Source organism: Gossypium hirsutum, chromosome D10 (genome assembly GCF_007990345.1).
Source record: "Gossypium hirsutum isolate 1008001.06 chromosome D10, Gossypium_hirsutum_v2.1, whole genome shotgun sequence".
NCBI classification, from domain to species: domain Eukaryota; kingdom Viridiplantae; phylum Streptophyta; class Magnoliopsida; order Malvales; family Malvaceae; genus Gossypium; species Gossypium hirsutum.
The window spans coordinates 31,560,991-31,692,355 of NC_053446.1; the positions used below are offsets into that span (position 1 = coordinate 31,560,991).

General features: G+C 33.5%; 1 protein-coding gene, 1 long non-coding RNA gene and 3 other non-coding genes across 5 annotated transcripts; 4 read left to right on the forward strand and 1 right to left on the reverse strand.

Moving 5' to 3' along the window:
* Window positions 1-22,180: 22,180 nt before the first annotated feature.
* Window positions 22,181-23,103, forward strand: LOC107916040 (S-protein homolog 6). Its single transcript, XM_016845211.2, has one exon. The coding sequence runs from the start codon at window positions 22,239-22,241 to the stop codon at window positions 22,764-22,766; it is 528 nt and encodes a 175-aa protein (XP_016700700.1). The 5' UTR covers window positions 22,181-22,238; the 3' UTR covers window positions 22,767-23,103.
* A 45,669-nt stretch (window positions 23,104-68,772) lies between these two features.
* Window positions 68,773-68,879, reverse strand: LOC121222774 (small nucleolar RNA R71). Its single transcript, XR_005920145.1, has one exon. It is a non-coding gene; the product is annotated as a small nucleolar RNA R71 (small nucleolar RNA).
* A 14,498-nt stretch (window positions 68,880-83,377) lies between these two features.
* LOC121222224 (uncharacterized) lies at window positions 83,378-84,090 on the forward strand. The gene is made up of 2 exons (XR_005919363.1): window positions 83,378-83,534; window positions 83,833-84,090. It is a non-coding gene; the product is annotated as an uncharacterized lncRNA (long non-coding RNA).
* Window positions 84,091-95,934: 11,844 nt separating this feature from the next.
* Window positions 95,935-96,038, forward strand: LOC121222896 (small nucleolar RNA R71). The gene has a single exon (XR_005920265.1). It is a non-coding gene; the product is annotated as a small nucleolar RNA R71 (small nucleolar RNA).
* Window positions 96,039-106,349: 10,311 nt separating this feature from the next.
* Window positions 106,350-106,456, forward strand: LOC121222802 (small nucleolar RNA R71). The gene has a single exon (XR_005920173.1). It is a non-coding gene; the product is annotated as a small nucleolar RNA R71 (small nucleolar RNA).
* Window positions 106,457-131,365: the final 24,909 nt, after the last annotated feature.

Here is a 131,365-nt window from a genome sequence, read left to right on the forward strand (position 1 = left end):
AAAATTACCTCTTGCAACCATAACGCACACTTGCTCAACTTAGCGTAAAGTTATTTCTCTCGAAGTATTTGAAGTACTACTCTAAGATGCTTATCATGCTTGTCCTCAATCTTAGAGTAAACCAGAATATCATCGATGAAGACCACGACAAATCGATTCAGATACAGCTGAAAAAATCGGTTCATCAAATCCATGAATGTAGTCGGAGTATTTGTCAAACCAAAGGGCATAACTAGAAACTCGTAGTGCCCATAATGAGTCCTAAATGTAGTCTTATGAACATCCACTTCCTTAACTCTAAGTTGATGATACCTAGATTGGAGATATATTTTCGAGAACACTGAAGCCCCTTGGAATTGATCAAACAAATCACTGATCCTCAGAAGTGGATACTTATTCTTCACAGTCAATTTATTCAACTGTTGGTAGTCGATGTACATCCTCATGGTACAATCATTTTTCTTTACAAACAGAACTGGTGCCCCCCACGGAGACATACTAGGGCGAGTGAAACCACGATTCAGAAGCTCTTGAAGTTGAGCCTTAAGCTCTGTAAGCTCCTTCAATGCAATACGGTATGGAGCGATGAAAATCGGAGCTGTACCTGGTAAAAGTTTAATGCTGAACTTAACTTCTTGATTCGGTGCTAAACTCGGTAACTTCTCAGGAAAGACATCTGAAAACTCTCTCATTGTTCTAACATCCTACACAGAAGAGTCTCCAAAAACTGAAACACTAACAAAAACCATATACGCCTCACACCCTTTTCGAACTAATTTCTTAGCCACAAGAGCGGAGATCACATTGGGCAGATAATCTCGATGCTCTCCGGTCACAACTATTTCCTTATCATCTACGGTCCTCAAAACAACCTTCTTAGTCACACAATCCAAGCTAACTCGGTGCTCAACTAACCAGACTATACCATTATTAAATCAAACTCCCTAAACAGTAGCTCCATCAAATTTGCCAGAAACACAACCCATTACACTTCTAATGGAACATTCTTATAAAGTCTATTAACCCGAACAGATTGTCCCAACAGACTTAGTACAGTAATCTCACAAGAAGTACACTCAACAGAAATCCCCAAGTTTTCAGAAACAATATTAGCTATATAGGAATGTGCAGAACCTATGTCTATCAGAGCGGTATAAGGGACATCAAAAATAAAAAACGTACCCGCGATAACATCAGGGCCATCTCTGTCCTCTCGGTGTCGAGCAACATAAACCAGTGCAGGCTATCTCGCCTCAGTCTGACTAGTGTCTCTGCCCGTTGCTCTTTGTCCTCGGCCCATACCATTACCATCCTTAACTGGTCCACAACCCTTAGGTGGCTACTGAACTGCCCTCTGAGGCTGTACAGGACTCGGTCTCGAAGCTTGCATCTGATCAACACGCTGTGAATACTCTTGAATCCGATTCTTCAAAGATCCACACCTCAGACAAGCCCCTAACCTACTCCAACACTCATCCAGATGGCGCCTACCACAATCACCATATGGTTAAATCCCCGTAGGAGTAACGGTAACCCCTACTCTCACCGGCCCATCAGGTCTGGCCCATTTTTTAGGCCTTTGGACAAAATTAGAGGGCTCCAAATCCCATTTATGCTTACCTCTCTCTCGATCCCTATTCTGGCGCTCTACGCGTTTAACCTCTTCGGTAATCTTCACCTGATCTACCAGAACTACGAAACTCTCGCTCCCTCTATGGAGCAATCAATACCTTCAGATTATCCCTCAAGCCATCCTCAAAATGGACACATTTCTCATACTCAGATGCCACCATGCCTCGAGCGTAGCGGCTCAACCTCAGAAATTTAGCCTCATATTCGGCCACAGATTTATCACCTTGCGGGAGATTCATGAACTCTCACACCTACGAGTATCAACATAGCTCGCGCCCACATACTTCCCATAAAAAGCAGTCTTAAAATAATCCCAGCTCAGACGATCCGATTGAGTAGCCTCCTCAACCGACAACCACCATTGATACGCCTCGTTGCGAAGCAAAGAGACTGCACAATTTAGTTTCTGTTCAGGAGTCTATATCGTTCATAATCCTCTCGGTGGCCTCTAATTAATACTCAGCCACAGTAGGGGTGACTCCAGTGACACCCCTAAACAGCTCAGCTCCATTGGACCGGAGTCATTTAGTTACTGGCCCACGACTCCTAGATCCAAAATGGTGTCTAGTGAGCCTACCCAACACCCTCAACATAGATTGAGACAGTGCGTCGTCCCCAATCGAGCTGTTTTGAGACCTAATCTCAGTAGCAGGCGAAACTGGTGTCTCATTCGTGTTTAAATTTGGTATATTACCTACAGAGAAAGACTCAGCTCGAGCCCTCCTTTGGCTTCTACCGCGCCCACGAATACCATAACCACGAGTTCCATGAGCGCTCAACGTATATTTCAAATTAACTTACATTATAATTTTTTTTGTATTAGTTCCAGTATTTATTAGCAGATATTTTATGCGTAAATTATCAGGAGTTTAGAAGTGTTTTAGAGATTTGAGTCTCAACTAGCTCAGTATAGTTTTCAAAAAGTGCTACCTACGACGTCTTTATAAATTTCTATCTAAGTTTAGAAATACGTATAGGATCGGCACCGGAGACTCGGTGTACCACATACTTACTTAGAGTGATCATTTGGAAACTAGTTCTTTTTGAAACACAATTTTAGAACCCAAAATTTATAGCCCGAGTTTTACAATCTGACTCTGATACCACTAAATGTAACACCCCAAGCCTGGCCTAAACGTTATGGCCGAATCCAAGAGTATTACATGAAAAGGTTTTGAAAATAGTGTTATTCTGATAAAGCTTTGTTTAGTCTTTGATAAATCATCCAAGTTTAATATCTGTTATTGAAAGCGTTATTTAATTAATTCATTTTCCAAAACATAATCTACAACGAAAGTTTTTAGAAATTGTTGAATCTTGGAAATCTATTTCGTGTATTTGGAAAATCGTTTATTTTTGTAAAACCATGATTTTGGTCAAACGTTGTCAGAAAAGTTAAAACGCCTCCAAAACTAAACTAAAGTCAAATAGTCTAGAGAGTCCAATCATTACACACTTCCAGAAATAATCTTTAATTTAACATAAAAACCATAATCTTAAACAGTTTACGAACTCGTAGTCACCATGAGGCTCAGTCACATCGATTCGCCTAAGTCTGTGGATTACCTGAATAGAACAGACAAACAGATGTGAGTTTTCGTAAACTCAGTGTGTAACCCAACAGAAATAGACATGCAATACAAACAGAAACCTCATATACAGTCAGATACAGGTTCGAACTTATGTCCATATCAGATACAAATAATAGAATCAGATAAGCAGTTTAGACATGCAGAACCCAACCCCTATCTTCTACACACCATCTCCGATCATCCATCACACCATGTGGGGTTAAAAAACACCCACCCATCCCTACACACCATATAGTGTCGATGCGACACATTACAGATAATATGCAGTCAAGCTACCAGAATATAGGCTAAGTGTCGCTGTACAAATCACTTCCTCCACATATACAAAACCCACACCAATCACAGATACAAAATACAGATACAGAAATAACAGATACAATAATATCATGCATAACATGCTCATATACAGATAGCATATATATACTTAAACAGAATAGATATACATATCGGTATCACATAATTTAGGGTTTGGATAGCCCTTACTGACTTTACGGTAGGTCCACAATCGATCGAAACAAACTGTGCGACCCTAGGAAAAATTTTAGAATTATGGGCCCACAAATATGTGGGCCCACACGCCTGTTTGGCCCCTATGCCCAGATTGTCCTTGGTCGTGTGGCCCACACAGCCTGGCCCAAAACCCATATGCCCATGTGGAATGCCCGTATGGCCCACACGCCCTACTTGGCCTAGCCCGTGTGGCCCATACGGCCACACCCACACCACCACATGGCCGTGTCTTGCGCACGGCCATACCTTCATCAAACACATTGTCAAGTCTCACACACGACCAACCACACGGCCAGGTACATACCGTGTAGCATCGATAGAATACTTTTTTGACTTTCACCAAAGCTCGATTATTTACTTTTTAGAAACACACTTGGTTCAATTTTGATACAAAAAACTCCCGAGACCACTAGAACCTAAAATCGAGATAACCATTCCAAAAATCAATATTAATACTCAATCAAACCGACACAACGAAAAATGATCACAAAAAATTTTAAGTGTTTGATACTTACCCAACTTCTCGAACTAAGTCGACTACGATTCTGCAAGAGAAGAAATTTGTTCTCCACGATTTGCTGCCAACAGCCCAAAACCACATTATCGAAATGAAGAGGGTTGAAACGATTTAGAACAGTTAAAAAGAGAAAAATAATACCCTAACCCACACGAAAAAATCCACTCATTACACTTACCAAGTCGCACCACAACATTGAAAAACCGATACACCAAGACTGAGTGACAAAAACGCGACAGAATTCAAAAGGCAAGGGAAAATAGACTTTTCCAATTGACAGGAAAAAAATGTCAAATTTTTAGGGATTTTTGGAGGTGAGAGAAAAGATAACAAAACAAAAACAAAAACAAAACAAAATAAAGAATATGCCATAATATCCCTAAATTTCCTTTCCTCACTAACCCACTAAGCACTCAGAATTTTTGCTCAACAGAAACTCTAACAGATACGCCAGACAAAAATGAACACCTACACTCACGCAGGGACTTGAACACAAGACCTCTAACACACTAACTCCTTACCACTCAAAGCAACAAGCTCATTCTGATATGGACCAACAAACAATTTTATATAAGCCCACTCAACAATGGTAAGGCTTGGATCTAAAATAACAAAATTTTGGCAAAAGGGAGACTTAAACCCAAGACTTCTCACACACACTCAGAATACTTAGCCACTAAAATAGATACACATTTATGTTAGATTCCACAAAAACATGCTTAAATTAATAAGGGTGTTACACATGTACATAAGGGTTTAATTTAGATTTGAATTTTATAAAATTTGATTTGTATTTCAAGCTATTTATATGATTTTAATCAAGCTCTAATTCATGGGCTACTTTGAACGTGTTTATGGCTTGTATTACATGTTTAAATGAGGTTTTGAAATTGATTTGTAAAGCTTTGGGACATATAGAAATGATACGAACATGTTTAGACATGATTTTGAAGTGTTTTTGGGACGTCCATTGGTGACGTCGTGACCTCGACTTCCAATGTTACGACCTCGCATTTCTCACATTGTGACTTCGTGCCTTGTTTTATCCCCTATAGATTGTCTTGTCCCATTGCACTGTTTTCACCCATTTTTACTCTCGAGGGCTCATTTTTTACCTTTGACACTTCTAATCACCTATAAAATGATTCTATATGATTTTAAATTGTTTTAATTAAATTTTTATGATTTTACCAACATATTTAAAGCTTGAAATTTTAAATAACTTTGATATTTTTGTTCCGTCTAGAGTACTCTGATAGCACCTTTCATTTGTACTGTACATCGGGATGGGTGAGGGAGGGGTGTTACAATTATTACCTCCATCAATTGTATATATGAATAATGTTATTGATTGAGTTTGTGTCACGGATCAACTCGACTCTAACTCAAGATTGATGGCAACACCATGAGAAACAATTGTAGTGCATTTAGTATTTAGTATTCGTAATGTGATGTATTTACGTGTTTAAATTTTATTTCACCCACAATTTAATTTAATTATATACATATTTCATTTTTTATTTTAATTAGTTCCAAACCATATATTTCAGTATTTATTTTATGTTATTTTTAACTAATATATGTGTTCTAAGTACGCAATTTCTATAGGCATATGCATGTGATTGAATTTCTAATAAATTTTTAAGTGGATTATATTTTTAAAAATTAGAAAAAACTTGTAAAATAATAAAATTAAAATTAAAAAATTTTAAATATATTAATATAGAAACAATTTTTAGTAAATTGTTTTTTTCATAATATGTTATTATTATGTATGATTTATATAATAAAACATAGTCATATATAATTATGTTTTAAAAAAATACTAATATGTTTGATATTTCACATTCTAAGTATATTTTTACATTTAGTTCAATAATATAATATAATAATTTAATTTTTCAGATTGTTAATAAAATTTACAATATAATTTAATATATTTTAATTAATACACCAAATTAATCCATGAATAAGAAATAAATTTTAACAAAATACTTTCAACAGTGTTATAGTTTTGAAATGTGAGAAATAGAGAAGCTAGACTCCTAAAAGTAAAAATATATGGACTAAATTGTCAAATGAGAAATTATTTTGTGGCGTTGGCAATATTTCTAATGATGATAACTTAAAGTTGTGTAGAAGAAAGAAAATGAGAAGATCAAGCAGAAGATATGGGGATTATTTCTCAATGTTGTTTGTCTTCAAAATCCAAGTTGGGTTGCCCCACAACAAATACAATTATCAGTTTTAAGAATTGCAAATTGCAAGGAGTGGTTCTTTTAGATATATATAAATTTATGCTTCATTTGGTATGTCCATTATGGTAACCACTTGACTTTAATTTATTTTTATTGTCATCCGACCAATTTGCTTAATTAGCATAAAATACTTCTATAAATGGCTTACAATAAAGATTACGTCAACGGATAAAAAAAGGTGAACATAAAATTTTCATTTTTTTTTCATAATTTTAAGAAAACAAAAGTATACAAATATCTACGAGGTTTGATAGAAACTATACTTACCCCTGATGTTTGAAAATTACCTCTTACTCCCGTGAGGTTTCATGAAAAAAATTATTTAACAGGAAAAATAAATTACCTTTTATTAATTAAATTATTTATTTGTTATTTTTATTATTTTAAGGGAAAAGTATCAAACCCTAAATAAAATAATATATGTAAATAATAAAAATCTAACTAATTTTGAAATTGTTTTAATAATTATTAAATTTTAATTATAATTACATTATACATTCATGTTAAATATAATGAATTTTTTGAAGTTAATATTTGCAAATTTTTTAAATAGACTTTTATTATAGGTTCTGATCATGTATGCTCTTTTTAATATAATGTCTAGAACTAGACATAACTCCTCCCCAACCAATAAATAGGAAGATAATGCGCTTCAACGTACTCGAATCCACATTCTCTTGAATTGATAACAATGTTCATGCCAATCAAGCTAAGGCTCAATCGACAACTCATTCAAATTCTTTAATTTTGAATAAATGTTATTTTGATAATTGAAGGTATGTTTATTTTCTATAAAATCTTATTTGTTATAATTATATTTTCATTTTCATTTTTTCTTTATTTCTCTATTGTTATTTTAATTAATTTTTACCATTAAAACATGTTAAATATTGATAATTATTTTAAATAAAAATCGTTTAAAGAATTCACCAAAAAATTAATATATAATGAAAGAAAATAAGTTTAGAATTTTTTAAATTTTACTTGAAGGAAAATATAATTTAAATAGAATATTTTTATAGTAAATAAGATTATGTTTTAGTTAAAGTAAAATTTAAGAATTTCACGCTTTTTAATTTTAAGTAAAAATATAAAAAATACATATAAAATACAATGTTAATAAAAATAAAGGTATAATTGTTAGTTTTTAAATTTACTTAGTAAATAAATGATTTTCATCAAAGAGGTCAATGGGCTTTTTTTAAAGCTATAGCATAGTAGGTGTATTTTTTAGTGAATTCTTAGAAGATTTGTAGACTTTACTCTTTGAAAAGTGAATTAGCTGCCATAGGCTAGATTTCTTTACAATGAAAAGAGAGAAGTTTGTTTGAAATTATCATTATTAATATATACTTCTAAAAGATAAGTAATTTTATTGACTAAATTAATGTCCAGTCAATATGTAACATTAATTTATTCTACTTTTTCAATATAATATATATGCATTTACGATGCATTTCTTAAATAATAAAAAAATTATTTATAAAATCATCAAAAATATTATTTATAAATAAATAAAACAAATGGATAAGTACGATCTAATCAATTTGAACATTACAAAATTTAGATTAACTTCAACTTTAAATCATTGTTGGTTCAAGGCACTTCCTACTTGGGTTATATCAGGCTAGGTTATTTTAAGTTTTGAAAGTATTGAGTTTCTAGATAAGATGTTATGTGAGTTGCAATTACTATAAACAACTTAAAATTAGAAAAGTAAAGAACTAACTATAATTTCTTCAATAGAGAAAAGATTATTTAAGCTCAATCTCACTTTGAGCAAACTACTAATCAAAACATCATTTAGGAAGGCCTTATCCAACATTCATCATAGGAAAACTTAATACATTATTCAAGTGTTATTACCATGTCTCAAACATCAATACATGGTTTATAATCTATCATTTTAGACATATACTAAGTTCACTAAGTACATATATATTCTATGTACATGTCACACTAACATCCATAACTTATATATTAATAAAATGGCTCGAACACATATGTACTTCTAAGTGATATGACTAAGACTTGATGTAGAACTTGGCTATGATCTTCTCATATCTGATCCCTGATTTACGTGTGGAAAAAACAATCTAATGCGTTAAACATACCTTTATGCTTAGTGGTGCTCAATTTGAATTCCAAATAACTTTACCTTTTGATAAAATTTTAGGGAAACTTGAACATAATATAGGCAACTGAACATTTTATATAACATGTGATAAAAACATTGTTCATTGTTACCAAATTGTATCATAATTGGCTCACTTATATAATATGTATAAACCTCATCATGCAATCACTCACAGATTTAGCATCTTACACAATCAATACCATTTCATACATAACCCATATCTCAAACCCATATTTGGTGCACCTATTTCTTCTTTGTAGTTTTTCTGATGCAATTTGGACTAAATTTTTTTAACGGTAGGGATTGTTTTGATCAAAGTCTCATGTCATTGTTTCTCTTTTTGATGGTTATTTTGCATCACCATTCTTTGGCATGTCTCAGAGTGTTCGTTGATTTCATGTGTTGTTGTCATTTGGTCCTTATGATTGACATAGAATGAACTAGTTATTTTATAATAAGATTGTTTCTATTGATGAATTATTATTTCTGGTCAAGCTTTGGCCTTTTATTAGGTTAGAGTCTCATGGGAGGATGTTCATGGTCTTAAGGCATCTTTGTGGGTCAATCTTGTTGACTATTTGTGGATAAGTTGATGAGGGAGAGAAGAAGATTGACTCAATGGTAGCCTTCAGAGTCAAGCTTAGTAAAATATAATTTTGATGCTTTAGGCGTGCATAAACTAATAGGTTGTGGAGGGATACTTAATAATGAAGAAGGTATTTTATAGGAACTTTTATTGGGTCCTCTTCTCAAATAGAATATTGCAACACTAAAGATATTCTTTTTTATGTTTCCTTGGAATTTCTTCTTGGAGTGTGGCATTATTGGATGTGCTAAGCTCCTTTTGGAGTTAGATTCTACAATGATGATTTCTTGGATATGGGAGAAATTAATCAACCATGGGATTTGTGTGAAGCTTTTAATCATATTGATTGTTGTATTTCTGCCAATAAGGAGGTTTTTTTATGGGTGTAGGGAAACACTGGTATGGCTAATGTAGTCACAAAAAATGATATATATCAACCTTCTATGTTCAAAGTGTGGTGGTAAGTTGTTTTTGTTCTTACTATGAAGAATTTTCTACTATGTTGGTTTTTTGGTTATGTTAATTGTCTAGTGTTTTAGTCAAGCCTGTGCTTGGTGTCTTATTAATGGGTGTTCTCATTGATTTAAAGCGATTGTTTTTATAGGTTTATGCTTGTTCTTCATGTTTCTTGCCCTATGTTGGTTGTTTTAGGTTGGTTTCTTATCTTTTTAATAATAAATTTTAAATTGTTGAGTAAATATATATAATCATATACTTTCACACATTTCCTATTCTCACACCAATTACACATTTATCAATCGTTCATTCAATTTTGTTGTACTTTGCTTACTATGACATTTCAACATTTCATTCATTTACAAACTCAATTACAAGGTTCCCTACTTTGACTCAAACTCATTATATCAAACACAATATTAGTTCAAAACATCATGGTTCAAACATACCAATGTATAGTTTATCTATTAATCTTTTAAGAAATCACTTAATCATTATACTATTATCTCAAAATTCTTTTCTTTGTGCATTTGATCAATCATTACCTACCAGAATATGGCTCATGTTTTAAGTTCAATGAAATGATCTATCATTTAAATATATTCTTAGATTAATCGACTTCAATTTCATCACATTCTGGAATATGGTTCAAACTTAGGGTGAGGTATTGGTACCTAGGGTATGATACCAATATAATATGTTTCTAGATTTTCAATTCGGATACTAACCTTAGGGGTATTACCCCTAAGCTAGGTATAGTTACCTAGATGTAGGTTAGTTTAAAAATCATCCCAAAATATTGTAAACCTGCATCCTTTCACACTTTAAACATTCGCGACCAATATCAAGCCAATTTCATACTTAAAATACCATTAATAAGAACCACATCTGTGTTATTCTATTATCCAGACACTTATACATTTAAACCATACTCCAATATACCATACCAATCACTTTAACTTACCAAATCAAGATTATACAATACTTTAGCATACCTTTTCAAATTATTCTTTCTCTCTTACCATTTCTAATTCAATTCATGCAAAGTGTTGTTATATATTTACGAAGAAGTCACAATACAAGTAATTAAACATTAGGCTATACTTGTATACATGTTCGGTACATTATCAATTATTACCCTTATAGAACATAGAGATAATTAAACATATTCATTTTACAAATATTAACATAATCCTTATTTTGTAACCTTTCTATCTTACCATTTTCATTACGATTATGATAATGAGTTAAGCCTTATAACAAAATCTTAGTCAATATCATATCCACCATTTCCTAGCTCAAGTTACAATTCATTTTGCATACATGACTTATAGTACATTTGTGTAATTTACAAATTCAATTATGGATTTCAACTGTCACACCCCAAATTTGGCGGATCCGAGTAAAAGGTGAATAGATGTGGAGGTTACCTATTTGGCGTGCTATTGTAGTATAGTCTACCACTTTTCAGAATTTTGGCAAGTTAAATCCTAGCGCATAATGTATTCGCCCCGCGTAAAATCTAAGGTTTTCATCTCGTGATGTTTCTTAGAAAAGAAAGAGTGCGCCTATGAGAGTGTGCGCCTATGACGAGATACACCCAAGAGTTCTGTATATTGAGAACCTATCAAGTGTATGAGGAAACTGTAGAAGACTTAATTATATTTATAAGCACGCCTTATGAGAGTTGCCGCCAAAGGTATGGTACACCGATTTTCTCGAACGATATGCAAAGTGGGTTTTGTAACGTGATTGGTTGAAAGTAAACTGAATGGATTGCCTGGTCAAATAATATTCGCATCAGATTCTCTTTTATATTTTTCTTGGTTCTTGTAGGGCATGAAAATGACAATTTTTGTATACATTCAACACTTGTCAAGATCCACTAAAAGGAATTGAGTATATATATATGGTAAGAAGAGAACATTCAGATGGTTTTTCTTTCTTCTGTTCCACACTCCGGTTCTTCTTTTTAAACCTAAATATTCTTTTCTTCTTTGTTAAACTGGAAGCTAAGGTTTTTGGGGTAATTGGTGGATGTTTCAACCTCCTGTTAAGTCTGGTAACTCTACATGTTATGATTTCGAAATAGTAAGGATGTTAAAAGACATAAATATAGTAGGGAGTGAATAGGAGGCCCTGCATAGGGGTTGTATGTAATTGGTATATTGGTAAATTGTCTGTAAACAAAATTTTAATGGTAATCCCATGTTCTTTTAAGTAGTTGTTGCTGCTAGTTCGGGAAGGATGATCGGATTTAGAACTCTGAGCTATAGTAAATGTGAGTTTAACGTAAACCTTTAACCTAACTCATAGATGTTAAAATTACAATGGTAATTCGTATGCTGGTATCTTCTCAAAAATTAATGAATGCATGTGCATGTGAAGCATTGTAAGGGTTCTGCATGTTTACAAATGAGACATATGAGTTGCTGTGTTAATAAGATAATGTGTGGTATGTACGCAAGTTAAATCAAGTATGGAAGAATATGAACTTTTTAGGAGTGTGTAATGATTCTAGGTAAGTGTGTCCTATGTTAAATGAGTAAACCAACCATTTGTGATGCCTTCAGTAGGGAAGGTACATTACTAACTGGACTGACAGGTCACGACATGTAGATATGTGTATGACCATGTGGTAGAGACTCATGACATCATATGATAATGAAAATACTCATGGTTTTGACTCTGGTAAGATGTAAATTGGACTGGCAAATCACGACATGAAAATATGTACATGACTATGTGGGAGAAACCTATGGCACCATCTAAGATAATTCGTAGGGACATAAACACGTAATGTTCTGTAAAGCATTTGTGGCGTATTATGTGATGCCTATGTGGCGTATTCTGTAATGCCCTTGTGGTGAAATTTGGTCAACCGCCTATGTGGCGTGATTTGGGTAAGCTTTGAGACTCATTGCTAGCTAATGCTATGGTAAGATTTGATAATTTTTAAGATATATATGTTTGGATAGTCTTGTGGCATAACTTAGTATGCATTGAGGTCATTTTCTAAAAATATTTTCCATAAGTGTTTCTAAAGAGAGAATCTGCCAGAGTAACTCACCAGTACAGAGAACTTGGTGTAATGGTAGATATGGGTGGTCTAAGTGTTCGTCAGATTAGAGTTTGTTTACGCTATGTAAGGAAGTTATCTAAATCCTATGATATTCATCAAATCTGAGTGTTTCACGCTATATATAGAAAAGGGTAATCTAAAGTATAAGTTGTTTGTCAAATTAGAGCATTCTCATGATATGAAATAAGGTTGTCCGGGATGACTTAGAATATATCATCCATTAGAATAAGTTGTGGCCTGGGTTGAATTAAGATCTGATTGGTATCTTGATAACTACCAAGTTCAGCATGATAGTTCGCCAAAAGTAAGATTCGTATAAAGTTCATATTAAAAGATCAACTATTATAAGAATCCGCTAAAAGTAACATCTGTGCGTATCGTCTGAGAGAAGTATTCAACATCTGTCTGTGTGAGAATCCATTGCAAGTAGATTTTGTATAAATATCTTTCTAAGGATTGAAACTGTTTTCCAAGAAGAATATGATATCCGCATTGAGTGGTGAAATCTAAATTATACCTAATGTGTGATCTGTGTGTAGGATGGTCAAGTGTGAAGATTGGCGTATATGTATGTGCCCGACATTAGAAAAAGTATCTGTCAAAAGATGAGAAAGAAATCTAGAATCTTCAAGTTGAGGAATCCAACCATAAATACACCAAGGTAATCTAGGTTAAAATTCGCTAAGTTCGTTTGAACTTACAAACGCCTGTTTTAATGCAGGTTTTGATTAAAGTGTTGGTACGTTGGGAGGGATCAAGCTAGGAATGCTCCAAAGTTGCAGTTCGAGTTGCGATATTATGCATAAAAAGGGCACCTTAGGAATATGGCGCTTAGTACATTATGCCATGAGAAGACCATCTTTAAAAAAGTTTTAAATTGTAACATCATGTACTGATTTTGAAAATCTAATGTATTATTAAACATCCTATTTTATTTTTAAGAACAATACAAAATGAAATAAGAAGTAAGATTTAAAATACTTTTACACCAGTTGTAAAATTTTTGCTAAGTGTTTATGTGTGGTAACATCCGATATTTGGATCCAGTGATTCGAGTCGAGTAGATGTGTTACATTAATAACACTTACATTATAATCACATTCACAATCCCTAGTAAACATAAGCATAATGAGGAACTGGATACATAGAATTATGTAACCATTACACAATTAGCTCATAAATGGTCCATCCATTACATCGATAGTATATAATGAATCAAATAAATCCCCCTATTACACCAATAGTAAATATAGTGCAAAAATTGATCCCATACCAATTTATATCTCATACTAACTCATATCACATACATAATTATATGCAATACTACAATTGATTCCTATTGGCATGCTAACTATATCTTTCTAAATTCTCACGAAGTTTACTAAGGCATTAATAATATTTCTCATTTCATTTCACATTATAAGCATATGTCCACTTTCTCATTTCGTTCAATGCATATACTCTCCCATTCATCCCATACATATATCATTTCTTTAGCCATTTAATCAAGCAATCTTTCATTGAATCCCTAGTTTATACTTCATAATATGCATAAGATCATATCGATTCATTTAACACATACTATTTCATTTCCCAACCCAGAACATAACATGTCAATAAGCATAATTCAAACAATTCATTAGTTCATCCTTATACTCATTCTTAAGTCATATATATTTTTCCTCATGTACATGCCAATTCATTTGACATTATAGTATAAGATAGTTGCTAATGATACAAACTTACATTGGACTTACCTCTTAAACACAAAATATTTAACACATTATTAAACCATAACAATTAACATATAAAAAAATATAAATCACACTTTTTCACATAATATGCTAGATTCATTACGTTAATTATTTTCTTATTCTATTAGTTACTCCACACCTTACTTGTCACTCCATTAATCTTGCATATTCAATTTATTAGCCATTGTTTAAGTATTTTACCATCTTACAGTTACTTGACAACTTATTTTAACCATTTGAAACTTTCACAAAAATAAAGTACAACAACCATATGATAAGTTGGAATATGAGAGAACTTACAATACTCCAAGTTATCAAAAGAAGACCAAGTCCTCTCTTTTTCTCAATCAAGGGCTTTCTATACACCCTTGCTTCCACCACCTTTCTCAATCCTTTTCTATTCACAAAACACATATAATAACACAATCAACCATAATTTCAAAGTAGATAGCATACAATACAACTCTAAGTACACAACTTTAAATATGAACTAAAACTTAAAAACTATTCTCTCACCTATTCCACTTAACACTTCAACGTTCAACAACCTAGCTTCTCATTCACCCTTTTTTTTTCAATTTAACAGTTCTTCTAATGGATAATTATCACTTAGTAAGCTATATGGTGAAATTTTACTAAGTTTTTTTTTGTGAAATCTTAAAGAATTGGTTTATGGATGAAAGAGTTTGACAAGTTTCCTTCTACTAAGGGTTTGGAAAGCTTCTTTCTACTTTCTTTTCTTAGTCAAATGTAAGAGGTGGAAGGACATAAAAGAATGGTATTCACTCTTCCTCATTTCTATCCATGAATTTCCATTCACTTAATCCAAGGGCCATAATTTGTTCTCACTTACTTAGTGATGATCCGATTAACCTATCTATTTATATATTTTCCCATATTTTATATTATTAATATATTAACTTGTGAAATGTTTACTAAACCATCCTTCAATCATTCTTACCAATTAAGATAAGGGAAATGTCAGTCTTTTCCCTTAACTGATGGTTTAATTCTCTTTTAGGCCCTCAATCATTCTATTATAGCAAAGGTATAATTTTACATTTAACCCTTCATACTTTAATCCTTATAATCTAATGATCTTTCTCAAGTTCAATTTAACCCCTTTAATGAAATATAAGTTACACTTGAGATAAAAAATATAATCGATATCCCTAGAGATTTACCGTTTAAACTTCATAATAGTACTATTACCAACATCAAAATTTGAGGACGTTACAAAAACCAAATATCTAAGAAGCCAATCGAAATAACAAAGTCTTTAAAAGGAAAAAAAAATAGAGCTAGCTTCTTACAAAAGCTTCCCCTGACTTATTCTGTAGCTTCCTCTCTTGATTTATTCTTCTTTTTTTTGACAAAATTTAAAAAGATTTAGGCTGAATAACTTTAATACTAGCATGATATCAAAACACTTTAGTTGTGTTCTTAAAAAATGCTTAAAAAGAATATTTTGTTGTGCACGTGTCACATATGCGATTACAATTGAATGAATATCTTCATAATTCGAATTTTTAATAATAATAATAAGCATTAGCAAGCATCATCAATAAAACTAAAAGTAGCAAGCTTGTAAAAGAAAAACTCCCCCTCAGTAGCTAACTCGCCCATATACACTTACTCACAAAACACAAATATATTCAACGCTTTAACCATGAAAAATTGAAAGTAAGACGGTGTCAAATTTTAATATAGTAATTTACAATGAAACACTAAAGTATTCCAAAGATCATTCTTCCGTAGGGATTTGATAAGAGATACCTATTGTATTGTTTACACCAATTGTCTCTCCTATCTAGAAATTTTGTCTCAACCTCATCCTAACTTAATAACTACCACTATGATCTCCTTTCGATCTTACCTAGTTCATAGCTTATTTCTCAATCTTTCTATTTGGCATAATTTTGTCAAAATATACGTGATAGAATCTCCTCTTGGTTTCACTTATCTAAATCTTCAACTAGAGTTGTCAATTTTAGTTTACAAAGCAATTAGTACAATAAAAATAAATTAACCAGGAACATACATATTAATCTCAAGCAAAAACTAGCATCACAATCAACCATCAAAAGAATTTAGAACAACATGATCAATTCAATACAAACAACTATTTTAAATAGTTGATCAATATAAACTAATAAAGAACAAGGTTAGAAATGCTCAGCCACGGAGGAAGTTCCACATTTGGAGTTAGAGTTTGCATTGACATCCATAGTGCATTTCCATAAAAAAGAAAGAGAATAACAAACTATCAAAGAGATCAAATTTTCTAGCAAGTAATCTTAAAAACACTTTACAATTTCTCTTAAATCCTTTTTCTAATTTCTATCCCTCTTTACATATTTTTTAGTTCTGATACAATAGGCCTTTATATATGATTGATTTAAAAAACCTCTTTGCCCTATCTTAAAATGTAGCTTTTTAAAAGCTAAGAGGTCCAGTTCTCTTAACATGCCTTTAAGTTACCATCAAAGTCAACAAATTTGGAACGTGAAATCATGACCTCTATTTTCGCAGTGTTAGGACTTGATGAAAGGTGTTCTCCCAAGTAGGGTGTAGGGTGTTGACGTTGCAACTTTAGGTTTTCCATGTTGTGACTTAAGGAAGAGACAACATGAGTTTCATCAGTTTTATGTTGCGATGCCACTCTCTGAAATGCCTCCAAGTCTTGATTATTCAATGTCACACCTTTATCTTGGCAATGTCCCAAAGTTGTGTTGAGCTCTTAATTCCTTCAGACTCAAACAATGAGTAAGGTAATGATCTCTGGGCTTCCAACATCGCGACCTACATTTTAGTCTCCACATGTAATTTTCAAACAACCTCTTACATTATGGCATGACTCTCTATTTTTTCATTACCTCTAAACCTTATGCAAGATGGCCTTTAACTCACCTATACATTCAAACTCACTCCTGTAAGTACCATTTATCAATGGAGCACTAAGTTAACATCAAAATTACTAAAAATAAACACAAAATGCAACCATACCTACAAACAACATAGAAGACAATTTATCACTAAAATGACTCGATTTTTCTTGAAAATAAGCTACAACATACATGGGAAGACTGTAATTACCTATATCAATTTACCCCTATCAGTATCAACATCAATACAATCCTCCTCAATAAGATATTCCAACGATAGGTGCAATGAAATTCTAACTTTACAATAATTATATAAATAAAAGTTGTAATTCACAAAACAAAAATGATATTTTCCATGAAATCTTGATCGAGTAATTATGGTTATCAACATATCTTCAATATGATCTACATTTAGCATAACCTCATGTTTCACTCTAGCATTAATTTTTCATTAATCTTCATGCTTGAAATGTGATTGATCTTTTTCTCACCATTATCTATTTATGGTTGTATCTCTTAGTTATTCTTGGTTGAGTAGCAATCTTGTTGTGATAGTTCCCTATCTCAAATCATCTAACATATTGTAATAATGTGGTTTGATGTGATCAACAATACTAAAGCAATGGAAGAAAGCCTTTGTCTCTTTCTTCTCCTTCATTCAATGGGATGAATATTCATTTTTCTTCCATTCTTGCTTTTGCCTACATCTTTTGGAAGTTGTAGTCTGAAAAATAGAGATAAAACTAGATGTCTTCTCTGAAAATCTTTTAAGACATTATAGCATCTAGGACTAACATGACATACAATTCCACAATAGTGAAAAATTAGTCTAGCTTTGTGCCTCTAAATCTTCTTTCCACAATGGACTAGAGCTCCTTTCATGGAAATTTTTGACTTCTTTAAGCATTCTTTTACTTTAACATATTAAGTTTTCTTCTCACTGTTAACATATCCAGCCCCTTTATTTCTTGGTTCCTAACTATCATTAGCAAGAATCTCATCCAACTTATTGCTTGTAGATCTTATATTTCTCATAATAGATTGAGCTACAACTAACTCATTATATCACCACTAAGTTTGGTTTATTTTTCAATCATTAGAGGGTCCTTCTCTTAAAAATTCTTAAACATCGTATAATTTTCCTATTTAAGCATGAAATTCTCATTAGTTACCTTTACATTAATCTTACAAACTTGACCCCACTTGTCAAGCATGATTTTATATGCCTCTATAAAGTCTTCTACTAATTTTACATCATTTTAACTACAGTTGTTTGAATTAGTTGCCACTTCTGTCAATAATTGAGAAGTAAAAGTAACATGGTTGTTGATATTATCTTCTTCATCAGTATCTCTACTTTTAGAATCACTTGACGTAACACTAGAATACTTCAAACTTATAATAGTATTAGGGCATTCAACCTATTATACCCATAGCATCTCTGTTTGTGACATTAAACTTTTTTCTTCTCATTTTTATGTTTTTTCATAACATCGTTACTTCCACTCGCCTTTGTAGATTGACCAACATCATTGCACTTATGGATGACTTTGATGAAGTTTTTTTTAGGAGCCAACTGTTCTTATAAATCTTCAATATAAGTTCTAACATTAGTTACAACTAAAGAAGCAACTTGTAGAGCAATGTTTTTCTCTAATTTCACCATGTTCCTTTTGGATTCTTCCAAGATCATTTCAAATGTTTGAAGATACTAATAGGCTCATTTGTCCTCAAAATGTTGATGTCCTCAGCTTCTTCAATGGTTGACACTTTGATGGAGAATCTTTTTAAGACCAATCTTGAGACTTTGCGAACCAAATTTGCATTAAAATACTTCACTCCAAGGAAAAATTTGGTTAGAAATGTCAAACAACTTAGCATAAAAATATAAAACTGTTTCTTCTTCTAACATTATTAAATTTTCAAAAATGGTTATTAACATCTAAATTTTAGACTACTTCACAAAAGTGGTGCGCCTTCATGTGCTATTTCAAGTGTGGTCTAAGCTTTATGAGTAGAAACACACTTGGAGGTGCCCTTGGATTCCTAAAGATTTACATCATTAAAGATATCATTCAAGGCCTTTGAGTTGAAATTAGTTGTTTTGTCTTCATTTGCTAGCCAGTTGGTTTCAAGTTTAATGTTTCAAACTCCATTAGTTTCTTTAGTATGTGGTTCCCAACATGATAAAACACTTTCTCATCAATCAACTTCATAAACACTCTAATGTGTGCCTTTTAGTAGGCATGGTTTGAACAATAAATAATAGGTGACCGGGAGATTGAGCTTCCTTCCATGACACATCAATTCAACAATAGGATTTTCACCAAATGTATTGGATGTTTAGCATTAATACCAATTGAAAGCGTTGAGTTCCTTCTTAAGTTGTTACATGAGTTGCAACTACTAGTGTCATGGGCCGTAGTTCAAAGCCCGTGACCATCGCACCAAATGCATCCAATGGATGTCTATTATTCAGATGGGGATCATTTATCCCACGAGAATTGGCCCGGTTCAAAGAACTGTTAGAAAAGCCTGTCAGATTGAAGCCTGGTTGGCCCAATAATGAAGATATGACAACTTAGGCTAATTTGGTAACTAATATTAGAAGATTGAGGGAATTATATCATGTAAAGATTAGATTAGATTTGATATGGCATATCTTGTAAATCCCTAAAATAAAGGGATACGGTTAATCTCGTCCGTCGATGTAAATGTATCTTGACCGTCGGTTTTGGGGGAGCTCAACTATAAATAGAGAGCCTCCCCCTCATTTGTACTCACTCTATTCATTATTTCATTACTCTTTGTGAATAAGAGAATTGAGAGCATTTACTCAAACACTTTGTGTGCGCTCTTTCTGTTGTTCTTTGTAGCTTCTTTTGGTATAAATCGCTTCCGCTCTTCAACTTGGTGCCTTGGAGGAGTTCTTAAGGAATCCTCACTTGAGTAAAGGCTGACTTAGGCGAGTTTGGAAGAACGGATTGCTTAAGGCCGCACGGATCGCGAGACGAAAGGTCGAGACCCGTGACACTAGAAACAACTTAAAACTAGAAAAGTAAGCAACTAACACAATTGATTGGTTACACAATTCAGTTCCAATCCTACATATGCAAAGCCTTGCTAGAGAGTAATCCATTATAATTTATTTAGTAGAAAAGATCATTTAAGCTCAACCTCACTTGCGATCATTGCAATCTCACTCCCATAAAACTATAATGGAAGAACTTTCCCACTAAGACTTCCCTCTATGAAAGCTTAGTCTAAAATGATACAATAGATTGATTACAACAAAAATTCGTTGACAAATATTTGTCTTATGAACAAATTGAGCCATCTTAATTGCATTCTGAAAGCCGCAAGTTTAGTCTTCAATATGTAGACATTTGTAAACCAAATTAGTTTGATCATAATAAATATCTATAATTTTGGCCCAATTAGACCTCATATTATGGAATGAGATAAAATAGATATATTTCTCAATTAAACCATAGTACTCTTCTCAAGTTTTCATGCTTAACAAAAATTCTTCATGAAGTAGAGCACGAAATTTGTTGCACAAGATTCCTTAAATAGTTGGACAAAAATAATCAAAAGATGCAAACAAAATAGTATAACAAGTCTCAACAATCCACCCCAATTGCAACTAACTATTAAGACTTGTACAAACAAGTTTAACATTCATGATAAGTGAACTCAAATTATCTTTGATTAAATTTATTAAAAGTTAAAACTAAATCAAGTTAAATTGAAATGAATTATTTAATCTAGTTTTTTTTTCTAGAATTTTATAAAATTTTATAACTTCAAATAGATTGTAATAATTTTCATTTTGGAATTAAAATTTAAAATCAGTTCAAAATAGTCGTGTTGTAACCCCCTTCATCTCTATAATTGCTTTTGTAATTTTCATTATATTATTTTTATCATTACAATATTGAGCGCAATGAAAAAAATACAGAAATAGAATTTATGTCATTTAGGTGGGAAACAAAAGTTTTAACCATTACTCAAAAATTTAACTATTTCATCTGTAGAGACAACCCAGTTGTAAACAAGGTGTGTAATGGAAAAAATAAGGACAACACATAAAAAGGTGAAGAATATATTTTTTGCAAAGTTTTCGGAGACAGTACTGTAAGAGAAAATCTAGAAAACTAATCATATTGGAATGTGGTGTGGTCCTCTTGGAGTGTTGGTGATGTGCTGATGCGACAACTCGCACCTGGCTTTCTGTCTTCACACATTTTTTTTTAATTTACCCATATGGCAAGAAGGGTTGTGAAAAAAAAACTGGAAAATCGATTTAATGCTTTCATTCGATTTTGGCTTTAATAATAATTAAGTATATTGATTTTGATTTTATTTTACTACCAAAGTAAGAGTTTTGTAAGTCACTTTTCAGTTTTATTTAATAAATAGTTTATTTTTATTTAATTTTTAATACTAAGAAAAAATATTTTGTTTTAAAATTGGTGAAAACCTACATAAAATAAAATATAAAATTATTTTAATTTAATAAATAATAACGTAATCCTTCAATTTTTTTTCTATAAAAATTCATGTTCTAATTGGTTTAGTTAAATATAATATTTAGTTCGATTCTGATTAAAATTTAAAAAAAAATCAAAATAAGGCACATTAATTAATTTTTTTTTCGAAAGTGTTGAGTAGAATGGAAAGGTTATCCACCAAGGTCATAGAAGGCTATAAATCCAAGGTTACCTGATTATGTGCGGGGAAATATTATATATAGTTGTAGGACTTACCATAGAAAGGCATCTTAAGTTGGTAACTTGGTAAGGGAATAAAAGTTTGCCTAAATAGGCATGCTAGTATTAATGGGGATTCCAGTGAAAGCTCTTATTGCCTTGGAATTGAGGTGGCTGTCGTTGAAGAAGAGGGTTCAGCATCATTATTTGGCAAACATGAAGATTTCAACACGCTTTCTGCTAATGTTTTTTGTTGCTTTGGGTATCATCTTCATGTGTGTGTATCAACCAGCACACTTGTTCGGGATGGAGTTTGAAGTTCGTGTTATCAATGGCTTCTCCAACAACTCATCGCTGCCTTTAGTGATCTGGTGCATATCACAGCAGGATGGAGATATGGGGGGCCGTGCCCTGCAGGAAGGTGACGATTTTGGATGGAGGCTCAAGACCAATATCTGGGGTAATTCTCATTACTTGTGTACAATGAAATGGGATGCCAAGAGGAGGAGTTTTGATGCCTTTAAGGTTCCTAGAGATAGTCAACGGTGTGCTCCTCTTAACAAATGTTCTTGGCTGGTTAAAGAGGATGGGTTCTACTTTAGCAGTGATGAAGTCAATTGGAAGAAAGACTTCTCCTGGTCTTGATTTTGCATGCCAACCCATGCTTTTGCGTGCAGATAAAAACCTTATCTTGTCTGTCAATGTAAACAGAACTTTGGTTGTCTTTCCCCCCCCCCCCCCGCTATTGCTATATGAGCAGAACAGTTTTGTCCATTGAGATCTTAATGGTGGGCTTGGCATTGACGGAAAAAGAATGAAATTTGATTATATTCTGAGGCACGCATATGCCTTATGGAAGCTGAAAACAAATATGATTTTCTTTTAAAAAGTTGAAATTTCAGCACATATGTTCCAAAGCTAGCTCTTTTGTTAAAAGGAATTGCTCAAATTCTGTAGTACCTTGGTTGTACTATCTTTATTAATGGCTTTCTTTGGGGCATCAAGCTTCACAACACATTAAAATATAAGAATAGAATAAAAGGTTAAGGGCGAATATAATCTTGGTCCGTCCATGGTGATTAACAAGTAGGTTGCTAGCCTTAGCAGCAATCAAGTGGAAAGAAAGTAATATTGTAAGAAAAAATCATGGCTAAAAGAATAATAATGAACCTTATCTTTGAATTTGTTTCAGTGCCAGTGTATCAATCATAAGTTGATGGGAATAAAATAAGACAAAAAGATAATCAAGTGATTAAGGAAAACAACCGAGGGTCAATTAAACTGCCCAGATGACCAATAATATCTTCGGCGAAGCAGATTTGGAGTTTGACAGAGCACCTTGTTTAACTAAGGAGGAAAAAAAAATTAAAAGAGAAATCGTGGAAGTGCCCAAAGATTTGTAGGGAGGGGATTGAATATTAAATTGCAGAACAACTTTTGTTTGGTAGTAAAACTTTTTATCTCCAACTTTTGGTTTTGGTTTAAACATACTTTTTTTTATCGCTGCACTGTCTCGCGAGTTCTCGTGGGTCTACTAATGATTTTTGGATCCACTCATTTAAAATATAAAAATGAAAATGTATCTTTCCACCAACAGTTACCAGCAACATTTGTTTCTACACAGTTTAAAATGCATAATCTAGTAAGTTATGGTAATAAATTACTCTAATTTTGGGGGCATTATGATAATCATTTGTGTCAAATATCCCTTCGTATTTGAGGTCCACTTTGATGTTATTAAGCTCTCCACCTGATAATATAAATCAATTTTAGTTTTCTTTTTAAAAAAAAAAATTGATAGCATGCAAGTTTGAATTGAAGAAACATGTTGCTAAATTAAGTTGCTTGGTTGCTTAACATTCATTCCTTTGATTTCTTTCATCATCGTAACATTAAACCTCTTTAGAAATCCATAAAAACCATCAAAAGCACCATAGATTTCTCCATTGCTTAACTTTTAGGTTTTTTAGACTTTCGATCAAACGCTCAGTTCTTTGTCAATTAAAGTAACGATTTATTTTTCTATTAGTTTTAGATATTATCTGGTCTTTTAAACTGAGTTTTTACCCATTAAATCGCATATTTTGAATAAAAGCCGAAAATTGAGTCATTAATGGTGGATTTCGAAATTTTGAATAAAAATGTAGTTTCAAAGTATTTTTCAATTATTTTTTATGTGAATTGAAGGTTTCTAAATTGAGTTTAAAGTTTTGTTAAAGATTTCTTTAGTTTAATGGATTTTCATGAAAATTGCCATGATATGTCAAAAAATTTTGATACCATAAATTGAGTAGTTTGATGTAATTTAGAGGTTGAGACTTAGTCGTAGGGGAATAATTAGATTAATGGAATCAGTTTTAGGTAAAAAGATTAAGTATAGACCAAGATAATTGAGTTTCAAGTTTGCTAGTCGAAATATCTTAGGCTTGTGTTTTTGGTTAGTTTAGGTAAGTCTTTGGCTACTAACGATATGTTTGGTTCGCCTGAATAGTTAAACCATTCCAAGCATATTCAATTTTCAACAATATTTCAAACGTTTGGTTGATTGAATGTGATTCCGTAGAATTACCTAACACGGGACTAAACAACAAAGTCCTATAATAGCTATTCAGTACACTCATGTCTGAATGGCTATTCTGCAAATGCTCCAAATGAGGGAATTTTTTTCCATATTACCCATGAAAAAATAAATCATCTAAAACCCACAATTTAAATAAAAAAAACTCAATCAAAACTCCCTAACAGATGAGTTAACTTAAAAACACATAAAAATAGAGGAAAATGAAGGATTCTTTATCTCCTTAGGTCTGAGGTGAGATTTCATATTCCAAACGAAGAGAAGAGGGAGACTGGGAGAGGATGAATGTTGGTGTTCTGTATTCATGGCCAGCAATGGATAATGATGACGGCAACAGATGAAGCGTGGCTTTGGATTTTTTATTTTTTGGGCTTTTGCACATACTTGAGATAGAAAGAGGAGTGAATGGGTGAGAATAAGCCTGAGAAAAGAATAATCATTATCAATTCATGACTAGCAAGAGACAAAGATGAAGGCAACTCAACGGATGAAGGCTAATTTTGGGTTTTTTATTTTCTAGGTTTTTGTACATTGTTAAGATTGAAGAAGAATGAATGGAGTAAGAGAAGAGAAATTATTATGAATCTGAGAATGAAAAGAAATGTTTTAGTACCCCAAAAGTAAATTAGTATAGATAATATTTTTATAAAATTAAAAATATAATTATATTAAAAATGTTATTAAATTATATATTATTCTTATTTTTATTAAATCATATTCAATAATAATTCTATTAAAATTTAATAACAATAACAATAATCATCTACTTAACAAAATTTTGTTAAGGGTGTTCTGGTCATTTTAGCTTTTTTGGTATGTTATTACAACCTTTATTCCATTCAGCCAAACAGAAGAATGCTATTACAGTTCTATTCCAGACCACCCAACCAAACTATTGAATTACTGATTACAACGTTATTCCATTACAGCTATATTACATTACAACTCTATTCCATTACAATCCTATTCTATTCCATTGAACCAAACGTGGTGTAAATGATTGTGTATATTTTGTGGTTATTATGTGTGAAGCATCAGAACCGTTGGAGCCTTCTACGAGTAAGGTGAAAGGTAAGGAAAAGCTAGTTTAAGCTTTCGGCAATTAGGCAAAAGTGTAATCGGTGAGTGTTTGGAATCACTGTTAGTAGACACAATTCATAATGTTAATTAGGAGCTTAGGAATAATCTAGACCCCGATACTAAGTTCTGAGTGTAAGCTTTCTATTCCCCATGATTTATTTTGGCAAAATGTATAATTATGTGAATAATTGTGGATTGAGTATTATGATGCGATATTGTGACATGAGATGCATGTGATGGTTATTGTGAATTGCGTTGCATTGTGGGCATGATACACATGCCAAATGACAGTGATAATGATATGCTAATAATGCAAATATGCAGTGAAAATGAGCAGAATTTCTTTAATTACATATGTGTTGAATTGTGGAATGTGATATTATTATGATAGGTAATATGTATGAATACTTGTATGTGATATATGATTTATTAATTTTAATGCACAAATATGTGGTCGGATATGTGATGGCTCAATGAGCATTATTGTGGCACTTAAAGTGAAATTAAATGTGATTTTAATAAGCATGCATTGTGTACAAGTTTGTAATGTAAATTGATGAATATGAACAAAGATGATGTGCATTAAATCAGTAATTAAAATTGTGTAATTGTGAACATTTTGACATTGTGATCTCTTGAAACAATTAGCTATAGTTGGCATGCCATAGGATTGTGAGTACTCACCCTTGTGTTTTGTGATTTGGGCATTGAGGCCCCGAGACAGTTTGGAGAGATAAGGGAATGTGAGCCAAGCTTCATTTACTAGGATATGTTAGTGTGTTGGAGAGTGTTAGCTAAATGCTACGCTTTTGGGATATGGTCGACTCTATGAGTCATTTGGTGTGTTGAGATCGTCTATCTAATGTGTGGTGATAGAGCCCACTTTTATGTTTCATGGCCTCAAGTGCCAAATTATCGTTTAAATGTAATCTTATTTATTGCGATAATACGATGTGAGATGAATGCATAAACTTGTAAATAATATGCTAAATGAGTTGATTTAAGATTCATGAAAATGTTAGTACGCTCTTATAGTAAATTGCATATGTAATTATGGTTTGGGTCGTTTTCATTTAACTTGTGAATACATATGAATATATCAGCTAGACTTGTGAGTTATTAAAGCATGTATATGTTGTTAGTTTTGATGAATTATTGTAAAATGAATTATTTGAATATGAGTTGAGTGTACTTATACATGAGAGTATATGCTAGTTTTATGATTTAATGAAGCGTGGATATGTTATTGTGACTTGTTTAGAATATGGTTGTGAATGTGTTGTAGCATGCTCTGGTTTAACCTTTGATATTGTGTATACATTGTGGTTGTTTCAATATTCATTGAGCTTGATTAAGCTCACCCACTCCTTTTAATACTTTTGCAAACTATTAGCATTGTGGTGTGAGCGGTGTAGGGATACCAAGGAAGTGATCCAAGTTAGGCTTTAGTTTTTGTATAGATGATATTGTTATTATTCTTTGAATTGTGGGATTAAGGCAATGTGGTATACTTTTAGTTGATTGATTCCATGATGTTTTGTATATTTACATGACTTTGTTGCTCTTAGGATTTACGGATATCAAGCTTGGTATATTGATTGCTTGATCGAACATATTTACGATGTTTTGAACTGTTATTATAGTTATTTTAACGAATGTTGATAAAGTAATATATGCATATTGATTTGATACAACTTTGAATGGACTAAATGCCTAAATATGCCTTGTTTTGTTTCCTGAAGCAGATGTATTGATATTCGAGTTTTAAAATCAATACCTCCTTGATATTTTGAATATGCAGAAAGTGAGTAACCCAATTTGGTATCGATACCATACCACGAGTATCGATACTCTGGGTAATAAAATCGATACTTTTTAAAACGTACCGATACCTACGTGATTTATTTAGAATTTTTTCTTAGTGGTTTAAAAGCATGCTTAATTCTTGTTATAAGTTCATTTCATATATGTTTAGCATGCTTATATGATGACCAAGATAGGTTTGTCTTAAAATTCTAATATATGCTAAAGTGAATGCTTTTTGCTTGCTAACGGGACAATCTATAATGCATGTGATATGTTACTTGGGCTCAACGACTAGGCCGGGTATAGGGTGTTACAATTCACACAAATCTAGTCTAATATTCAAATGACAATGATTGATATCCATAGATGAACCAAAGTATACTCAATAACACAACACATTAACAGACCCAAAGATTTTCTTTATTAAATTGTCAAACCAAATAAGAAAAGTATTTAACCACCTCAGTGGTGGCTTGCAGTTGGCACTACCGAGTGCCACTCAGCAAATCTCAACTCATCTTGCCTCAACAATCTCCCCCTTTGGAAACTTTATTGAACAAAACCAAACAATATAGGAAGCTAATCATCACTAGCTCCCCTTCAACATAATCCTTACTCTACTAAGCTCAACTAAGTACATACTAAAGTAACTTTAACTAACACTGTTATGTCTAGAATTCATACCAACAATCAAACTACTAAATTATAACTAATTAAGTAGTAGATAAGTTAAATTACAACAAAGAAAACATATGCCATAGCATAATGTCATAGTTCTATATCAGTATAACAATGCCACAACATAATAAATATCAATATTAGTAAATAAGTATTATCTAAATTATACATATCAGATTGAATAAGATTTCAAAAGAAAAGAAATTTATCCCCATAACAAGGTCTGATTCATTTTCAGCATTTTCAGCAACATCTTTTGGAAACGTAATCTATGTCATCAAACAGAAAAAGAACATATACTTCCCACAAAGAAATCACTGCACAACAACCAAAACACTCTCAACATAAGTAGCTCCCCTATCTACTCCCAAATTTAACTCTATTCCCCCTTTTTGTTAAACAAACTTGCAAATCAGAATGCTAAAGATCCTTACTCTCTTGACTGGGCCAAGGCAAAAAAAATATTTAAGAATATGAGGACTAAAATGATACAATCTAATCAGGAGTAGAAGATCACTGAATTGAGTGAACAATTGTGCAAGGATCACTTGCTCTGCAATCCTTCCTTATTGCAACCTCTCTGTCATCTATTGAATGATCTTTATCTCAGCTCTCATCTTGGCTATCACTTGATTATTTGATTCAATAGAGGATGTCAAATGATAAATAATCATTCTATTGAATCCTTTATCATTGCTCGAAGGGCTAGTGGAAGTCGGAATTTCTACCTCCTCTATAGTAGTTGTTTCTTCATGATCTACTTGTTCTACCTACTCAATATCCTCTTCACATGTTTTCTCTGTTGGCTCTGCATTAACATGTGTTGGATCTTGTAACACCCATTTTTGGTGAGTCCTAGATACGGGTGAGTAGAAAGAGAGAAATATGTGAGACGCAATCCTTTTTGTCCAATTAATACTTTCGGCGCATAAGTCGGGTGCAAAGTTGACGTTAGAGTATTATGTAACGATTGTTCTATTAATTTGTTGAGTTGTAAAGAATAAAGGATTGATAAGAGTATTGAGGATTTTTGGGTGAATTGGGTTATCGTCAAAGGTATTATACACCCAATTTATTGAGTTATTATGCTAATTATGTTCTAACGGAGAAGTTAGGAAAGGATGAACGGACGAACTAGAATTTTTAAAAATATTAGATTTCCATTTACATGTGTAAACCATTTATAAATACAGTCTTAAAAGTTTGAGACATGTGTTAGATTCCAATAAGCATTTAGGTTATATATATAGATATTCAGGTTAGAAAAGGGAGAGTTTTTCTTCTTCCTCCTCAAGAAGTATTGTTACCTGAACCTTAAATAATGTACAATATTTCTTTCTCCTTCAAGCCAGAGTTGTAGATTTGGATCTTCACCAGTTATTACTCCATGTCAAGGTAAGATATATGAATCTGCCTATTATATTGTGAAAGAGTAAGTCTGTTAGGTCTGGTAAATCAGTAAGATGAAGATATAAGGCACTGCTTAGGGATTTACAATGTTAGAAATGATGGAACAAGGAGCATATGAATAGGTCTTGATGGATTTTCATGTTCTGTAGTAGTAGTTTCTATTGATTTGCGTGATGGAAATCTAGATCTAGAGTTTTAGATTACAGTAGGTAAGAATCAGGTGAGTCTCTAAGCTGACACTTGCATGTATACTGTTCAAATAAAATACTTTGTGGAAATTGATTGAACTATGTAAGAGAAACTAGAAAAGTATAGAAAGAATGTTTGTAGGGAATAACATATATAGTTTGTATGGAATCTGTCAAGTTTAAGTATGTGATAAGTATCCTGATGTTGAATCATGGTTTTATGGTACATCTGTTAAATATGCGAAGAGATGCGAATTAGTTTAGGGGTATATTAAAGCATTAAAGCATTGAGTCCCAAATGGTGTCAATGTATGAAGAGTCTGTTAAATGAGTTAGTGTCTGTTTATTGTGGTGGAGTCTAAAGGGGTCTTTCGGGACTTGAAAAAAAAACTCTGAAAGGAAAAGTCCATGGCCACGATACATTCTGGCAAGAATTAAAGGACGGTGATTCCCAATGGGGTTCTCTATGTGTCCTAGGACGATGATGGGCAAACATCATGAAATGTGAGTTTAGACAAATCCATATTGTAAACACGTCAGGAAAGGAAATGAGAGCCTTTGTGGCAAATCATAAAATAAAAGCTTTTGTGGCGAATCATGAAATGAAAACCTTTATGGTGAATCATGAAATGAAAGCTTTTGTGGAGAATCTTAAAAAGAATAGCCTTCGTGGAAAATTATGAAAGGGAATGCCCTTATGGTGGATTATGAAGGAACAACCTATGTGGTGAGTTCTACAAGGAAAACTTTTGTGGTGCACTCTAGATGTATTGTTCTTGAGGCGTGTTTTAGTAAGGCTCTCAGGGATGAACTATGAAGGATGCTCTTTGTGGCGGGCTCTGTATTAAGTAATTGGTGTATTTGGTATGGCTCTTAAACGTAAACAATGGAATCAGTAAGTACGAAATGTATCTATGGGCTATATGGTAAGGTATTTTATAAGACTAACACTCAATCGGAGGTGGTGAATTGAAAAGATACACTGAAGTAATGAGTTAGCATTGAAAATGTATTCTGAATAAGGACGTAAAATTTGTATGATTAAAGGAAGTGTCTGTCACCTGTGTCTGTATTTCTTCCTGAATCATGATGAGGTGATGGCTTGAAGATTCAAGAATGTAAAGAAAGTATCAAATATATTGAAGAGAAGGAAATAGTCTCAGAGCAAGGTATGATAATGGACAAGTATAAAAGAATAATAATTGAGGAAGTATTCACTAAAGACTAAGTTGAAGGATAAGAACAATAAGATCATTTGTATAAGTTGTCAGTTGCGACGCGAAAATATGACTCAGGTAAATGATGTTTTCATCACTGAGTTCTTATGAACTTACTTATGTGTGTAATATGTTATAGGAGGGACGATGCGAGTTTGCGCCAGGAGGGACGATGCCAAGATTGCCAAGAAGTGGCGTATAGGGTCATTATGAATATAGAGCGAGTTAGAGGTGCATTTAAAGTCTAAATTGCTACTTAGAAATCCATGCTTTGAGGTATTTGTAATAGATTAGGTTTTTAAATTAAATATCGTTGCAATTTAATTACCTCGAGTAGTTGTATTTACTTATTTTATATACTTATGTATTTTATTTTACAATTTTGTAGTTAAGTAAGTTGTCATTATCTGTAAATTGTATAAGTAAATTATGTTGGGACTGCCGGTTTGCCTCGTGGCGTAGTGGAAAAAAATTCCAGCGATCCATAGCCAAGGATACATGTACAAGGAACGAAATGGGTTGAAAATATACCTTCTTTACTGAAAACATTGAAAAAATGCTTGTACCACCCCTAGCCTGTATCGGTCGTCGGATTTGGGCTACAGAGTATTACCGGAGCATAACATCGTATATTGAACATTTTATTATAATAAACAAATCACATTGTAAATCATAGAAAAATCAACCAAAACCATACATATGATCCCTTTTATGAGTCCTCGAAGCCCTAAAAAGACATTAGAAACGAATTGGGACTAAATTAGAAACATATGAAATTTTTCGAAAAAAGGCAAATTTTTTTCAAACTGCAGGGGTCACATGACCAAGAGACACGCTCGTGTCTCAGGCCGTGTGGGTATTCGAAATAGGGACACATGACCGTGTCCGTACCCGTGTAACTCTCTGACTTGGGTCACACGACCAAGCCACATGCCCGTGTGCCAGGTCGTGAACCATTCGAAATAACCCCGTAGGCCTATATGCCAGGCTATGTGCTAGGCCGTATGCTAGGTCATGTAACAACCTAACTTGTAACCCTTTTAAAGTTACAAGGGACACACAGCCATGTCCCAGGTTGTGTGTCACACACGATTGAGACACACGCTGTGCCTCTGCTCATGTGGACGAAAAATAAACCATTTCTAAGCCATTTTTCTCACCCAATCAAGCATGAACCTACAATCACTTTTACACATTTGAACTAGCATTCAAATTTCCTTAAAACTAAGCATAAATAAGCAATTCCAATATGGTATATATATACATCCAACCAATATGCCCAAAGGGAACCTCAATTACAACATCAGTACATGTATAATCATATGCTTAAATTTGCCATAATGTTCACTAACTTCAAAACTAAGTTTGCATCAACATAAGCCATTTAAATTACCTAACAACCAAACACCAAAAATGTACCAATTGTACCATTCCACTACCAACACTAATAAACTGTTATGTCATTCATAAGAAAGATACCAAATCACCATATTTCAAACATATCACAAAATATTCACAACATGGATTTTAAAACTAGTCTTTCATCTCTATTTATTCAAACACCTAACCAAAATATAAATGCTAGCATAACATTTAATTCAACAACATTAAACCATTCACAAGTGATTTCATCCATATAATTTTATCAAGTCAAAAGATACATGTATACAACTTAGAAGACAAAGTGTTCAAACACATAACTTAGTAGTTCATTATTGTACCAAAATTAACTAGACACATATATAATTATATTGCCACATATACATGCCACAACCCCAAAAGAGTTCGAAAACTACTAACGATGATGGACAGTGTGAGCTGAAGTTTCAATTGGTCCCAAGTCAGCAAAAGTAATCTACAAAACGACACACAAACACGTATAAGCTTATAAAGCTTAGTAAGTACATAGAAAATTATTTAACTCAACATTAAATGATTGAAGCTCTTATATTACTTGATTGATATTATTGAATCGTAAACACGACACGAAAGCGCTATTGGGAGTACCAAAGCACAACAAGGGCACGTAAGTGCGTTCAGGGGTACCAAAGTACAACAGGGGCACGTAAGTGCATTCAGGGGTACCAAAGTACAACAGGAGCACACAAGTGCATTTAGGGGTACTGAAGTGCAACAGAGGCACATAAATGCATTCAGGGGTACCAAAGTACAACAGGGGCGTGTAAGTGCATTCAGGGGTACTGAAGTACAACAAGGGCAGGTAAGTGCATTCAGGGGTATCGAAGTACACCAGTTTTCTACTAAATTATAGAGTACATGTACATAAATAAATTTAATTAAGCAATTTACTATTGTGAACTTACATTGGCACCAACACGAAGGAGTACGACCGGCTAATCTACGACTTTTGTCTTCCCTTGATTTAAATCCGGTTGAGATATATATTGATCTAAATAAATAAATTAAACCAATTTAATAATTGTTCTATTCAATTCAATCCAAATTCACTTGTTTGGAAAAAGTACACTTTTGCCCTTATACATTTGATTTCTTTTCAATTATGTCCCTAGTTCACAAAAAGGGAAAATCATGCAATTCAACCCCAATCTATCATAGCCGAATATCAATTAGGTCCTTAGCAAGCTCTATATTTCCCTTATTTCACAATTTCACCATGTAAAATTTTCTAATTTTCAATTCAATCCCTATTTGACAGTTTCATCAAAAATCACTTAACAAAATTTGTTTAACTATCAACAACTATCCATTTTCTTCCATAAAACATCAAAACTCTTGCACATTCATTAATGGTAAAACCTTAATACTTTGACAGTTTCACAAATTAGTCCCCGGGCTAGCTAGATTAAGCTACAACAATCCCAAAAACATAAAAATAATTAAAAATAGGATAGAATCTACTCACATGCAAGAAAAAGAGTGATGGCTAAAAGTTTCAAGCTTCCATGGCTTTTCCTCCTTCAATATTCTATTGAAAAGATGAACATGTATGCTTTGTCTTTTGTTTTCTGTATTTTAATATCTTTTAATTATCAAAATACAACATTAGCCTTATTAATTAACGTTTATAATATCATTTGTGATTACCGTAAAAGTCCACTAACAATTTATATGGTCTAATTGCAACATAAGGACTCATACTTTAAAGTTATATAGCCATTTAATAACCTTAGCTACTAGAACTCCACTTTTGCGCTTTATGCGATTTAATCCTATTTATCAAATTAAACATGGAAACAATAAAATTTCTTACCGAAATTTTTATAAAGTAATGCTAGCATTTTGTAGACATTAAAATAATAATAAAATAATATATTTACGTCAGATTTGTGGTACTGAAACAACTATTCTAATTTCACTAAAAACGGGCTGTTACAACTCTCTCTCTAAAATAATTTTTGTCCTCGAAAATCTTACCAGGAAAGAGGTCTGGATATTGCCTTCTCATAGCTTTTTCGGGTTCCTAGGTGGCTTCCTCTATCCCATGGCGATGCCACAGAACCTTTACTAAAGTTATGCTCTTATAGCTATGCTCGTATTTCTTAATTCTTTAACCCCACGAGCCAAAATTTTGATCGATTCCTCGCTGTACAACATATTAGGTTGAATCTCAACATCCACCGGTGGGATAACATGTGAAGGGTTAGATTGATACCGTCACAACATAGACATGTGAATCACGTTATGAATCTTTTCTAACTCTGACGGTGAAGCTAATCGATATGTTACTGGTCTGATTCTTGCAATAACCTCATATGCCCGATATATCGCAGACTTAACTTTCCTTTTCGACAGAATCGAAGAACTTTATTCCAGGGCGATACTTTCAAGAATACTCTGTCACCGACTTGAAATTCTATGTCTTTACGTTTTAAGATTCGGATATGATTTCTAATGATTTGAAGCTACTTTCAAACTATCTCGAATCACTTTTACTTTTTCTTCAGTCTCACGAATCAAATCAACCCCGTGTATATTTTTCTTACTGAGTTCAGTCTAGTATAACAAAGTTTGGCATTTACGACCATACAAAGCTTCATACGAGGCCATCTTTATGCTCGACTGAAAATTGTTGTTATACGCAAATTCAACCAACGATAAATATTGTTCCCAGTTACCTTCAAACTCTAATACACAGCAATGAAACATATCCTCGAGAATTTGAATTACTCGCTCTGACTAACCATCAGTCTGAGGGTGAAATGCAATGCTAAAATGCAATCGCGTACCTAGAGCTTCTTGTAACTTCCTCCAAAATCGTGATGTAAACCGCGAATCTCTATCTGAGATGATGGAAACCGACACCTTGTGTAATCTAAAAATTTCAGAAATGTATAACTCAGCTAATTTCTCAAGGGAGTAATCTGTACGTACTGGAATAAAATGTGCTGACTTCGTCAAACGATTAACGACAACTCAAATAACATCTTTCTTTCTCGGAGATAAGGGTAAATCTGATACGAAGTCCATAGTAACTCGTTCCCATTTCCATTCCGGTATCATCACTGGTTGTATCAAACCAGAAGGTACATGATGTTTAGCTTTAACTTGCTGACATATTAAACATCTTGATACAAAGTCTGAAATCTCTCGCTTCATACCCAGCCACCAGTACATCTGTTTCAAATCGTTCGACATTTTAGTGCTACTAGGGTGAATGGAAAAACTGCCATAATGAGCTTCATACAAAATCTTTTGAATTAACTCTGAATCCCTCGGTGCACAAACTCTACCTCTAAAAAGTAAACAATCATCAGACCCAATTTGAAAATCTGAATCAGGAGTCGACTCGTAAAATGTTCATTTAGCTACCAACGCATCATCGTATTTTTGAGCCTCACAAATATGTTGTAAGAACAAAGGTTTAGCTTTTAAGTCAGCTAAAATCGAACCATCAATAGACAATGACAACCGCGTATTTAGCGCTCGTAAAACAAACAAAGATTTTCTACTCAGAGCATCAACCAATTCATTTGCTTTTCCCGGATGATAATCAATAATTAATTCATAGTCTTTCAACAACTCGAGCCATCTACGCTGTCTCAGGTTCAAATCTTTCTACGATATTAAATACTTCAAACTCTTATGATCGGTAAAAATGTGACATTTTTCGCTGAACAAATAGTGCCACCAAATTTTCAACGCAAACATAATAGCTGCCAACTCTAAGTCATGTGTTGGATAATTCTTTTCATGCAGCTTTAATTGTCGGGAAGCAAAGTTATTACTTTGCCTTCCTGCATCAAAACACAACCTAATCCATTTAAAGATGCATCACTAAAACTCACAAATTCTTTACTCGATTCAGGCTGAACTAGAATGGGTGCCTTAGTCAACAGTGCTTTCAACTGATTGAAACTTTGCTGACATTTCTCAAACCATTCATATTTCACATCTTTCTATAATAATCGTGTCATCGGTGTAGCTGTCACAGAGAATATTTTGAAGAATCTTCCATAATATCTGGCTAGTCCCAAAAAACTTCTAATCTCAGATATATTTTTTGGAGGCTTTCAATCCAAAATAGTTGATATTTTGCTCGGATCTACTCTGAAGCCATCTACCGACACAACATGTCCCTGAAAACAAACTTGTTGTAGCTAGAATTCACATTTGTTAAACTTAGTGAATAATTATTTTTCACGTAAAGTTTGCAAAACAATTTGCAGATGTTCAGCATGCTCGAATTCATCCTGTGAATAAACCAAAATATCATCAATGAAAACCAACAAAACGATCTAGATACGGTCTAGAAATTCTATTCATTAGATTTTAAATACTGCAGGTGCATTGGTTAAACCAAACGACATCACTAAAAATTCATATTGTCCGTACCTGGTTCTGAATGTAGTTTTTGACACATCCAAATCTTTAACTCGCAACTGATAGTAGCTAGAACGAAGATCAATCTTTGAGAATACTGTTGCACCTTTCAACTGGTCAAACAGATCATCAATACGTGGCAATGGATATTTGTTCTTTATTGTCACTTTGTTGAGTTTTTGATAATCAATGCATAATCGCATAGTTCCATCTTTCTTCTTGATGAATAAAACAGGGGCACCCCAAGGAGAAAAGTTGGGCAGAGCAAAGCCTCTATCTGTCAACTCTTGCAACTGTGCTTTCAACTCTTTCAAGTCTACAGGTGTCATTCTATATGGTGCTATAGATATCGGGGATGTTCCCGACATTAGTTCTATTCCAAACTCAACCTCTCATATTAGAGGTAGCCCAGACAACTCTTCTGGAACTACATCCGGAATTCAAATACCATTGGAACCGATGCTAGTTTCATTTCTAAAGCTTGGAGTCAACTATATAAATGAGATATGCCTCACAACCCTTTTCAACATATTTTCATGCTGTCGTAACAAAGATTATACTTGATGTACCATCCAATCTGTTTGATTCAATTCGAACCTGCGTACCATTCTGATATTCTAACACAATATATTTTTTCTACAATTCACAATAGCATCATGCTATGTTAACCAGTCCATTCCCAGAATCACATCGAATTCATCAAAAGGTAACAACATCAAACTAGTAGGAAAGTCGTAACCCCTAATTTTCAGTGGGCAAGACCTACATAACTGATTAACTAGAACACGTCAACCTAAAGGACTTGTGACCTTAATAGTATATTCAGTGAATTCAATAGGTATTTTCTTTTTGTCTACTAATGTAGTGCATATATACGAATGAGTTGATCCAGGATCAATCAATGCATATACATTAATATCAAAGAGAGAAAAAAATATCGGCAATAACATCTGGAGTAATAGCTTCTTCTCGAGCCCGAATTGCATACGCTCTAGCCAGTGTTCTCACTTTTCACTATTCATTCATCTCGTTATTCTTTCCTCGACCTGGAGTAGTATTTCTAGCATTTCCAAATCTTCTACCCTTATGAGAGGTTGTTTCGAGCTTATTTGATTGACTCTCGAAATCACTTTGCTTCTTAGAACAGTTACGGAGAAAGTGGTCGGTAGCTCCACAACAGAAACAAGCTCCCAATTTCAATCAACACTGACCAAAATGTCTTTTATTACTGTCATCACACGTTAGAACTATTCTTTCCACATTTTTTATGCTTCTAACACTCACCGCTAGAGCATTGACTGACGGGAAATTGTTTTGTCTTGGTTTCTCTCGATTAATAAAGTCTAAAGGAGCAACTGACTAACTTGTGTCATTTCTAACTTTCTTTGAGGGAGACGACCGAGCAAGCCTAAATGACCATCTCTTGTTATAGTCTTTGAATCTTGAACCTAATTGTCATTTACTTTTACAAATCTCTTCAACATTTTGTGCTAGCTTGGATAGTTCTACAAATTTCGTAACTTTAAAGCTACTACAGCCAACCGAATCCCATCGTTCAACCCATTTTCAAATCTAATACACATTTCCTCCTCAGTCGATACAATATTACGAGCATACTTGCTTAATTGCATAAATTCTCGTTCATACTCGACTACAGTTCAGTTTTCTTACTTTCATTCAAGAAATTCTTTTTTTTCTGATCGATAAACAATCGGCAACATACTTTTTCTTGAATTCATTCTAGAAGAAATCCCAATTAATTTGATCATCTGATACCATCATGCTCAAGGTATCCTTCCACAAATATGCTTTGTCTTTTAGGAAAGACACCGCGCATCTTAAGCAATCTTTAGGGGTGCACAATAATTCTACAAAAACTCTCTTTTTATTTAATAGCCAGTACTCGGCTTTTGACGGATCATCATCTACCGTACCTCTAAACTTTATCGCTCTATATTTTTGAACCTTATCCACAGATACCCAAGTAACTAACACTGGTCAGGGGTGGTAGTATTCAGAGGTGCCGGAGGTGGCATAATAAGGGGTGGAAGAGGTGGCGTGGCCGTATTTGCTTGATTAAACTTGTTTAACCATTGGTTCATCATTCCCATAAGCATATTTTTTATTTCATCACTAAAAAATTGAGGAGGAAGAGCACTGTTACTTGCCTCATGATTCAAAGCTTGAACATTACTTTCAGCTTCATTAACTATAGCTCAACTTGATTCTGGTGACATATTGAACCTATAAGAAAAAAATTGTTAGAATGGATCAAACGCATCACACTATCATAGGGTATATGTGGCATGTATATACTAATTCTTATTTTGCTATGTTTGTCCTAGAATGGATTAAACCATAGCTCTGATACCAAAAAATGTAACAGTTATAACAACTCGTTTTCAGTTAAATCAGAATAGTGGTTTTAAGACTACAAATCTGATGTAAAAATATTTATTTTATTATTATTTTAATGTCTACAACATGCTAGCATTACTGTATAAAAATTTCATTAAAAATTTTATCGTTTGCATGTTTAATTTGATGAAAAGGATTAAATCGCATATAGAGCAAAAGTGGAGTTCTAGTAGCTAAAGGTATTATATGACTATAGAAATTTAAATTACGAGTTTTTATGTTGCAATTAGACCATATAAATTGTTAGTGGACTTTTATGGTCATTAAAAATGATATTATAAAGGTTAATTACTAAGGCTAATGTTGTAATTTGATAATTTAAAGACATTAAAATATAGAAAACAAAAGACAAAGCATGCATGTTCATATTTTCAATTGAATATTGAAGGAGGAGAAGCCATGGAAGCTTGAAAATTTCGGCCATTACTCTTTTTCTTGCATATGAGTAGATTTTATCCCGTTTTTAATGATTTTTATGTTTTTGGGATTGTTGTAGCTTAATCTAGCTAGCCCAAGGAGTAATTTGTGAAACTTTCAAAGTATTAGGGTTTTACCATTAATGAATGTGTAAGAGTTTTGATGTTTTATGGAAGAAAATGGTTAGCCGTTGATAGTTAAACAAGTTTTGTTAATTGATTTTTGATGAAATTGTCAAATAGGGATTGAATTGAAAATAGAAAATTTTACATGGTGAAATTGTGAAATAAAGGAAATATAGAGCTTGCTAGGGATCTAATTGATATTTGGCTATGATAGATTGGGGTTGAATTGCATGAATTTCAATTTTTATGAACTATGGACTTAACTGAAAAGAAATCAAATGTATAAGGGCAAAAGTGTAATGTTGTCAAACATGAGAATTTGGATTGAATTGAATAGAAAAATTATTAAATTGGTTAAATTTATTTATCTAGATCAAGATATATCTCAATCGAATTTAAATTGAGGGAAAACGAAAGTCGTAGATTAGCCGATCGTACTCATTCGCGTTGGTGCCGGTGTAAGTTCATAGTAGTAAATTGCTTAAGTAAATTTATTTATGTATTTTTACTCTATAATTTGGTAGAAAACTATTCTACTTCGGTACCCCTGAATTCACTTACGTGCCCTTGTTGTACTTCGGTACCCCTAAATGCACTTACATGCCCCTATTGTACTTCGGTACCCCTAAATGCACTTATGTACGCCTGTTGTCCTTTGGTACCACTGAATGTACTTGCGTGCCCCTATTGTACTTCAGTACCCCTGAATACACTTAGGTGCCCTTGTTGTACTTCAGTACCCCTGAATGCACTTACGTGCCCATGTTGTACTTTAGTAATCTTGGTAGTGCTTTCGTACCGTTTTTATGATTCAGTAATATCAATCAAGTAATATAAGATCTTCAATCATTTAATGTTGAGTTAAATAAATTTCTATGTACTTACTAAGATTTATAAGCTTATATGTGTTTGTGTGTCGTTTTGTAGATTACTTTTGCTGACTTGGGACGGATCGAAACTTCAGCTCACACTATCCATCATCGTTAGTAGTTTTTGAACTCTTTTGGGGTTGTGGCATGTATATATGGCAATATAATAATATATGTGTCTAGTTAATTTTGGTACAATAATGAACTACTAAGTTATGTGTTTGAACACTTTGTCTTCTAGGTTGTATACATGTATCTTTTGACTTGATAAAATTATATGGATGAAATCACTTGTGAATGGTTTAATGTTGGTGAATTAAGTGTCATGTTAGCATTTATATCTTAGTTAGGTGTTTAAATAAATAGAGATGAAAAACTAGTTTTAAAATGTATGTTGTGAATGTTTTGTGATATGTTTGAAATATGGTGATTTGGTATCTTTCCTATCAGTGGCATAAAAGTTTATTGGTGTTGCTAGTGGAATGGTACAATTGGTACCTTTTTTGGTGTTTGGTTGTTAGGTACTTTAAATGGCTTATGTTGATGCAAACTTAGTTTTGAAGTTAGTGAACATTATGGCAAATTTAAGCATATGGGCGTACATGTATTGATGTTGTAATTGAGGTGCCCTTTGGGCACATTGGTTAGATGTATATAAATACCATATTGGAATTGCTTCTTTATGCTTGGTTTTAAGGAAATTTGAATGCTAGTTCATATGTGTAAAAGTGATTGTAGTTTCATGCTTGATTGGGTGAGAAAAATGGCTTGGAAATGGTCTATTTTTCGTCCACACGGGCGTACGTCTCAGCCGTGTGTGACACATGGCCTAGGACACGGTCGTGTGTCCGCTGTAACTTTAAAAGGGTTGCAAGTTAGGCTGTTACACGGCTTAGCACATGGCTTGACACACGGGTGTGTTGGGTTATTCCGAAGGGTACACGGCCTGACACAAGGGTGTGTGGCTTGGCCATGTGACCCAAGTCAGAGAGTTACATAGGTACGAACACGGGTTGGGACACGGCCGTGTGTCCCTATTTCGAATGCCTACATGGCCTCGCCACATGGCCGTGTGACCCCTACAGTTTGAAAAAAAATTTCCTTTTTCTAAAAATTTTCATATGTGCCTTTTTCTAAAAAATTTCATATGCTTTCGGTTTAGTCCCAATTCGTTTCCAACGTCTTCTTAGGGCATCGTGGGCTCATAAAAGAGACCGTATGTATGATTTTGGTTGATGTTGCTATGATGTACGATGTGATTTGTTTATTATAATAAAATGTTCATTATACGATGTTATGCTCTGGTAATACTCTATAGCCCAAATTCGGCGACAGATATGGGCTAGGGGTGTTACAATGCTGCTGATTCGATGTCGATGAAAATTTCTCAACCTCGTAAAAAATGAACAACCCCTTTCTCTTGAACTTTTTAGAGAGAATTAAAAACGGTTGCTAGACCTTTTAAATTATTAAGTTGGTAACCTTAACACGCTAAGGGATTATCATCCTTTAATCCTCTGTGATATCACATATTAAAAAGGAAAACCAAGAGTATTCCCTTATTAATAGAGCAAACAAATGGAAATTTAGAAATATGAATTATATTCTTTCCAAAAGAATACAAGATTATTCCCATATTAATAGAGAAGACAAATGGAAAGTTAGAAAAATGAATTATATTCTTTCGAAAAGAACATTAATTTCTGTCTTTTATAATTTGACTAAAATTAATTAATATAACTGTTTATATTAACAATTTCGATAGAATATATACAATTAATATTTTGTACGAATCAAATTTATATACTAATTATATTCTTTTCAAAAGAATACTATTTTCTATGTCTTTTATATTTTGATCGAAATTAATTAATATAATTGAATAAATTCGGTAATATATATAATTAATATTTTGTAAGAATCAAATTCATATATTAATTACATTCTTTAAAAAAGAATATTAATTTCCATGTCTTTTATATTTTTATTGACATTAATTAATATAACTGTTAATATTAATAAATTCGGTAAAATATATACAAATAATATTTTGTATGAAAGGAATTCATATATTAATTTTATTTATGTTCTCTATTTGTGTACAACAAGTTTGTACATATAATGTATTTAATATTTAACTATCAAATTAATTTAATTTAATAATTAATTTAATTCATGTGACAACTAAATATAATACCAAATGTATTTGGATATTTTTCGTTTTCACTATAGGATGTGACCCTGTAGGCTCTTGTAACATTGGTAGTAATACTAGAACGTTTCTAACATTACAAGCTATCAATGGCATCAAACAATGTATCATTGTCACCCAAGTTAGAAGAATTCATGATTCGATAGAACCTTTTTGTAATAATCTTTTCATGTATTATATCTTTTTATACCTAATATCTAGATTGGACACAAGTCACGGAATAGTCACACTTGTATAGTCCAACATCATATTTCTTGATTTTCTGAGCAGACTACAATAAACAAATAAGTGTGATATCTTATATCAATTTATTCGAGCATGGCCATGCATTTCTAGTCTCACTCCATCAAGAGGTCTAAGATATTGCTCCCATTATGTAGGAGGGATAAATCCTATCTTGATCAACCTTATCCCACTACATGGATTGTGGTATATCCAACATCAGTCTTTATAGTACAATCTGTTACAGTAGACATTTTGACTGTATCAAAATATACGACTCACGATGTTGTGACAATGATGATTTCAAGTCTAAGGATCATATACATAGTTATCACTACGAGTAATATTGTGACTATTACATGATAATCCAAGAAACGTACTCCTAACAGGTCAGTCCAATATGTTGTTCTCGAACACATACTCATGTATTGATTTTGATATCCATATGTCAATGACAACTCTTTGTCATCAATCAACTACACATTAGTTTTAATGCATTATTGTTGTCCAAGTCCACAATAATATTTGGCTAAGGACCTTTTTAATCATATTTTCTTAGGACTTTATTAATATTCAGTTTAGTTATATATACATAAAAAGAAACTAAAACAATAATGACAATGCCTTAAATTAATAAACAAGGTAAAATGAGTATGTGATTACAATCATCTAATGATTTGTCTTTTGGCATACTTTAACAATCTCTCACTAGCACTAAGACCAATCAATCATATATCTAATACCGAGTGACTTAGTGTGACGATCATGCTTCTGCTGTGTCAAAGGCTTTGTCAGTGGATCAGCGATGTTTTCATCTATTTGTACTCTGCATATTTTTACACCTCCTCGATCAATAATTGTCAAATGAGATGAAAGTGCCTAAGTATATGTTTTGACCGTTGGTGAGATCTAGGTTCCTTTGCTTGTGTAATAGCTCTGTTGTTGTCACAACGAAGTTCTATAGCATCTGATATGCTAGGCACAACCCCTAGTTTAGATATGATCTTCTTGATCCAAACAACCTCTTTTGCAACCTCACTAGCTAGAATATATTTGGCCTCAATTATAGAATGAACTACTGTATCTTGCTTTGAACTTTTCCAGCTTACAGCACCAGTATTAAGGTAAAATGCACAACCCGATTGTGATTGTGAATCATCCTTGTCGGTTTGGAAACTAGCATCAGTTTTATGGTTCATTAAATTGGTTGTTTTATGCTTGAATTGGTATGTTTAGATACTTTGGTTAAGGGTGCAAATGGCTTGTAGGTACATGCTTGAAATGGGTAAAGGAAATGGCTTGATTTTGACCAATTTCTCTTCGACACGGGTGTGTGTCTCAGCCTTGTGTGTCACACAGCCATGTGACACGACCATGTGTCCTCTGTAGGTTTTACAGGTTTCACGTTACACAATTACACGGCCTAGCACATGGGCATGTAAGGCCATTCCGGCTGCTACACGGCCTGGCACACGGGCATGTGGCGTGGCCGTGTGACCCAACTCAGAGAGTTACATGGGCACAGACACAGCCTGAGACACGGGCGTGTCCTAGCCCATGTCCTAGCCCATGTCCATGCCCATGTAACAGTCAAAATAGGGACACACGGTCGTGTCCTAGCCAATCTCTGTGCCCGTGCAACTTTTTGACTTAGGTCACATGGCCAAGCCACACGCCCGTGTGCCAGGCCGTGTGTCACACACGGCTGAGACACACGCCCGTCTCTTAGACCTCGTGAACAAGAAATTGGAAAAAAATCAAGCCATTTCCATCACCCACTTCAAATATGTACCAACAAGCAATTTACTCCTTTGATTAAGGCACCAAAACATACCCAAAACATGCATAATATGACCAATTCAATATACCAATAATTTATACAACCAATATGCCATATAGGAACCTTAATCACAATCAAGAAAATATACCTAAACTTATGTATAATTGGCCATATCTCATCCATTCACATCTAGCTCAATTCCATATCAAAACATAGCATACTTGACCACATTGCATCTGCTCTATCACACATCAAATTGGCTATTAAAACATGCATAAAATTAAACATATTAACAAACAAGTCAACCAACATATCTTATACATGCCAAACACATTAACTAGATTATTAAAGAAAAGTCCACCTATACATGTCATTATAACCTTGACCAAAAAATAAAAAACTATCGATATATTCGCTGGATAGTGTGATAGATCTCTGATGAGCTTCCAAACCGATCAAGCTTTTGATAATCTATAAAACATAGGAAAGAAAACTACGTAAGCATATAATGCTTAGTAAGTTCGTAAATCATGAACATAACTTACCATTTCAATGCATAACCTTATAATTTAAACATGATTCAATCCAACATAAGCTTGGCACAAGCGTAAGCATCATTAACAACACATGTTAGCATATTCAAACATAATCCACATGAATTTAACATAGGTAAGCCATTACACATGAACATAATTCATTTGAATTCATCATTTTCCTTAAAATATCATACTTTCAATGAAACTTACAAATTCAATCCTTTTTATAAACACATGACATAGCTCCTTTTGAACACTTACCATTCCTTTCCCTTTCATGCCCATTGAACCGTTTAGAATGTCATTGGATATGCGAGATATCTCATACAAAGTGTGCTAAACATATAATTGTCACCTTTCCTTTCCTTTACATCATTGCTCTCACAAACTGTGAAATGGGTCTGCTCACACGAGCCGTGGGTTGAAATGTAAGCTATACAATATTGGTCACACGAGCTGTGGAGTATCCACAAGAGCTACAGGACCTCAGCCATGGGTAGGACATTCAAGACCAGCACCCGAAACATGAAAACCCTAATGACATGTCATTTATATCCTACAAATTCCTAAGGTTCAAACGGGGCTCGATAATCATCATGACATAGTTGGATTCACATCATTCAGTTACATAGCAATCAACATATTAACATATAGATCAATATATAGCATTAAACGATATATAATCATACGGACTTACCTCGATAACAAAGACGTCTAAACAAAATCAACTAAGCAAAGGCTTTAGCTTTTCCTCGATCTAGATCCGCACGAGGTCTATTTTTATCTAAATATACAAATTCAGTCCATTTAATAATCATACTAATCAATTTAGTCCAAAATTCTTACTTTTGCAAAATTACACTTTTTCCCCTAATATTTTAACTTCTTTACAATTTAATCCTTAAACTCGTAAAATGAGATTTAAGCAATTTCATCCACATTACATGCTAGCCGAATTCACTAAGGAGTTCTACCAATCCATACAATGCAACATTTCAAAAATTTACCATGGTATTTTACTACTTTTACAATTAAGTCCCTAAATGACAATTTCATTAAAAATCCCTTTACAAAACTTATTTATTTAACAACAAGAACTCATAATCTTTCATTAAAATTCAAAAACCACACAAAAATATTAATGGAAAAACCCTAAACCTTTAAAAATTTTGTAAATTAGTCCCTAGGCTAGCTAGATTAAGCTACAACAATCCCAAAAACATAAAAATAATTAAAAAAGAAACAAAATTATAGTCACATGCAATGGATGTTCTAGCCGAATGTTCAAGCTCTTCTATTGAGTTTTTCCTAACCTATTTTCGGTGGAAGAAACAATGTTAAGGATGAGACTAATTTTTGCTTAGTTTAATTATGATTTATTTATTTATATACTTTTTTAACCTTTTGTTTTTAACTTGAATTTCACTTAATTTATGCCCATCTTTTCCAGTAACAATAAGAATGCTCTAATTACCATTTAAATCCTCATATATTTAAGTTTCATATTTATTTAATACCTTTAGCTACAAGAACTCCACTTTTACACCTTTTACGATTTAGTCCTTTTTATAATATTAAACATGCAAACATCAAATTTTCTTAAAGAAATTTTAACACGACCCTAATATAGTCCTATAAACACAAATAATACTAAAATAAATATTTACTCATCAAATTTGTGGTCCCAAAACTACTGTTCCTATTTTACCAAAAACAGGTTGTTACAACTCTCCCCCAAAAGGAATTTTTGTCCCCTAAATCTTACCAGAAAAGAGGTATGGGTATTGCACTTTCATAGATTCTTTCGATTCCTAGGTGGCCTCTTTTATACTGTGACATTGCTAGAGAAATATTCCTAAAGCTATACTTTTATTTCTCAATTCTTTAACCTCTCAAGCTATAATTCTAATAGGTTCTTCACCGTACATCATATTCGACTATATCCCGACATCCACAGGTGAAATCACGTGTGAAGGATCTAATTGATATCATCATAACATCGATATGAAAATAACATTGTGAATCTTTTCTAACTCAGATGGCAAAGCTAATCTGTAAGCTCCTAGCTCAATTCTCTCAATGACCTCATACAACCCAATAAACCGTGGAGTAAGCTTTCCTTTACGACCGAACCAAAGAAATATTTTCTAAGGTGACACTTTCAAATACACTTTGTCACCGAATTGAAATTATATGTCTTTTTTTTTCAAATCCGCATAAGATTTCTGTCGATCTGAAGCTGCTTTCAAACTGTCACGTATAACTTTGACATTTTCTTTAGTTTCTCAATCAAATCAAAATCGAATAACCTTTTCTCACTAAGCTTAGTCAAGTACAATAGATTTATACACTTTCGTCCATACAAAGTTTCGTATGGTGCCTTTTCAATGCTCGATTGATAACTATTACTGTATGCAAATTCAACCAACGATAGAAATCTCTCCCAGTTACCTTCGAATTCCGAAACACAGCATCGAAGCATATCCTTGAGTATCTAAATCACTCGCTCGGACTGATCGTCAGTCTGAGGATGAAACGTAGTACTAAAATGTAAACGAGTGCCTAAGCCTCATGTAACTTGCTCCAGAATCGGTACATAAACAGTGGATCTTTATTGTAAATAATGGAAACTGGGACACCGTGCAATCTAACGATCACAGTCACATATAAATTTGCTAATCTCTTGAGTGAAAAATCTATACGCACTAGGATAAAATGCGTAGATTATGTCAAATAATCACAATGACCCAAACAACATCCTTCTTTCTCGGAGATAGAGGGAGTCTCAATACGAAATCCATCGTGACACGTTCTCATTTCCACTCTGGAATCATCACTAGTTGTAACAAACCAGAAGGTAGCTGATGCTTGGCTTTAACTTGCTGACAAACTAAACATCTCGATACGAACTCTAAAATTTCTCGTTTCATACTAGGCCAACAGTACATCTGTTTCAAATCACCGTACATTTTATTGCTACCAAGATGAATGGACAAGCTACCATTATAGGCTTCCTGCAAAATCTTTTGGACGAAATCAGAACTTCCTGGAATGCAAATTTTGCCTTTGAAGTACAACCTATCATCAGAACCAACATGAAAATCTGAATCATGTGTCGTCTCAATCTGTTTTTGTTTAGCTTTTAACAAATTGTCACAATTTTGAGCTTTACAAATTTGCTGCAAAAGCATCAGTCTACATTTCAAATAATCAAACCATCATTAACTAATGTCAACTGCATTTTCAAAGCTCACACAGCAAACAGAGGCTTTCTACTTAAAGCATCAACAACATTAGCCTTCCACGGATGATAATCAATGATCAAATCATAGTCTTTCCGTAACTCGAGCCATCTGCGTTGTCTCAAATTCAAATCTTTCAATGACATTAAGCATTTCAAACTTTTATGATCCGTGAAAATATGACATTTTTCTCTGTACAAATGGTGTCGCCAAATCTTCAAAGCAAATACAATTGCTACAAGCTATAAATCATGCGTTGGATAATTCTTTTAGTGAGGTTTCAATTGTCTAGAAACATATGCTATCACTTTGCCCTCTTGCATCAGAACACAGCCCAAATCGTTCAACGATGCATCACTATAAATCACAAATTCTTTATCAGACTCTGGCTGAACTAACACAGGTGCCTCGATTAACAATTCTTTCAAATGATTGAAGCTTTGCTGACATTTCTTAGACCATTTGAACTTAACATCTTTTTGCAACAGTCTTGTCAACAATGTAGCAATCATTGAGAAACCCTTGACGAATCTTCTGTAATATTCGACTAAACCCAGAAAAGTTCTGACCTCAGATACATTTCTTAGAGGCTTCTAATCTACGATAGCTAAAATTTTGCTCAGATCAACTCTAATGTCATCGACCGATACAACATGACCCAGAAATCTAACTTCCCGAAGCTAGAATTCACATTTGATAAACTTTGCGAAAAAAAAATTCGCTCAAAGTTTGCAAAACAATCTTAAAATGCTCGGCATGCTTTTTCTTATCTCTTGAATAAATTAGAAAATCATCAATGAATACCACAACAGATCTGTCTAAATACAGTCTAAAGATTATGTTTATCAAGTCCATAAATACTACAGGTGCATTAGTCAAACCAAATGGCATCACATGAAATTCATAATGTCTATACTTGGTCTTGAAAGCAGTTTTTGGAACATCTGAGTCTTTAACTCACAACTCATAATAACTCGAAAGAAGATCGTTCTTTGAAAACACTATTGCACCTTTCAACTACTCAAACAAATCATTGATACGTGGCAATAGATACTTGTTCTTGATCGTGACTTTGCTGAGTTGTCGATAATCAATACATAATCTCATAGATTTGTCTTTTTTCTAAACCCCTATCTTTCAACTCTTTCAACTCTGTAGGTGCCATTCTATAAGGATCTATTGATAACAGAGATGTTCCAAAGATTAATTCAGTAGCAAACCCAAGCTCCCTGATCAGTGGCAACCTTGGTAACTCCTCTCAAAACACATTTGAATATTCACACACCACTGGAACCGATTCTAGCTTCAACTCAGTAACTTTAGAATCAAATATGTAAGCGAGATATGCTTCACAACCTTTTCAAACATATTTTTGTGCTGACATAGCTGATATAACATTAGATATACTATCCAATCTTATCTAATTCAATTCGAAGTTTTTCACCGTTCTGACAGTTCAACATAATATGCTTTCGTCTACAGTTCACAAAAACATCATATAAAGTTAACCAATCCATACCCAGAATCACGTCAAACTCATCGAAGGGTAGTACCATCAAATTAGCTGGAAAGTTGCAACCCCGAATTATCAAAGGGTAGTTTTTACAGACTTCATCAACTAACACATACTGACCTAGGGGTTTGTTACTTTAACCACAAATTCAGTAGATTTGAAAGGCAACTTCTTATTTGACACTAAGTCATACATACGTATGAATGTGTTGATCTCAGATCAATAAAAGTAGTAAAATCAGTATCAAAGATAGAAAATGTACCGGTGATAACATCTGGCACTGAAGCTTCCTCCACTCACAGATTGCATAAGCTTTGGCTACTCATGCCTCAAATATTACAGAAGAGTCTTTTGTTCCACCTACAACTATTACCCGCATTTCCAGTGTTTCAAGGCGGTTTACTCGGCCGATTAGCTTGAGTCTTTTCTTTGTCAGGCCATTCCAGGGAATCTCTGAGATAATGTTCATATGAACCACAATTGAACCATGACCCATCTTTCAATCTGCATTCACCGAAGTGTCATCTATTACCTTGCTCGCATTCAGGATTTTTGCTCCTGACACTGCCAACACTCGCTACAGACGTAGCTTGAGGTTTCGAGCTCGAATGTTGTTTACCTCAATCCTTCCTAGAATAACCTACCAAAGATGATGACCGGCTATGATATTCTTTTGATTTCTTCGATGGTGACGAGTATGACTTTTCCAAATGTCATTTTCCTGAATCATGAGCCTCAGAATCAGGTTTTCTCTTTTCTTTGCTAAGCTCTTCAGACTTGTGTTCTCTATAAACTAAAATCACGAATTCTTCAGCTCAAGAATCCCGACAAGTAACTTTCTATCTTCATTTAGTCTATCCTCAAATCGAGTACACATTGCAGCTTCTATTGGTACACATTCTCGGGCATATTTGCTAAGTTGCACAAATTTCCTCTCATACTCCGATACTAACATCCGGCCTTGTTTTAGCTCAAGAAATTATTTACGTTTCTTATCAAGAAATCTTTGGCTCACATATTTCTTTTGGAATTTAGTCTGAATGAATTCCAGTTAACTCGATCGCTTGGTACAATCACAATCAAAATGTTCCACCACTGGTAAGTTGAATCTTTCAACAATGATACAACACATTTCAAACATTCCGTCGGTGTACATGATAATTCATCAAAAAATCTGATCATATTTTCTAACCAGAACTTGGGTTTCTCCGGATCATCTTCAGTTGTACCTCTGAACTCTTCAATCCCATATTTACAGATTTTATCAACTAGAGGCTTGTTCACTCGTGTTAATTACAAACCCTGAGGAACTACGGGGATCGATTGGCGAAAATAGGTAGGGGTGGAGGTCGTTGAGCCATTGGGTTCGTTCGTACGAACTCGGTAAACCACTTATTAATCATCTGGAAGAAGGCTTCCTTAGCCTCTGCTCCCCGGTCCTCAGATATGGGCTTACTACCACTCGTCGCTGCTCTGTAAACAGAGGCTTATGCGTTACTTTCAACCTCATCTAAATTGGCTCGGTTGGATGACATTATCTCTATCAGGTTCGTTCGTACGAACTCGGTAAACCACTCATTCATCATCTGGAAGAAGGCTTCCTTAGCCTCTCCTCCCCGGTCCTCAAATATGGGCTTGCTACCACTCACCGCTGCTTTGTGAACAGAGGCTTATGCGTTACTTTCAACCTCATCTAAATTAGCTCGGTTGGATGACATTATCTATATGAAACCATAGTTCAAATCGAGTCTAGAGTTATCACACTATCGCAAGTTATATAATGGCATATATTTCTAGACTCGTACATGCTACGTTCAGCCCGAGAATCAACTAAAACGTAATCTGATACCTCTAAATGTCACACCTCTAACCTGTATCCGTCGCCAAAATAGGGTTACAAAACATTATCGTATAAATGTAATATAAAATAGACATTTCTAAATATTAAAATAAACATAGCATAATCCATTCATAAACATGTATATCATCCCTTAATCGAGCCCTCGAGGCCTTAAAAATGTTTTACAAATGATTCGGCATTAAATCAAAAACATTTGGAACATTTAAGAAAAAAGTTAAAAAAAATTGAATAGCAGGGGTCACACGGCCGTATGGCCAGGCTGTGTAACAATCAAAATAGAGACTTAAGGTCGTGTCCAAGCCCGTATAACTCTCTAACTTGGGTCACACGACCAAGTCACATGCTCATGTGCCATGCCGTGTAACATTCAAAATGGCCACACACATCCGTCTGCCAGGCGGTGTAACTGTCTGACTTGAAACATTTACAACCTACAAGGAACACACGGCTGTGTCGCATGGTCATGTGTCACACACGACTGAGACACACACCCGTGTCTTAGGCCGTGTGGACAATAATTTGGCCAAAACCAAGCCATTTCTTATCACCCAATTCAAACATATACCTACAAACAATTTACTCCTATGATCAAGGCACCAAAACATACCCAAAACATGCATAATATAACTAATTCAATATTGCAATAATCCATACAACCAATATGCCATATAGGCACCTCAATCATAATCGAGCAAATATACCTAAACTTATGTATAATTAGCTATATCTCATCCATACATATCTAGCTCAATTCCATATCAAAAAACAACATACTTACCACATTGCATCCGCTCCATCACACATCAAATTGGCTATTGAAACATGCATCAACTTAACCATATTAATAAACAAAAACAAGGTGTTATAAGTACCAAAAGTTCATCAACCAACATATCTTATACATGCCAAACACGTTAACTAGATTATTAAATAGAAGTCCACCTATGCATACCATTATAACCTTGACAAAAACATCAAAAACTATCGATATATTTGTTGGATAATGTGATAGATCTCCGATGAGCTTCCAAACTGATCGAGCTTTCGATAATCTATAAAACATAGGAAAGAAAACTATGTAAGCATATAATGCTTAGTAAGTTCGTAAATCATGAATACAACTTACCATTTCAATGGATAACGTTATAATTTAAACATGATTCAATCCAACATAAGCTTGGCACAAGCCTAAGCATCATTGAAAACAAATTTTAGCATATTCAATCATAATCCACATGAATTTAACATAAGTAAGCCATTACACATGAGCATAATTCATTTGAATTCATCATTTTTCTTCTACTATCATACTTTCAATGAAAATTACCAATTCAACCCTTTCTATAAACACATGAAATAGTTCCCTTTGAACACTTACCATTCCTTTCCCTTTCATGCACGTTGAACCATTTAGAATATCATTGGATATGCAATATAGCTGACACGAAGTGTGCTAAACATATAATTGTAACCTTTCCTTTACTTTACATCATTGCTCACACGAGCTGTGAAATGGGCCTACTCATACAAGCTGTGGGTCAGAATGCAAGCTACACGATGTTGCTCACATGAGCTGTGGAGTATCCGCAACAAATGCAGGACCTCAGACATCGGTAGGAGATTCAAGACCAGCACCTAAAAAATGAAAACCTTAATGACATGTCATTTGTCTCCTACAAATTCCTAAGGTTCAAACGGGGCTCAATAATTGTCGTGACATTGTTGGATTTACATCATTCAGTTACATAGCAATCAACATATTTACATATAGATCAATATATAGCATTAAAATGATATATAATCATACGAACTTACCTCGATAACAAAGACGTCAAAACAAAATCAACTAATCTGAGTCTTAGCTTTTCCTCGATCTAGATCCGTACGAGGTTTATCTTGATCTAAATATACAAAATCAGTCCATTTAATAATCACACTAATCAATTTAGTCCAAAATTCTTACTTTTGAAAAATTAAACTTTTGCCCCCAATATTTTCACTTCCTTATAATTTAATCCTTAAGCTCGTAAAAGGAGATTTAAGTAATTTCATCCACATTACATGTTAGCAAAATTCACTAAGGACTTCTATCAATCCATACAATTCAACATTTCACAAATTTACCATGGTAGTTTACTACTTTTATAATTACGTCTCTAAATGACAATTTCATCAAAAATCTCTTTACCCATAATCTTTAATTAAGCGTCAAAAACCACACAAACATATTCATGGAAAAACACTAAACCTTTAACAATTTTGCAAATTAGTCCCTAGGCTAGCTAGATTAAGCTACAACGATCCCAAAAACATAAAAATCATTAAAACGGGACAAAATTATACTCATATGCAATGGATATTCTAGCCGAATGTTAAAGTTCTTCAATGGAGTCTTTCCTAACCTATTTTTGTTGGAAGAAATTAATGTTGAGGATGATACTATTTTTTTCTTAGTTTAATTATGATTTATTTATTTACCTTTTTAACCTTTTGTTTTTAACTTAAATTTCACTTAATTTATGCCCATTTTTGTCCACTATCAACAAGAATGGTCTAATTACCATTTAAATCCTTACACATATAAGTTTCATTGCTATTTAACATCTTTAGGTACAAGAACTCCACTTTTGCACCTTTTTCGATGTAGTCCCAAATTGTTTCTAAAGCATTTTTAAGGCTTCGAGGGCTCAATTAAGGGATGATATGCATGTTTATAAATGGATTATGCTATATTTATTTTAATGTTTTGAAATGCATATTTTATGTCACATTTATATGGTAATGCTCTGTAACCCTATTTCAACGACAGATACGGGTTCGGGGTGTTACATTTAGTTTAGGAGTTTTCAAGTTATCGGAACATCAATCCTAAGTTGCATGTCAGATAAGGTTGATTCAAATTTAATATTTGCTCGTCATGTTTCTTAGTGTTTAACATAACCCAAGAGATGCCTTTTGAATGTTTGGTTTGTTTAGGCTTGGTTTTGCTTGAGGACAAGCAAAAATTTAAGTGTGGGGGGTTTGATCTGTCACGATTTATCATGCTTATTTGATATCTTTTTACACTTATTTTAGTATGTTTCTAAGTAAAATTGATTCACTTTAATAATAATTTATATTTTTAGAGTTTTTGTAGTACAATTATGATTTTTAGTAGTTTTATAGTATTTTATATTTAATAAAGATTATGTAGTTATGTATGATGGATCGGAAGCTGAAGATGCAACTCCTAGGACAAATTGTTGTTGATGTCATAAAAACAGGACATGGAATTTGTCATCGAAGATATACATGAGGAAGAGCCAGAATAAGTTCCACGTCTCAACGAGGAAGCACTTGACGTCACAATGTCGCGACAATTTCCTACGCATGTTGGTTGTGAATTTACGGGAAAATCAGGTTATTTTTTAACTTTAAAACCTAATTATTGTATTAAATGAAAGGGCACTTTAGTCTGTAGATGCCTCACTATATAATCAACATCCTATTCGGTTTTCAAAGAGGAGCAATCAACAAGTACCATTGTCGGGTATCGTTCAATAGAGTCATAAAGATGGCTCTATACTTGACAACATATGAAGCCCCAAGGATATTCATGTGGTTTTTGTAATAGGCAAGATGGCCTTGCAAATCACCCACACCATTGAAAGATAGTTTGGGGAATTTGAAGTAGGTGGAGAGGTTGAAAGCTAAAATTGATGGGACTAATGACTCATTAGCATAACTCTACAAGGCTTCGTAGGATTTCGAACCCTTGACTTCCTGCGGTAACTCTAACTTGAGAGCTACTATTTACTCCTTAATAGGGGTTTCCTTGTTGCGGGCATCCTGATCTAGATGGGTAATGGGTGGAATTTCCTCTATGACTTCACCATCATTGTTGCAAGGCTAATGTACCGTTTAATACCATTGTTAATTTAATTCTCAGCTACCTTAGAAGATTAAACATGCACTGATTAATTATTGTGTCAATTAATTTTAATTTCAACACGATTGATACTCAATTCATTAGTTACCTTACAATTGTAATGCTAGTATAACATAATCATGATTTTACTTAATCAAACAATTTACCAAGGCCTATAACAACAGAAACATGATTTTAAAAACTTAAGTAGATGAAATGCAATCAACCTAGCATGAATTAAATTTAATTCATGTTAATTAAATTTAGAATAGCAACATAACAAATATTCATAGACATGATCATAACAACAGTAAGAAAATTTAAAGGATAGGAAGCTACAAGCAAATCCAGTTTTTCTCTAAAGCCAGACTAGTGAGCTTCTTTCCTTCTCCGCTCATTCTGTTGATCCAAGTCTCCTATAAAAAATTGAATGCTACTACCCAAGGTGGAAGAAGGATTTTTCTCAAGAGGTAAATCAGCAAGGAAAATGGACAAGAAAAAGGGAAAAAAACAAATAGGAGAAAGTGAGTGAATGAGAGAGAGATGTGTGGGAATAAAGGTATGTTGAATGAAGTAGCAAAGAGGGGTACTTATAGGTGGGAGTTGCTGCTAAAAATAGAAAATAATTAGTAGTTACACACTCCTCCTTCGCTGGCCATACAACAAACAAGTTTGAATATTTCAAACTTGCTATTTTAAGCTAGGGACAATTCTTCAAAGACACAAAAAGTGGAGGGGTTTGAATGGAGTTTAGGGAAACTTCCAGGGTTGTTTTGCAAGAATAAAAATAAAAAAAATCAGTTGATTGGGTCAGCTTATTGGACAGTTGGTCTACCATTTCTCTTGTTGGATCAGTCTTCTTTTATTAGCACAATTGAGCCTCTTTCTCCTTAAGGCTTTATATTAATTTTTAACCCAATTAAATTTGGACAAAAATTAAATATAAAGTGCATAAAATAATCATCATTTGGACCGTCCTTGGCTGGAAAAATATTCAACCTTACTCTTGGTTCACTTGATGCAAAAAGTCCCTAACAGTTCAAGCCTTTTGAGGTGTCTACCGAGCCAATTTTCACCTTTTGCGCAAAACTATCGAAAATAAACCAAATTTGTGAAAAATTATTATAAAAGTAATTAAAATTCAATGTCTTAATAATTTAAGTGAAAATTAATTATTTTATAGTTAAAGTGTGAATTTTGACCAAATTTACTAATAAGCTATATGAATTCGGGCTCAAAAGGTGGTGAAAAATTCTATAACTTTTTTTGCTTCCAATGGTCAACCAAGGAAATGTCTTAGTTGGAGTCAAAAGGGAGGTCAACGAAATCTATCTTGCTAAAACGTACAAAAAATAAACTATATAATGTAAATTGTAAGTAACATTATTATATAATGTATCAATAACATAATTAAATTATTTTCATCATTTTTTTAAGATCAAAATAGTGAAGATTGATAATTTGTATTTCAAGGGTCGTTTGTGTGTTCTGGATGATACAACATTGAAGTGGGACATTTTGTGCGAAGCTCACAATAGTGCTTATTCAATTCACCCTGGTTGTACAAAAATGTATAATAATTTGAAGCAAATGTACTGGTGGTCAAGTATGAAGTGTGAAGTATCTGATTTTGTGACTAAATGTTTGGCATGTCAATAAGTGAAAGCTGAACATCAGGTTCCAACACGTTTATTACAGTCTGTCGTGATTCCGAGGTGGAAATAGGGACGAGTCATAGGATTTTGTATTGGGATTACCGCTGACTCCAAAAAAGAAAGATGATATTTGGATTGTTGTCGATAGATTGACAAAATTGACGCACTTAATTTTGGCCCATACAAATTATTCACTCGAGATATTAGCTGAGTTGTACATCTCTAAGATCGTATGATTACATTGTGTTCTAGTATCTATTATTTCCGATCGAGATCTAAAATTTACCTCTAGATTTTAGGTTAAGCTACATGAAGCTGTGGGTACGAAACTAAATTTCAATACCGCATTTCATCCCTAGGAAGATGGACAGTCTGAGCGAGTAACATAGATTCTCGAAGATATACTGTGGTGTTGTGATATTGAGTTTAAAGGCAGCTGGGAGAATTTTTACCATTAGCTGAGTTTGCTTATAATAAGATCTACCAAACAAGTATTAAAATGACACCATATAAGGCTTTATACAGACATAAATGCATAGCTCCATTGTATTGGTCTGAGTTGATTGAAATAAAATATTATTGATACTGATTTAATTCGTGAAAGAGAGGACAAAGTCAGGGTTATCCGTGATTGCCATGATTGTCTGAAAACTGCTTCTGATCAATAGAAATCATATGCCGATATGAAATGAAAACATATAGAATTTCAAGTAGCGATAAAGTTTTCTTAAAATTTTTTTCATGGGGAAAGGTGTTGAGATTCAGAAGAAAACTTAACCCGAGATTTATAGGGTCGTATGAAATTCTTGAGAGAATTAGACCTATATCATATCATTTAGCTTTACCACCAGAGTTGGAAATGATAGATAATATTGTCCATGGATCGATGTTGTTTCGTTACCGTTTAGATCTGTTACATGTGATTTCTACTGATGAAATTGAGTTACAAATGTATTTGTCGTACAGCGAAGAACCAGTGAGAATTTTGGCTTGGAAAGTAAAAGAACTTCATAAGAAAGAGTTCCATTACTAAAAGTTATGTGGCATCAACAATGTATCGAAGAATCAACTTGGGAAATAAAGGAATCTGTGAAATCTCAGTACTATAATCTATTTACTAGTAAGAATTTCGAGGACAAAATTTCCTTTAAAGAGTGAGTTGTAACAACTGATTTTCAGTTGTGTCAGAAACAGTGGTTTCAGAACCACAAATCTGACGTGTGAGTTAGTAAATATTATTTTTTTAATATTTTTGAAGTTATTTAAGTGTCGTATTAAGGTTTGGTCTGGTAATTTTGATGTTTAGCTAGTTAATTAAGGAAAAAGGACTAAATCATAAAAGATGTAAAATCTAATATCTCTTGATTTCTATTAGCTAAAATGCATGATTAAAGTTAGTTTAAGGTTTTAAATGGTAAATATACCATTTTTAGTTATGTTGGATGGCAAGTGGGATTTCTTTAGTTAAAATGTAATATGTTTTATAATATAAAACATTATTAAATGTTATAATTGTTAAAATAAAGAAAACAAAAGCAAAAACAATTTATTTTGCTTGGTTCATCATCATCCTCTCACGAAAACAAAAGGGAGAAGTAAAATTTTTAAAGATTGTGAAAGCTACCATTGATGTTTTCTTAAAATTTTTGTGGTTATTTGGTTAGTATTGAAGCATAGATATGTTTATGACCTAGTTTGTAAAGTAAAGGTTGTTAGTTTTGAACTTAGGGACAAGATGTAATAAATTTGAAATTTGTATGAAACATTTTGAAATTTTGTGTTCTAATGGACTCTTGGAGGATGAAATTGAGATTGATTTCAAAATCGAAGCTCAAATGTGTAAGTTATATTATTTTCGGTTTTAGGGACTAAATTGAGATAAATGAAAAAGTTGAGGAATTATTGTATAGATGAAATTAAGCTATGGTGTGACCTCTATATGATGTTAAATTTTAATTGGAATAGTTAATTGATTCAAATTATGATTTAGAAAAGAATTTCAAAAATCGGAGAACGTACGAGGAAAAGGAAAAATTAACGACAAGTCCTTGTTAGTTAAACCACTACGGTTTTGTCAGGTGAGTTCATACATTTTAATTAAATTGCTAATGCTAATATGTTATATTTGATTCGGTAATAGTGATAGTTGGTAACTATGAATTATGGTACAAAGTGAGATAAATCCCAATGAAATTAGTAAAAGTCTTGTATACGAGGTTACGAGTTATTCCCCGTAGGTTCTGAGCTCCAGCATGTGTTGTAAACTTGAGAATATAGGTATTTTACCCTAGCCAGGCTATTTGTTGTGTAGGTTCAACCATAATGGGAGACCAGGCACTATTATCCAATTCGTGTAGTTTAACCTTGACGGGTAACCAAGCACTATGAGTCATTATTCGTGTAGGCTCAACCCTGACGAGTGACAAAAAACTATTATCTGATTCATGGAGGTTTAACCTTGATGAGTAACCGGGAACTATAATTTATTATTCGTTTAATTTTAACCGAATCGAGTAACCAAACACTATTACTTACACTTGTGTATCGAGCTCTTTTACGAAGTTTCATCAGGTAACATTGTGAATGAAAATGTGATGATATGCCATTGAATGCTGGCAAAGTAATGTTTATGATTTGGGAATAAGATATAAGTTGGTTTGAAATGAAAATCTGAACACTTGAGATTATATATGTCTTTGAGCTCAAAACCTTATATGTTAATTATGTTGTTTGAATTCTTGATAGGTATATTTGTATTACATAATGTTTTCATATGTGATAAGAAATTGAGGTAAGTAAATGTTCATATTGTATGAGCTTATGAGCTTACTAATTATTTTAAATACTAACTCGTGGTACTACTTTTCTGTAGGTTTTAGACGTTCAGAACGTGTCAATCGGATCATCGAGAAGCTCACACCTACCGTCTCTTGATTCAGTAGATTTTTTATGTTTTGAAGTTGGTTACTTGTGGAATGTTCATAGAATTCTTAACCTTTACAAGATAGTGAACATGTTTTGGCACACTAGTTTTTTATATCAACTTATATATGTGACTTGGTTTGTGTTATGTGGTTGGTTCCAAATTGTTAATTAGATGATTAATGATAATAGTAAAGTTTGGAATGGTATTATGCATATGAAATGGTTTAAAGCTTCGTCATGAATTGTATTTGATTGAGTTTATTGAATTTTTGGTGTCAATGAGGGCATATTGGTTGTATGTTTAAATGACTATCTGAGTTAATATTTTGGCTTTGAAATATCTATGTTATAGTGTAGGATTGGATGACATAAATTGGTATTATATGTTACTTAGTTTGTATGGTATAAAACTTGCACAAATAGGTCATTTATGCTGCACACAGGCTACCACACAACTGTGTGTCACATATGGGTGGTTGACACGACCGTGTGTGCTACATGTTCAGGATGGTTTTTAGTTCACACGACCTGGAGACATGATTGTGTGACCCTGGATTACACAACAACAGTCTGTTGTGTAACACATTAATTTTGGTGAGTTTAAAGATTTCACACATAGTAATAAATTATTTGTCTGGTGTAGTGTTATACGCCTAGATTATTATTTGGTGTGTACGCGTGGATGTTTAATAACCGCAACAAGAGTAAGTAAAAACTTGATTTCCTGATATTTTGCTATATATTAAGGAGAAGACTATATTAAGTGGTTAAGAGTATTTAATAGCCTTCCCAGTGAAGCCCTAGTATCCAGTTACTATTATATGAGATAACAACCAGGTGGAGAGATGATTTTAAAGGGAGTACTTGCTAGAGGCATAGTACGCCATGTTATTAAAGTGACAAGGCTAGTTGCATTGTAAGTATAGTAATTCAGGCCCCTCTGGTTAGGGTAACCAGACATTGTCCCTATTGGATTCTTATTTATATTTTCCTTTACAATTGTAAACCAATAATAAAGATATTTTTAAAAGAGTGTGGCACATGTAAAGTTTCACTAGGGAAATATGGGTCTTGTCTGTAAGTATATATTAGTTAAAAGGGCTGGAGAGAGGGACGTTTTATCTTATTCTTTCCTTTAAAAACACTTTAGTGGCTTTCTTTGGAAGCCATCTAATGTTTTTTGTCCTTCAGATGAAACTAAAGATCAGATCTAAAGTAGAATATTCCTTCATATTTCGTTATTACAAGTCAGATGGTTGGATCTGGTGTGCCAGTTGCTTTAGGTGAGGATCAAGTGAGTGTCTTCACTCACCCTTGTATATATTTTGCTCATACTGAAATATATCTTTATGAAATTGATGGCATGTGTGTTGGGTATAAAGCCTGGTGATTCTAAATTTGTGATGAAATGAGTATTGAGCTAATTTAAGTTAAGGAATAAGTGGTTTGGTCGAATATGAGTTCTCTTATATGGATTATTGTGAATCTTTTGGATAAGTTATTTATAATCTAAGTTCAGAAAATAATGAGTGAGTGCATGAATGATCTTTAAGTATAGTAAGAACATTTGATAAATAATCTGATGAGTCTTGTATGTGATGCGTTATGCATGAGTGTTGTGACATTTAATCATGACTATGTATGTGTTCGTTTGGAATGCATACCATGAAATATGAACTATAGGTACATATGATTAATTAATGATAGAACTTGAGTATTTATTAAACGAGTAAAACAGAAGGGAATTGTGTAAGAATAAAATTATTATGTTTAGAAATTCATGAATGAAAAGTAGAATGATGAGTATCCAAGTAAGGTCTGATAAAAAAGGGGTATAAGTTAGACTTGTAATTTGATGAAAGGTTAGACGAGCCCAAGTGCAAGAGTATTTGTGATGATGAATTACATCTATGAATGTATGAATGTTTTTTAAGGATGATATGTGTTTCTGCCAGTGGATCCTGAAGTTAAAGTAGCGTTGTATGAGTATATCTGGAAATATGCGATAAGATGTGAAACAATCTGGGTGTCTATATGAACCGAGTGTTGAGTGCTGAATGGTGTCAAAGTATAATGGGCCTGTCAAGTGAGTCCCTAAACTAACTCTTACATGTGTCTTAAGTTTTCTAGAAACTCTCGTGAAAAGTGATTGAAACATGACCTGAAGTTAGATGAACATGGTATAATGATGAATGTTGAGGGACCTTATGTATGTCACATCCCAAAAATCGAGTTAGTGGAAATTGGGTTAATGAATCGAGAGAGTGGTCGCCCAAATTATTTATTTATTTATTATTTATTTTAGATGATCTTTTGATATTAATAAATATCAAGTATAGTGGTTGAGTAGTGGTGGAGTTGTCAATGATGACTAGTGTTCAAATCCCTTCTCTCACATTATTTTCTATGTGGTGCAATTTTGCCTCAAACCTTAGCAAACGTCACAACATGGTTTTAAAATAAATGTGGTAAGGATTAAAATAAGGAAGTGAACTAGTCAAATGGTTAAGTGCTCCTAAACTATCTTAGAGGTCTTACGTTCAAGTCCCCTTTTTCTCATCTTTTTATTTAATTTTTGTAACTCAATTTCCATGTGCATAATGTGTTTACCGTCCACCCCATTGTTACCATGTTTAGGAGGATTACTTTCGCTCTTAAAGAGTCAAACTTGCCTTAAGTTGGGAAACATTATCCCCTTTATGCTCCTATGTTCCCTCTCTTTCCTTTCACTTTACTCTTGCCTATTTGCTATGATTCATTGAACCTGATCACTATTGACCAAGCTTAGCATACCTCCTTGTTGTCCATACCACTCATTTACCCTCATTCTCACATTTTTTTCATTTTTTACTCCTCCATTTTCTCTCAACCTGAAAATAACAACCACCACCTTCAACCACCACATAAAATTCCTCCACATCAAGCTCTACTTTCACCACCTTCACACCACTATTCAAGGTTCTTTTCACCTCCTTTTTTCTTTTAATCACTTCCCTTCACTGCCAACATCATCGACGTGTGCCGCCTTGAAAAACTGCGGGAAACCCTTCCTCCTCCACTAATTTTCAATTCTCTTTGCTTTTAACTTTGTGACCGAACCCTCTCCCACCTTTTTTTTCACCACATCAGACCACCACCGGACTATCGTCGCCACTGTCATCATTACCGTCACTATCGCCATCGCCGATGCCATTTTTTACCGGGATTTGATTTATCCCCTCTTTCTTTCCCTTTCTATCTCTTCAATCTCTTCTAAGGATTTAATCATCATATTTTTAGTTGTTTTGTGTTCAAGACTTATCAATCATATATTTTTGTAGATTGTTAAACCTCTCCGCTCCTTCATCAAAACACATAACTCTATAACAAAAAATACAAGATGTTTTACAAAATAAAATGTTTTCAAAAGGTAAGTGAATTTTCTGTTAAGAATCATTTTGGCCATCTTCAAGGCCCATTTAAACGCTCAGATTGGACCATAGCGTCTGGCCCAATTTTAGGAGTTACAGTGTGTATAGATTGTATGAAGTTTGAAAGATCCAAGTATGCAATATCAATATTGAGGCCAAAGAATGATTGTTTATGATTTTGCATATATAAGCCTATACGTGTCCAAAAGCATGAATATATCTGTTACGAGTGATTCCCTAGACTAACTCTAGCATGTGCATTATGCATTTTGGAAACTTCTATGCTGAGTGACCAAATCGTGAAATTAAAACTAGTAAAGTATGAAGTTTGATGGTCTAATTATAGGGTATGAATCTGAAAGATTATGGTTTGTATATGAGCTTGAAAGTATGAATGTCTATCATGAGCAAGTCATTGTATCATGGGTCTATATTTGGTGAGTCCTTGTTTGTCTCTAGAGTCATCTACAGGGGTCTATCGGGACTTTAAACACAAATATTTGAAAGGAAAATTCCATGGCCATGGATTTCAAATGAAATGACCATATCGTGTAAGACTATAGCTAGGTTATGGTGTCATATGGGAAGAACTAAACGAAGGTTATTACCTAATGGGGTTTCTGTGTGACCCAAACGATGAGGGGTAAACCTCGCATAATGTGAGTTTAAGCAAATCCCTATCATAAATACACTAGATGAAGGACGTCTTTGTGGAAATCTCTGTTAAAGGAAACCTTTGTGGTGATCTCTATTAAAGGAAGTCTTTGTGGTGATCTCTGTTAAAGGAAGCCTTTGTGGAAATCTTTGTAAAGGAAGCCTTTGTGATGATCTCTATTAAAAGAAACATTTGTGGCTATCTCTGAAAAAGGGAACACCTTCATCGTACAGTCTAAAAGAATGGCCCTTGTGGCAACCATCTGAAGGGAATGCCTCTGTGGCAGACCTTGAATGAAAGGAAAGAAATTCTGGGTGATCTTTAAAGGAACGATGTATACGGTATTCTAAAGGAATAATGTGTATGGCAAACTCTAAAAGTAAGGCCCAATCTGGAATGTTAAGGCAAATCTTGCATAGTAATAAGGTGCGAAAAGTGAAGCTAGAATGTGCCAGAGTACGCGGTGAATCAAGAGTATTCCGTTTGTATGGTCCTCTAAAATAGGAATGATTAAAGATCTAGGTAAGGGTAAATGAGTAAATGAATGAGGTGTGATATGTATAATTGTAAGTCCTCGTCGAGTGAAAGGCCTTGTTCAGATGGTTGTAAGTACACATTATACACCCAGACATAAGTTGGCTTGGTAACATTACTTAAGAAGATTTATTTGTTGAAAATTGTATGTTTTGGCTAAGTATAAGTCTGTGTTAGAATGGTAACACCCGAGATCCAAATCCAGCTAATTTGATTGGGTTTAGGGCATTACATGTTTCACGGTTTGGGGACATGACTCTTTAATAGCACCACATGACCTTAGGCTAGTCACATTGCCGTGTGATCCCTATATTACTTTTTTACCTTTTTTTGGTAAAACTTTCAACATTATTCTGATTTAGTTCCGAACTGGTTTAAGGTCTTTCATAAGCTTGATGGAGACTCAATTTTGTTTATAATGCATGTTTAATATGGAATTAATATGTATATATTGATTTATTGAATATGTAACACCCTATACCCAGCCCAGTCGTTGAGCCCAAATATCAGGATCCCACACCACTATCTCACATCATGCATAATATATCTAGACACTTAAAGAAGGAAACATCTTTTACTTTGACATTCACATAGTTTTTGACTAAACATATTCTTATTTATCAATTATACATGTTGAACATATATCAAAAGGTCTAATAATAATAATTAAACCTGCATAAGGTCCATTTAGAAAAATCTTAAAACTGACTACGTAGGTATTGATACTAGAACATGGGTATTGATAATTTTCTTGTACAGTATTGATACTGTATGGAAAATCGATGCCAAATCAGCATTCTGTTACTTGTCTAAAATCTAAAGTCTCAAAAATTAGTGGTATCATTCGAAAAGTATTGATTATTTTACCCTAAGTATCGATACTCGTGATAAGGTATCGATACCAAATTACCATACTGACTTCCTGCACATCGAAATATCACAAAAAGTATCGTTTTTACAACATGAATATTGAGACCTCTACTTCAGACCAGAAAATACCACATTTTTAAGCATATAAGTCATTCCAAATTGTACCAATTCATCATGTTATCATATCATCATCAAATAAACATCAAAACAATCGTAATAATAGTCTTAAACATCAAAAGTAAGTTCGAGCAATAATCAAGGAAATACAAAACGAATCTCATAAACTTAAGAACAAATAATTGTAAACTAAAAAATATATAGGATTTTTCATATATAATTCATTACCTTTTTACTTAAATTTGTTGTTAAAATCAAGTAATTGTTTAATAAATTAATGAAATATGCGAAAATATGAAATTAGAACATAGAAATTATTAAAATGTGATTTTATACTTTATTATATAGTTTTCATGCATAAAATGGCTTATTTTATATTAATTTGAGCATATTATATTTTTAAGCTATAAAGTGGGTCATGCATGATTAAATTAAATAATAAAATATAAAGTTATATTTAACAATTCATTTTTAATATTTTTGATTAATAAATTGGTTTTTAATTAATTAAAGTGCTTAAATTATAATATTTGGTCCTCTAAACTATCTACTATTTTTGGACAGGTCTGAGAATTTTCTTCTAATTGCAAAACCGTCCAAATTGGGGAACAAGTCAACTCAATTTTTGGCTGCACATGGATTTACTGATGACCAATTCTTAGTCCTGAGTTGTTGTGGCACTCAAATTGACCAAAAATGAAGGAAAAATTAGCCAATTTTCCTCAAGTCATGGTCGGCCACTCTTGGAGGAAGTTTCAAAGGATGGACACTCCTATTTTTAGCAAAGTAGCTCCCTTGCCTCACCTATAAATAATTGCTCATTTCTCACTTTTTCAATCATCCCTCAAGCCATCATCTCTCACTCATTCATCATTCTCTCAACTCTTTTAGCTATCTTTCCCCTTCCCCATCCTTGCATAAGGCTTTTAGCAATTAAGCCTCTTAAAGAACCCTTGGTCGGCCACCTTGGAGAGCCATCAGCAAAGGAGTGATGTAAAAAAGTGAAGAAGCCTCGTCAGTCAGAGTCTTGGGTGACAGCCACTCTGAATTGGGTTTAATCTTTTTTTTCTTTAATTTAATATAAATATGTTTGCTATATGTTCTTTGATCTTGTTTATAACAATGATAACTTAATTTTATTTAAGCTAGGATTATTATTTTGATTAAATAATATTTATTTGATTCATAGTAATAATGTTTGTGCCTCAATCGATCATGTTTTCAATTAAAATCAAGTCTGTATTTTGTTCATACATGATTGAAATGCACCTAAATTAGCTGAGCGATCCTAATCAGACGACGGCTAATGGACGCATAATTGAAATGTGCATGCTCAATTTTGATCCTAACCCGATTAAATTGTAGGTTGCATAACAACTCTAACCAAGCTCTCTTATCTGCATAGTTTTTAGATTTGTGTGATTAAATTTTTTTCAAACCTAACACGTCCCTGTTACCTCACACGAATGCTAAGGAACCCTTAGTAAATAAGGATCAGTAAAATGCATATTTACTAAGTAAAGGATTCCGAAAGGACCTAATGTGGTTTCCAAACTCATGAAAGATCGAGTTGCCATGGAATGCTTTTCCGAATGTTTTTAAGCATGTTGATAATAAATTGAGTTTAATTAAAGTAATTGTCCTAGTTTATTTATGTTATAATTGTTGTAAATTGTGTTTAATTTTACTAAAATCTATTTCATTCATATAATTTGCATACTTAGGATAATTTGCATTAGGGATCATTGCATTTAGTTTAATATATTTTAATCACCATTTCTTAACTATATTGTGTTTTAATTTATCAAATTGTTAATATAATTTTACAAATTAAGTGACTTAGCACAAATACAATCCCTGTGGAGACAATAACTTGATACTTACTTATCACTAGATAACGACTGTGTACACTTACACAAACCCCAGCGTTACAAGTTTTTGGCGCCGTTGTCGGGGATTGTCAGCTATTGCCATAGTCATTTTTTTCATGAAATTATTTATTTTCAATTTTATTTATTTCTAACATTACTAACTTATTCTTTTTAATTTTTGTGATTTTCTTCTCAGGTGCTTATAAGTATAGATCAAATTATCAATTTACTCCCTGTAGACCCTGAAATTAAGTGAACTTTCAGACAAAGAAAACGTGAAGGAACAACTCAAAGACAGGTCAAGATGGACATTGGAAATCAGAATCAAGACCAAGGTAATGAAGCCGATTATGTATGAAATCCTATCCTCATTGCCGATGATAGGGATTGATGCATCAGATAATATGTTGTGCCACTTTTCAGTGAGTTAAACCTAGGAATTAGAAGGCCAGATATTGAGGCAACCCAGTTTGAATTGAAACTAGTGATGTTTTAGATGCTACAAACGGTGGGCCAATTTAGTGGTATGCCCACGGAAGATCCACATCTCTACCTTCGATTGTTTATGGAGGTGAGTGATTCATTAAAGATAGCCAATGTAACTGAAGACGCACTGAGGTTGAAGTTGTTTCCGTACTCGTTGCGAGATTTAGCACGAGCATGGTTAAATTCATTACCACCAAGTTCTATATCTACATGGAAAGAATTAGCAGAGAAATTTTGGTTAAGTATTTCCCACCTAGCAAAAACACTAAGTTAAGGAACGAGATCACAACTTTCCAATAATTGGATGACGAGTCTTTGCATGAGGCTTGGGAGCGATTTAAGGAGTTATTTCGTAAGTGTCCTCATCATGGGATTCCTCATTGTATCTGAAAGGGGGTTGCGCGCGGACCAAGATCGAATTGTCAAGTCACGGAAAACTCCTACGAAAACTCTAAACAATTGGATCTGAAATGAAACAGCAAAACTTAATTAGAATCAATTAGATTTGGAAGCTAAAAATCCCTAAATCAATAAAGAATAGCCAAGAATCAAAAAACTTATGAATAGATGTTCTTGGAAGCCAAGAACACGAAATTAAGCCCCAAGATTAACTTCCAATCAGCCGAAACTATCATAGAACACAAAACAGCAACTAAATTAAAAACAGATTGTGAAATCAATGGACACTAGTTCTAGGGATTGGACGGCAAGAAAAGGGGGATTTTTGTGAATCAAAAATGTTTCTTTATGTCCAAGGAAGTGCCGAATCAGATCTTGAAGTTTGGAATGGCTAAAACGAAACAAGAACAATTAATCCCAAATTATTCAACAAAACGGCACAAGTAGAATTTAATAAAGAAGAATGAACAGCAAAAGAATAAAGAAAAGTCCTAAGAAGCCTTGAAATCGATAAAGATTTCACAACTCCCGTCAAACGGCTTTAATCTCCCCTCCAATGAAGATCAATGGCAAGAAGAAGGCTGAAGATGGCTCCCACAATCAAAAAATTGTTAAAACTACTTCTAAAGAAAACTCAAGAGAAAATTCTTAAATAACTCAAAGAGAATTTTCACTCAAAGCAAATCTAAAATTTTCAATGTAATTGTAATGTGTAATTCAATGTGTTTAAGGGTGGCTGGCCAAGCCATATATATAGGCCTCCTAACTACTTTCCTAGCCCTACTAGGAAAACTTAAAAAAACCCTAATTTTGACTTTTAAAGGGGAATTTCGTCCAAGGCCTTTAAATGGGCCTCTTAGACTGAATTTTTACATAGAAATTTATTCATAAAGTCTAAAAATTAAAATTAAGTATTTAAAGAATTAAATTGGGCCACTTTGACAATTTGGCCTGATTTTCAGCTAAGTCTAATTTAAACTTCTGGATTGGGCTTGGACATCTTATTGGGCCTTGTCTTCAAGAACTTGGGCTTGTAATTCGTTCTCTCCTGAAATTGGCTTGTTAATGCTTGTACCTGATATCCAATGCGCCTTAGTTGCAAGATTCGGTTTCTTGGAACAAGATTTCCAAGATTTGAAATCTTGATTTTCTTGATTCTTAAAATCGCTCAAAACAACAAAATTGGACCAAGATTCGGTTTCTTGATTTTCTTGAAAACAAGAAAGTGAATCTTGATTTTCTTTTTCCTTCGTATACGTGTCTAAGGCCTTTGTGACTCGTATCATTCCCCCCTTCATCAAAAAGATTCACCCTCGAATCTGAAAAATCAAATGGAGATAAGTCAGCCACATTGAAAGTAGAACTTGTAGTCCAGTCATAAGCATAACAAAACAAGTATAACGCATGCGAATGGACAGATTCAGATTACCATGCAAACAAGCTAATTTACTTGCCAATGCCTCGTCAAATATTCGAAACAAAGATTGACATGTTTTAAGGCATTCAATCATCTCAAATTGTTTCCACAAACCATGAATAAATCGCGAGTAATAAATCAAATGGTAAACGTAATCATCACAAGTAGGTATTTGAAAAGGTTCACATGGTTCACAGAGTTGCACAATCATACCATGCATTAATCGACGATCTAAATATTCACGCACACATGCATTATCAAAAACAAGAATCTTTTTATCAACCATAAAAATAGATAGATCATCAATAAATAAAATAGGATAGTCAAGCACGTTTCGATCTAAGTGTTTTACAAAAATTAAATCATCAACACAATCTTTGTCACTATCCGAGGAGTACAAAAGTGTTTCAAAAGTTTCAAGCATCTTACCTTTATAAGCAGAAGAATAAGGGTCAATCTTACCTTTTCCATTTAATACAAACTTGTTCTCACCGGGGGCACAGTGTAGTCGAAGCTCCGTTGTTGAGTTAACCTTTGTCAAATGAAACTTAAACTTCATGTACAACCACAGAAACTGTTTAAGGCATGAATATAAATTGAAAACAAATTTGGCAAATTTCATTACCTTATTCAAAAACCAAGTATCAAAACAATAGAAAGTATTTGCACACAATAGATGATGCTTGATTTTCCAACAAAATATACCAAAACAGATTCCAGATTTAAAAACTTGATTTTGATTAGTCATGCCGAAGTGTAACAAAGATTTCATTAAACCAATCAAGTTAAACCATAAGGATTTTCGCATACATACCAACATACATTCAAAACTTTTTTTATTCACCAAAACAGATTTGTACAAATTTGCGGATTTTACACAAGGCAAATCAAGAGAATAACAACTCACACTTCCTTTCTTAGTTCGTGGCAAACCTAGAATAAAATCCATGGATAAGTCTACCCATGGTGAAGTAGGAATCGACAAATGAGTGTAAAGGCAGTGAGGCATTACCTTAGATTTTGCTTGTTTACATGTAATGCACTTAGAACATACCTTTTCGACATCCTTCTTCGTATGTGGCCAATGGAAGTGTTCTATCCCACGTAAAGGTGGTAAACCTTTAGGGGCCTCACTAAAAACATCCACATAATCCTGCAAAAGACATTGAAACACACTAGGCAAATTTTCGTTAATGTTAGATAAAGATAAATAGTTTTTCCTAAACCTCACAAGGATACAAGGCTGTTTATTGAGTAAGGCTCTCTGCACATCTTTTTTTGTTGCCATCAAATTTTTCACTCTAGTTTTACCACTTGCGGATTCACTCACCTTTGGGCCATTTAAATTTTGACTTTTTTCACTACTAGCCTCTTTTCTCTCTGTCTTTTTTATTTGTCCTTTCTCCCTTACCCCCTCACAAAATTTAATCATCTTTAATTGATCTTTATATACATCATTGGGATTTAAAGGAGAAAAAGTGAATTTTTGACCTTTAAATAGAAGAGAGTATCTATTGAGCTTGCCTTGGTGTGTAACATCACGATAAAATTGCCAAGGCCGTCTAAGGAGCAAGTGTGTCGCATTCATTGGGACCACATCACACCATACCTCATCCTCGTAATTCCCAAGCTTAAAAGTGATCAAGGCCTATTTTGTAACTTTAACTTCCGAGCATTCATTAAGCCACTGAAGGTGATACGGCTTAGGGTGCTCGGTACAAGGTAACTTTAAAGAATCCACCAAATAACTACTCACTACATTCGAACAACTCCCACTATCAATAATAAGTGAACATAAGTTACCTTTTATAAAACACCTAGAATGGAAAATATTGGTCCTTTGGTTATCACAATTGTCTCCCATTTGGATGTTAAGGGTGCGGCAGACTACCATCTTATTTTTTTTCTCCTTTTTTTTGAAATACCTGTAAAACAAATACTCAACACTCAAAAGAAAAATTAGCAAACCTCACCGTTAGTCACTCAAAAAGAAAAATCAAATTCTCAATGAGGTAGAATTCAGTCTTGTGAGTTCTTTAGTAGAGTCTATATCAACCAACTAGAAAGTGCATGAACCGAAACTACCAAAGAGTCCTAATTTGCACTAAGATGCCAAAAACTGACGAGACACCAATTAATTTGTTTTGCACCGAGGAAGAATTGTGCACACCTTAAAATCCTACTAACACAAGAAACAAGAAGGTGTTAGATAGTGTAAAGGAAGAATAAAAGCAAACAAATGAAAACCTACTGCGGAGTAACTTGACAACTTCGTTCGAGGAGTTCCTGATCTCCAAAAATCACGAAATTAAATCTAGAATGTCCTTAAATATTTAATTTTTGATCTAGAAAGTTTGGGCACCAAACTCAACCCGCTGGATATGTTTTTTAATTTTTATTGGATTTCATCCTTTTCATTTTTTTTGACTTTTTCGACTGATTTTTTTTGCAGGAAATATTTTTTGTATTCAATCACAGTGCCAAAAATATGTATGTAAAGTTTCAGATCAATCGGACAATGTTTACCCACTCAAATGAATTTTTTTCAAAAATTTTTTCTAGGTAAAACTGCTGTTTGTAGTTTAAAAAATAGAGATCAGTTTAGAAATCAACCAAAAACACCCAAAAAGCCCAAAATCTGATACCAAATGATAGGGGGTTGCGCGCGGACCAAGATCGAGTTGTCAAGTCACGGGAAACTCCTACGAAAACTCTAAACATTTGGATCTGAAACGAAATAGCAAAACTTAATTAGAATCGATTAGATCTGGAAACTAAAAATCCCCAAATCAATAAAGAACAGCCAAGAATCAAAAGACTTATGAATAGATGTTCTTGGAAGCCAAGAACATGAAATTAAGCCCCAAGATTAACTTCAATCAGTCGGAACTATCAAAGAACACAAACAGCAACTAAATTAAAAACAGATTGCGAAATCAATGGACACTAGTTCTAGGGATTGGACGGCAAGAAAAGGGGGATTTTTGTGAATCAAAAATGTTTCTTTATGTCAAGGAAGTGTCGAACCAAATCTTGAAGTTTGGAATGGCTGAAACGAAACAAGAACAATTAATCCCAAATTATTCAACAAAACGGCACAAGCAGAATTTAATAAAGAAGAATGAACAGCAAAAGAATAAAGAAAAGTCCTAAGAAGCCTTGAAATCGATAAAGATTTCACAACTACCTTTAAACTGCTCTAATCTCCCCTCCAATGAAGATCAATGGCAAGAAGAACGCTGAAGATGGCTCCCACAATCAAAAAGATTGTTAAAACTACTTCTAAAGAAAACTCAAGAGAAAATTCTTGAAGAACTCAAAGAGAATTTTCACTCAAAGCAAATCTGAAATTTTCAATGTAATTGTAATGTGTAATTCAATGTGTTTAAGGGTGGCTGGCCAAGCCATATATATAGGTCTCCTAACTACTTTCCTAGCCCTACTAGGAAAACTTAAAAAAACTCTAATTTTGACTTTTAAAGGGGAATTTCGTCCAAGGCTTTTAAATGGGCCTCTTGGACTGAATTTTTACATAGAAATTTATCCATAAAGTCTAAAAATTAAAATTAAGTATTTAAAGAATTAAATTGGGCCACTTTAACAATTTGGCCTGATTTTCAGCTAAGTCTAATTTAAACTTCTGGATTGGGTTTTGAACATCTTATTGGGCCTTATCTTCAAGAACTTGGGCTTGTAATCCGTTCTCTCCTGAAATTGGCTTGTTAATGCTCGTACCTGATATCCAATGCGCCTTAGTTGCAAGATTCTATTTCTTGGACCAAGATTTCCAAGATTTGAAATCTTGATTTTCTTGATTCTTGAAATCGCTCAAAACAACAAAATTGGACCAAGATTTGGTTTCTTGATTTTCTTGAAAACAAGAAAGTGAATCTTGATTTTCTTTTTCCTTCGTATACGCATCTAAGGCCTTTGTGACTCGTATCAGTATCCAGTTCGAGACATTCTATAATGGCCTCAATGCACATACAAGATTGATGGTAGATGCTTCTATAAATAGTACAATTTTGTCTAAGTCTTATAATGAGGCTTATGAGATCATCGAGAGGATCGTGAGTGATAACTATCAATGGCTAACAAATCAAGCAGCTTCAGGAAGATGCGTAGCCGGAGTTCATGAAGTTGAATCCCTCACTTCAATATCAGCTCAGGTATCGTCTATTTCCTCTATGATAAAATAGTTAACCGCTAATAGTACTAATAATTTTACAGCTCAGCCACCAAGTCCGTTTGAAGTAGTTTTCTGTGTGTACTGTGGGGAAGGTCATTCTTTTGAGAATTGTCCATCAAATCCCGAGTCAGTGTATTATGTGGGGAACAAATATCAAAATAGGAGTGGACAAGGACCTCAGTCCAACTTCTACAATCCTTCATGGTGCAATCATCCTAACTTTTCTTGAAGCAACCAAGGAAATGGATCGAACTACAACTTATTACAGCAAAGACCCAACCAATCTCAAGGGTTTAATCAGCAAGCTTTAAAATCACCTCAAGCTGAGGAATCAAACAGTTTGGAGAACTTGTTGAAAGCGTACATGGCAAAGACTGACGCTTTGAACAAAAGCCAAGCCGCAATACTGAAAAATTTGGGAAACCAAATGGGTCAATTGGCTACGGAGCTTCGTAATAGACTGCAAGGAACCTTGCCAAGCAATACTGCGAATCCAAGGAATTTGGATAAAGAACATATCAAGGTAGTGGCATTGCAAAGTGGTAAAATTCTAGAACCCCAATTGATTGATGTTGAAAATAAGCCCGTTGAGAAGAATCAACCAGCTGTTGAAGTTTCTACACCAAAGGAATCAGAATCTGCAAAGTCTGATAAGGTAAACCCTGACTTAGTGAATTCAGATATTTTAACATCTTCTTTGGATGTAGATTTACCTACTCAGAAAAGTTGTCTGATTTAACCGAAAGTTCCATCACCTCCATAGCCACAAAGATTGCAGCAACACAAACAGAAACAGGAGGTGCAATTCAAGAAGTTTTTTAATGTTCTGAAGCAGTTACACATCAATATTTCGTTGGTGGAGGCTTTAGAATAAATGTTGAATTATGTGAAGTTTATTAAGGATATACGGTCCAAAAAGAAACGACTGAGTAAGTATGGGACTGTTGCCTTGACAAAAGAGTGCAGTGCGTTCCTACAGAACAAACTGTCATCGAAATTGAAAGACCCAGGAAGCTTTACTATACCCTGTAACATTGGTGAATCTTACTGTGGTAAAGCTTTGTGTGACTTAGGAGTGAGTATCAACTTGATGCCTAAATCTATTACTGTGGTAAAGCTTTGTATGACGTTTCAGCTAGCGGACTGATCATTAGCATATCCCGAAGGAAAGATCGATGACGTTTTGGTAAGAGTTGATAAATTTATTTTTCCTGTTGATTTCATTATTTTAGATTTTGAAGCAGATAAGGAAGTGCCAATTATCCTTGGGAGACCTTTCTTAGCCACGGGAAGAACTTTAATTTATGTGCAAAAAGGGGAACTCACCATGCGTGTTCAAAACGATCAGGTAACCTTTAACATTCTTAAAGCGATGAAATTTTCTAACCTAACAGAAGAGTGTTCAGTTATGGAAGAAATAGAAACCTTGGTTTCTATGGAAAGCAATTTTGAGGAAGATCCATTGGAGAAAGCCTTAGAGTTTGACCCTTTGGAAGATGAAGAAGGTGAAGAAAACATGGCTTTGATGGAAGCCAATTCGAGAAATTTTATTCAATTCACATGGTTTGAACTGTTGGAGTTAGAAGTTAGAGAATTTGTGCAACCCAAGTTGTCAATCGAAGAATCACCTACACTCGAACTAAAGGTACTTCCTTCCCATTTGAAATATGTTTATTTAGGTGACTGTTCTACTTTCCCTGTGATTATTTTAGCAGAACTAACAAAAGATCAGGACGAATAACTGATTATTGTTTTAAAGAAATTTAAGAAAGCAATTGGTTAGACCATAGCTGACATTCGAGGTATAAGCCCTTTTTTTGCATGCATAAAATCATTTTAGATGAAGGTGAAAGAGCTCGAATTGATGGGCAAATGAGGCTCAATCCTATTATGAAAGACGTTGTGAGAAAGGAAGTGATCAAATGGTTAGATGCAGGAATCATCTATCCTATTTCAAATAGTTCGTGGGTAAGTCCGATGTAGTGTGTGCCGAAGAAAGGTGGAATCACAATTGTTGAAAATGAGTGCAATGAATTAATTCCAACAAGAACTGTTACTGGTTGGAAAATCTGTATTGATTATAGAAAGCTGAATAAAGCCACTCAGAAGGATCATTTTTCGTTACCTTTTATGGATCAGATGTTAGATCGACTGGCAGGTAATGAATTATATTGTTTTTTAGATGGTTATTCGGGATATAACCAAATAGTTGTAGCCTAGAGGACCAACATAAAACAACCTTTACTTGTCCATACGGTACGTTCACTTTTAGGCGAATGCCTTTTGGTTTACGTAATGCACCTGCAACTTTTTAACGATGCATGATAGCAATATTTACTGATATGGTCAAAAATTTTGTTGAGGTTTTCATGGATGATTTTTCTATTTTGGTAACACTTATGATATCTGTTTGAGTAATTTGGCTAAGGTTCTTAAAAGATGCGGAGAGATAAATCTTGTCCTTAATTGGGAGAAATGTCATTTTATGATTAAGGAAGGGATTGTCTTAGGCTATAGAATTTCAAAGAAATGAATTAAAGTCGACAAAGCAAAGGTGGACGTAATTGAAAGATTACCGGCCCTAATTAATGTGAAAGGAGTCAGAATTTTCTTAGGCCATGCCAGTTTTTATTGAAGGTTTATCAAAGATTTCTCAAAAATTTCTAAATCGTTGTATTTGTTATTAGAGAAAGATATGGTGTTCGATTTCAACAAAGCATGTTTGGAAGCTTTTGAAGATCTAAAGAAGTGGTTAATCTCAGCCCCAATAATCATTACACCTGATTGGAACTCACCTTTTGAGTTGATGTGCAATGCAAGAGACTATGCTGTTGGAGCTGTGATGGGTCAAAGAAAAAATAAAGTATTCCACCCCATTTACTATGCAAGTAGAACCCTGACAGAAGCCCAACTCAATTATACGGTAACTGAAAAGGAACTATTTGCTATAGTTTTTGCTTCTGACAAATTTCGCTCATATCTTATAGGTACCAAAGTTACAGTATTTACTGAACATGCGGCCATTAAATACTTGCTCACGAAGAAAGATGCGAAACTGAGGCTAATTCGTTGGATACTTTTACTATAAGAATTTGACCTTGAGATCCAAGACAGAAAAGGTGTTGAAAATCAAGTAGCTGATCATTTGTCGAGGTTAGAGTAAGATGAGGTAACACGATCACGTATGCCTATCAACGAGAATTTTCCAGATGAGAACTTATTTGAGGTGAGTCGAATTCATGAAACACATTGGTTTGCTGATTTTGCCAATTATCTTGCATGTAGAATAATTCCTCGAGAAATTACATACCAACAAAGGAAGAAATTCCTTCATGATAGTCGATATTATTTTTGGGAGGATTTGTTTTTGTTTAAAAAATATGCAAATAATATAATTCAAAAGTGTGTAGCTGAAAGCGAGATTGCTGAGATCTTGTATCATTGCCATTCATCTCCAAGTGGGGAACACTTTAGTGGTTCATGTACTGCAGCAAAGATTTTGCAAGCAGGTTTCTTTTGGCCTACACTATTTAAAGATACTTATGCTTATGTGAAGAATTGTGATAAATGCCAAAGGACTGGAAATATACCAAGGAGGAATGAGATGCCCTTGAAAAATATTTTAGAGATTGAATTGTTGAACATATAGGGCATTAACTTCTTAAGCCCGTTTCCTTCTTCATATGGGAACAAATGCATCTTAGTTGCTGTGGACTATGTATCCAAGTGGGTTGAAGCTGAAGCCTACCCTACAAATGATGCTAAGGTAGTCATGTAATTCCTATATAAGCATGGGTTTATACGATTTGGGACACCAAGTGCTATTATTAGTGATGAAGGTTCTCACTTAGTGAACAAATGACTTAAGTGGTTGCTTGATAAATATGATGTGAAGCACAAGATTGCTACTGCCTATCACCCCAGTCTAATGGGAAAGTTGAAAGAGTGAATTGCGAAATCAAAGGTATCCTTGAAAAGGTAGTATGCCCTAGAAGAAAAGATTGGTCTCGAAAGCTCGATAATGCATTATGGGCCTATCAAACAGCATTTAAGACTCAGTTAGGAATGACTCCTTATCAGTTAGTCTTTGGAAAGGCATGTCATGTTCCATTAGAGTTGGAGAATAAAGCTCACTGGGCTTTGAAGCAGTTAAATTTTGATCTAAAATAGGCTGATGAGAGAAGGATGTTACAACTGGATGAGTTGGAAGAGCTGAGGTTGTTTTCCTCTGAGAATGCCAGAATGTGTAAAGAAAGAAAGGACCCTATACCATCTACCGAGTTTACGGAGCTATTGAATTATACGACAATTATGGAGGTACGTTTAAAGTTAATGGTCAACGTCTCAAACACTACTGGGATAGTTAAGGTGAGCGAATTGAATCCTCGCTCATCTTAGCAGACCCTTAATTTTTCATGAACTCATTATGTAAATAAATAAATAATTAGAACTTATTTTCTTAATTTATTACATTTACTTAATTCTGTCTAAGGAGATTGGAACTTAAGCGGGACCGCTGTGACCCCTCCAACCTTTCCTAGGAATTGATTTAATGTAATTTGTTAAGAAGAATTTTTCTAATTAAAATTTTTAAGTTTCATTTTGTTCAATTTAAATTTTAAATTTTTATGTTAATAAAAAGGGTCAAATTTGACCAAAGTACTAATCAGTTTTTTTTTAAAATATAGTCTGAGTTTGAGGCCCAAGACAACAAAAAGGAGGAAAAAAATTAGGCCTTGCCATCACACCCATTACTTGCCGCCCAAGTAACTTTAATGCAGCTAAATTTTGCTACATGTTGCACTAATTTTTCCCTATATAAACCCTATTCATTCTACTAATTTTCATATCCTTCAAAGCAATTTGCTTTCACCCTAAAAATCCCTAAATCTCTTCTTTGTGCTGTCAACCTCAAATCCCAAAAGAAACCCTAGTCCTTTTCTCTCTTTTTGTCGAAATTCCCTATTGCTGCCACAAAGAGATCGCCACTGCACCATCCTTGCTGTTGTAAAATTTTTTCCGTAACAAGTTATACCAACTTTGCCGATTTCTCTTTTTTTTCTCTTTTGTAGAAACTCTGCCGAATTTTTGAGAAAGTACCATGTCTCGCAAAAGAACTAGATCGTCAAAGACTACTCTTGAAAACCCGATTGTGGTTAATGAAGAAGTGAAAGAGTGATTTGATTCAATTTTCAAGCTTCAACCTATGATGCTGGAAAAAGGTTTTAATCTGAAAAGAAATGATATGATGGTTGTTCCTGTGCTAATTAGAAAGATAATCAATGCTCTCAAATTGGAATGATTTTGTGATGTTCGTTCACTTCCTAGTGATGAACTAGTTCGAGCATTCTATGCTAGTTTGACTACGCAAGATGCTACTGAAGTCATTGTTCAAAAAAAATAAGGTATCTCTTACTTCTAAGTCCATCAATGATTTGTTTAATTTACCTGATGTTGAAGAAGATGAGTACTACCCTATGATGAGCAATATCAATTGGGAATTTCTTCAACAAGTGCTTGATGTTGTGACAAATCTGGGATCCCAATGAATTATAAGAAAGTATATGAGTCATTCTTGTCGAAGAGAATACTTGAAACCAGTAGCAAAGGTATGGTTTTATTTTGTTCGCTACAGTTTTATGCCCATCTCACACAGTTCCACCATCTTGATGGAACGGATGCTCTTGTTATATGCAATCTTGACAGAAAAATCCATTAATGTTGGGAAAATTATCCTCAATGAGATTATGATTGTGCTATAAAGAAGGCAGGAAGTGTTTATTTCCCATCATTAATCACTTCACTTTGCTTAAGGGCCCGTGTTAAAACACAAGCAAATCTGAAGGGGCAGTATGTTCAAGGGTGTATTACAAGTCATGATCTCGAAAGGTTCATAGAAAGAGTACATGAGTTTAACCAAGGTGAGCAAGAGGAACCAAATGAGCCAGAAATTGAAGAGTTAACAACTAAAATAGAAACTGAAGCTGATTCAGTTACAGACACTAAAGAAGAAGAATTTGATAAAGAACCAAATAGTCATCAACCAGCTAAAGGAGCTAAAAACCCTGAACCTAGGATTGAGCCAGAAGAAGAACCAGTCAAGCTAAGTGTTGAACTTGAATATACAACTCCCATGCCGACTCCTACAAGTACTTCAAGGAAATCAGAGTTGTCAATTTTGATGGATATGTGCAAGTTCATGTGCAATCAGCAACAAACTTACTAGAAATATGCAAAAATTAGAGATGATTCAATTCGAAATACTTTTAAGAATATCTCTATTACTTTTGTTCCTGAGTTCCCAGATGCTATCTTTGAGACATGAACGGAAGAGACTGACGATGCAAGCGAAGATGGAGCTAAAGAAGACAAGGGGAATAAGTTAGAAAAATAAAAGGGGGATTCTTGTCTTGTTATTTATTTAATTATTTTTAGGTTTTTAGGAATTTATTTCTTTAGTAATTAGGATTTAATTTTTGCAAAATAAAACATAGCAAGCAAAGAAAAAGATTAAGGATATTCATGATGGGCCCCATTATGTTATTCATTCGATCAGTATAAGGTTGTTATGGGTGGGTGAGCCCCTCATTGTCTTGAGAGCGTGTTCACACCTGAGGATCGTCCACACCTAAAAAGCAAGTGCTTAAGAAGTGAGTGTTTATCTCATCTTAGAAGAGCGAGATGGCTTGTCAAGAATGCTTATACAGTGGGTGGTCCCGACAACGGAAGGATGTCATTCCTCTTATCAAGACAGATGGTCAACCAAGGCAATGTCTTAAGTGGAATCAAAATTGAGGTCAACGACATCTATCTTGCTAACATGTATACAAGCTGAAGAAAAATATATCAATGTTACTAAAAAAATGGTACCAACAAACTATATAGTGTAATGTAAATAGCATTATTATACAATGTATCCATAACATAATTTATTTATTTGCATCTTGTTTTGAAGATCAAAATAGTGAAGATTGAAGAGTAGAATATAAATCTACAATGTAGAAACAATTTTTTTAAAACAAAAATTTGGTTTGTCGACTTTAAAAAACCAAAAATTGGGAGTCGCCATCAATCTTTTATTGAGGTGTGATTGGATCACCTAAAAAATAGCTTTGGTCTACGAGTTTTAGAAAAATGGATCCTGGAGTCGGTTACGTACGAGGAAGGATTAGCACCCTCGTAACGCCCAAAATTGGTACCTAGTTAATTAATTAGTGTCTTAATGTCGAAAATTTAAAAATATGTCCTTAGCAAAAACTTAAAAACGTTACTTATTAAGACCCTTATCATTTCGGAGAAAGAAAATGTCACACCCAATGCGTTAGGGCACAACATTCTAATTTCCTCAAAAATGAATTAGTCTAAAACTCTTGTAATAAAAATTTAAAAGAATATTCATTTGTTTAAGATTTAAGAAATCGCGGCCCAATACGTTAGGGCACAATTCCTCAAAATCCTAAACTTGAAATATTTCCTTTATTATCATTTTTTCAAAAAAATCTTTGTCTCGAGAAATCAATACGTCACATCCAATACGTTAGGATACAACATATTTAACTCCCCAACAACAAGCTTTTTATTTTATATATTTTTTATTAATGAGCAACCCTCGATCGTTGGATTTAACGAAGAAAATCGGAACCCAATACGTTAGGGCTCAATTTCCTTGAAAATCCTAAATACGAGTGTTTTCTCAATTTTGAAAATTTTAAAATCGAATAAAAAGGTGATGTATGTTACATTGAAAGTATGTACAAAACAAATACAACAATGGCATAGAAATAATATAAACAAATTAATAAACAAAATGAATATATATAAAAGCAATATTTCATGACATGCAAAATATTAAATAAAAAATATAAATGTAAACACAATTAAGTAGCGAATGAAGAAAACATGCAAAATAAATAAAGAAAAGAATGTATATAATCTACATATAGAAATTTTAAAGAAAAATACATATGATTTACCAATAAAATTTTGGGTTATAAAACTTATATATACAAAAGTCATAACGTATTAAAAAAATAAATAAATATGTATATATAAATTATAAAATACGTGTTAAAAACATAAGCATGCATTTAAGCATTTTCAAAAAAAAAACATATGTATATATATATATGAACATATAAAATGTATTAAAAATAATTAAATAATATCTACATTATCAAAATTAATAAAAATAAATAAATAAATATGCGTAATTATATAAATATGAAAAAAATATTAGTTAAAAAAATTATGAAGAATAATATATATAAAAAATGTATAGAAGCATATGTATTTACATATTAACAAAAGTAAAAAAAATTGAAACTAAATATAAAAAAATATATATGTATATAAAAGTTAGGAAATAAAATAAAAATAAAAACATATGTATAAATTATATATAAGCATACGTATATAAAACAATATATTGCATAAAAATGATGCATGCGCATGAATATAAAAAATAAAAAATAAAGATAATAGATAATAATAATGATAATAAATAACAATTTTTTTAAAAAAAATGAATTGCAAAGGAAAACGTAATTAAAACAAAATGGAGGGTCGAATTGCGATGCGCGCATTATATGAGGGTCCTAAATGGAAATAATCTATTTCCCCTAAACGGTGTGCAGCAATGTGGGCTGAAATGCCATAATGGTAAAATTTTTGTGCCCAATTTTAAAAGAAGAGAAAAACTTAATTAAACAATATAGCAAGAAGGGAGGACCAAATGCGCAAATTACCCCTTCAGGACAGGAACGCGCGGATCCTGCCTGCGGGTCGGGTCAACACGCGGATCCTGCCTTTTGGTGTTTTTATTTAAACTAAAATTTAAAAAAAATGAAATGATCATTTGTAACCAGAAAGAAAAAAATGTAAAATTCTTTGCTTTCTCTACTAGGGTTTCGGCCCTAGCTTCTGTGCTGCCGCGCTTCCGCCTCGAACCCACCGCGAATGGTGGTCGGAGCCGCACCCCAAAGAGTCTTGTTGGCTTTCTTCGCGCAGATCTGGAGGCGTCGCAAGGTAAACCTCTTTTTTTACCCTTTTTTTCTGTATAAAAAAATAAAATCGAAGGAGCTGAGACAAAGAGAATAAATCGCTACCTTTAACCTCTATTTTGCTTTTTCTCAGATTGATATTGTGAAAATACTTGTTTCTTTATTGCTCTTTTGAAATCCCCCCCTCCATTACAGTATATTCGATGGCCATTTATAGCCCTAATAAAATAATAAACAATCAAGAAACAAATCTGTTTGATATTCATTTGATCTGCAAATCCTTTTTCTTTCCATATGTTGTTGTTTCCTTTCTTGATGTGCAGGTACGAAGATCGTGGGAGATTCGGAGGGCGAGGCTTTGGCTTGCGGCGCGAGTTTCCCCCTGAAACCCTAGGGTTTCTTGAATCTGTTTTGGGCCACCGTATTTGGGCCTCAAAAATCGGGTCTGGATTTGGGCCCTATAGGTCCGTTGTAGTTTGGGTTTTTAGACCCGGGCCAAAATCGGGTATTACATACAACATGGCCATATTTATATATTGCACAAATATATTTTTTAATATTATACAATTATTTTAGTTATATTTAAATTCTTTTAACGCAATATATTTTATATATTTTAAAAATATTTGTTATTTTTTAGATTATATAAAAATTATTATATAATTAAATACACATAGTCATGTGCAAAATACGTGATTAAATAAACTAATATATATTTTTAATACAAAACTAATATATTTTAAAAAGACGGCATTAAATTATATACAGCCGCAAAGTAAATCCTACATGTTTAGCGTGGGAGTGCGGTTTGCCACTCCAAAACATAAGTGAATGATAGTTGTGTTGACAGCGGCATAAGTGCAAATCCCTTCAATAGCATATATAAATTTATGCGGCAACTTGTCCAAATTGAACTTGTCCTTTCCACTTGATTCATAACTTTTGGCTTTAGGGGCGACGTGAGAAAATTATTATAAATTGTCAAAAATAAATCATAAACTTTTTGTCGGTTGAATTATAAATTTTTATTGTTTTAATTTATTTTTGTAATTGTATCATTTTTTATATTAAGGGTAATTTTGGATAGTCAATTGAGTTCGATGCATTTAACTTATTTTTTGTCTCACTTTATAATATTTAATTTTACTATCACTATTATTTTTACATTAATCATAAATAAAAATACCGTCCAACAAAACTCACCTTAAAATATTTGCGCGTGCCTGACACCTTTATTTGTTCTTTTCTGAAAGTGATACACTTTCCCCTTGTCCTTCAAAAAGATTGAGATGTTTCTAGTTAAGTTTATCACTAACTAAGCCTCGATACGTTTAATCATATATACGCTTGAATTGAATATTTCAATTAAGAACTTACAATCGTGTTTGTGTGATGGAAATGCAATGAGAAAAAAATTCAAATTCTATCCGTAATACTTAAGTTTCTCAAAGGTTTTCGATGGGAATAATGTTGTTATTAAGCTAATGTATTACTCGGTATCCAATTTTAGTTTTAGTGTTCAAATTTAATTTAATTTAGCTTTAATTACACATTTTACTATTTTTGTAACATCATTAAAATTTAAATGATTAATACATTAATAACGAATGAGGTTATGACACGTGACACACAAATCACATCATTTGTTGATTGTGTCCCACAACTTCTACAAAGATTAATGTGTAAGGGTTGATATTAATTTATAAAATTTGAGAGGTGAAAGCAAATGTTTTTTTTTTCTTTAAACTTGGCAACTTCTTTCAAAGTTGGTATTTTTATTTTTGTTTCTTGGATCTCATTGAAACCTAAGGTTATCAATCATTACATTAGTTGGTATCTATGCTAAGGCTATTATTTTTAATATATGTAACAATTATCAACCTTAGATACCAATATGATAAAGAAATTTAACATTAAACCTTTTAAACCTTTAAAAAGTAATGCCATTTCATTTGGAATTTGGATGGAAAATTATCTATACTGCATATTAAGAGTTTGGCTAAATTAGGATTACCATTTCAAATTTATCATTTGATTTTTATGTTAAATTTTTATAAATTTACAATATAAAAATTTTTCACGAGTGTGCTATCATCTTTCTAAATTTTTGCCCAATGAAAAAAAATCCATAAATAAGGCTCGCATATTCCCTCCCAATTAAACAGTAATTCTTTTTTTATCAATAATACTGTTGTCAACAAGATGATTTATTTTGTCATCTCATCAACAATTATTATTGACAACGAATATTCCTATCAATAATATTTTTTTAATTAGGATAAATAATTATAATTCTATATATAGTGATACTAACCAAATCAATATAGATTTTATAGTTGTATTTTTTTCCCTTTTTTAAGGAATAATTGTATTTTTTTCTAGTGCATATGTTTTTCATTCTTGTTGATGTAAGTCATCCTTTGAATTAGTAATAAAATTTTATGAGGTTTATTTAAAAATAAATTAATTTATATTATAAATAAAACTATTATATATCCTTGAATAAAATTTTATGAAAAATTAATAAAACTCAAATAAAATATTATAATATATCAATTGCTTCAAAAAAAACTTTAATATATACAAACAAGGTAAAAAAAATATAATTATTTATTTGGTTGTCTAACTTTATAGAAAAAGTCATTTAGTTATCCATTTAACTTTTGTCTCTTTTAACCGTTAAATACGGATTGTTTTGCAAATCACTACAAAATGGATAGAAAAATTAATATACATGACTATATGTGGATTGCCATGTAAATGTCAAACAATGAATTAATTTTTAAATTTTTTAAAATTCTAAAAAATTTAAAAATTATTTTTAAAATTTAGAAATTATTAAAGATATATAAAGAAATTATTTTTTTTTATTTTTTAAAATTAATTAATTACTAAGCATGCATGTGTTAACTTTTTAGGTATTTGGAAATTGTTAACCATGTGGTACTCTTTAGATTCATGGTTGACACTATTAACTTTTTTTACTAATAGCCATAGAAAAGTGATACGTGTCTTAAAAAGGAAAAAAATTACAAATTTTTAGATATTGTTTAGCCTTTTTTTAGAAATTATTTTATTCCACGCGAGTAATGAATTAAATAAACCGATGTCTAGATTAATGTGAACTTATATGTTGATTTGTTTAGGTTTATTCTAGATGAGAATTTTTAGTAATTTTATATTTTTTATAATTTAAAAAATTAATAATAAAAAATTTGACTTTTTTTAAAAAAAAAAAGAAAAACAAATATTTTATAGAATTAAAAAAATCATTTTTTATATTTTAAGAATTTATCTTAATTTTTCGTAAATGTGAAAATAATATATCTTTGTTACTCACATTATTTCTTTGATATAATAATTATATTTAAATATTACTCACTAAAAATTTATTTTTTTAATAATATGTAATCTTTAGAATATACATTTATTTAAATCATGTTATTGTTCATTTATTCCAATCATGTTATTTTCTTATATTATATCTTATTTCGATATATTTTTGTGTGCCATGCTAAATAGGAATGGTGGAATCCATCAAAGAAAGCAACATATATCAAAATGACCAAAAAAGAAAGGGCAAACGATGGATTGTGAAAGTTTTAAGTAAAAAGGTAGCAACTATTAAAAAAACTATAAAATATATAAAACATATATAAAAGAATAATAAAAATTTAAGAGAAATTCTAAAAAATATAAAAAAATTCCCAAAAAACTAAAATTTTATAAAAATACCTATTTTTCTTTTTAAATTATATTTTTTGATTTTATAAAAATATAAATGACTAAAAAAGTACATCTAATGTGAATATGAACACTTACATTTATCTAAATTTGGACCACACATTTGTGAAGGTTCATTATGCATGCTAATATATATATATATATATATATATATCCTACACTTTTTTTTTAATTTTTAAGACTCGTGTAACTATTTTACTGGCTGTTAATATAAAAGTTAACGACATCAATCACATATTTAAAAAACCCAGCAACTTAATTAACTGTTTCAAAATTTAGATATCAATTAGAAATGAAAAATTTGCAAGTATAAATTAAATTTAAGTTGTCAAATTCAATAACTATATACATTAATAATTATGATATATAAAAATAAGATAAATTATGATTTAATATTTGCAAATATTTAAGTAGAGTAGTAAAAGAACAATCATTTTGTCCCAATACTTCGATTTTTATTTAGTTTATTTTACTAAAATGTTGTATGATATATGTGCAATAAATTGAATTTTTAAAAATGTTAATTGAATTTTACTTTAATTGGTATTATTGTTGTTACAATAAAGAAAACATGTATCTAAACGCTTTTAAGCACATATTATTCATGGATTTAAAGGCTAGGAATTATTGGTAATAATAATAGTAGGAATTGTATAAAATACTAAATTGAAAAATAAGGAATAAAACAGTGAATCACTTAGGGAAACAACAAAAAATGAAAATTAGTTAAATAAAAATGGAAAAAAAAAAGAGTAGAATTAGGGTTTTGAAATAATAAAAATGAAATTTTAAACTTACGGTATTTTTATATTTTTAAATTAAAATCGCCTGGACTTCTGTTTTCTCTGCTACATATGTTTAATTTGGAAGGATTATATTTTTTATTAGGTTAAATATACTTTTTACCTATGTTTCGCTTCAATTACATAAATAGTAAGTACGACAAACAATGTCAACTTTTTTCATATTTTCGAATGAATATTTGAGGCTAGGTGTAATCTCCCAAAATGTCTCGAATTTTCTTACAATACTTTTACAAGAATTTCTTTAGTATTCTTATATGAAAATCTGAATTTATTTAGATTTGAATTATTGGGAAGTCACAAGTAAATGTTTTAAGTCAATTTCAAAATTTTAAGCTCATTCAGATAAAATACAAGTTGAGAGGTAAATGATAATTTTATCGTTGAGAGGTAAATGATAATTTTATCATTGAGGGTATTTTGGTTATTTGAGACATGTTTATGATTAAATATTAGATTAAAAATAATGTGAGTGTGGTGATAGGATGATACTTTGACTTTTCAAACTCAACTCATACTTGTAGAATGAACATTAACCACTCATTAAATAAATTTTATTTTTTTGCCACATGTGTATTTTAAAATGCAAAAAAGGGAAGAAGCCCCATATTTTATCCTTATTAACCAACCATTTATTGGGAGAGGAAAAAACTCCCATTTCCACACTTTTCTCTTCCAATACTCACCATAATTCTTCACTTTGCAAGATTTTTTCTTGAAAACTATATTGGAGCCATTATTGATCATCATCTCCACCACCCATTCACTTAGAGTTTGTTAGTTTTGAGTAAGAAGTTGATTCTTGTACGAGAAAGGTGGTATTGGTAAGGGCTTTGCAACATCTTTATCTCATTTTATATTTGCAAGCTTATGATTAGTTGTTGGGCCATTTAATGCAAGTTTCACATTTTTTTATATGTTTTTATTTTGCTTTTTATGATTTATGAAGAAAAAAAAGTTCCTAGAAGAGATTCTAGTAAAGGAAAAAAGAAAGTTGTGAAGTGAAGCCATTAGGAGAGCCCTTCCTCTCATTTTGTAGCTTTTGAAGGTAAGTTCTCATGGAATTTACTACATTTCCTTGTTAAACATGCATATCAATATACTTTAAATGTGTTAAAGTTGCTTAAAAACATGAGAAAACATGACATATTGGAAATGTGAGTTGATATACGGTTTGGTTGGAATTTGATAGTTTTCATGCCTAAGGGAGATATTTTGTTTGTTAAAGGGAAGTTTGAGATTTAATATGGTGGATTATAAGTATGTATAAGAGTGCACATATGTTCTTATTTTGTAGAACATGAATTGTGACTATGGAAATAAGTACCAAAACTCTAAATATGTCATGATATAACTCTAGCATAGAAGTGTCTTATATTAACAGTAAAATTGAGTTGTTGTGATCTTTGGTTCTATGAATTTGCATGACCTTTTTCGTGAATATGAAAAAATATATTTCACTTTTGGTTTGGCTCTGAAAGGACCGGTATATGAAAAACTATATACCTCTTCTCTATTCAATAATTAACCTTGAACATACAATATATGTATCATTCATGCCCATGTAAACATGGTAGAAAAGTTAGAATCAGTTGGCAAGCCAATTAGGGTCAAATGTGCATTTCTATTTAGTTTGGATTTGATATGGAACTCTATTGTGTGATCCCTTAGTTGGGAATTCTATGAGAACCATTAGACTTTCACCATCGTTTTGGAGACTTCTTGACGTGTTTGGAGGTTTACCCACTTGCATTTTAACGACCCATTTTTCAATGGTGTCAAAAATGATGGATTCGGGATGACCGCCTCCGATCGTACCCATGTCCAGAGTATGAATACTACAATAAAATATAGAAATACGAGGCGGTATCCACAAGTATACGGGTCGAGTTGTAATATAATTTTACAACGAAGTAGATGAGTATTCCAAGGATTGTACCCAAGGGAGGTAAGTGCTAGATCAATTCTAACCTAAACACTAAAAGATCTAATTAGTACTTTAAATTAGTTATAGTACAAGAACATAATAAAAGGGTATTTTAAAGATTTTTATAATGATAAAATAAAATAACATAAAAGAAAAAAAAATTCAAGAGATAGAAGAGTAGAGTGAATCAAATCTTGATTATGGGTGATTAGCTCGTTTCGGTAATCCCAATCAACTGTCGTTTCGGGTTCCTCGTCAATCAACTTGTCGCTACCTTAGTAGAATCTTCCGATCTTCCACTCACGTAACGAGTTAGCAATGGCTACTTATCTTCCGACCTCACAGTCTAGACTGATTAGGGGTGAAGGTGTTCACTAATCCCCATAGGAGGATTAGTTCTTCATGGCTTTCATAAACAATATGGAGTTGATGTAAAGAGAAAACATGATAAATGGATTAAAGTGTAGAGTTTAAGAAAATGTCGAATTTGTATTAAAGATGAAAAAAATGCACAGAATTTGATGATCTCCGCAAATTAAATCTCTTGACAAAGAACAATTGAAAATAGATTCTAAAACCTAAAAAAGAAAGAAAACTAAACTAAGTTTAAAATAAAGAATCTAGGCTAAGTGAATGATGTCTATAACATGTGCCAAATGAGCTTATTTATAGATTCTAAGTGGGCGTCATCCTTAACCCTAGGTTATGACATTCTTGAGCTTTAAGTTTTATTGTACAGGCCAAAATGCCCTTGTTTGGTATTTAATTTCCATTCCAAAGTTGATGTCGCTACACAACAGGAATTGTGTCGCGACATGGCAGTCAATGTACTCCTCTTGGGGTATCTTCAGGGGTATGTTGCAACACCCTCAGGCTGTGCTGCGACATTGAAGGCAGTCTTGAGATTTCTCTATTCTACTCCCTATGTTGCGACATCGATTAGCCCATGTTCCAATGTAGTGACTAGTATCAGTTTCGTATGCCTTCTAAAAGTCTCTTGCATACTCACAAAGTGTGTTAGCTCACCCTTAGGCCTCATTCTGTTCTTACGGTCAATAAAAGACTCAATTTGCACATTTTATTAACTTATTAAAAACTTCAGAAAACATAATTCAAACCTACTAAAAATGATTGCTTTGAAGCTCATAAAGTGTGATAATTAGTTTAATTTGCTACACCAAATTATGGCAGATCAAACTCCCCCACACATAAGTCATTGTTTGTCCTCAAACAACATAAACGAAAATAAGAAATAAAAATGACAACCCTTAAGCAAATATGATACAAATATTGGCTTCGGAGCACATGAGTTAGGTATTTCACATTCAATAACAACTTTAACGTGATGAATAACTGATTTACCATAGTTAACTTCAAACATCTAAGTTAAGGATGTTACAAAGTGTACAAGTATTAAGGGTCTCACCTGTAGGGATCCATCAATAAATCATACAAGTACTTTGATTATCCGAGCAGAATTCGAATAGTCATTTATGCATATGTTTAGTATGATGTCCATTCGTGTATAAGGATATTTAGGTCTCATAGGACTTTTCAGCTTGTAACGTTCTAAGGATTAGAACAAGTATTGAATTCAAAGAAAGTATGCATCAAGAAGGTTACAAACATGAAAATAGTTTGGCATATCATATTAGTCCCTATTCGTCCCCTTTTGTGACCCTTACTCGCTCACCGCCTTAGTTCTCCTTCTCTCACCTTCCTTGTCTCTCCGTATATAGGAATTCATAGCATGACATAGTAACTATGGCGAGCCTATGAGTTTCTGTGCACTAATGAACGAGTTTCTCTTTCTTTTGTGACTTTGTCACTTTCTTTTTCAGCTCATCTCCCTCAAAAATGCTTTTTTTATTTTTTGAGAACTTTTTCAACTCATATTACTTTTTCTTTTTTCTTTTGTTTTGCACTTTCAGGCTAACCTATAGTTCCGATATCACACTAATATTTCCTATTTCACTCTGCTTTTTACAAACTCCACCGTGATGTATCTACTTAACCCTCAATACGTATGGCTAGGCATCTATAGTCGTGCAGTGTAGGACCAAAGAAAATGGGTAAATACAAATTAACACTTTTAGGCTCAAGATTTGTAGTGAGGTTCATCAAGAAGTGTCAACAGGTTCAAAAATTGGTACTAAAGGTAAACATAAATACGTCAGCTTTTTGGCTCTAGGTATGTTCCAAAAATGCCTTAGGTAATCCCTGAATATCTCAGTATGCACAAATTTAATCAACCAAACAAACTCAAATCCAACCATTTATCATTCATATTAGCATGGACATATCATTGTATTTTTTTTATCATTTGGTACAATTGATTGCTTAATACCTATTTACAGTGTAACATATAGAACTTAGTAGTCTAATAATAAATATTTAAAATCATCTACCATCATGCCAAATTTATTTGTAAATACAAACAACCTATGTACATGCTCCTAACCAATCACTTGTATTTCTACAAGCTCAAGCACACCAAAGACAAGAAATATCCAAGAAAAATGTAGAAATTAGAAACAAATCAACAAGTTTTCTATGCTACCCCTCCCCCACACTTTAGTTGACACATTGTCCTCAATGTGTAGCCCATAAAAAGATAAGGAAAGAAGTTACCCAATTGATCGTGGTCTCTCCAACTGCTAATGGTGGGTGGTTCCTTCTTTGATCGTGTAAAGCTCAATTTTTTTGTGTCTCCTTCATGTTGGGTTCCTACATAGAAAACTTAAACAAAATGCAAAATAACAAAAATCTATTATTAGTCCTACTCTTACAAAGTATAAATCAAAATCATCCAAAAATTAATACAAGTCTTTAAAATTAAAAGTTGTTCAATCTCCTTCTTCAAAATCCATCTATTTGCTTCTGTCGTCCTCCTCATACTCTCATTCCTCTTCGCTTCCATGTACCTCTTCTTCTTGTTCTAGATTTTCTGGCCCAAACATGTTAGGTGTATAATTGGGGACTCAGATGTTGTTTTGCCTAACAAATTTTTAAAAAAGTGGTCTCAACTCTTGCATCCACTAAATCATCCAATCTAGCTTTGGATGACTACTCTCACTGACTTCCTGTTGAGCTCGTGCCAAACTTTATGATGAAGTTGGTGTAGTTGTCGCTTCTTGCTGTTGCTTGTTCCAATATTTTATTTGTTTAGCTCGCAGTTCAATATACTGTTGGAACAAAATGTCCCCAATAATACTTCGGGAAGGTTTCAACTACTATTCAGTGGATGTCATAGGTACACTCACCTTTTTGCATAAAGTCATTAGTAGACAAGGAAAGAAAACTCCCACCTTCTAACCACTAATGCATCTCTTCATGTTTTGGTGGATCCATTTGTCGATACAAACCTACTATTTTTTTGCAGAATAATATACAGTAAAACTGCTCGAAAGGTAACATTAGAAATATTTAAAGTAGGTATTATTCACGTGCACACAAAATGAATCCATATTTTAGCCTCTAGAAACATAATAGCTAGATGAAAGGGACACGGGAACATTGGCACCTGAGCAATATTTCCAATCTTCCCTTCTTTCAGTTAGAAACTTTATAATATTATCTATATCTATGTCTCAAAATACTCTAGAACAATTTCTTCAATAAAATCTTTTTATAGTATGGAGTATTATGAAGGTCACAAATAATCTAAGGGTTTACTCGCACAAACGTCCCTCACACAGTTACCGTTTCCCACATATGACATTCAGTGCTCCTAGACTCTTGGTCCCATAATGGCGCATAAAATTCTTGAACAACGGGGACCACAACACTATCTTTAAGGATTGTCCAAAAATGTTCCCACCTATGATATCTGACTAAAGGCCATATTTACTTACACAAAATCATTGATGGATCAAATCCCCTTTCTTGGATAGAGGTTTTTCCTTAAATTTTGATAAAATATTTTTCAATATCCAGGTTTGGAAAATTAGAGGGATTTAGAATCGTCGATAATTCTGGTTCATTAGTTCGTCTAACTTTTCTAGGTGGCATGATATCTAATGTTACTAACTAATGAACTAATTAAGCAATTTATTTCAATAGAACAATAAGAATGAAGATACGAACACTTAACCTTGCATGAATTGTTAGATTCCTTATCACGTTTTTGTTTTGTGCATCATTCCTGGATATTCTTTCATATTTTCCTACATCACGTGAGATTGAGAGAAGAAATAGCTCTACATAAATCAAGAAGCAAAAGAAAAGGGTGAGTTTTTAGTGTTTTAAGGGTTTTGGGAGATTTAAGAGATTAAACGGGGTAAAGCGTGTTTAAATAGGAGTTAAATATGTTTTTAGGTTAAAAAAGAGGTGTTTTGGGTGTTTAAAATTGGGTAAATGAAGGGTTACTCTGCTAGTTGTGCGAATGAGTCGGATAAACCCTGTAAAAAATTGCAACCCCTGTGTTGCAACATCACTAATAGCTTACCATTTTCGCGACACAAGGGTTCCATGTCACGACACATCCTTCAATTTCAAATTTTAGGGAGATTGTCGTCCATCTCGTGACTTAATTTCGCCATGTCGCGACGTCAGGGTGGCTTCTTTAGTTCCTGCATTCTTCACGATGCATTGTGACACTTGGTTGTTGTATTGCGACACCGACTCTATGTTAGTCCATGTTTCTATATTTAAGGATGTCTATATCTTAGATGAACGTATATCAAATAAAATTTAACAAATAAACTCTGTGATTAGCTAAATATACAATAATTTACAACAGTTAAGCACTTCAAACATTTTTTAAGTTTTACTATCGGATTCATCCAACAATATCATTAGTTCATCGATGGATGATTCTTTCGTTCTATCAATATTAGTCCATCTTCCATCGTGCCATTCCACCTGTGCCCGCTTGTCTCTTTCCTTAAACCTGTTTATTTTTTCTGCATGCATAAATTCAATTAAAGGCAGGTTAACATTTAATGTTTTGAACAAGTTTAGGAAACTTACAAATTCATCCCCATCCTACTTTTTTTCCCACCAGTCTAGAAGAGAATTTGATTTTTGCACTAGCAGAATCTTTAGTTAATTCCTTCTCTCCCTCCATCACCGGTGTGGTTACCTCCTCTAGCTTTAACTCATCTTCAGCCTCTAAGGATTCATTTTTAGGATCATCAATATTTTCCACAATTGTCTCTAGAGTTGTGGTTTTTCGGCTACTCAGTACTTTGCTTGATCGGAGTGCAATCACTTTCACGTGCTCCTTACCTTCTCTCCGTGGATTATCTTCTGTGTTGTTGGGAATACCTGTGCCCATTTGTCTTTTGATGTCACCCATCATGCTCATTAATTGACTCATTTGATCGTCGAGTTTAGTTAATGTTCTTGTTGAATTGGTGCATTCAGATTGGACCTTCTTGACATCCATTCTCATTGATTGTACTTCTCCATCAATTTTATCCAAACGTTGACCACATGCAGTATGGTCACTTGGGTTAACCCTATCTTGAGGTTTCTGCAAATAAGGAGGTTTATAATTAATATGTTTAGCTTGATTTAAGTTGTTGCCTCCTTCTTGATTTCCTCCCCATCTCAAGTTTGGGTGAGCCCTTCAACCGGGATTATATGTATTTGAATAAGGGTTTCCACCCCTATTCCCGATGTAGTTTACAACCTTAGCAGGATTATTGATATAATGGAAGAGTGGTTTGTCTCCTCCATGCATAGACTGTGTAAAAGCAGACTCGATACGGTTAAGTCTATGTTGATATTTGTCATCCTCTAGGATAGTTTTGACCGTAATAAGTTTCTTTCCATAAATGAATCATTCAATCGGCCATTGACAGGATTTTAATGCCATGTTTTAAATAATTTCATATGCATCCTCATACGTCTTGTTCATAAGGGCTCCTCCTGCAGCTCTATCTAACCCAAATTGTGGGTTCGCATCCAGCAAGTTATAAAATTCCTACAGTCGAATTGACTCAAGAAATTTGTGGCGGGCATTTTTGAATTAACATTTTGAAATGTTCCCACACCTCATAGAAACTTTCTTTCTCCATCTGAATAAAGACATCAATCTCTCTTCTTAGTTGAACTGTTTTGCTAATTTGGAAGAACTTCTATAAGAACTTTCCAGTGAGTTCATCCCATGTCGTAATAGACCCTGGTTCCTGCGACCAAGAAAAGACGTTATCAATTAAAGAAAAAGAGAACAAATGAAGACAAATAGCGTCATTAGTGACCTCGTTATACTTACAAGTATCACAGAATTGGAGAAACTATTTTAAATGTTGATTAGGGTCTTTTGTCATCATACCCCTAAACTGTAGATTATTCTGGATCATCTGAATCATTGTTAGTTTGATCTCAAAATTTTTAGTTGTAATTTTTGGCCTTGCTATGTTTCCTGAACCATGTCCAGACTTGGTAAGGCATAATCCCTTAGAGTTCTCTCATTCCTAGCCATATGTACGTTTACAGGTAGTTGCGGTGCTGGTGGGTTTCCTAAGGCGTTCTAGTCAGCATCATCGAACAATGGATTTTCACGTGATACATTACCTATAGCAAGTGGTGGCGGATCTTGCATCTGTTGTTGCTGCTATTGTTATTGTCGGCAGTTTCTTCAGACTATTCTCTCTAAATCTGTGACTGCTACAACAGGTATGCCCTTACTATGAGTCATACACTAAACCCAGAAAGAGAAGATTAGTAACAATAAATAAAATAAAATAGAATCGTATCTATAACTTAAAAATTTTCTAATTATTCTTTCTAAATGCAAAGATTAAAATCAACCTAGTGATGTTGCTTCCCCGACAACGGCACCAATAACTTGGCTACCTCCGGACATACCAACGTCTAGAGTGTGAATATTGCAATAAAATATAGAAATATGAAGTGATATCCGCAATTATACGGGTTTAGTTGTAATATAGTTTTACAATGGTGTAAATGAGTACTCCGAGGATTGTACCCAAGGGAGACGAGTTTAGATCAATTCTAACCTAAACACTAAAATATCTAATTAGTACTTTGAATTAGTTATAGTACGAGAACATAATAAAAAGGTTTTTTTTAAGATTTTTATAATGATAAAATAAAATAACATAAAAGAAATAAAATTCAAGAGACAGAAGAGTAGAGTGAATCATATCTTTATTATAGGTGATTAGCTCACTTTAGTAAACTCAATCAACTGTCGTTTCGGGTTCCTCATTAATCAACTAGTCACTACCCTAGCAAGATCTTCCGATCTTTGTAATGCTTAGGTTTGTGCAAGTGTACACAGTCATTATCAAGTAATAAGTAAGTATTGAGTTATCGTCTCCGCAGGGATTGTATTTGTGCTAAGTCTGTTAATTTGTAAAATTATATTAACAATTTGGTAAATAAAAACACAATATAGTTGAGATGTGGTGATTAAAATATATTAAACTAAATGCAATGATCCCTAATGCAAATTATCCTAAGTATGCAAACTATATGAATGAAATATATTTTAGTAAAATTAAACACAATTTGCAAAAATTATAACATAAATAAACTAGGACAATTACTTCAATTAAACTCAATTTATTATCAACATGCTTAATAACATTCAGAAAAACATACCATGGCAACTCGATCTTTTATGAGTTTGGAAACCACATTAGGTCCTTTCGAAATCCTTTACTTAGTAAATACGCATTTTACTGATCCTTATTTACTAAGGGTTTCTTAGCATTCGTGTGAGGTAATAGGGACGTGTTAGGTTTGAAACAATTTAATCACACAAATCTAAAAACTATGCAGATAACAGAGCTTGGTTAGAGTTGTTATGCAACCTACAATTTAATCGTGTTAGGAACTAAATTGAGCATGCACATTTCAATTATGCGTCCATTAGCCGTCGCCTGGTTAGGATCGCTCAGGTAATTCAAGTGCATTTCAATCACGTATGAACAAAATACAGACTTGATTTTAATTGAAAACATGATCGATTGAGGCACAAACATTATAAGCGTGAATCAAATAAATATTATTTAATCAAAGCAATCATCCTAGCTTAAATAAAATTAAGCTAACATTGTTGTAAACAAGAACAAGGAACACATAACAAACATCTTTATATTAAATTAAAGAAAAGGAAGATTAAACCCAATTTAGAGTGGTTGTCACTCAAGACTCTGACTGACAAGACTCCTTCGTTCCTTTGCTTTGCTCTTTTGTTGATGTTCTCCAAGGTGGCCGACCGAGGGTTCTTTAAGAGGCTTAATTGCTAAAATCTCTATGAAGAGATGATACTAGGCATGGGAATGGAAAAGGTTACGAGAAAAAGAGAGAATGAAGCTTGATGGATGCTTCGGGATGATTGAGGGATGCTTGAGGGATGATGAATGAAGGAATAAGAGGGTCTTATTTATAGGTGAGGTGAGATAGATAGTTTGCTAAAAATAGGAGTTTCCATCTTTTGAAGCATCTTCCATGGGTGGCCGGCCATAATTTTAGTAAGTTGAGCTAATTTTTCCTTGATTTTTGGTCAATTTGAGTGTCACAACAACTCAGGACTGAGACTCAGTCAAGTGCAAATCTTTAAGTAAATCTAATTTCTTCAACTCTATAAGGACCTTGTGCAATTAAACCAAAAAGTGGTTTATGGACAGCTATGTGCAGCGAATTTTGGGTTGACTTGGTCTCCAATTTGGAAGGTTTTGTAATCCAGCAAAGCTATCAGACCTGTACAAAATAAATCAACAAGTTAGAGGACCAAAGAATTAAATTTATCCAATTTAATTAATTAATTAAAATCCAAATTATTAATGAAATATTTTAAAATGAATTATTAAATATAATTTTATATTTTATTATTTAATTGAATCATGCATGGCCCACTTTATGTCTTAAAAAATATAATATATTCAAATTAACATAAAATAAGTCATTTATTACATGAAAACTATATAATAAAGCATAAAATCACATTTTAATAATTTCTATGTCCTAATTTCATATTTTCACATATTTCATTAATTTATTAAACAATTACTCAGTTTTAACAACGGATTTAAGTAAAAAGGTGATAAATTACATAGGAAAAATCCTATATATATTTTCGTTTACACACCCCCAAACTTAAATCATTGCTCGTCCCGAGTAATGTTTATGCACAGCAAGAGGTTTTTTTAAGGCAAAATTGCTAATTGTGTAAGCAACATCAATCTTTGTCCCATAATCATGCATTAATAACTTCATGCTTATCGATCTTCTTTATTAACAAGTAATTCATATGCAAACGTTCCTTAAGATTATACTAAGCTTCAAAATATGCCAACACGAATCATAGTTGCATGTATTTCATAGTCATAGATAACATTCTTTATTCAACATAATTTCCTATCAATCAAGCAAACAATCACAAGGCTTATTATGATCTTCATATGTTGAACTTAGGACTTCTTCTCCACTAATGTAGGTGACATAATCATAAAATCAATAGGCCTTTTATAAGGTTGTAATGGGGCTTGGTTAAAGGTAGGGATTTTAAGAGATGAGACATTTCGGTTTAAAAATCTTTACCTATAACTTTGTCTTAGTTTTCTCATAATACAACCTTTTTCTTTGAGTGAACCATTGGAACACCCCCAAACTCATTTTGAACTCGAACTCATACATTTTTCCTTTTTGGAGACTGAGCAAAATTTTCTTCGTTTTTTTTAAGCATGAGCACATACATCTTTATGAAAATTTCCTCAAATGTTGATTCCCAAGAAAACTTTAGTTAAGATAGGTTCACAAAATTAGGATAATTTTAAAAAGATGGTAACTGGCTTATAATGTAGGTTCATTGCAAAAACAAGCCTTTAAGCTCAAAATTACAATTCAAGAGTCTAATATCATAGGGTTGGCTTGAAAAACCCTCAAACGATCCAAAGAAATAGTGCCTATATCATTTAAGATTTTTATGTCCCCTAGGATTTTGCCTCAAGAAAGTTACTAAGTCAATTCTAAAGATATAAACCTTCATGCATGTTTAATCTCAAAAGAACTAAGTTTTCATGGCAAACATTACTAAGCTTAAGATCATACAAGCATTCCATTCTTTATGATAACATACTTTCACGTAGATAAAATAATCATTCATACTTGCATACAAACTATCTCAGTAACAAGAACATCTCTAAACATTCATTTATTAAAACATACTTATGAAAGAAATGATTAAAACATACTTGAAAAATTTAAAAGTTTGAGCAGTTTATTTGCCTTACCCCATTTAAAAAGAAGCAATGTCCTCATTGCAAGAACAAAATAGTGAATGAAAACTGAACACTAGGTAGGGTTGTAAAGAAATAGAGGTGAGTCATTAAGACTGCTTCAGTGCCAAGTCTTCCCTAATAACCCAATCCTAGACATGTTCATTCCCATTACCATATCACTTAGTCTTATTCTTTCTAAAGAAGTGCTAAGTTTGTTCATGCTTTCTATGTTTTATTCTACAGAAATTAAATCCTAATTATAAAAGAAATAATTCCTAAAGACCTAAAAATAATTAAATAAATAGCAGGACAAGAATCCTCCTTTTTATTTTTCTGACTTATTCCCCTTGTCTTCTTTAGCTCCATCTCCGTTTGCATCGTCAGTATCTTCCGTCTATGTCTCAAAGATATCATTTGGGAACTCGGGAACAAAAGTATTAGAGATATTTTTAAAAGTATTTCGAATTGAGTCATCTCTAATTTTTGCATATTTCCCGTAAGTTTGTTGTTGATTGTGCATAAACTTGTACATATCCATCAAAATTGACAACTCTAATTTCCTTGAAGTACTTGCAAAAGTCCGCATGGGAGTTGTATATTCAGGTTCAACACTTAGCTTGACTGGTTCTTCTTCTGGCTCAACCCTTGGTTCAGGAATGTTCTGTTCCTTATCAAATTCTTCCTCTTCAGTGTCTGTGACTGAATTAGCTTCAGCTTCAGTTCCATCTGTTGACTCTTCTGTATCCGGGTCAGTTGGCTCATCTTGCTCACCTTGATTCAGTTCATGCACCCTCTGTACTAATCTTTCAAGATCATAATTTGCAATGCATCCTTGAACATATCGCCCCTTCAAATTTGCTTAATGATGGGAAATAAGCACTTCCTGCCTTCTTTTTAACACAATCGTGAATCTCCTTGAGGATAATTTTCCCAACATTAATGGACTTTTCTGTCAAAATTGCATATAACAAAAGCATCCGTTCCATTGAGATGGTGGAATTATGTGAGATAGGCATAAAACTATAGCGAACGAAATAAAACCATACATTTGCTACTGGTTTTAAGTATTCTCTTCTACAAGAATAGCTCCCATACTTTCTTATAATCCATTAGGATCCCGGATTTGTCACAACATCAAGCACTTGTTGAAGAAAATCCCAATTGATATTGTTCAACATAGGGTAGTACTCATCTTCTTCAACATCAGGTAAATTAAACAAATCATTGATGGACTTAGAAGTAAGAGGTACCTTTTTCTTTCGAACGATGACTTCAGTAGCATCTTGCGTAGTCAAAGTAGCATAGAATTCTCGAACTAGTTCATCATCTGGAAGTGAACGAGCATCACAAAATCGTTCCCACTTGAGAGCATTGATTTTCTTCCTAATCGGTATAGGAACAACCATCAAATCATTACTCTTCAAGTCAAAACCTATTTCCGGCATCATAAGTTGATGCTTGAAGATTGAATCAAATCTCTCTTTCACTTCTTCATCGATCAAAATCAGGTTTTTAAGCGTAGTCTTTGAAGATCTAGTTTTATTGCGAGACATGGTATCTTTTCCTGAAAATTTGGCAAAGTTTCTGCACAAACGAGAAAAGAGAAATCGGCAAAGTGCGTAGAACTTGCTACGGTAAAAATCTTGTGATAGCAAAAGGGAATTTCGGCAAAAAGGAAAGAGAACTAGGGTTTTTTATGAGATTTGAGGTTGGCTACACAAAAGGGAGACTTAGGGATTTTTAGGGTGTAAGAAAATTACTTTGAGGGATATGAAGATTAGTAGAATAGAAAGGGTTTTATATAGGAAAAATTAGGGCAACATGTAGCAAAAAATTAGTTACATTAGGGTTACTTGGGCGACAAGCAATGGGTAAGACGGCAAGGCGTGGATTTTTCCCTCATTTTTGCTGTCTTGGGCCTCACACTCAGACTGTATCTTACTAAAAAAACAGATTAGTACTTGGGCCAAATTTGACCCTCTTTATAAAATTTTAAACAGAACAAATGAAATTAAAAAAAATTAAGTCTTAATTAAAATTTTCTTCTTAACAAATTACATTAAATTAATTCCCAGGAAAGGTTGGAGGGGTCACAATGGTCCCGCTTAAGTTCCAATCTCCATAGAAAAAATTAATTAAATGTAATAAGTTAAGAAAATAAGTTTTAATTATTTATTTATTTACAAAATAAGTTCATGAAAAATTAAGGGTCTGCTAATTTGAGTGAGGATTCAATTCGCTCAACTTCACCATCCCAGTAGTGTTTGAGATGTTGACCATTAACTTTAAACGTACATTCGTAATTGCCGTATAATTCAATAGCTCCATAAGGATAAACTCGGTAGATGGTATAAGGTCCTTTCTATCGAGATTTAAGCTTCCTAGGAAATAACTTCAACTTCAATTAAAAAACAAAACCTTCTCACCTTTCTTAAACTCGCGAGGTTGTATATGACTATCATGCCATCTCTTTGATCTTTCTTTACACATTTTGGCATTCTCATAGGAAAACAACCTCAGCTCTTCCAACTCATCAAGTTGTAACATATTTCTCTCACCGGCTTGCTTATGATCAAAGTTCAACTGCTTCAAATCCTAGTGAGCTTTATTCTCCAACTCTAATGGTAAATGACATGTCTTTCCAAAGACTAACCGATAAGGAGTCATTCCTAACAGAGTCTTAAACGTTGTTCGATAGGCCCATAATACATCATCAAGCCTTCGAGACCAATCTTTTCTGCTAGGGCATACTACCTTTTCAAGGATACCTTTAATTTTTTGATTCTCTTTCAACTTGCCCATTAGACTAGGGTGATAGGCAGTGGCAATCTTGTGCTTCATATCATATTTATCAAGCAACCACTTAAGCTATTTGTTCACAAAGTGAGAACCTTCATCACTAATAATAGCTCTTAGTGTCTCAAATCGTGTAAACACGTGCTTATGTAGAAATCGCATGACTACCTTAGAATCATTTGTAGGGTATGCTTCAGCTTCAACCCACTTCGATACATAGTCCACAGCAACTAAGATGTATTTGTTCCCATACGAAGAAGGAAATAGGCCTAAGAAACCAATGCCCCATACGTCGAACAATTTAATCTCCAAAATGTTTGTCAAGGGCATCTCATTCCTTCTTGATTATTGGGACTGAGATTAACCGCTTCTTTAGATCTTCAAAAACTTCTAAACATGTTTTGTTGAAATCAAACATTGTATCTTTCTCTATCAACAAACACAACGGTTTAGAAATTTTCGAGAAATCTTTGATAAACCTTCGATAAAAACCGGCATGGCCTAAGAAACTTCTGACTCCTTTCACATTCATTGGGGTGGTAATCTTTCAATTACGTCCACCTTTGCTTTATCGACTTCAATTCCTTTTTTTGAGATCTTATGACCTAAGACAATCCCTTCCTTGACCATAAAATGACATTTTTCCCAATTAAGGACAAGATTCGTCTCTTCGCATCTCTTCAATACATTAGCCAAATTACTCAAACAGATATCATAAGTGTTACCAAAAATAGAAAAATCATCTATGAAAACCTCAACAAAATTTTCAACCATATCAGTAAATATTGCCATCATGCATCGTTGAAAAGTTGCAGGCACATTGCATAAACCAAAAGGCATTCACCTAAAAGCAAACGTACCGTATAGACAAGTAAAGGTTGTTTTATGTTGGTCTTCTGGAGCTGCAACTATTTGGTTATATCCCGAATAGCCATCTAAAAAATAATTAAATTTATTACCTGCCAGTCTATCTAACATCTGATCCATAAAAGGTAACGGACAATGGTCCTTCCGAGTGGCTTTGTTCAACTTTCTGTAATTAATACAGATTCTCCAACCGATAAAAGTTCTTGTTGGAATTAACTCGTTACGCTCATTTTTAAAAATCGTGATTCCACCTTTTTTCGGTACACACTGCATCAGACTTACCTACGAACTATCTCAAACAAGATAGATGATTCCTACATCTATCCATTTGATCACTTCCTTTCTCACAACTTCTTTTATAATAGGATTGAGCCTCCTTTGCCCATCAATTCGAGCTCTTTCACCTTCTTCTAAAATGATTTTATGCATGCAAAAAGAAGGGCTTATACCTCGAATATCAACTATGGTCCATCCAATTGCTTTCTTAAATTTCTTTAGAACAGCAATTAGTTGCTCCTCTTGATCTTTCGTAAGTTCCGCTAAAATAATCACAGGTTAAGTAAAACAATCACCTAAATAAATGTATTTCAAATGGGAAGGAAGTACCTTTAGTTCAAGTTTAGGTGGTTCTTCAATTGACAACTTGGGTTGCACAAATTCTCTGACTTCTAACTCCAACGGTTCAAACCGTGTGGATTGAATAAAATTTCCCAGATTGGCTTCCATCAAAGCCATGTTTTGTTCACCTTCTTCATCCTCCAAAAGGTCAAGATCTAAGGCTTTCTCTAATGGATCTTCTTTAAAATTGCTTTCTATAGAAACCAAGGTTTCTATATCTTCCATAACTGAACACTACTTTATCGGATCGGGAAATTTCATCACTTTAAGAATGTTAAAGGTTAACTGATCATTTTAAACTCACATGGTGAGTTCTCCTTTCTACACATCAATTAACGTTCTTCCCGTGGCTAAGAAAGGTCTCCTAAGGATGATCGACACGTCCTTGTCTGCTTCAAAATCTAAGACAATAAAATCAGCAGGAAAAATAAATTTATCAACTCTTACCAAAACATCCTCGATCTTTCCTTCGGGATATGCTAAAGATTGATCCGCTAGCTGAAGCGTCACGGTTGTAGGTCTTACTTCACCTATCCCTAACATCTTGAAAATAGACTTAGGCATCAAGTTGATACTCGCTCCTAAGTCAAACAAAGCTTTACCACAATAAGATTCACCAATGTTACAGGGTATAGTAAAGCTTCCTGAGTCTTTCAATTTCGATGGCAATTTGTTCTGCAGGAATGCACTACACTCATTTGTCAAGCCAACAGTCTCATACTCACTCAGTCATTTCTTCTTGGACAGTATATCCTTCATAAACTTAACATAATTCAGCATTTGTTCTAAAGCCTCCACCAACGGAATATTAATGTGTAACTACTTCAGAACATTCAAAAATTTCTTGAATTGTACCTCATGTTTCTGCTTGTTTTGCTATAATCTTTGCGGATATGGAGGTGATGGAACTTTCGGTTGAACTGGGCAACTTTTCTGAGTAGGTAAATCTGTATCAAAAGAATGTGTTAAAATATTTGAATTCATTAAGTCAGGGTTTACCTTGTCAAACTTTGCAGTTTCTGATTCCTTTGGTGCAGGAACTTTAACAGCTGGTTGATTCTTCTCAACGGACTTATCTTCGACATCAATTAATCGAGGTTCTAGAATTTTACCACTTTGCAATGCCACTACCTTGATATGTTCTTTACCCAAATTTCTTGGATTCTCAGTATCACTCGGCAAGGTTCCTTGCGGTCTATTACGTAGCTCTGTAGCTAACTGACCCATTTGATTTTCCAAAATTTTCAATATTGCTGATTAGCTTTGGATCAAAGCGTCATTCTTTTCCATGTACGCTTTCAACAAGTTCTCCAAACTGTTTGATGCCTCAGCTTGAGGTGGTTTTGGAGCTTGTTGATTAAACCCTTGAGATTGGTTGGGTCTTTGCTATTCGGTCCATTTCCTTGGTTGCTCCAAGAAAAGTTAGGATGATTGTGCCATGAAGGATTGTAGAAGTTGAACTGATGTCCTTGTCCACTCCTATTTTGATATTGGTTCCCCATATAGTACACTGACTCGGGATTTGATGGAAAATTCTCAAAAGAATGACCTTCCCCACAATACACACAGGAAACCACTTCAAACAGACTTGGTGGCTGAGCTGTAAAATTATTAGTACCATGGGCAGTTAACTATTTTAACATAGAGCAAATAGACGATACCTGAGCTGATAACAAAGTGACGGAGTCAACTTCATGATCTCCGGTCTTCCTGAAGCTATTCGATTTGTTTGCCATTGATAGTTATTACTCGCGATCCTCTCGATGATCTCATAAGCCTCATTATAAGACTTAGACAAAATTGCACCATTCACGGAAGCATCTACCATCAATCTTGTATGTGCATTGAGACCATTATAGAATGTCTCCAACTGGATACACTGAAGAATCCCATGATGAGAACACTTACGAAGTAACTCCTTGAATCGCTCCCAAGCCTCATACAAAGACTTATCATCCAATTGTTGGAAATTTATGATCTCGTTCCTTAACTTAGCGTTTTTTCTAGGTGGGAAATTCTTAACCAAAAATCTCTCTGCTAATTCTTGTTATGTAGATATGAAACTTGGTGGCAATGAATTGAACCATGCTGATGCTCGATCTCGCAATAAGTACGGAAATAACTTCAACCTCAGTGCGTCTTCAGTCACACCGGCTATCTTGAATGAATCACTCACCTCCATAAACAATCATATGTGGAGATGTGGATCTTCTGTGGGCATACCATTAAATTGGCCTGCCGTTTGTAGCACTTGAAACATCACTAGTTTCAATTCAAACTGGGTTGCCCCAATATCTAGCCTTCTAATTCCTGAGTTTAACTCACTGAAAAGTGGCACAGCATATTGTCTGATGCATCGATCCCTATCAACGACAATGAGGATAGGATTTCGTACATGATTGGCTTCATTACCTTGGTCTTGATTCTGATTCCCAAGGTCCATCTCGACTTGTCTTTGAGTTGTTCGTTCACGTCTTCTTTTTCTAAAAGTTCACTCAATTTTAAGGTCTACAGAGAGTAAATCGATAATTCGATCTATGCTCATAAACACCTGAAAAAAAAAATCACAAAAATTAAAAATAATAAGTTAGTAATGTTAGAAATAAATAAAATTGAAAATAAATAATTTCACACAAAAAAATGACTATGGCAACAGTTGACAATCCCAGGCAACGGCGCCAAAAACTTGTAACGCTTAGGTTTGTGCAAGTGTACATAGTAGTTATCAAGTAATAAGTAAGTATCGAGTTATCGTCTCCGCTGGGATTGTATTTGTGCTAAGTCACTCAAATTTGTAAAATTATATTAACAATTTGGTAAATAAAAACACAATATAGTTGAGAAGTGGTGATTAAAATATATTAAACTAAATGCAATAATCCCTAATGTAGATTATCCTAAGCATCCAAACTATATGAATGAAATCGATTTTAGTAAAATTAAACACAATTTGCAACAATTATAACATAAATAAATTAGGACAATTACTTTAATTAAACCTAATTTATTATCAACATTCTTAATAACATTCGGAAAAACATTACATGGCAACTCGATCTTTCATGAGTTTGGAAACTACATTAGGTCCTTTCAAAATCCTTTACTTAGTAAATATGTATTTTACTGATCCTTATTTACTAAGGGTTTTTTAGAATTCGTGTGAGGTCGCAAGGACATGTTAGGTTTGAAACAATTTAATCACACAAATCTGAAAACTATGCAAATAACAGAGCTTGGTTAGAGTTGTTATACAACCTACAATTTAATCGTGTTAGGATCTAAATTGAGCATGCACATTTAAATTATTTGTCTATTAGCCGTCGTCTGGTTAGGATCGCTCAGCTAATTCAGGTGCATTTCAATCACGTGTGAATGAAATACAGACTTGACTTTAATTGAAAACATGATCGATTGAGGCACAAACATTATAAGCATGAATCAAACAAATATTATTTAATCAAAACAATCATCCTAGCTTAAATAAAATTAAGCTAACATTGTTGTAAACAAGAACAAAAAACACATAGCAAACATCTTTATTTTAAGTTAAAGAAAAGAAAGATCAATCCCAATTCAGTGTTGCTGTCACCCAAGACCCTGACTGACAAGACTCCTTCATTCCTTTGCTTTGCTCCTTTGCTGATGGTTCTCCAATGTGGCCGACCAAGGGTTCTTTAAGAGGGTTACTTGTTAAAATCTCTATAAAGAGATTATGCTAGGCATGGGAATGGAAAAGGTTAAGAGAAAAAGAGAGAATGATGTTTGATGGATGCTTGAGGGATGATGAATGAAGGAATGAGAGGGTCTTATTTATAGGTGAGGAGTGAGAGTTAGTTTACTAAAAATAGGAGTTTCTATCTTTCGAAGCATCGTCCATGGGTGGTCGGCCATAATTTTAGTAAGTTGAGCTGATTTTTCCTTCATTTTTGGTCAATTTGAGTGCCACAACAACTCAGGACTGAAACTCTATCAAATGCAAATCTTCAGGTAAATCTCTAATTTCTTCAACTCTTAAGGACCTTGTGCAATTAAACCAAAAAGTGGTTTATGGACAGCCATGTGCAGCTGAATTTCGGATTGACCTGGTCTCCAATTTGGACGGTTTTGTAATCCAACAAAGCTATCAGACCTGTCCAAAATAAATCAACAAGTTAGAGAACCAAAAAATCAAATTTATCCAATTTCATTAATTAATTAAAACCCAAATTATTAATGAAATATTTTAAAATGAATTATTAAATATAATTTTATATTTTATTATTTAATTTAATCATGCATGGCCCACTTTATCTTAAAAATATAATATATTCAAATTAATGTAAAGTAAGCCATTTATTGCATGAAAACTATATAATAAAGCATAAAATCACATTATAATAATTTATATATACTAATTTCATATTTTCTCATATTTCATTAATTTATTAAACAATTACTTAGTTTTAACAACGGATTTAAGTAAAAAGGTGATAAATTATATAGGAAAAATCCTATATATTATTATGTTTACAATCTTACACTAACATAATGAGTCAACAAGGGCTACTTATCTTCCAACCTCACAGTCTAGATTGCTTTGGGGTGAAGGTGTTCATGAATGGGCACTTACCAATTTTGGGTTAAATCCCTAGCAGTTAATAGATCATACCTAGGGTTGTTAAGCCTAGGGTTTTTTTCACGTTCTTCCTATCCCAACAGTTGATTCATTGTGTAACCCTACAAAATAGTTAATAGATCATACCTCCACTCGCTAATCCCCCATGGGAGGATTTGTTCCTCATGGCTTTTATAAACAATATGGAGTTGATGTAAAGAGAACACATGATAAATGGATTAAATTGTAGAGTTTAAGAAAACACCTGATTTGTATTAAAGATGAAAAAATGAATCCATAAAGTTTGGTGATCTCCACAAATCATATCTCTTGAAAAAGAACAACTGAAATTAAATTCTAAAAACCTATGAAAGAAAGAAAGCTAAACTAAGTTTAAAAGAGAGAATCTAGGCTAAGTGAATAGTGTCTATGACATGTGCCAAAGTAGCCTATTTATAGATTCTAAGTGGTCGTTGTCCTTAACCCTAGGTTAGCTAACATTCTCGACCTTTAAGTTTGATTATGCAGACCAAAACGCCTCTATTTCGTATTTAATTTTCGTTCCAGAGTCAATGTCGCGACACACTAAGACCTGTGTCGCGACATGGCAATCAGTGTACTCCACTTGGGATATCTTCAGGGGTTTGTCGCAACACCCTCAAGCTATGTCGCGACATATAAGGCAGTCTTAAGATTTTTCTATTATGCTCCCTATGTTGTGACATTAATCATACCATGTTGCAACATCAATCATACCATGTTGCGATGTAGCGACCAGTATCAATTTAGTATGCTTTCTAAAAGTCTCTTGCACACTCACAAAGTGCGTTAGCTCACCCTTAGGCATCATTTGGCCCTTATGGTTAATAAAAGACTCAATTTGTACATTTTATTAACTTATTAAAAACTGAAGAAACCATAATTCAAACCTACTAAAAATTCTTATTTTCAAGCTTCAAAAGTGCGATAATTAGTTTAATCTACTACACCGAATTACGACAAATCACGGGACCAAATTTTGACCAGTGAGTTAGTAAATATTAATTAGTTAATATTTACGAGTTTATTAGAGTGTCGTGTTAAAGTTTGGATCTATGATTTTAATGTTTGGTTGATTAATTAGGTAAAAATGACTAAATTGTAAAAGATAAATAACTTATCGCTATTAATTTAAAGGTGTTAAATGACTATAGAAGCATGATTTGGTGATTTTAAATGATAATTAGTCATATTTTAAAATAGGTGGATGATTTTGGCATGGTTGTTAAAGAAATTATAGTTGTTAATGAAGGGTAAATTTGTAATCAAGTAATTAAAACGTAAACCAAAAAAACGAAACAAACCATCATCATCCTCATTTGCCTCACCACCAAAATTAGGAAGCCAAAACTCCACGGTTGAAGCTTAGGGTTTAGCCAAGCTAGAATTTTGCATGTAAGTGAATTTTTAACCCAGTTTTCGTCAATTTTTAATCTATTTTTCATAAATTTTATGTTTTGGATATCGTTGTTGCTCTATCTAGCTAGCCTAGGGACTATTTCGTAAAACTTTTAAACGTGTGAAAAGTCACCATCAATATTTTTTTTTTGTTTTTGATGTTAAATTATTAAATTTGAAGCTTGATGTGGAAATATGACTAATTTGTAAAGTAATTTTGGTTAATTTTGAACTTAGGGACTAAATTGATAAAATATGAAAGTTAACAAAGAATTATTGTGAAAGTTCATCATTTAGTAACTATTTGAGGGACTATACTGCATTCGACACTAAGATTTTAGAGTGAATTATGTAAAATATATAAGTTTCACTTTTAGGGAATAAATTGTATAAAAAGGTAAAAGCTTAAGATAATATTATAAGATGTTAATAAAGGGGTCACATGCATGAATTTAAAAGTCTTATGGTACTTAAATAGTTAATTGAATTAAAATTATCATATAAGTCAAGAAACGGATCAACCGGTTGACAAACACGGAAAAGGAAAAATTCTTGAGTAGTCCTTGATGACGTGTTTGCTGCGGAATCGATTTAGGTAAGTTCATGTAGTGGATAAATTGATTTAATTGTTTCTTTTGTGATATAATATATTTGTGTATGTTTTTGATTGGGTTTACTTGTATAATGATTTTAAAACATTGGATGGCTTAAAATGTATTGATATTGTAATTGAAGTATGTGATTTAAAATGAAAAATTATATGGCTGAACTCATGTGATGTGATAATGTATAAGTAACTAAATTATATGGTTATGAAACAAGGCTCATATGAACTTAGTGAACAAATAGGATACAAATGACATGTCATTAGGGTTATTATCTTTTCGGGTGTTGGTCTTGGATGTCCACCGATGGCTATGGTCCTGCATTTGTTACGAATTCTTCACAGCATGTGTGAGCAGTATTGTGTAGCTTTATCATCCCGACCCACAGCTCATATGAGCAGGCCCATTTTTCATAGCTCGTGTGAGTATTATTATCTCGCGTATCTAATGTTATTTCACTGTGGTTCATCGAGTAGAAACCAAATATATTAAATGGTAATGGATATATGAAATTAAAATAGATGTATGGTATAACAAATGGCTATATGGAATGGAAAATGAATATTTTAATCGGATATGGTTGTATAACTTGCTACAAGTAAATGGTGATATATGTACCAAATATGCTCATTTGAATATAATTCATAAGCATGGTAGTGTTTATACTTGTTATGTGAAGAAACTAACGTTGTTGTTTTGTGGTTTGAATAGGCCATCCATGATCACCATGTTTCTTACATGTATAAATTGTATGAACAATGCATATGTATGTTAGATCTGGGTAAGTTACGTTAAGTTATATACGAACTTCCTAAGCACTGCGATGCTTACGATTATCCTGTTTAATTTCTTGTAGAGCATCAAAAGTTGTTGTCAGATTAAAGTCAAGTCAGAGCTCACACTATCTGTTCAACAACTCAGTAGATTCAATCATTTTGGGTTAGGTTATAAGTGGCATGTAAATAGGTGTTTTGGTTTCATATGTATTTATGTAAATGGTGGTTTGAAATGGTACATGTTTGTTCAAATGGTATTTTGGTTATGTTGATAGTCATGAGAACATAAATGTCTATGTATATATGTAATTTTTCGGTTTTGTTATATAGGTTACGTTTTAATGAATTAATGAATGGATATTTATGGCATGTGTACAATGGATGTTGAGTGTTTGAGCTTGTATGTAATACTTAGGATGAAGTAGATTTTGAATCGATAAAGATTTGTTTACCACCGATTTAATTTTATATATTTTTGATGTGACATTTATACTATAAATGATAACATGTTTATAAGCGATCAAGTTGTTGGCGTTGTTGTCGAGGAAGTTTCGGTATTCAATCTTGAAAATATTTGTAACACACCACCTACCATAGTCTAGGGCATTTGAGAACTCGCTAAGTGCTTGAGGACTATGATTATGCCCACAAGCGAAGTCTATGTTAAGGCGAGCCTAGTGGTTGGAGAAGCTCATTTACAGAGTGTACGCCACCCCAGCTGATAGACATTAATGCTTATTTCTTAGTATTATCACCCTTATTATTTTTAGTTGAACTAGATAATTGACCTAGAGAGGGTTACTTAGAATGAGACAAGATATCTAATATTGAGAGGACAAGCATTTAAAAAGAGAGATAAAGTTATTAGTCATAGTTGTCAAATGAGGGGTAGTGGGGAGAATGAACTTGCCCAGTAAGTTTTCCTCCCATACACACCTGTATAAAGCCAGTATTGGCTTTTTGGCCAAGCTTTGTGCTTTCTTTAGCAAACTTTATTTTTTCTCTAAATTCTCTCTACTACACCCGGGAAAGCTCTAGAACTAAGGCTAGCTTAAAGGTTTTGGGTTACCTGTATTTAGAAAACTCCATCGACATTTGATCCCTAGTAAATATCGATGAACCTTAAGCTATTATAATGGTTATTTATGGGGCCTTAGAGTTTCATGCTCTAGAATCAATTTAGAAAGAAAAAGGGGAGGAAGCTTCTAGATTCTTGGTTTCCTGATTTAGTATTCTTGAAAAGTTACTTAGCTTTTCTGAAGGACGTAATATGATAAGTTAATTTTTTATGTAATAGCTCAAGAAACTCCTAAAAGCTCTTGAGATAAAGGCAAGAGACCTACTGTCTAAGCCTTGTTATATTTTCTGATGCGTTCCTTTATACCGTATGTGTGTGTATTGTGCTTCTGTTCATGTCTGGATCAAGTTAAGTTCACCTATTTGTTGTTATTCTACTTTAATCCGAAAAATGGCACCACAAAAATAACAACACACCACTCAAGCACCAAGAAATATCAATTACAATCGCTTCCATAACCTGAAAGTCAAGAGGTTTTTCCTCTAAATGAGTGGGCGTTAATTTATACAGGAACGTGGGTTCAACCTCACCATGTTTGCATGCGATGATATTTGGGATTTGGTACAATCCCACCGTTGGAACAATTTTTGCGCAACACCGACTGAACTGACAGTTGACACCATTGTTTACAAGTTTTACGCCTCTTTTAAGGATAGGGAGAACTACAAGCAAAGGGGTGAGGCGATCACTCGCGTCACTGTTCGGAGCAAAGAGGTGTTGATTCCACCTTGTGTGATTTGCCAGTATTACGATGCCTCTTATTATGCCCATGATCATTTAAAGATGTTAATTTTTTTTATGTTCGAGGATTTTAATATGGAGTGTATAATATAACTTTATGTCTCTTTTAAGGGGCATACCAGGCAGTTCCTCAAGAAACACATAAAAAAATTCTCTCACTATCGGTACTTGGTTGATTTCACTTCTAGACTTGGGCATATCCAATATATATGTTAGATAAGCATCTGCGCCCTGAACAATCAGTTTCCTGGCAGACACCGCAGAAATAATTATGTTCACCAATTCTGACTACTTACCTGATAACAATATTTGTTCACCCTCAGTGCTTGCAAGGCATACACTTATAGATCTGCAGTAAACCATAACATTATGACTAGTAAGTCACTTTAGTCCCAAGATGACATCAAAATCATGGAAGTTTTGCAATACCAACTCTCCAAAACACATGCTCACCTACAGACAAAGGACAATTCCTGATTAATTTATTTGCTATTGTACTTTTCCTCAAGGGGTTTGTTACTAATACATTCGTCGCAAAATACTCTACCTCAAGACTAAGACCCTCTATGACCTTAGTACATATGTAAGAATGGGTAGACTTAGGGTCAATCAAAGCATAAATATTATTACCGAGAAAAGAAAAATTACCAGTTATAACCTCATGTTAGTAACATCTTCTTTAGCCTTCATCACATAGGTGCGAGCCGAGGCGCCAGAACTTGTCTTGCTATAGTTCTTTCTTTGTGATCCTTGCACTAAGCTAGAGTTGGCTACCATCTTCGATCTGCTCTCATTTTTTAACTTCTGTGAGCTTCTAATAGGTTGTTCCATACTAAACTCAGGCTTAGACGTGTAATCTTTAACTAGGTGGTCTCCAGATCCACAACCGAAGCAATCCCCCAATTTCTTTATGCATTCACCACCGTGACTCCTTCTATAGTAGTTACATTCACCTTTTTCTATTTTGGGACTTCCAGAACTTTCTATGGACGTTGTTGGCTTGCTGAATCCTTCACGTTTGTAGCTAATGAAATGTGAGTCTTTCCTTAAAACTGAAAAATTTCGATCATTTGGTTTCTTAAAACTTGATGAAGTTCATTTTTGAAGTTCTTACTCCAAAATGGACATCTTACCTTGTTTCAAATACAAAAAGTCTTTCTTCATTTGTTCAAAAAATATCTGATTGATATACCTCTATCTGAACTTTTCCAGGAAAAATTCTTAGTCAACCATGTGCTCGGGGGTGACACTAACCAAGGTTTCCCACCATTGGTATGCTTCTTCTTCTAGTAAAGACATAACGCATCTAAGGCTGTCTTCTTGATTACACTTTAATTCCTTAATAACCCTACATAAACAAGACAATCACTACTAAACCACTATGGGGTCATCTCCTTTATCACCAAGGAATTTCTTGGTGCCTCTTTTCCTAATCTCCCGAACAGGATCAACTTTAAGAGAAGCCGTCATAGGTACAAGTAGCGTGGGCTGAGCCGGGCAAACCACTTCAAGCTGTGGTTTATTAGAGTGTTGAGGCTAGGGTTAATGTTCATTCCCCATAAACTGGTCAATAGTTAGGTCATCATAGCAAAAAAAACATGTTTCTGAATGTGTTTCCTGTATTCCTACAATTTTTGTTGTTGGCAGTTGTAGCCTTTTCCTGGGTGGGAACATGGCTTTCCATCTCCTCGCCCTTTACTTCCCTTTAACTATCAAACATGTCTTTTCTCACTACAAAAGAGATATTATCTTAGTACAAAACATTAAATACTATGTCAAACGTGTACTATACATGATAGGGTGGGACACTACCTTCTGTTTCTCCAAGCATTAGCTAAATCTAGGCTCAAATACCAAGCTTGTAACTCCCCAAACCTGATCCTTAAGGAGGACCCAGGATTTGCACGTCACTGCCTTAAAATCTTTTCTTTTAAATTTGTACAGGTGTGGTCCTCATAAAATACAGTTCAAATAAATATGAATTCTAAATCCTTTTCAAACTTAAAGATACGTAAGGTTATACAATTCAGAAACTCACCTGATGCCTCTTCGCCTTGTCCACTCAACTCTCCCAAACGTCGGAGCTTTTATTCTCCTAGTAGCTAAGCAAAAAAACCAAATCTTGGGTTAAACCCAGTGCTTTCACTTTAAACCTCAATTTTCCAGAAACATGCAGAATCCTTAAAAATGGGATCTTAAAACTCTTAACTTTTTTTAAAGTCTTATGTATACTGAAGGATTTAGGGCCTTACCAGCTTACTAGATTATCTATTTTTACCACTTGAACCTCCAAATCGCCACTTCATGCAGAGTTTTCTTGTATCCTTCTCCTCTAGGAGTTACTAAGCAATAAGTTGAAGAAGAAAAACAAAATAGACTAGAGAAGAAGTCTCCCGAGAAATCATTTCATGGTTATTTATAGCCCTCCTTGCACGATCTTCAACAATGTAGAATCCTCTCATTCACAATCATCCTGTCCCTCACTATGGAATCGATTGGTTCTAATCTAACCGAACCATATTTAGTTCTCAACCCTTTCCAATTTCAGTTACTATCTTCTTATTTTTCAATAGAGACAGCTAGCTTTTATTTTCTTTCAATTTACCACCCAAGTGTTCTAAATTTTTAGGTTTCAAGGATTTCGAGTCTGACATTTCATGAGTGCTTATGTCATAGCCCAAGCCTAGCAGACCTAAGAGTTTGGCGTATATCAGAAAATGATATGTTTGAGAAGTGTAATCCACCCATATGTTTCTTTTGGCGCATAGGTCTAGCGTATTGTAACTGCTATGTATGTAAGTGAAAATTTTATTTCAAGATATTCTGCTATTTAAAGGAAAAGATAGTGTTAAGCGGAAAAGGGTAAGTATGATACGAATTATCTTTAAAGGTATAGCACGCCTTGTTTGTCTGGAGTATTATACTAGTTAGGTTGTAAAGTAACCTGGTTAGGAGTCAACTGGATAAACTAGTCTGATATTTATAATGCGGGATTCTTATTTATATTTCTCTTGAAAATTGTAGACCATTAAGAAGGGAAATTTTTAAATGTGTAACACTTGCTAAACTTCCACTAAGTAGGATGGGTTATATATATGTGTGAGAAGAGTTCAAGAAAAGGTCCTTCTTCTTCCTTGAATGTTATTCTCTGATTTTTTTCTTAAATCAAATGATATCTCTTCCTCAGTAAGTTGGAAGCTATGAATCTGGATCTAATCAGTGGCTATCTTATTCCTGGGTAAGTATCACAACACTGCATGTTAAGCGGTAAATGACTAAGTCTGTATATGGTATTCGAACAGTAGGTTGTAAGTATAAGTTTTTGCATGGGGGTTATCAGTGATTAAGATGACAGCATCTTGTCTGTAAATGAGTTGTAATGGTGATCCTATGTTCTATAAGAAATTGTTGTTGGTTCGAGAAGGATGGTTGAATCTGGAGTTTTGAACTATAGTAGGTGAGTATCAAGTGAGTCTTTTCCCTAACTCTCTCTCTCTTTTAAGTAAAATTTTTAAGTAGAAGAAAATATATATATAGAAGATGATCTCTATAATAATTGGTAAATGTATGAGTATAGTAAAGATGAGATAAGTGCTGTAATGATATGTAATAAGTTTTTTTGAAAGGAATATTGATTGGTAAGTATGCAGGTAAAGCTTCTGACAAAAAAGTACGAGTCAGTCAAGAACGTGATCAAATCTGGGTGAGTAATGAGACATGTCCCATTGTGAAGCCTTTGGTAGGGCAGTTATATTGCTAACCAGATTGGCAGATCATGATACATGAATGTGTGTAAGACCATATGGTTAAGACCCATGGCATGATATGTCTGTATTTATATTCATGGTGTAACATGCGATAGTGTATGAATCGAAATGGCAAATCACGATACATGAATGTGTGTAAGCTCATGTGGCTAAGACTCATGGCATGATATGTCTATATTTATATTCATGGTGTAGTCTTCGATAGTGTATGAATCGAAACGGCAAATCAAGGTACATGAATGTGTGTAAGACCATGTGGTTATAACCCATGGCATGATATATCTGTATTTATATTCATGGTGTAGCCTTCGGTAGTGTATGAATCGAAATGGTATATCACGATACTTGAATATGTGTAAAACCATATAGTTAAGACCCATGGTATGATATGTATGTATTCATATTCATGGTGTAGCTTTCGATAGTGTATAAATCAAATGGCAGATCATGATACACAAAATTATGTATAAGTTCATGAGGAAGAAACCTATAGTACCTTCTGTGAAGTGCATCGGGACAGTAAAAATAAGATTTTGTATGATGCCCTTTATGGCATATTTTATTTGGCCCTCGTGGCATGTTTTGCCATGTTTGTCTGATAAAATATGCTCATCCGCCTCTATGGTAAGTTATGGATAAATTATGATAGTTCTGTATGAAGTATTACAGATATAAAGTTATGATACGTCTGAGGTTAAGGGGTTTTTCTTAAACAGAAATGTGTTTGTATGTTCAGAAGTATATCCATCATGATAATCTGTTAGTGTTGAATATGGACGTATTTGTACCTATGTGTGGCCTAAGAAATTTCTAATATGAGTTTGTTTGTGATATGTAGTGGTTGAATCATTATTATTTGGAATCTATCATATCTAGGTTTTATAGTAATTTCTTTTGAAACCATTAGGAATATCACAAATTGTTATTCCCAGATTCAAAGGTTTTGTGAAGAAGCGGTATGGAATTCATTTGCATTATCTGAGTAGTACATTGTAAGCTAGTTAGGTTTCAAATCAATGTATGATTTAAATAATAGTTTGGCAGTATTCAGATCTGTGTAAGTATTCGCCAATATGTATGCATCCGTCAATGATTAATGTTTATGAGCAACTGTTTTGGGATAAAGGTACATTTTAAGTTATGGTCTTTATGAAATAGGCTCTAAAGGCAAGTTCTTTTTATAAGTGTCCATGAGATAAGGAGATGTATAAAATGTCTGGAAGGATAAGAAATAATTGGTATTTTAAAAGTATGATAATTGGTGTGTAAGTCGAAGCCAAGTCTATAATAGTATCTGCCTAATACAGAAAAAAATGGTTCAAAAAGATAGATGGCACACAACTGTACTTCAAGTTATATAAAGTCTCTGCCCAAGTATTTTTGTGATAAAACTCACTAAATTCTTCAGAACTTACACTGTTTGTTTTTATTTTAGGTGTGTGGTTAGAGTATGTGCCAGGAGGGACAATGCTAGGAGTATGCCAAGTTAGCGACAAAGTGGGCTATTATGCATATAGTAGAAAAGTGGCGTAGTTAACGCCCTAAGAGTGTCTATAGTAAACTTTTATATTGTATATGTTGTAACGATTTTGATGTGATGACTTATTTTGTAATACCTTCCCCTTAATTTCAGATATTAAGTCTATCGGTTAAATACTTAGAAAAAAATGTTTCCAGTAGAAAGTTTATGTTAATTGTTTTGATAACTTTGTTAAGTATTTTGTGTAATAAAACCTAACATCTGGATTTGGAAAATTAGGTCAGGTTGAGGGTGTTATAGCTTAAACCCTAGGATTAACGACCCTAGGAAGTAATATAGGTAAACAGATTGAGAGACGAGGTCACCGAGTAAATCGAGAATTTATCCCAGTGAGGAAAGTGAGGTCGAGAGCTAAGCATGTATTGATCGATTAGTTACGCAGTAAAGGTCGAGAGGTAATATTGTCTAGTTAATAATTAATTCATCATTAAAACTTGAGTTCTCCTGCTAATTACAACCATTAAAACAACTTAATTTTCTACCTGTTAATCGAACATAGGCTAAAGCTTGCATTGTTGACACTAGGAATAGGAAATTAAATTAGGTTAATTTAGGGTAATTAATTTAATTAGTTTAATTAATCTTTCAATTTGGATCTACACTACTAACTTGTAAATCCATTAGATTACTAATTATTTTCTATAATTAATTTAATAATAAATTTCTCCAATATGCAAACCCTTGGGTACGATTCTCAAAATACTTACCAGTGTTCTGTTGTAACACAAAACTATATTACAATTTGACATGTTTTCTTGTAGATATTGCATTGATTTTTTATCTATTTATTTGCATGATTTTTACTCTAAACATTCGCACATTCGGAGGCGGTCAATGTCCTTTTTCTGCCTTTTCAAGTTCATACGTAACTCTACTTCCTGGATTTCAATAAAAACTGGAAAGCTAACTCCCATGGTTCAAATCAGGACTTTGGAATGAATTCCTTCAAATTAGTTTTCAACAAAATCAGATTTTCATCCTCTTCATTGTCACTTGGTGGGTCAGATACTAAAATTTGCTCTAATGGATCGTCTACCGAATTGCGACCCATCCTGTAAGGATCAATGACTCCATCTCGAACGTAGCAAAACATTCATCATCTACATCAGGATATGTCATGGATTTGAATACATTAAAGGTCACCTGATCATCTTGTACTCACATGTTGAGTTCCCCTTCTGAACATCTATTAGCGTTCTACCAGTTGCCAAGAAAGGCCTTCCCATAATGATAAGGACGTTTTTATCTGCTTTAAAATCCAAAATGATAAACTCAGCAGGAAAAATAAATTTGTTAACACGTACCAAAACATATTCAATCTTCCCCTCTAGATGTGCTATCAATCTATCTGCCAATTGAAGTGTAATAGTTGTTGGTTTAACCTCACCAATCTTTTATTGCTTGAACAAAGACATGGGCATCAAGTTTATACTTGCTCCCAAATCACAAAATGCCAATCCGCAATAAAAGACTCCAATGTAACATAGGATGGTAAAACTCCCTGAATCCTTCATTTTCAGAGGTAGCTTATCTTGCAATAATGGGCTACATTCTTTTGTCAAAGCGACTATCTCAAATCCCCCCAAACTCCTCTTCTTAGAGAAGATGTCCTTTATGAATTTGGCATAGTTTGGCATTTGCTCTAGAGCTTCCACAAGAGGGATGTTGATATGTAATTGTTTGAGCACATCTAAGAATTTCTTCTTTTCTGAGTTGAGGATGTCTTTGTGTTTTTCATGGGCGTTGAGCCTTCAGGAATATTTTGACGTGCTTGTGTTTTGATTGGGGTCATAGGAGCAAGCTTCTACACTATGGGAATTTTAACATTTGGTTGAACCTCCTCTTTATTTTAAGCAACAGCAATCTCATCTTCGCCTTTAACAACCCTCAGTCCCAACGCCTTTCTACTCATCAAGGTGAGAACTTGACATTGTTGTTTGCCTTATTCATCGGATTTTCAATGTCACTAGGTAAAGCACATTAGGGTCTACTTTTGAGCTCATTGGCTAGTTTTCCCACATGATTCTCCAAATTCTTCAATGTCGCTACTTGGCTTTGAATCAAGGCAACACTCTTTGGCATGTATGCCTTTAGCAAATTTTCAAGGTTATTTAAAGGTTCAGTGGATGGAGGTTTCTGAACTTGTTGAGGAAACCCTAGTGGTTGGTTTGGTTGGGATTTCATATAGGTGTTGCTAGGACTAACCTCATGATTGCTCCATGAGAAATTCAGATGATTTTGCAATGAAGGATTGTAGTAATTTGACTGCAGTACTGACCCACTTCTATTCTAATTCTAGTTACCCATGTAGTAGATGGATTCTGGGTTTGATGAGAAATTCTCAAACATGTGACCATCTCCACAACAAACACAAGAGACATATTCAAACTGTAACACCCTTAACCGGTATATGTCGCTGGAATAGGGTTATGGAGCATTACCAAAAACTTTTAACTTAAAACATTCAATTACAATCATTTATAAAAACACATTATATTCCACTCAAGCACATTTATAACGTCTATTTTTCGAGCCCTCAAGGCCTTAGAAACACTTCAGAAACAATTCAGGACTAAATTGAAAATATTTAGAACTTCAATACAAAAGAAAGAAAAATTCATACTACAGGGGTCACACGGCCGTGTGACCAGACCGTGTGACTCACACGACTGAGACACAATGTAACATCCAGATTTTGGGCCTAGTCGGAATAGTGGTTTCGGGACCACAAATCCGATGAGGAAAAAATTTATTTGATTATATTTTTATGGTTTACGATTTCAAAAAATGATTTCGTGAAAATTTCGTTCGAAAATTTCGATGTTTGGGCACTCAATTTAGTCAAAATGACTAAATTGTAAAAAGTGCAAAAGTTGAGTTCTATATGTTAGAGGTGTCCAATTGTTATGAAATTTTAAATTAGAGGTCCTTATATGGTAATTATACCATTGGTTAAGTTGGTAGACAAAAATTGACATGGTTAGGCATGTTTCCAAAGTTTTTCATTAAGGGTTTTTTGGTCATTTAGTTATTAAAATGAATTAAAAACAAAATTAAAAGCCAATTTTTGTCCATCTTCAACCCCATGGCCGAATTTCACAATGGGAAACCATGGCTAGGGTTTTTCAAGCATCCAAGCTCGATTGTAAGTTTGTTCTAGCCATGTTTTTAATGTTCTTTACGTTTTTGGAGTCCTGGTAACTTGATTTAGCTTATTCTAGCAATAATTTAACCTAGGGTTCATATTTGGAAAAATACCCATAGGTGAAATGTGTTTATTTTGATGTTTTATGGTATAATATGAAGTTTGAAATTATGTTAAACAACTTTTGCTAAGTGATTTTAAGTGAAAACGAGTAAAACGACATAATCGGTAAAAATACCTAATGTTCATAAGTAAGTGTTAGAGTGGGAATTTAATGTTTCCATAGAAGGGAAAAATGTTCAGCATGTCATAAAACATAAGAATAAGGGGTGAAGTTTAATTTCCGAGCTTTGGGACAAAAGTGTAAATATGCAAAAGTTTAGGGGCAAAAATGTAATTTTGTCAAAGTTTGAGTTAAGGACTGTTTTGATGAATGTGAGTATTAAATAAGCTAAATTTTCTATTATAGATCAAGAAGAACAAAATTCGGAGTTAGACCAGAGAAAGAAAAAGGTTGAGGACTAAAGTGCTAGATTTGATCATATTTTATACCGAGGTAAGTTTACGGTAAATAAATGCAATAATTTGATAATTATTATTAATGATGTTATTTTTCAGAAATTATGTATTTATTTCATGAAAATATCAAATGTTAACTCAAGTATGAGATGATAGAGAATCAGTGTTAAAAGGCCCCGTTGAAACATGAGGAATGTATTGGATACAAATGTCATGACATTTGGGTAAAGAGGTCCCATGTAAGACCATGTCTAGGACATGGCATTGGCACCGAGATGAGAGGTCTCATGTAAGACCATGTCTGGTACATGGCATTGGCACCGAGATGAGAGGTCCCCCGTAAGACCATGTCTAGGACATGGCATGGGCACCTATATGAGAACTCCCATGTAAGACCATATCTGGGATATGGCATTGGCAGTACAAGAAACATCCCATGTAAGACTATGTCTGGGACATAGCTTTGGCATGTTATATTCAGACAGGAGACCTGAGTATCCTTAGTATTCCAAGTGATTCAACGGGCTAGTAAATAGACGATGTTACATGAAAGTTCAGGTAAAAGCCTAATAGACAAGTTAACGTAAAAGCCTAATAGACAAGTTCAGGTGAGTTAATAAGATTAAGAGTATCTCAGTTATCAGTTGAGAAAAGAAATTTCAGCAACGAAGGAGTAAGTTAAGCAAACAAGTAAATAAACGAGTAAGACAGTAAGTAAAAAAGAAAGTAAAGATCTTAATGCTTAATGAAAATTTATGAATATAATTGTTTATGGTAAATGTTGTTATTTATTTACTTGTAAACTTACTAAGCTTTATGCTTATTTCTTTTATTTCTTTTTCTTTCATATAGTATTATCAAGCATAGTCGGGATCTTGAAGACGTCGGAGAGCGTTCACACTATCAACCACCACAACTCGGTATTTTAAGACGATAAATGTTTTGAGCTATGGCATGTATAGGGACTTGGTCATTTCGATTGTATATTCTTAAGATATGACCAAAAGATGAAATGCAAATATTTTTTGATGAATAGTTATTAAAATGGCTAAGTATGAAGGTGTTTGTATGTAACACCCCGAACCCGAGACCGTCACCGGAGTCGAACACGAGGTGTTAGCAGACTTTAACCACTTAAAAAAAAATTTCCCAGACACTGCCAACCTGCGTACTAGTCGCTTTAAAAATCATATCTTGAGTTTCACAACTTGAAAATCAGTTTCGTAATTTTTTCCTGAAACTAGACTCATATGCCCATCTACATATTTTTTCTAGAATTTTTGGTCGGGCCAATTAGTACAGTTTATTAGTCAAAGTCTCCCATGTTACAGGGATCGACTACACTGACCTTTGCGCATTACGACTTAGATATCTCCCTGCACAGGGCTTCAATACTAATGCCGTTTGTTTCTATAGAAACTAGACTTAGAGAGTAATCCATACATATATGGCATGACTCCTAATTATCTCTGTTTAATTTATAATGAATTTCCAAAGTCGGAACAGGGAATCTAGAAACCGTTCTGGCCCTTTCTCACGAGAACCTGAATATCTCTTAACATACTGTTCATATGATCATTTCGTTACTTTCCTATGAAAATAGATTCATCAAGGTTCGTTTACATAATTTATTCACTATTTAATTCCAATCCTACTATTTTTAGTGATTTTCCAAATCTACATCACTGCTGCTGCCAGCATCTGCCTTTAAGGTAGACTTTACCTATTTCATAGTTTCCATGATTCAACTAGCCCTTTTAGCATAAATAGCACAAATCATGATAGCGATTAACCATTCCATACCAAATGATTATAACATTATGCTCAAACATATATAAGCCATTTTCGCATGGCTATATACATTAACCAAAATATTCTTCCGCCACTAGTCTATTTTATACATGCCATAAGACAATCCGAAACATAGCAGTACCAAACAGTGGATAGTGATAGTGTGACTAGTTGCTGACGATCCCCGAGCCTGTAGCTTCGCAATGAGATCTATAAAACAGAGGAAATAGAGTAAACGGAGTAAGTATTACAATGCTTAGTAAGTTTTAAGCAGTGTCAACAGATAACAATCAAATTATAACATAGTTGTTCGTATTTTTATTTCACTCTTCCTTCGGGCATACCATCCCTTTACCGAATCTGCACATCTCATCATATACAATAGGCAGATAAACTTTCACATAAAAGTGAGCTCATGTGACATAGATATATCGTATGATTTCACATCACCTCTCACACTGATCCGATGTCACATAATCATAGGAATAGTCTCATAGATTGCTTTCGTATGCATCACATAACTACCTTATGATTTAGTGCAAATCAAGCTCACATATAAACTTGAAGTACATACCTGTTTAACCTTTCGCATTGAATATATTTATAAGCAATTCTTATTACGAAGTCTTACCCGGACATAATCTCCACACGAAGTTATCGGGTCTTACCCGGACAAAATCCCCACACGTAGTCATCGGGTCTTTAGAGCTCGGATATAGTACAAGCACGAAGCTTAAGGACATTAATCAGTGATAATATTCTCGCATAAAGCCTGCAGGGTTTTAACCCGGATATAGTACTGACACAAATGCCTTTCGGGACTTATCACATTTTTTCACTTTCACATCCATTACGTTGGCCACTCGGCCCTGTCACATATATACACTTTCACATTCATCACATCGGCCATTAGGCCTTATCACATATATACACTTTCACATTCATCGCATCGGCCATTAGGCCTTATCACATATATACACTTTCACATTCATCACATCGGCCATTAGGCCTTATTACATATATACACTTTCACATTCATCACATCGGCTATTAGGCCTTATCACACATATACACTTTCACATTCATCACGTCGGCTATTAGGCCTTATCACACATATACACTTTCACATTCATCACATCGGCTATTAGGCCTTATTACATATATACATACACTTTCACATTCATCACATCGGCTATTAGGCCTTATCACACATATACACTTTCACATTCATCACGTCGGCTATTAGGCCTTATCACACATATACACTTTCACATTCATCACATCGGCTATTAGGCCTTATTACATATATACATATACTTTCACATTCATCACATCGGCCATTAGGCCTGATCACATATATACATACACTTTCTCATTCATCACATCGGCCATTAGGCCTTATCACATATACATACACTTTCACATTCATCACATCGGCCATTAGGCCTTATTACATATATACACTTTCACATTCATCACATCGGCTATTAGGCCTTATCACACATATACACTCTCTTGGCTGAATCTACATCTATCATTTTCCAATATCACAATTTAGAATTCACGTATGGGTTTAATCGATAGCTTATGAGCAACTAGAACAAGTTTATCAAGGTTTACAACACAATCTCAAATTCAGCACAAGCTGTTTTTCCTGAGCAATAGTCACTAAATCATTTATAACTGGAGCTAAAAAACTCCAAATCACTTTCCGTTAATTTTTCCTGAATATAGACTCGTATATATTCCATCCATAAAATTTCCAGAATTTTAGGTTTGGTCAATCAATACCAGATTTTTCTTAAATTTTCCCCTGTTCCACTGTTTGACTAATCTGACCACTCTTCACTACGAATCAAATTTCTCATTTTAAAGAATTCAAAATGTGTTGTATTTGATTTTATTTGAAACTAGACTCATTAAGGAGTCTAAGCATATAAATTTTATCTTATAACCATTTTTGTACAATTTATAATGATTTTCTAAAAACAGAACAGGGGATTTCGGAGTCATTCTGACACCGTCTCACACAACTTTAAATATCTCATTATCGGAAATTCCTTTGCTTACACGGTTTCTTTTATAAGAAACTAGACTCATTAAGCTTTAATTTCATGTCTCATTCAGCCTCTAATTCAAGTCCATAAATTTATGGTGATTTTCTAAAGTCACGTTACTGCTGCTGTCCGAAGCAGACTATTTCAAATTACCTTTAAATTCCCAAGCTCAAACACTTAAGAACTTACCATTTGAGCTTAGAACATATCATGGCCACATCATATCTTATTAAATCAGCTCATCATGTCCTATTATAATTGAATTTACTCAACGTTTAAACACTTAAAACTTACCTCGGAAGTTGCCGAACGATTACGACGGCTCTTCGATCACTTTTTTCCTTTCCCTTATCCAACTTTGATCCTCTAGGCTCTTGAGCTAAATCAAACAAATTTACTTCATGATACATTCGGCCTTGGCAACAATTTCATTAGAAATCCTTATTAGCCACTTCATCAATCAATTATATCATCTACTTAATATTTCATAACTTATCATGCTAGCTGAATATTATTTATTCAAGTTCATCATCTTCATATTCGGCATTAGCATCAAATATAATAGCCCATTTCTTCCCACTTTGAATTTATGCATCCATTTAATCATAGTTTGTTTAAGCACTCATACAACAAGATTCATCCAATTTAACAAGAAAAAAAACTTTATTCCTCCATAGCTACAATGGCCGAAAGATCTAGACATCTCAATACCGAAATTTCTAACATGGGTTGCCTAAAGAATTTGGTAGGGAGTTCAAATTTATCTAGCATTTCAAGTAATTTAACACATCCATATAGCTAACATGCTAGTAGTATCAAGGCATCAACTAAAATTTTGAAGCCTCTTAGCCGAATCCTAACTCTCCAACAACTCTAATTTCATCCATGAGATAAATAGAAGTAGGCTAACCCTCCAAAGGATGTGTAAACCTCCAAAAGCAACATTGAACATACCTTAATCTCAAGAACCACCTTGGCCGAACTTCCCCTCTTCTTCTTCCTTCCATTCGGCCATGTTGAACAACAAAGGAAGAATTTTGTTTTTCCTCCCCTTTCTCTAGTCACGGCAATGGGGAGTAAGGGGGAGACAACTTTGGTTTCTCCTCCCACTCCCCTCATATTTTATTATTCTTCCCACACATATTAGCATAAAATGTCTTTAATATGTTTTTTTTAATACTTATTTCCTATTATAAAACCATGTAGTCATTATAATATTAATACAAAATGCATATGCTTTGTATCCCATACCCTCATGGCCGGCCACTTCCTCTAAAGTGGGGAATTTGACATGCAAACCCATCATTTCACAACATGCATTATTAGGCCACTTTACATTTGCCTAGCACATTTCCAAATTTTCTCACATAAGTCCTATTTGATAAAATTCACTTACCATTAACAAAATTCAAACATGAAATTTTCACACATGCATATGTACATATAATGAGCATCAACTATGACGGTTAATTATCTTTATGACTCGGTTTAGTGGTCCCGAAACCACTTTCCGACTAGGGTCACTTTAGGGGTGTCACATTGTTGTTATAAATGTCTAGGTGATAAATTATGCATAGAAATCATGAAAAAGTAAAAATTGATAGTGAATCAGTTTTGAGACAGCAGTAGTGATGTGACTTTGAAAAAGCACCAAGGATATTAGAAAATGAATTAGAAATTGGATGAGATATAGAATTAAATCTTATTGAGTCTATTTTCATATAAAAATAACGGTGTAGACAAAGGAATTATGTATTCTGAGATATTTGTATTTTAGTTTGACAAGGTCAAAGTGGTTTTTGGAATCCCCTATTCTGACTTTTTAAAATCATTAAAAATTGTAAAAAAATATTTATGAGTTTTAATTTATATGTGTAGATTCCTTAGTGAGTCTATTTTATATAGAAATAAGTAAGAACACCATATGAAGTCTGTACAATGAGATAATTGAATTTTAGTGACGAGAGGTCAGGACAGTCAATTAGTGAAATAGGGGAGACTTTAACTAATAAACTGTACTAATTTCCTGAGCCAAAAATTCTAAAACATTTATGGTCAAAATATATATGAGTCTAGTTTCAGGGAAAATTTACAGATCTAAATTTTGAGTTTCGTAGCTTGAGTTATAATTGATTTAGTGACTGCTGCGCAGGTGGACAGCCTTATTATGAACAGTGAAATAACTTTTAAAAGTAAATTTTTATGCCCCGAACTTTTAAGTTAAGTCAAGTAATGCCTCATGCTCGACTCCAGAAATGGTCTCAGATAAGGGGTGTTACACACAAGCCTGTGTCTCAGGCCGTGTGGGCATTTGAAGTAGGGACACACGGTCGTGTCCCAGCCCGTGTCTGTGCCCATGTAGCTCTCTGACTTGGTTCACACGGACAACCCACACAACCGTGTGCCAGGATGTGTAACTCTCGAAATGCAACCTTTAAAAACCTATAGGGGACACACGGTCGTGTCACACAAGCCGTTTTTCTCACCCAAAGCGTAGTCACTTATACAAGCCAAATGTACCTATTTCCATACAACCAAATTGCATCTAACATAAGCATATCCAAGCTAGATCATCATACTAAATAACCATACAACCAATATGCCTAAAAGGCACCTCATTCACAACAAACAAACTTGATTAAAAATTTGCTCAGTTTATCCATATATCAATCAACCAATTGAACAAATTATATACTACATTTGCCATAATGTTCACATACCATGTTTATACTCAAAAACCCCAATATGACCATTCACACCAATCATCAATACCTTAGCAATTTGACCATATGCCAACTACACCCAAAGCTACCAAAACTAGCCATTTAACAATTCAATGCACTATCTAATTCCATACCAAATCAACATTTCATAGCATGCATTATATTTATCATTTCAACTACCATCATTTAAGTACTTAGATGCCAAAATAACAACCATTAAAATACCATACCTACATGATAACATAACAACTATTTCATTACCCAAAATACCATATTTACAAGCCAAACATTATGGCTAATATCATCAACATGGACACCTATATATGTCATTATAACCACTACCAAAGTATCAACATCTACCGATAAAATTCTGGATAGTGTGATAAATCTCTGACTAGCTTCCAAACCGGTCGAGTTTCAGATAATCTGTAAAATAAGAGAAAGAAAACCACATAAGCAATGAATGCTTAGTAAGCTCATATAAATTTTTAAAATGCAATAATCCATTTCAATAAGAACTTTATAAGTTGTCAATAACCCTATACCAATGCCTCAAGTTTATCAACTATATAACTATCAATTCCCAAATGAACAGGTTCATTAACATTTCGGATACTTTCCGTTTATAACATAATGTGGTCTCATAAGTTGAATTACATAATCATCAATCTTTTCTTAAAACGATGAACCATTTCCTTTACTTACTTACCAATTCATTTACTTAGCATAAATTTAATTACATTATTAACTCACGAATTAGTGTATTTATTCATGACATAAGTAAATTCACATATATCATAAGTAAATTTCCTTCCTTGCGAATAAGTCCTTTAACTTGACAATTCTTTTATTTCATTACATTACATCTCAACTATGCACTTATCATTTCATTACTTATTCTCACTCATTTCATTTGCATACACATAAGACATAAACATAAAATTAACTATAGCCACAAGTTAGTGCATTTAAACATAACCTTTTTAGAATCAACTTAATGATAAACCATTTCATAATAAATTACATACTTTGATTATTACCACTTTTTCATGAACATAAGCATATTTTCATTTGGCCATTTACTATTTCAATGCATAACTTTAAAACTAACATAATTCAATTCAACTACTAGCTTGGCACAAACCTAAGCATCATTAACAACACAAGTTAATGATTAATTACACAGCTTAGCAATATCATCACAGGGCAAGATAAGGTATATAAACATAGCATCACATAAATCATACTTTTCATAATCATGAATATTCATACTTTGATCTTCAACAAGTCATACCTTTTCATAGGTTCTTAACTTAGCTTTCGATACACTTACCGTTATTTCCTTTTTTATGCTCGTTGAACTAATAACTTGACTCGGATAATCGGATAACTACACCATACCAAGGGCATCATAGATGGATAATAGGGGCACCAAAGTGCAATCAGGAGCACGAATGTGCAATCAGGGGCACTGAAGTGCAAATAGGGTCACAGATGTGCATTCAGGCGTACTGAAGTACAAACAAGGGCACGTAAGTGCAATCTAGGGTATCGAAGTACAAACAGGGGCATGTAAGTGCAATTAGGGTTATCGAAGTACAAACAGGGGCACGTAAGTGCAATCTAGGGTACTAAAGTATAAACAGGGGCATGTAAGTGCAATCAAGGGTATCAAAGTACAAACAAGGGCATGTAAGTGCAATCAGGCGTACCGAAGTACAAACAGGGGCACGTAAGTGCAATCAGGGGTATCGAAGTACAAACAAGGGCACATAAGTGCAATCTTTCAATAATTAAATATGAACATTCGATTAAAGAATTATATTATAAAAATGTAAGTAGAAATTTATTTATATATTGAAACACTATGAGCTTACCTAGCTAAATTGCAAAAATGTCAAAGTATAGGAGTATTTAGGTAATTTTCCGTTCTCCCCAATTTTCCACCCAATCTTGATTTAAATTAATAATTTCATTTAATCTATTAATTTAGATAGTAAAAAAATGGATTTTATGCAATTTAGTCATTGTTTAAAAAATTACCACTAAAGTTTTACTTTTATTCAATTTAGTTCCTAAGCCTAAAACATGCAAATTAACCATTTTTACCCAAAATTGAGCCTAACTGA

Bases quoted from the DNA above. Each gene is read 5' to 3' on its own strand.
- LOC107916040 (XM_016845211.2), top strand. From the start codon at position 22,239: ATGCTAGTATTAATGGGGATTCCAGTGAAAGCTCTTATTGCCTTGGAA.